Below are 144,179 nucleotides of genomic sequence, written 5' to 3' on the forward strand. Positions count from 1 at the left end.
CAGTATTTATTGCAAATACTTAAAATATTATTTTCTTTATTTCATCATTGTGATACATATTTTCAAATAATTTCATAGTTAATGTTTCTGTACTGTGATTTACTATAGAGCACATGAGCATATGTTGAGCATTCCTACAGTTTACTTTGTGAGCCAGAAACCTGCATGGTTAAGTGATTCCATGTCAAGGCAGCCACCTGTCAATTACATGGGGCTTTGATTGCCTGGCTGGTCTTTTCTCAGCACAGCCTTCTTCATTAAAACTCTTCCTGCCTTTTTCTTTCTTTCTAAAATGCTTCGATTAAAAAGGAAGCAACAGGCTGTACTTGTTCCATAAGTCTGATCATACTGTTTTAAATATTTAACATTTTATGCAATAAAAAGAGCTTAAAATGAGATCTGATTGTATATTATCCAATTCTTAAATGATATATTCAGGGAATGTCCTTCTCTGCACATGATATGATGTATGGTGGTGTCTAGAAAGAAAATAAGTATATTTAAAATGTTGATTCCTTATAAGACCATGCCTTAGATATTATTGTAAAATGTACCCAACTATGCATGAGCAATGTAACTCACATATTAAAGACACTAAAGTTTTTATTTTGTTCCCTTTTCCTTATTATGATTTCATAAAGGCAGCAAAGGTGATTAATGCAGAACAAATATTATATCATAAGTTTAGCAAATGCATACCAATGAAACTACCCAACTATATTTGTAACATGCATTTTTGGACAAGTTGATTTATGTTCACAATAAGGCTGTGCTTTGTAGGAGAATTATGTGAACCATAGTGGCAGAATCTATATGAAGCCCTGGAGTCGGCTTTTTCTTAATTTACCTGCAAATTTTAGCTAGTTAGTTTTACAGACTGAGTGGGAACATAGCAGGAAAAGAATGTTGTCTAGAATTATGGTATTTCTGGTAATAAAATTAAATAAGGAAATCCAGAAATGCCACACGCACCAGCAACTGGGAACCTCCAGTCATGTTCAGTTTCTGTACCTTTATACATTTTTGTTCCTTTTTATTTTTAATGTGATTTTTTGAAGTTTAAAAAAAAAATTACTTCAAGATAATTGTTTACTCAAAGAGAACAATCCCATGGTTAACAGTCAGTACCAGCTCTCTGGTCCCTCCCACTGGAGAGTGAACCTTACTGCAAGTAATTGCTTCAGCATAAAGCTCTTGATGACTGCAAATAAAAGAAGAGAAGCAGGAGAGGAACAGCAGTACAGACCACACTGTGTGGTAGTAGGAATCAAGGCTGCTCAAAATGACTCAAGCCTTTACAAAAGGCTTAGCCTGGCATCCAGTAGGTGTTATAATGGGCCCACAGTTGATGCACAACCTTTCAAGTAGACAGCCAAGTAGAGACATTTTAAAACACTGTATGAAAAACACTATGGCTTCACTGGCATTTGGAAAGGACTTGCAGAAGCAAACTGCAAATTTTATAGTGGCCTTTATATTATGTCAAATGTAACTGGCTGATTTTTATTAATTAAAGAGCCAACCTAGGATCATGCAATGGAAATGAAACATTCATAGCAATACCCTTTTTTTGTTCTTTGGGATGTTAGGATAGAGGAGCCTCTGTGTGTAATAAAAAATAGTGCATGCTTTTTGTGCAAGTAACAAATTATAAAATACAACAGGTTTGTTTTTGTCCTTGCCTTGATATTTCCAAACTTTGTAACTTTAAATGCTGCCTGAGTGTGTGAAATGGATATCATCACTTGATGTTTGCATTGCCTAGGAAAGTCTGTATTGATTACTGCCTAGTGATTAAAGAAACTAAAATAATAATAATAATAAAATCAGTGTCTTACTTGAACCTCATTAACACAGCATACCCAAATAACTGCTTATAAACCTTGTTATTGCTCTGAATTGTTTTCTAGATTTAAGTGCTTTACAATTTCAAGTAAGTGAACTTGTACAGGTTAAATATTTAATATCTTAAAGTCAATCTTTTGCCTGGTCAGGCAATGATATTGAATATAACAGAAATTGTAGCATATAAATTCCTGTTTAGATTAAAATATAACATGTTAAAGGGTAAATTCTCTGCAAGTGTTGAAACCAGTTGACAAGATAACTTTCCTTTTCTAATTTTGCTCTTTTATTATGTTTTGAATTTTAATTATCATTTGATAACAAAATAACATAAGTACACAGAAAAGCAAATGTGTTTACAGGCAGAAACACATTAATCCACGGGTTCTTCTTGAGTGAAAACACTATGGATCTTCCCAAGCATATTTATTAAGATAAAAGTCAAAAGTCACCACAGATGTTTTTTGGAGAGCCTCATTTTAAATTTGAGCCAATCTAAAGATGATTTCCACAGATCACAAGATAGGGAAAGCCTTCTTAACTGGAGAATTCTCCTTCCCTTGGTTCCAGAATCCTAGTACACTGTTTTATGATGAAAATAAGTCTAGGTGGCAAGGTGCCATGAGACAATTGGGACTTCAAAGCATTCCAAACATCGTGCTACCAGGTTGCAATTCACATGGGAAGGCAGCCCACTCCTTTTCAATCTGGGTGATAGCTTGAGCAACGTGGAGGCCTTCCAGGAACATGGATGAAATCTTCACGGTATTTCATCTTCACTCCAGTGCTCCAGATGCTTTGAACTCTGTAAACACATCAGGTGGGGATAAGGATGTGAAGCCATACTGCTTCCTCGCAGTACCAGAATCTCATTGTTGAGCAATCTCCAGGTTAGGAACAAAGTTATTACTAAAGGCAAAGCATACACCATCTTCTGTAAATTACTCATGCATTTATTGTTATTGGAACATTTACTAAGTCGTGAGGCCTGGTTTGGCCACATTATAGGAACTGTGGGTGGAAAACAGCCTGCCCCCAGCTTGGCACCATATCACTGCCTTTAGGGTGTGTTGCAATACCCCACTTTGATGTCCAGCACCTAACTTAGGTAACTCCAAGTGGAATATTCCACTTGTGGATTGCTCTTTTTCCTTGTGTTTCTATAAAGGTTTTACTTTCCATCAACATTTAAAGATTGACATGCCTAGAATGCTTACATGTGTAGTAATTATAAACATGCATCTATCTAAAATAAGTGTATATATATATATATATATATATATATATATATATATATATATATATATATATATATATATATATACAAACACACACACACATGAACACACACAAACATACAACACATAAGATGTGGTCAATATTAGTCTTTCATAAACATACATATACACATATACAAATATTTGAATACATATATGTGTGAAAGAGAGAGAGTGTACATGATATATGTATTCACATGTGCTTATAGATATAGCTATGTATATATATGTAAATAAATGTATGCATATATGTATTCATGTATATGCATAATCATGTGGACATGTATTGTATTTGTACTTGTAGAATCAGTTTTATTTAACCCAATTTTCCTTTATAAAACATTCAAATAAATTATTAGACACTATTATTCTAATTTATCATTCATTATTAGACTGCATCTAACATTGAAGCACTCAAATTCTGGTAACTGCAAGAAAAGCTGTAGTAGCAGACATTGGGGTAGACTTCCTGAAAGGATTACAGTCTGCTGACTTAGATTTATGTCTTTTTAATGTTTATCCATTTCAAAAAAGCATCAATGAGGACTTCATACAAAATATTTTTTAATATTATCCTCATACTTTTATTTATTTATTTGAACAACTTTATTTTAAAAAAAAACAAAGAAAAAAGAACAAATTTTAAGCATTTTTGAAATAAATGTATACAAATACATTTTTGTCAGTGCTTGGCTTTTGTTTTTTTTTTTTTTTCAAAGGATTGATAGTGGGCATTAAGGTCTTACTAGTTACAATGACCAAAATGTACATGTACAAAAGGATGTAACCCAGAATTTATCAAAGATTTCTTGGTGTGTAAGGATTGAGCATAGAGATTTTTTTTTCTTCTTCTTGAACTTCATGCACTCAGTAAATTGTTTCTGGGGTGTTCAGAGCTTTCTGGGTTTAGTATCCAATTATCAGTGATAGCCTATTATGTCTGTTTTTTTGTGACTGGATTATCTCAGGATGATATTCTCTCAATGCAAACATTTTCTTAAGAATTTTGTTGAGCCTGGCCTACCTGCCAGGCAGAGTGGCTGCTCATAGAGGCTGAGCAACTGCAATTGAGAACAGAAAATTAGAACTTCTGTTTCCAACCGGAGGCGAATTCCGGACACAGAGCCCAGCCTGGCCTACCTGACAGGTGGAACGGCGCCTCATAGAGGCTGAGCAACTGTGCCTGATCCAGCAAACAAAAACAGAACACTGGAACTTCTGCTCACACCCGACGACTCTGAGGCATAAAACAGGGCTTGACCCATCTGACACCTCAACCAGTGGAGAACCAGGGAAACAGACCAGATACAAGGGAAAGGAAAGAACATATCACTGACAACAAAATGGCAAGAGGAAAGAGAAAGCGTATATCCCAAGGGAACCAAGACAATCTAGCAACACCAGAGCCCAGCTCTCCCATAACAGCAAACATCGGAACTCCAAACACTCCAGGAAAAGAAGACACAGACCTGAAATCATGCCTCAAGATGCTGATAGAGTTACTTAAACAAGAAAGGGAGAAAAAGAAAAAAGATTCAGAAGCTTTTAAAGTAGAAACAAGAAAAACACTCAAAGAACTCAAAGAACTAGAGGAAAACAGAATCAAAGAAATAAAGGAATGGAAGAGGGAAATTAAAACAGAGAATGACACAATAAAGAAAACACTAAAAGAGATAACCCTAGAGTTAGAACACCAAAAAAAAAAAAAAAAAAAAAAAAAGAAATCAGGAGTCACAGAAGCAAGCATTTCCAATAGATTACAAGAGATTGAAGAGAGAATCTCGGGGGCAGAAGACAACATTGCAAACATAGACAAAACAGCCAGAGAAGATGCAAAAAACAAAAAGCTCCTAACCCAAAATGTCCAGGAAATACAAGACACAATGAGAAGACTGAACCTAAGAATAATAGGAATAGAAGAGGGAGAAGAGTATCAACTAAGGGGCACAGTAAATATCTTCAACAAAATCATAGAAGAAAACTTCCCTACCCTCAAGAATGAGATGACCACGAGCATAAAAGAAGCATTCAGAACTCCAAATAGGTTGGACTAGAAAAGAAATACCTCCTGACACATAATAGTAAAAACATCAAGTGCCCAAAGTAAAGAAATAATACTAAAAGCAGTAAGGGAAAAAGGTCAGGTAACATATAAAGGCAGACCAATCAGACTCACACCCGATTTCTCAACAGAGACGATGAAAGCTAGAAGAGTTTGGAAAGACATCATGCACTCCTTAAGAGAGCACAAGTACCAGCCCAAGCTGCTATACCCAGCAAAACTATCAATCACCATCGATGGAGAGACGAAGATATTTCAAGACAAATCAAAATTCACACAATATCTGACCACAAACCCAGCACTACAACGAATTATAGGTGGAAAACCCAATAAAATGAGGGAAAAAACAGCCTAGTAAGAACAAGAAAACTCCTAAACAAGAAAACTAAAAGAAGAAAAAAAAAACACAGACACAACTCAACCCAAAAAAGCAATAATAGCAGGAAACAGAAACAACTATTCCTTGATATCTATTAACATAAATGGTCTCAACCTCACAAGAAAGAGACATAGACTATCAGACTGGATATATAAACAAAATCCAGCCTTTTGCTGCATACAGGAAAATCATCTCAGAGACAAAGACAGACACTATTTCAGAGTAAAAGGGTGGGAAAAAAACTTCCAAGAAAACAGCTCCAAGAAGCAAGCTGGAGTGGCTATTCTAATATGGAATAAAGTAAATTTCCAACCAAAAGTTATCAAAAAAGATAAAGAAGGACACTTTTTACTCATTACCGGGGAAATCTGTCAGGAGGAACTCTCAATCCTTAACATATATGCTCCAAATAAAAAATCACCCACATTCATAAAAGAAACCCTACTAAAGCTCAAAAAATACATTTCACCCCACACAATAATAGTGGGAGACTTTAATACTCCACTCTCACCAATGGACAGATCAGGGAAACAGAAACTGAACAAGGACACTGCAAAACTAGCAGAGACTTTGAACCAACTAGAATTAATAGATATATACAGAACATACTATCCCAAAGTAAAAGAATACACCTTCTTCTCACCACCCCATGGCACCTTCTCAAAAATTGACCACATAATGGACACAGAACGAGCCTCCATCGATATAAGAAGATTGAAATACTCCCATGCATATTCTCAGACCACGATGGTCTAAGGCTGGTCTTTAACAACAACAAAGACAACAAAAAACCCACATACATATGAAAACTAAACAATGCTCTGTTAAAGGATAGCAGGGTCAAAGAAGAAATAAAGAAAGAAATTAAGGATTTTCTAGAATTCAATGAAAATGAAAACACAACATACTCAAACCTATGGGATGCAATGAAAGCAGTATTGAGAAGAAAACTCATAGCCCTAAGTGCTTCCACAAAGAAACTGGAGAGAGCTCACATCAGCAACCTGACAGCACAGCTAAAAGCCCTAGAACAAAAGTAAGCAGATATACCCAAAAAGAGTAAACAGCAAAAAATAATCAAAATTAGGGCAGAAATAGACCAAATAGAAACAAAAAGAACCATTGAAAAAATCAACAAAACCAAGAGTTGGTTTTTTGAGAAAATCAACAAGATTGATAAACCCCTAGCCAGACTAACTAGAGGGCAGAGAGAGTATCCAAATTAACAAAATCAGAAAGGAAAGTGGGGACTTAACAACTGAACTGAGGAAATTCAAGAAATCATCAGATCCTACTACAAAAACTTATACTCCACAAAATTGGAAAATCTGGAGGAAATGGATGAATTCCTAGACAGATACAAGGTCCCAAAGTTAAACCAGGGCCAAGTAAACCATCTAAATAACCCTATAACACCTAAAAAAATAGAAGAAGTCATCAAAAGCCTCCCAACCAAAAAAAGCCCAGGTCTAGATGGATTCAGTGCAGAATTTTCTCAGTCTTTATTGAGGATATAACACCAATACTTGCCAAACTATTCCAAAGGATAGAATCAGATAGAATATTACCCAACTCATTTTTTGAGGCTACAATAACCCTTGTACCTAAACCACACAAAGACCCTACAAGGAAAGAGAACTTCAGACCAATCTCACTTATGAACATTGATGCAAAAATACTCAACAAAATCCTCGCAATCCGAATCCAAGAACACATCAAAACGATCATTCATCATGAACAAGTAGGCTTCATCCCTGGGATGCAGGGATGGTTTAACATAAGGAAATCCATCAATGTAATCCACCATATAAAAAATCTCAAAGACCAAAATCACATGGTCTTCTAACTAGACTCTGAGAAAGCATTCGACAAAATCCAACACCCCTTCATGTTAAAAGTCCTGGAAAAAACAGGAATCCAAGGCCCATACTTAAACATAATAAAAGCAATATACAGCAAACCAACAGCCAACATCAAACTTAATGGCGAGAAACTTGAAGCAATCCCACTAAAATCAGGGACTCGACAAGGCTGCCCACTCTCCCCCTACCTATTCAACATAGTACTGGAAGTCCTGGCTGGAGCAATTAGACAGCAAAAGTAGATCAAGAGGATACAAACCGGAAAGGAAGAGATAAAAACATCACTCTTTGCCGATGACATGATAGTGTACTTGAGTGACCCCAAAAATTCCACCAGAGAACTCCTACAGCTGATAAACAAGTTCAGCAAAGTTGCTGGACACAAAATTAACTCAAACAAATCAGTAGCCTTCCTGTACTCAAAGGACAAACATGTGGAGAAAGAAATTAGGGAAAACATACCCTTCACAATTGTTACAAAAACTATGAAATACCTTGGTGTGACTCTAACTAAGCAAGTGAAGGACCTTTATGACAAGAACTTCAAACCTCTAAAGAAAAAAATTGAGGAGGATCACAGAAAATGGAAAGATCTCCCATGCTCATGGATTGGAAAAATCAACATCTTAAAAATGGCCATCCTACCAAAAGCAATCTACAGATTCAATGCAATCCCCATCAGAATTCCAACCCAGTACTTCATGGAATTGGAAAGATCAATGTGCAATTTCATATGGAAAACAAAAGACCTAGAATAGTGAAATCCATCCTCAACAACAAAAAAACATCTGCGGGAATCACTATCCCTGACCTCAAGCTATATTACAAGGCAATTGTTCTGAAAACTGCATGGTACTGGTACAGAAATAGGCATGTGGATCAATGGAATAGAATAGAAGATCCAGAAATGAGCCCTCATGTATATGGTCACCTGATTTTTGACAAAGGAGGAGTAAACATTCAATGGAAAATAGACAGCCTATTCAACAAATGGTGCTGGTCCAACTGGCACCTAGCATGCAAAAGAATGAAAATAGACCCATTCTTATCTCCTTGTACAAAGCTCAAGTGTAAGTGGATCAAAGATCTCCACATTAAACAAGATACACTGAAACTATTATATGAGAAAGTAGGGAAAACCTTAGAACACATAGGTACAGGAGAAAATTTCCTGAACAAAACACCAATGGCTCAAGCTCTAAGGTCAAAGATTAACAAATGGGACTTAATCAGATTGCAAAGTTTCTGTAAGGCTAAAGACATCGTCAAGAAAACAAAACGGCAACCAACAGGATGGGAAAAGATCTTTACCAACACCACATCAGATAGAGGCCTAATATCCAAGGTGTACAAGGAACTCAAAAAGCTAGACACCAGAGAATCAAATAACCCTATTAAAAATTGGGGTACAGAGCTAAACAAAACGTTTTCAGTTGAGGAACACCGAATGGCCGAAAAACATCTGAGGAAGTGCTCAACATCCTTAGCCATCAGGGAAATGCAAACCAAAACAACCCTGAGGTTCCACCTCACACCAGTCAGATTGGCCAAGATCCAAAACTCAGATGACAGCAGATGCTGGCGAGGCTGCGGAGAAAGAGGAACACTTCTCCACTGTTGGTGGGTTTGCAAGCTAATACAACCACTCTGGAAATCTGTCTGGCGATACCTCAGAAAATTGGATATAGTACTACCTGAAGACCCAGCTATTCCACTTCTGGGCATATACCCCAGGGACACTTTAATACACAACAAAGATATATGCACCACAATGTTCATAGCGGCTCTATTTATAATAGCCAGAAGCTGGAAGGAACCCAGATGTCATTCAGAAGATGAATGGATACAAAAATTGTGGTACATATACTCAATGGAATACTACTCAGCCACCAGAAACAATGACTATTTTCATTCTTTTGCATGTGAAGTGCCAGTTGGACCAGCACAATTTGTTGAATAGGCTGTCCTTTTTCCATTGAATGTTTACAGCTCCATTGTCAAAAATCAGGTTACCATATACCTGAGGGCTCATTTCTGGATCTTCTATTCTATTCCATTGATCCACATGCCTATTTCTGTACCAATACCATGCAGTTTTCAGCACAATTGCCTTGTAATATAGCTTGAGGTCAGGGATAGTGATTCCTGCAGATGCTTTTTGTTGTTGAGGATGGATTTCGCTATTCTAGGTCTTTTGTTATTCCATATGAAATTGCACATTGATCTTTCCAATTCCATGAAAAACTGGGTTGGAATTTTGATGGGGATTGCAATGCTGGGTTCCTAATCCCTGGATCAGGCAAGACATGGATGCACTCTCCTTTTGCCTTCGCACAGATCTCTCTGCCCCCTGGCTAGTCTGAGTCTCATCTCACCAGGCCTTTATTTCTGGGTCTCTGCTGGTCCTGGTGGCTGATGTTCTGAACCCTGTTCTATGCCCCAAAATTGCCCGCTGGGAACAGAGAACCAGGTGCTTGATTCCTGGTCCCTGGATCAGGCAGGGCAGGTGCGCACTTTCTGTGCATGCTCGGCTGAGATCTCTCTGCCCCCTGTCTTTGTACAAAAGTCTTAAGTTGCACTATTTCAACAAATTGCAAGTAATAATTCAGGTTGCAACATAGCAGAAATCGTCCAGTAGATAAGTAATATATGTAAATATTATTTAGGGTAATATACTTTATTTATTCACAAGGTAATACTTCTTCCCTCAGTCTTTGTTGTTACATACTTCTGACTTAATTCAAACAGCTCAATGTAGGAGATGCTCTCAAACCTGGGAAGCAGGACCTTCAGTGTTTTGCCCATTGTTGAAGCTGTAATTTTCCCTAGATATTTTTTTATTTTATGTTCCATTACCTCATTCCATAACATGGGAGGTACACATGCTGTGGGGTTGCGCAAAGACACAATAGAGATATTATGGCTAGCCCAGAAAACTATTCACAATCTTTTTTCTTATGTTCATAGCAGCTTTATTCTTTTTTAATTGAACAAATTTATTTTAAAAAACAGAGACATATATACAAATTTTAAAAGCATTTTTGCATAAAAGAATATTAATACATTTTTTAAGTATTTGATTTTTTAAAGGTTTGATAGTATGCATTAAAATCCTACTAATTACAATTAGCATAAAGTACATGTAAAACAAGATGTAACGTGGAAATAGACAAAGTTTTCTTTGTGTGTAAATATTAAGCATACTGATATTTCTTTTTTTTTTCTTTGATCTTTGTTTTTCTTGAACTTCATATAGTCTGAGAATTGTTTCTGGGGTATTCAGAGCTTTCTGGGGTTAGTGTCCAGTTATCAGTGACTGCCTATTATGTCTGTTCTTTAGTGACTGGGTTACCTCACTCAGGATGATATTCTCTAGATGTAATCATTTTCTTAAAAATTTCATAAAGTCATTGTTTCTGATAGCTGAGTAGTACTTCATTGTGTAAGTATGCAACAATATTTGTATCTATTCATCTACTGAAGGACATCTGGGTCCTTTCCAAATTCTGGCTATTATAAAAAGGGCTGCTATGAACATTGGTGTGCATGTGTCTTTGTTGTATGTTGGAGCTTCGCTGGGGTATATGCTCAGAAGTGGAATAACTATGTCTTCAGAAAGTACTATGTCCAATATTCTGAGGAACCGCCAGACTGATTTCCAGAGTGGTTTTACCAGTTTAAAACCCCACCAACAGCAGAGATGTGTCTTCTTTATGTGCATCTTTGCCAGCATCTGCTGTCATCTGATTTTTTTTTTTAGTTATTCTGAGTGGTATGAGGTGAAATCTCAGGGTTGTTTTGATTTGCATTTCCCTGATGGCTAAGAATGTTGAGCACTTACTTAGATGCTTCTCACCCATTCGATATTCCTCAATTGAGAACTTTTTGTTTAGCTCTGTACCCCAATTTTTAATAGGGTTATTTGATTTCTGGTGTCTAGCTTCTTGAGTACTTTGTATATCTTGGATATTAGGCTTCTATCAGATGTGTGGTTGGTAAATATCATTTCCCAATCTGTTGGCTACAATTTTGATTTCTTGACAGTGTCCTTAGCCTTATAGAAACTTTGCAATCTCATTAAGTCCCACGTGTAAATATTTAACCTTAAAGCATGAGCCATTGGTGTTCTGTTCAGGAAATTTTCTCCTGTGTCTATGTGTGCTAAGGTTTTTCCTACTTTATATTCTACAGGTTTCAGTGTACCTGGTTTAATGTGGAGATCTTTGATCCACTTGCACTTGACCTTTGTACAAGGAGATAAGAAAGGCTATATTTTCATTCTTTTTCTTGCTGAGTGCGTTTTGGAACAACACCATTTGTTGAAAAGGCTTTCCTTTTTCCAAGTGAATGTTTACAGTTTCTTTGACAAAAATCAAGTGACCATATATGTGAGAGTTTATTTCTGGATCTTCTATTCTATTCCATTGGTCTACATGCCTATTTCTGTACTGGTACCAGGCAGTTTTTAGCACAATTACCTTGTAATATAGCTTGAGGTAAGGGATAGTAATTTCCGCAGATGTTTTCTTGGTTTTGAGGATGGATTTTGCTATTCTAGGTCTTTTGTTATTCCAGATGAAATTGCACATTGCTCTTTCCAACTCAGTGAAGAATTGGGTTGGAATTTAGATGGTTATTGCATTGAATCTGTAGAATGCTTTTGGTAAGATGGCCATTTTTATAATGTTGATCCTTCTAATCTATGAGCATGGTAGATCTTTTCATTTTCTGAGATCTTCGTAGATTTCCTTTTTCAGAGAATTGAAGTCCTTGTCATACAGGTCCTTCACTTGCATAGTTAGAGACACAAAAAGGTATTTCATATTGTTTGTGACTATTGTGAATGATATCTTTTCCCTAATTTCTTTCTCAGTATGTTTGTCCTTTGAGTATAGCAAGTCTACTGATTTATTTTAGTTCATTTATATCCAGACACTTTGCTAAACTTGTTTATCAGCTGTAGAAATTCACTGGTGGAATTTTTGGGGTCACTTACTTATGCTATCACGTCATCTGCAATCAGTGCTGTTTTTACTTCTTCCTTTCCAGTTTGTATTCTTTTGGTTTCCTTTTGCTGTCTAATTGCTTTGGCCAGGATTTCCAGTACCATGTTGAATAGGTAGGAGGAGAGTGGTCAGAATTGTCTACTTCTTGATTTTAGTGGGATTGCTTCAAGTTTTTCACCGGTAAGTTTGATATTGGCTATTGGTTTACTGTATATTGTTTTTATTATGTCATATGTGGGCCTTGAATTCCTGTTCTTTCCAAGAGTTTTAAAATGAAGGGGTGTTGAATTTTGTCAAATGCTTTCTCAGCATCTAGTGATGATCATGTGTTTTTTTTCTTTGTGTTTGTATATATGTTGGATTACATTGATGGATTTCTGTAAATGAAACCATTTTTGCATTCCAGGGATGAAGCCTACTTGATCGTGGCAAATGATCGTTTTGTTGTGTTTTGGATTCAGTTTGCAAGGATTTTGTTGAGTATTTTTGCATCAATGTTCATAAGTGAGATTGGTCTGAAGCTCTCTTTCCTTGTAGGGTCTTTGTTTGGTTTAGCAGTGAGGGTTATTGTGGCCTCGGAAAATGAGGTAGTTAGTGTTCCATTTGACTCTATTTTGTGGAATAGTTTGGAGAGTATTGCTATTAGGTCATCAATAAACATCTGAAAGAATTCTGCATTGAACCCATCTGGACCTGGGTGTTTTTTAGTTGGGAGGCTTTTGATGACTGCTTCTATTTCATTAGGTGTTATGGGATTATTTAGACTGTTTACATTGTCCTGGTTTAACTTTAGTATCTGGTATCTCTCTAGGAATTCATCGATTTTCACCAGATTTTCCAGCTTTGTTGAGTATAGGCTTTTGTAGTAGTATCTGATGATTTCTTGAATTTCCTCAGTTTCAGTTATGTCCCGACTTTCCTTTCTGATTTTGTTAATTTGGATACTGTCTCTTTGCCCTCTAGCAGTCTGGCTAAGGGTTTATCAACCTTGTTAATTTTCTCAAATAACCACCTCTTGGTTTTGATGATTCTTTGAACGGTTCTTTTTGTTTATATTTGGTCAATTTCTGCTTTTAGTTTGATTATTTCTTGGAGTCTACTCCTCTTGGGTATATCTGCTTCCTTTTGTTCTAGAGCTTTCAACTGTGCTGTCATGTTGCTAGTGCATGCTCTCTCCAGTTTCTTTATGGAAGCAATTAGAGCTATGAGTTTTCTTCTCAGTGCTGCTTTCATTGCTTCCCATAGGCTTAGGTATGTTGTGTTTTCATTTTCATTAAATTCGAGAAAATCCTTAATTTCTTTTCTTATTTCTTCCTTTACCATGCTATTGTTTAATAGATCATTGTTTAGTTTCCATGTGTATATGGGGTTTTTGTTGTCTTTGTTGTTATTAAAGACCAGCCTTAGGCCATGGTGATCTGATAGGATGCATCGGAGTATTTCAATCTTCTCATATCTATTTAGGCTTGTGTTGGAACCAATTATATGGTCAGTTTTGGAGAAGGTGCTATGAGGTGCTGAGAAGAAGGTGTATTCTTTTGTTTTAGGATGATCTATTCTGTAGATGTCTATTAATTCCAATTGGTTCGTAACCTATGCTATTTTCACAGTGTCTTTATTCAGTTTCTGTTTCCATGATCTGTCCATTGATGAGAGTGGGGTGTTGTGGTCTCTCACTATTATTGTGTGGAGTAACTGTGCACAATCTTAGGATCACTGGGTACAAGTACCCTGAACTCAGAACATCATCTTGATGTTTCCTATTCCTGATTAAATTGAATGCCATTTTTCAAGAATAGCATATGATATTTTTTTTGTTATCTTGTAGAGGACAGGTGTTTGTGTGTGCATATGTATATTGTTGTTGTTGTTGTTCTTTGGGTATTAATTTTTTTTATTTTGAGCTCTTCGGATAGTTATTCTTATAATGAATAGGTGGAAAATATTTTTTATTCTAAAATATATATCTTTTCTATTAACTGCGTCCATTGCTGAGAAGAACTTTTAATGTGATGAAATGCCATTATCAGTTCTTGCTACTGTGTACTAAACTATTGGGGTCTGTGTCCTATTCAAGAAATCTCTGCCTACTTCTCTATCATAAAAATTATGCCAATTGTTTCCATCTAGTACACAAAATGGCATGATTTACACTAAGATGTGATGACTTTTTAAAAAATATTACCTTTAAAATACCATGGCTAGATGGATCATTTAAAGCTATTTTGTGATATAAATTAGAATCTTGATAATTATGCTTATCAACAATTACTATATTATCCTGCTGATATAGATATTAGGATTATATATAACCAGAAAAAAGTATTTAAATTCAAAAGGTAAGTTGCATATGGACTTGCGAATTTAGCTAAGTGATATGGGTTGAGCCCCAAATACAAAGAAAAAAAGAATTAATTTGTATAAAACATTATATATTGTAAATGTTCTGATGTTAATCATGACTGTAGTATAGTAAACCATTTACATGATTAATTATATTAGTTAGTACATATAATTTTATCAAAAAATTATAATACCCAGGATTATTTGATAAGAATCTTAATATAAACCTAGGATTTAAAAAATATTTACAGAATACTTTCTTTGTGTTTATTTCATAAATATTAAGAAACATAATTAAGGAGTAAAGGGAAAGGGCTAAGATAAATTTCAGTTCAGTCTCATTTAAAAGTTAATGTTTCAATCCTTAACTCTAGAGGACCTTAGTGTTTGTTTCTGTAGCCTTTCTTCTTTGTATCCCAAGTAATGCTCATTAGAGCTATGTCTTCTCTCTATTCCTTTCACAGCACTAAGTCACTATGTTTTGCACTTCCACAGATTTCTTGCCTCACTCTGTGGTACCTTTTACATTGTTCCTTGTCTCAATTTTTCCTGTATTTTTCTACTTGTGTGAACTGTTTTTGAATAAGTCTTCCTAGCTGTGACATTTTCCTTAGTCCCTGAAACTCTGCTAACACATTCCAGAGATCTCTGACTTACACTGCTTCTCAGTTCCTACCCCAAGTTTACCCCAGAGCCATCACCCAGGGCCAGGTGATGATCATCTCACAAGAACTGCTTCAATTACTTGCCAAGGGTTTTCCCATGATAAAATCTATTGCTTTTTATACCTTACATGCAACTGCCAGAACATTCTTAATAAAATACAGATTCTATCCAGCTGCCTATCTTTATAATGATCTCCCTGACCCAAAGTGATGATGTCTAAAGGTCACATGCTGTTTAGTGCTCAACTCCTAACAACCATCCTATCTCCACATCAGACCCTAGTTGTTTAGTTACAACTTCTGAAAATATAGTGGTATTCCATAGGCAAACTCTTGCTCAAGTTCTCTCACTCAAAATTATACATTTATGTCTTTTTCCAGATGTCAGTGTCAAATAAGTCCACCTGGTAATAGTAAGCAAAGTCACTTTTTCATTGCTCAAACATTAAGACAATAAGTTCATTAAAATGATTAGAATTGTTTGCCTCCTAGATCAGTCTGGGGAAAATGAGTGTAAAATGCACATAAAGGGATATTTCTAAAAATTAATGAAGAAATTGCATGTGTGTTTTAAAAGAAATAAAATCAAAACCACAAGTTAGGTGTTCTGTATTGAAGTGCTATCTGTTAGATGCTCACATGATCTATACCTGCATGACTTAATGTAGTGTACTGGACTCCTGAAAAATCAAACTGTGAAGGGGGTTAATAGGCAGGACAAAGTAACTAAAAGACTCAGTGCAAATACAAGTTCTGCTACTCCAGGGTCATGTCTTCAACACCTTTGTCGACCTCCGCTTTAGCCCTTGTCTTTAAAGACGAACTAAACTCTCTTCATGCATTTGGTAAGAACAAAATAAAGTGCTTCAATTTTATGAACCTTTGTACTTCTTGAAAGTGCTTCTAACCCAAGTAGTCTAAGCATCCGCCCACTCACCAGTACCATCCAGTGTCCACATGCTGATTTAATGCTGATTTTTTGGACAACCAAAAATCACTTGCTGATTTAATAAGGTTAGTTTAAACGAACCAATAGTATTTCTGACTATTGTACCTTTTTTCACTCTTCCTCACTGATATTGAGGTCAGAAATATAGCAACAGTTGCAGAGATTAATTTAGATGGTTCTATATTTAAAAACTAATTAACTTTCATCAGAATTAGTTGAGAAAAAACTAAGATTACATTAAGATAGTTATAACTTTTTATATATAATTTCTATAAAATGATGGTAATGAAGCAAAGTGGCTTTAAAAATGAGAGAATAATTAAAAGACCACTATTCCTTGTAATAATATTAATACAATGACAGCATCTGGTGTAAAATATGTCCCTTGGAGAAATAACATGCTAATCATGTTCAGAGTGAGTGAGTAATTTGAATTTGCCATTATTTTCATGTTTCTAATATTGCAATATTGTGAAAACTCAAATACTTTCTTTTTAGATAGAGGATTGTCTGAAACTTAGGATGGCTTCACACTCACAATATAGGTAATCATGACCTTGAACTTTTACTGTGATTATAGTCATGGACCACCAATCCAATATTTTTGGTCTATTTTTTCTTCAGGTTTATTCTTAAAAGCTAGAATGAGTGTAGCCTGTAACCTCACCCACTGCATACTCCACCATCCAGATATTTCATATGGTATAAGATGGTGAAAAGTTATAGCTCAGATCTAGGGGTGCAGTTTCACCAAGCCACAGTGTCTGTTGAAGGAGGCTAAAGAAGAACAAAAGTAAACACATCAGGAATTATTTATAATATATCTCCTGAAGTTTTCATATTATGTGAAATTGCAGGCTGTAATTTCTGACAAATTCTAAAGTAAAAGGTCTACGTCTGGGCTTATGTAGTGAAAAAGAAAGTAATACAAACTGTCAACGTTGAGCAGAGAAACAGGTGGAGCTCAACCCTCACTAGTCAAGAAGCCCAGCTGAACTGGAAATCATTAGGTTCAGTGAGAGACTCAATCTCAAAACTAGGTGAAAAGGAAAAAAAAAAAAACAAGATATTCACTCACCTGTGCTCTCTCCATGCATGCATAAATTTCTGCATACATCATGTGTACCTGCACACACAACTATATTAATCATACACTCATTTGTTCTGATGTAGAAAGTTCCATATGAACACTAAAAGCCAACCCTGAAAACATCATTAGGTTAAAAAGAAGCAACTATTGTGCTCCTTAGACAATTCTACATTCATGTTTTCATTTCATGTCTTCCAATATTTTTTCTATACATACATATATGTGTTGGATGTTTTAATTGCAAGTGATTCATTATGATATTACATACATAGCAAATGGACAAACCATTTAAATATATTAACTCAATGGATTTTAGCAATTTTACAAATATCAACAACCAATAATCACAGTCGGTCCTAGAATATTTTTTATTTATCCTTGGCTGTTTGCATTCCTTTCCCTGCTCTACACCTAAAGAACTACAAGTAGTCTTTAATCATCATAGGAATTAAATCAGAATAAGTGTTTAGTGACTGAATCCTTTTCGTGATCAAGCTTTGAATGTTTATTCTCACTGCAGTATCTAGCAGGACTTCATTCCTCCTTATAGACACAGGATTTTGTTGATCTATGCATCATTGAGCATATCTGACTTCAGTATACATGACTGATTAGCATATTTATCCACATTTCTCTATGATATGTTCATGACTCTTGGGACTATGCCTCAGAGTAGAGTTATTGGTTATATGGGGGTGCTTTTATTTTATTACATAGTTACTAAAGACTAATACATGCATCACTAGTAGTCTCACAGACTCTCTGACATGATAAAGTAGACAGTAACATATCAGAGATCTCTTAGCTTCTTTAAATAATGCAATTTAATTTGGAAAACATTTTTCCTTGGCTCAATGTTATGCTTTCTCTCTTTACATCTGCCGCTGCACCACAGCTCTAGATTCTGAAGCTTAATATTTTCACGGTGGATATATATATATATATATATATATATATATATATATATATATGTATGTATGTATGTATGTATGTATGTATGTATGTATGTATATGTATGTATGTATGTATATATAATGTTATTTAGCTAAGTAAAGATAAAAGAGCAGAATTATAATTTCAGGAATAATTATTTGGAAGGCTTTTTTGAGGAAACAAACAGCATTGTGTTGTATTACAGTATCCTGTGAGACCTAAAGGAAGATAAAGTTCAAACTATGTCCAATTACCTCATAAAATATTGAGACTCTCAGATCCATCCTGGGAAAGTCACTGTGGCCTTGAAGGTCAGGTTAGACTCGGGTTACGTGGAGTCCTCCAGTGCACTAAGGGTTGGAATATGGTAGCCATAGATTCCTTCCCATAAAACCTGTGGCGAGGTTATATTCACTGCCAAGAGAGATTTGAAGATGCCGATAAAAAATGTGAAATTATCAGCAAGTTCATGAAAGGCTGTTTTGACATGTGAAGCTGTGTCCACATAATCCCAGGCAGTAGTAAATTGGTGAAGTATGGAGACAATCAAGATCAAAGAGGGCCACTTGAAGAAGAAAATGGCCATGCCGTTTTGATTTCAAATGAAGAGTTAAGAGGCCAGGAGGTACTACATAACAATGGCTCCTAAAATCTGGAAGAGACAAAGACATTAAGATCCTATATGTCTTGCAGAACAGGATCTGTTTACCAATCTCATTGTATTCCTAGGAGACCACTTTCAGAAATGTTGTCTCTCTAAGCCAATGGTAAAGATACTCCTTTGGTATAGTGGCAAGGGAAGCTGGCCCATGTGTTTCTTTTCTTTGCCTCCTCAGGAAATTCTGTTTTAGCACAGGCTTACTACTTGTACAAACTGTGCCAGGAGTACATGCCTATCTTATAAAATGAAAATAGTGTGTCACATTTGATCTCAGTGCTACAACCCAGCACAAACTACTGGGGCAGGCAGCCAAATCTAGTATGTTTATATAAAGGGGATTAGAAGAAATAATCTCTGCTTTAGCATGAAAGAAAGGTAGTTCTGAGCAATCTGTGAAGCTCTAGAACCATTCTTTCCTCACCATCAGCTGCCTGCAAACTATTGCTCTTAGTTTCTAATGTGGATGAAAGGCTTCCTATAACTTCCTTTTTTATCATTCTTACTGGATATTCTCTGTATGTACATTTCAAATGTTATCCCCTTCCCCCCTCCTCTCCCCTTTTCCCTCTCCTTGTTTCCATGAGGGTGTTCCCACTCCCAACCACCCACTCCCATCTCAGCACCTTGACATTTCCCTACACTGGGAAAACGAGCTTTCACTGGGCCAAAGGCCTCTCCTCCCATTGATGAGAGACAATGTTATCCTCTGCTACATATGCAACTGGAGTAATGTGTCTCTCCATGAGTACTGGTAAGTTCTTTAATCATTTTCATCTCCAACAGATTATTCTCACACAAACAAATGAACAAAACACTTTGTCTTGATATAACTCTTCCTGGGCCTCCTGGCTTATGCTTTTGAAATATACTGTGGCTAATATCAGAGTTGATATTACCAACAAGTTTTCTTGATTAAGACGTTAATTTATAGGCTGGAGAGATGGTCCAGTGGTTAAAAATATACATCACCATTGTAGAGGTCCTGAGTTCAATTCCCAGCATTCACATTAAGCTGCTTATAATCAATCACCTATAACTCTCATCAGAAATATCCTGTACATCTGGTATCTCTTCATTTACCTGTCCATACTCCATTTTTACAAACAAATAAATAGCACATATTAAATAAAAATTATAAAAACATCAAGTTCATTTAGTTTAGAAGCTTCAGCTCCTTATTATTTTAAGAGGTGTATGCAAAAGTTGTATTATTCTGGAATAAGGCTAATGTTCTCACCTTTTTAATTTCTTTGCTTGTTTTGCTTTGTTTTGTTTTCCTAATGTTGTATTCCATAGAGAAAATACTTGTAAAATTGGCTAAAATTACATAAAATAAGGTTTAAAAGTGTTAAAGTGACAATTATGTATTTAAGAGAGTACTAATTAGAAATTAATTCAATCATTAAAATTTTCATGCCTAAAAATAAAAATTGTACTGTATGAAAATTGTCATAAATTTAAGTAATTTTTCAGTTAGAAATATTCATTTTTTTGCATTCAGTAAAGAAGCAGAATGTAAATATTTCCTGCAATATACCATTAGCAGTTTTCTCTTTTTTTTGTTTGTTTTCTTTTTTTTTTACATTGATTCTCCTATGTGTATTCTCTCTCTCTCTCTCTCTCTCTCTCTCTCTCTCTCTCTCTCTCTCTCATTAGATACTCTCTATCTTTACATTTGAAATGTTTTCCCCTTTACCCACCCCTCTCCTACCCCTTTCCCCTCTACTTGTCTTCAGGAAGGTGAACTAGCCCCCAGTCACCTTCTCCGCCTCAGTGCCTTGGCTTCCCCTACACTGGAAAAACATCACTGGCAGTTATCAAAGCACACATGATAGAAAGTATAGTGGTATATATTTTGAGAAAGATTCAAAACTTCCATTAAAGTCCTCTGTAAATACTGCTTTTATTTCCTCAGATCATGGGTTGAGATGCAAGCAGTACTCAAGTTCTGTGAATACAGTGCTAAGGCTGAGCCCAGAACGTTCACTTCTCTGTTCCAACTAACTCATATGCCTAGGCCTCGAAGATTCTAGCTTCCTTACAATCTAATTTTTCAGGATTATTGATTCAATCTGGCTTCCCATGGCTTCTGACTGAAGTGCTCTCCTTGGTTTCATACTAACTTTAACAATATGATCTCGTCTTCTGGCTTCTTTTTATCTCTAGCCCATTTTGTCTTCACTTGTTTCTAGCTTGTCTTCTCTGCAAAATTGTCCCAGTAAAACTGCCATACACACACCAACCTTTCTGTCTCTCTACAGAAGTATTCTCTTCCCTCTGTAATTCTCATGTGAGTTGGTCATATCTTATCTTTGACTCATTCTGTAAATCTCTCTAATTTGTCACTTTGTTGATTAGAATTCACTTTCATATATGGCTGCTTCCTTCTACAAACTAATTTTACCTTCATTGTTAGCAATAATGGTGTGTACTAAGGCTATTTCTGCATTACAGCTAGATCATGTATACATAGAAGGTCTTTCAATGTGATCCCTTTCCAGGGTAGCCATGTTGCTGGATTAACATTTCTCTACTGCCTGATTTATATCAGAGTGTGAAAATGGTAGGACTGGTCTCTTATATGCCAAAGGAAGGAGGGATTTCTGCCCATTTGTAAAATATGATATCAACATGCAGTAGGTTCATTCACTACAGCATTTGAAATTTGCTTGAGTCTGGCTCTGGCACCGATTCCTGCTGTTTTGCTTTAGTTAAAACCAATGTATGCAAGCCTAAGTGGCAAAGGTTAATAGGCTAGCTTTGTGCAGGGAGTCTGTATAGGCATGCATTAGTATGTTTGAAATAATTGACATGTAATAGTGAAGTAAGGAAGTAATAATATGTTGCTTCTCAAAAGCTTTAGAAAAGACAAGTTTTAATAGTAAAACAGTGATATGAAAAGGTATAAAATATGATATGTACCAGGTAAGACTTCCTGTTAATCATTATAGAACTGCTATGAAACAATACATAAATGAAATATTTACTAATACAATGCCCCACCTAGTAAAACTGATATGCTGGAGGGAAGGAGACCTTCTGTGAACCACTATAGCATCCTCTTTTCTGCATCGTGAGTAAAGGCTGACTCAGTTTGGCTTCTGGCATCATGCATGCCTGTTTCCTGTCTGACTAGCCATCTGTGCTAATGGGATGCAGTGTGATTTTAAATCTGTCTGGAAGTGAAATTCAGTTACAAGGTAGGATCTGTTAATAGGAGTGAACAAATGAAAGAAAGAGTGTTGAAAAGTGAAACAGTAAGCCCGCTTTACTTAACAACCTCATTTCAGCATGAAATTAACCCATTGCTGCTACAATTTTTAATTTTAATGTCTATGTGTGCATGTGCCTACTTGAGTTTATGTACATTATTACATCCATAGGATGCCCATGGAAGCTAGGAGAAAGGGTAAGGAGCTAGAGTTACAGTGGCTGTGAGCCACACAGCAGTAATATGGGATAGAAGCAAGGGGTTCTATAAGATTAGTTTTGATATTGCTAATCTATTTGTGAATAAGGACACTGCTTAGGTTTGATGCCTAAATACTTCTAAATTCACAATCAAGTGATGGTATGATCATATGATATTGGCTTTTTCCAAATCAGAACATGTTATTGGGAAACTGTTCTTTCCCCTAAGAAAACTACATGTGCTTAAAGCACACACACACAAAAAAAATGATAATTCTATTTGTTGAGTTGTAGTTGAAACTGGTTGCATAACATTGCTAATGAATCATCTAAAATAGTCTTTCAAGAAAACCACTAGTTTCTTCCTCTATCCTTCTAACACAAAACTGAAGAGTCACCCGTTCCAAAATTGCTTATGAAGAAAAAATTAAGTGAGAAATATTTACAGACAATACTAGCTGCTGAAATAAAACTTGCATTAGGGTATACAATTAGGCAATTTAGAAACAATCTGTGAGGAGAGGGAAAAGTCACAGAAGCTTAATAGGTATTAACATTGGTAGGCACTAACACAACTACCTCTCTGGCATAATAAACATTTTAATCAACCTAACTAATTCTGTCTTTCAGGAAGTGTACTTTGATTTGGGGAATCTTATATGTAAAATTAATATTAGTTCTGAAGAGAGCATCAGGAGCTGCATCTGATTGCACTGAGAAGTACCAAAATGAATATTTAATGTGCTGTCCACTTAGGATACTCTAAATATAATTACTGGCATTTGTCCAGCTAAAGAAAATAAGAGTGGGAGAGGAAACTGCATAATGCTTATTTTAATTAGGTAAAATTATGTGGTTCAATGAAGCATGACAGTCTGCATAATGAGAGGACAGACCCATGTTTATCGGAGAGTTATTGGTGATGAAAATGTGGGCAGTATGCATGCATGATAGCCACTATTCTGTCTTTCATTCATAATTCCTTACAATGTGTTTCATGTGTAAATCAATACCAAGGAGGAGTGAGAAGTATAAGACAGGAGAAGTCTTCCTATATTTTATATTCAAAGATTATGATGGACATCAGGATATATCTGAGGAAGGTCTAAAGCACTGGCTATATCAATAACTATTTCTTCCTGCACAAATGATAACTATATGCACGTAAGTGCAAGCACTATATTACAATACATCTGTATGTTCATGTCTACGTCTTCCTTAGGAGAGCAAAAAAGATAATTTCTTGCAAAAGCACATGAACTTATAAAAGGGTATTTGCAGCATAAATTTTATTTCAAAATAATAATCAGATTCATTTCTAGAGAGGGTGCTGTTTGAAACGCTCACTGAGGATTTATGACTTTCATTTTAAATATGATTTGATATAATTTATATTAAGTTATCACATGTGTGTGTTTCCTTTCCACATTCAAACAGCACCATTATGAAGCATTTAAAAGACAAAATGAAGGGAAAAAAGAGATCTTAGACAAATGCCCAAGGGATTATAATTTCATTATTTTCTTATTTCCCTATTACAATGATTATTTCATAGGTTTCACTCCATATGTAGGTTTGATTAAGGTGAAAATTAATCATTATCAATACTTTATAAATATAGCTGTTGGGGATGTTATTAAAATCAAAAAGAATATCTTAAAAATCATGTTTTTAAAAAGTCAAGTTTATACATAAATACAGCATCATAGGCTAAAAACATGAACACTGGTAAATTTTAAACAAAAGAGAAATGGATCTAAAACTTTGGGGAAATGAGGGAGTGTAATTAATATAGAAAATAAATAAAATAAAAGTTAAGAAATGAATAAAGAGCATTAGCTCTCTCATGACTCTACCATATAGAGATAAAGAGGAGGATTGTTGCAGCTAACCATCACACTGAACACATGGACCCCAATGGAAGAACTAGAGAAAGAACTGAAGGAGCTGAAAGGTTCTGCAACCCCATGGGAAGAACAATATTATCAACTAACCAAATCCACCACAGCTCCCAGGGACTAAAACACCAAGCAATGAGTTTGCATGGAGAGATCCATGGCCCAAGGTACATATGCAGCAGAGGATAGCATTTTCTGTCATCAATGAGAAGATAGGCCTTTGGTCCAGCAAAGGCTCTTGTTTTCCCAATTTAGGGATTTCCAATGTGCTGAGGTAGGAGAAGGTGATTAGGAAAGAGAGCACCTTCATAAAGGCAATGGGAGGGGTAGGGGGATGGGAGTTGGGGAAAGGGGATAACATCTGAAAAGTAAATAGAGAGAATATCCAATAAAAAAAAAAGACTCATCTTGGAAAAAAAAGACTATTTCATCTCAAAATCAAGATTTGTTTTTTTTCTTTAGTTAAGTGTGTATGCCTGTTCTGCCTGCATGTATGTAATATGCAACCCTCTAGAGACCAGATAATGCCATTGAAAACTAGGGAACTGAAGTTGTAAAAGATTTGTGCTTTGTCTTGTAGGTGCTAAAAATCATATCTGGCCCTCTGTAAAAGCAGCCAGTGTTTCTAATTGCAAATGAAGACATTTTGAAGTAAAAATTAAGAAAGACAAAGAGCATCCTAAGAGACAGAAAGTAATAAGGAATTTTGTGGAAATACAGTCAAACTAGAGGTGACACATCTGTGATTTCTTTTTTTTTTTAACAACTTTATTTTACAAAACAAAGATAAATGTACAGATTTTAAGCATTTTTGCATAAAATTATACAATACATTTTTGTCAGTACTTTTTTCAGATTTTAAAATAATTTTTACATAAAACTGTATGAATATATTTTTTAGTCAGTACTTGATTTTTTTAAAGGTTTGATAGTATGCATTGAAAACTTAATAGTTACAATGAGCATAAAGTACATGTAAAACAAAATGTAACCTGGAAATAATCAAAGTTTTCTTGTTGTATAGACATTTTTTTGTTTTGTTTTGTTTTGTTTATTTCTTGGACTTCATACAGTCTGTGAGTTGTTTCTAGAGCAGTGCGAGCCTCTGGGGTTAGCATCCCACTATCAGTGACTGCATATTATGTCTGTTCTTTTGTGACTGGGTTATCTCACTCAGGATGATATTCTCTAGATGCAGCCATTTTCTTAAGAATTTGGTCAAGTCATTGTTTCTGGTGGCTGAGTAGTATTCCATTGTGTAAATGTACCACAATTTTTGTATCCATTCATCATCTGAAGGACATCTGGGTTCTTTCCAGCTTATGGCTATTATAAATAGAGCTGCTATGAACATTGTGGTGCATATATCTTTGTTGTGTACTAAGGTGTCTCTGGGGTATATGCCCAGAAGTGGAATAGCTGGGTCTTCAGGTAGTACTATGTCCAATTTTCTGAGGTATCGCCAGACTGATTTCCAGAGTGGTTGTATTAGTTTGCAACCCCACCAACAGTGGAGAAGTGTTCCTCTTTCTCTGCAGCCTTGCCAGCATCTGTTGTTATCTGAGTTTTGGATCTTGGCCAATCTGACTGGTGTGAGGTGGAATCTCAGGGTTGTTTTGATTTGCATTTCCCTGATGGCTAAGGATGTCGAGCACTTACTCAGATATTTCTCAGCCATTTGATATTCCTCAACTGAGAATGTTTTGTTTAGCTCTGTATTCCATTTTTTAATAGTGTTATTTGTGATTTCTATCCATGAAAAACAAGTTTTACACTATGCAAGGTAATTGGTATTTAAAACTATCCAAACTATAAAGGAATTAGAAAGGAAGGAAGAAATGAGGGAGAGAGGGAGGAAGGAAAAAAGGAAGGGAGGGAGGGAGCGAGGGAGGAAGGAAGGAAGGAAGGAAGGAAGGAAGGAAGGAATGTAGAGAGAAAGAGAGAGAGAGAGAAAGAAAGAAAAAATGAAAGAAAGAAAGAAAGAAAGAAAGAAAGAAAGAAAGAAAGAAAGAAAGAAAGAAAGAAAGAAAGAAAGGAAAAGAAATAACAGAAGAAATTCCTTTATCAATTTACTGGAAAGGTCTCCAAGACACATAAGAAATGTGTTTTAGATGGACTAAAGATGAATCGTTGTGAATCAATGAAATTTCACTTCTAAAGAACAAATTCTTAAGCATTGGTAAGATTATGCTTGTACTCAAAAGCACAAAATAACACCACAAAATACAAAATAGGTACTCAATTTTCTTCTATTTATAACTCCAGGGCCATATCATTTGGTGATTTTATGATTAGGTATACACTTGTAATCCTATTTCCTGGGAAAACTGAAATAGGAGAATTGTGATTTCCAGCCTAGCCTGGGCTTAATAATGAAGATTTGTCTAAAAAGAAAACAAGTCAAAGAAAACATTTATTAATCCTGATTAAGCAGGAATATGGGAAAGCTCTTTTAGAATAAATAGATAAAAATAAATTATTCATTTGTGAACTCTACTCTGTCTTATAAAAACAAAGTTAGAGATATAATGTAAAAGAAATACTGTTATTTTCTAGTTTAAACATTTATAATCTCATTGTAGTTTCTCTATACTATTGCATGGGTGCATTATAAAGTATGGTCTTCAAATTAGGTTATAAGAGAAAACTAAATTTGATTGTTATAAAAGATTATTAAAGTTTCCTGTAAATAAATTTATTTTAAATTGTGATGTAATAAAAATGAGCACTTTATCATCCATAGCTCTAGACTTTTATAGAAATTGTAAGTCACCAGATGCCTGTCAGCCCACTGACTGAACATAATTACATTGTAATATATGTATAACATGCATTTATTCATGCACACACAGACCATGACAGATACCTATATAATGTATCAGAACTCTCTGAGAATGTTCATTTTGCAAGCTTGGCACTAGAATGAAATCTTTATCAGTAACATTAATGAACACCATAAAAATGTGAAACCCATATTGTCTATTTTGCAGTTGTTGGCTTTCCTAATGCTTAGATTTATCTGGCTCTCTGTTAAAAATACCAAGTAGTTACATAGAAAATACATTAAAATATCCTATACTATCATGAGCTCAGCTTTAATTTAGCCTCTGGTAAAATATGGCAAATTCTCATAAAAGATTATAAATGTTTTTCTTGGATTTTATCAAGGTTATTTGGGAAGCCCATGGAAAATTCAACTTAGTGATTCAGTTAGTGACTCTAGACCTCACTGGTAGCATGGCTCCTAGAGATATAAACTGGAGATAGATGACATTGACTATAATTTCTACTTGCTCAAATATTTCAATTAGGCATATACTTTCTCATTATGGTAATAACATTGCACAAAACTACATCTAAAAGTAAACCTAAGAGGATTGTTATTCCTCACAACCTAAAATTTATTAATGTAGACAGTGTTTTCTTAGATCTTCTATCATGATGAACAATTTTTTTAATAAATATTTACAATTTGTTCCAACAGAAAATAAGTCATTAGGCTAGCATAGCTTTGACAACTTCTGATGCCCTACTAATATGGTGGATCTGCAGAGTGTTAAACACCACATCCATCAGGTGTATAAACAATAACAAAACAAAAACAAACAACTTTCTTATAACCACCCACAATAGGGATAGTGAAGTAACACACTTTGTACAGTGTTTGCCCAGTATCCAGACAACACTGAGTTTGATCCTCTGGACTGTATATGTTGGGGTAATCCAGCCCAACTCTCATCTTTTGGGAGGTGGAGACAGAAAGATCCGAAGTCCAAGTTTATTCTCAGATATTTGTCAAGTTTAAGTAAAGCCTGCCTGTGCTACATGAGGGTATTTTCTGTCTTGATACTGTCTGAAAAATGCTTTATATTTATTTTGAAAATGAAATAATCAAAATAATCTTTTGTTTCTGTGAACATTTTATGATATCTTTAAAACTAAGGATAATGTATTTATTTGATCTTGACCTTTTAATACACATTAAGCTACTAATAACTTTCATCTCTGTTCGTTTTTTACTAATTGTAAAAATAATTTATAGCCTTGCTTCTGGGCTTCAACAGAAATGGATGACACCAGGAAAGGTGCTTTTCTAACAATATTGTCAAGTGGTCTTTTGAAGTACAGTCCACTTGCTAGTTTTCCCTTCTTGGCCCCTTTGTGTGCCTCTTTTCCTGACTCTGAGGATGGGTCTTGTGAGAAGGAAACAGTTTAGCTGTGGTCTTTCTGAGTGAGATTCCCCAGCAAAATGCCAGCATTTTCAAGAGATGTTTGCACCTGCCACTCTAGTCAGTCTGTGCAGGAACCATGAACCGAATTTTAAAGAAGATATCCAACATATAAGAGAAGAATATTTGAATATTTCCACATGGTACTGGGGAAGGAGTAACCGACTTCCATTCCACAAATTGGATTCTCTGAATAGAAAGGAGAAATAACATCCAGCTAGTGAATTGAGAAACTCCTGACTTAAGGCCAGCCTGCCTATGCCATTCCCGCATAGGGTCCTTAACATTGTCCTTTTCTTGACCTGACTTGGGGCAGTCCCTGCATGGAGGTGCTGGGCAGTTCAGCAGTTTAGTGGGTCTGCCCTGCTCCTGGATTCCTTTGGGAGAGATCTGCATTCACCAGCTCTAAGAACAAGAGCCTTTTCATAACCTCAATTATCACAAGGTCAGTCTATCACTGTGTGTTTGCTAGTGGCACTTGGACTGCCTCGCAGCAGCTAAGACTGAGAGAGGCCCTGAGTCCCATTGAGACCGCTAAGAGTGTTTGTCTGTTATTGAGAGTGGACACAGGGCAAATTTTCTGATAATTGGCTTTTTGAGCTACTAGTCCCAAGTCTGATTTCAACAAATTAGGCCTGATTAAGATTAAATCATATTAGTAATTCACAGAAATCTGTCAAGATTATGTGTATGTGTGTATAGTTTTTATGGAACAAAAGAAAAAAATAATTTTTGACCAAAGACATCATTTCCTTTATTTGTGCATTTTACTTTTAAAGAGCATTATTATATTTTCAATGAATGCATTTAAGATTGCTCTGAGACTCATGCATAGAAAATATATTTTCATGAGACTTTCACTTAATCATTTGGCTTTGTTTCACTTCTGATTTGAAGCTTTCTGCAGTGGTATATACTGACCTAGAAGAACAAAGTAAGCTGACATGACCACCCAGTTCTCCCAGAGTCTAGACCACAAACCACGGAGTGTACCTGGAGGGATTTATGGCCCCTGATCATATGGAGCAAAGGATGGCCTTGCCTCACATCAGAAGGCCCTTGGCCCCAGCCTTCCCCTCCTTTTGATGCCAGAGCAGTGGAGCAGGAGATATGGCAGGATGCTGGAGCAGGGGGTGGGGCAGCACTCTCATACAGGCTAAGGGCATTGGAGGAGGGCCTATGTGCTATGGGGCATTGGTGGAAGGGTAACTGGGAAGTGGGTTATCATGAGGTGGCAGGTTGGTGGAGGGTTAAACAAATGGGAAGTAGGATATCATTTGAGATGTAAACAAATGGAATGATTCATAAAATTTTTTTAAATAAGTTAAAATCAGAAAGAAAACTTTACTAATTCACACACTCAAGAGACTCAGCAAACCTTGAGCAGTATAAATGGCATGAACAACCATATGCAGAAACAGAATCATCCAGCTTCTACGATCAAATACCTCAAGCACTGCACAAGCATTGAGTACAAAGACAGTCAAATCAGGTTGCTTTCTTAGAAACGGAAGTGATTTACCTGTGACTTCTCCAGAGAAGCAATGAGAACCAGAAGATAAAGAAGTGACCTCTCTTTAAAGGTTCAAACGTGTAGGGGTGGAGGGAGTCTTCTGCAAGGGGGAAGAAAATTGAGCATTTTTTTTTCAGAAGTGATCAAGATTATTATTTACTGGCATATGCTCTCTATAGGAAATACTCAAGAGTCTTTTATTCAGGCAAAGGAAATTGATTTTAAGTGGATAAGTGGAAAGTTTAGAACTAGAACAGGAGTGTCAGAAAGAGTGGGTAAATATAAGTAAATATATGATGTGTATAAGGAGGTGAATGTCGCCTATGATGATATCGTTTGCCTTTCAAATATGTGAACATTGATATGAGGTAGAAAAGGTTGATGTGCGTGTGTGAAGACTCTGGCATGTGCAGATTTGGATATGGATCATGACAATAATTTCTGGAAAGTAAAGGCCAATACATTTTACTAACATGTTACAGTCAAGAGAGAAGAATTATAAAAATATATCTTATGGAGCACTGAAAATATTTAACACCAGCAACAAGAACAGCACTCAGAGCCCTACTTCACAGGAGTTCTTTAGTTGTCCAATCACCCCTTAGGTGACTCAGTCATTGACCTAAAGCTAGCTGACATCAAGACTTAGGAACACACATCAAGGCTAACACAACAAAGGTAACAATGTAATGGTCAAGCACAGAGACTGGAGACATTTCCTGAGTCTCTGTTCCTTACATTTCTCTTAAGAATTTAATTTCCTAAATTTAATTTGTTTATTAAAAGGATTCTAAATTTGGTACTAAAATTGTTTTTATGTTTATTTAAAAGTAATTTTACTCTGGTTAACATGGCAGATAGAAGCAACAGCGGAAGATGTGGAGGACTACATACAAGACAGGCACACTCAGTGAAACCCCACATAGACAGAATCAGCAACTTCGGCTACCTTCACCACCATTCCCATTATTACCTCAGCCACCTTTGCTGCTCAGCATTGCCAATGGCTGTGAGTCGTTCATAGGAATGCATTGTGAATTTCAGAAAGAAAGTGAGATCCAGAGATGCAGTGAGTCAGCTTGTCTGAACCACTGAGACTAAATGGTCCTCCTCTTTCACCCATGGAGACCTATATATAGAAGAATTCTAACAACACAACAAACCCAGTCTTTCTCCGTTGAGGGAAACAACTGTACTAAGAGTGTAGGGCCTCCGATGGTATACTACTATCTTTGTACATTTCTCTTTTAATGTTCAGTCGCCTTGCTTTAACTAAATTTGTTGCTATTCCTCTTTTAAAAAAAAATTTAAATCACCTTAAAGCTGACTACATTGTCAATGGATTGAGGATCTTTCAATGTTTCAGTGTTTGGTGTCTTGAGATTTCTGAGCAGGTCAAAACATGGTATAGAGTATTAAGAGAAAATGAAGAAAGTAATCCAGTTAGATTAAAAACAATGCATAGGTCAGTATACATCACTGTGGAAAGCTTCAAATCAGAAGTGAAAACAAAACCAAGTGATTAAGTTAAAGTCTTATGGAAACATATTACAGAGACAAATGCACTGTGGTCACATCCACTTGAACATTTATACTGTATTATGAACAAACATGATTTATTCATTAGGAAAGTCCCATTTGATCTCCCTTGAGAATGGCGAAACCTCCCTGGCAATTGCTTTAGTTTGACAGCATTTTTGAAGAAAATCCATTTAAGCACACAGATAATCAGGAGCTATTATTTTGAAATAATTTATCCTAAAAATAAAAAAGAAACAAAAAAGAAAGAAAGACAGAAAAGCTTACCAAAAATGGCTTAAAGACATAAACAGAGGCATTTTCTAATGCTGGTGTGACTCATGAGTATGTTCATACCTATAAGCTCTACAAACTCTTAGCAAATTTTATTCTTGAATGCAGAATTTTTGCTTAGGAACTACATAAATAAAATGTAAGTGTCCCCTGATTTTAGCATCCCAGTTTTTACACAAAACAACATTATGATACTACATAATTCACAAATCTTAGTCTTCTTTACATGTTATCTTGTTTCTTTGGGTATCTCCTGTGATAGACAGAGAGAAACTGGTACATGCCCAGCACAAGTTTATTTCAGATTATACCTCCTGTACCCTGAAATATGCATCTAGCATATACCAGAGCCTGACATTTGTAGTTCAAATGAATACTTAAATTTTATGGGAAAGTGACAAAAGCAAGAAAAAGTTAACTTTTAATATACAGAACATCAGGCAGTAAAAAGCTGATGAGTTTTCGAAAGTATGGAACACTTTGGTGTTTGATTTTATGATTCCAGAGGATTGTCAGTGTAGGATTTAAATAGAATTGATAATACAAGATTATTTGTGTAAGAGAAAAATCATTTCTGAATTTTACTAAGCTTTCATGTATTCTACATATGTGAATACATTTTGGAAAATGCACATGTGAAAAATAGTATGTGTTCAGTTCTTTCATATAAATGAGCTTTCATTTCAGAGGTAGACACCATAAAAATAAATCTCTATAACAAAATTACATTAATTCTATTTTCACAGATTGATTCCACTAGGTACCATAATATGCCTGACATTGCTGTAGTATGTAGCCTAGTCTACCTTAAAATTTATAACCTTAGAAGCTAGGCTGACATATATATTCCTCCAAGCCTTTTTTGATAAACATATGTCATTTAGATGTTTAATAAAAGTTATTGATAGCTTTGTTTGTACAAGTTACTGCCCTATAGATTAGTTGATTTAACCATCACCACTGTGAATTGACAAAAACTTGTTAAAAGGAAACATTATTAAAAGCTAACAATATTATTAAAGATGATAGAAGATAGATAGACAGACAGATAGAAAGACAGATAGATGTGCTTTAGGAGTATGGTAGAAAGTATGTATAAAAAGAAGGCAAGAGTACAGAATCAAAATTATGGGAAAATAAGAGAAATAGGTAGTGGAAACACACATTCATTCATGCATGCCTATATACATACAATTGAAATTATTAGGAGAAAGCAAAGGAGAAGGGGATGGAAACTAAAACAGATACAGAAAGGTAATAGAAGTGGAAGTTAAAATAAGAAAGATGAGTAGAATAAAGAAATGGATATGAATGGTTACAGATAATAGGTGATTATATAGGGAGATGATCAATCATAGATAGATAAATAGGTATCATTTGATCTGTGGATGAGCTGATCAACAGCAGAAGTGAAGACACAGAGAGAAACAGAGGCACAGGCATCTGTCAAGTGCCTTCAGGTAGATGTGATTTAGTATTTCAAAAGAACTTGGAAAGCTTTGCCAGAGATTGCTTTTCCAAATTAACAGCTAAGAAAGAATTATTCAATGTCACATATGTATAAAAGGATGTGTGAACATAACATGATTTTGACAGTAGGTTCACAGACTCTGTGAAGCACACACGCCTCTTAGTCTTAGAGAAAATAACACAAAACAAAACAAAACAAAACAAAAACAGAACAGTGAGTTATCATGGAATACTTGAAGACTTCCAGAAGCCTGCACTTAAGAGACATCACTACAGCTGTATTACTTCCCTGATGAACCATATTTCAATTATTTGAAGTCATATATTCATTTCCTTGGACTAAGAAATTTCTCAAATAGATTAAAAACTTACATTATATGATAAGTACATAAGAGGCTAAATCCTTGATCTTAAAACCATTAAGAAAATTTTATCAATTTGAACAACAGAATAGAGAGAGAGATAACATTTAAAATAGTTCTGTCTATATTTGAATTTATCAAAGAGATGATTTTGCTGTAATATTTATGGTCAGATATAAAATTATATTTACTATCAAAAAAGCTCACCATGGTAATTTTATTTTAATTTTCCAAAAAACTTAATGTGTTCAAAATCAACTTTACCCCTGTGCTTTCTAAAGCTACCTTGATATCAGTTACTGCTTACTGGCTGGCTTTCTTTGAAGCTAAGGCACATTAGAATGCCTTGGAATTGAAGCTCCACCTACAGTTTAGCTGTTTCCTTAAACAAATTATCTAAACACTTCAGTTTCAATATCATAGGGCAAAACACTACCACACCCTTGCTTAGTTGTAATGATAAAAATGAGTTTATATGCTAAGTCATTAATGAAGCTTCTCATGTATATAAATGTTTTACAAAGGGTTGTGGATACCATTACTATGGGCTGATTGATGCTTGACATAAACATACTATGTTTGGAATGGGGTGATGTGATATTCTGGAAAACAATGTTCATTTGTAATGAAAGCATGAACCTGAGTTTGATGCCCAAAAATCCACCACAAAAGACTTGACACTTTAGTCCTACAACTAAAGTCCTACTTGGGGACAGAGACAGAATGATAGTTGAAGAATGATGGTCACCCAATATAGCAGAATCAATGAACTGCAGACATAGTGAAAGATTGTGCTTCAAAAGCTGATTTGAAAGCATTCAAAATTGACCTCTTGTCTCTACACAGGTACATATACACATAGACACAAATACAGATACCACATTGCCTTCAGTTGCTTTGAGCTTGCCTAATGAGTTTAACTGGAGTAGCTATAACACTTCACTTCCACAAAGAGCTGTGATAACAAAGCTGAAATATCTTGACATCAAGAGCAGTTAGAATAGCTCATTCCTCCTGTCAGATGCTCTTGTTGACAAAAATTGAAAATACTGTCATTAGTTAAATTAAGAATAATACCATTCATCTAGTTTATCGTATCAAAAAATGTAAAATTATCAAAAAAAAAAAAAAAACAGCCAGAAATCACATTAAGTTGTTTGTAAAGAATCTCTGCCATGATGATATTTTTTAACATATCTCTATAAACATGTACATGCAAAGTCAGCTTCTGTGAGTTACTGTTATCTTTCTTTGGCAATTTTGGTCTGCATCAACTAATTTCTTTATACAAACCAAGATCTGAGTGTTACAATAAATGCTAAGGACATGTAATTAAAGCTACTATCACTTTCACATGAAGGCATGTTACAAGCAATATAGAAAGTCAAAATACCACACATTAAAAAACACCCAATGTCCTTCCCAAATATTTGCATGTAGAAGACTTCTTTTGCTATTGTGGATCTGTTCATTGAGAAGTATTAGGCTACAGAGGCCTCCGATCTAAAGGTTAATATACTGATAGATTTATAACTGAATGGCTTTTTGAAAGGTGATAGAAACTTTTTTCATTATTGTACACCTTCCTTCCAAACCTTAGGATCAAGGGACTCTACTCTCCTAGATGCAGATAACAGATAAGGCCATCCTCCCGTACACATGAGGCGGGAGCCATGCTCCTGGCCCCCCTTGTGCACTCCTTGGCAGCCTTGGGGCTCCAACCGGCTAACATTATTGCTCCTCCAATGGGGCTGAAACTTGCCCCTCCAACTCCCCCAGTCCTCCTGCCAACTCCTCCACTGGGGACCCAGCTCTCAGCCCAGTGGTTGGTCGAGAGCATCGGCTTCTGCATTCTTGACGTTCAGGGAGAGCCTCCCAGGAACATTAATAGGAATTCCTAGTGGGAAGAAGTGAATGACATGTGTGGAGGGGGAAGTGGAGGGTTGCACCTATTAGTCATCTGAGCCTCTCCCTTTCAGTCTTCCTCTCCCTGTCATTTTACAAGCTTTTCTGTCAAGTACTTTTGTAATAGCAGTAAGATGTCTGTTTCCTTCTTTTATCAGATATTAAAGACAATGACTTTCAAAAACCAGAACTTTGTCAAATTTTAAGTGAGATGCATAAATGCTTGTAGAAAACAGAAAGTGGTATGATCTTAGTTTGTTCAGTTTGTCCAGTTATTTGTTTAGTAAAATCAAGTCTGACATGGAGAGAAATACCCTTTCACATGCAGAAATACAATAGAAGAGAAAAGCTGGTTTGTTTCTTAATATTTTTGAATCATGAATATTCATACCTTTCTTCTTTATTATAATGGAAACACTACTGAGGAGAGAAGGGTATGTTCCAGAAAAGGGCATTGGACAATCAATGACGATTAAGTTGGCTACAAAATTTTATAGAAACAGCTCTCTGGCTCTGAGCATTGTTAAACTCTTTTTCAGTTTTTGGAATAAAATATATTATTTGATTATATATTAGTCTTACATGACAAAACCCAACAATTCTTGTTCTCTGAGACGTCCATTCTGAGTACAACATAATTCATACGCGACATTTTCAAAACAATTTTGGAACATATTTTAGTCACTCAAATCATAGAATGGCTCAATATAATTATTTCAAATAATTTTCAAGTACAATTATCACTCATAATTATCACATTTGTCCAAGCAGGATAGCATTTATAAAGAGAAACACTTAAATACACTTATTTCTACAAGGTTTCTTGAAAGATAATCAAGACCCCAAAGTGAGACCAATAATAAAGAGCAAAAGGTGTTCTGGCTGATAGAACAAAGAGTCAAGAAAAACAACAGAATCAATAAAGATGAATTGGTTCCAGGAGAGTCACTTGGAAAAAAAAACAAAGAGTCATATGTCTCAGATTTTCATATGTGTCTCCGAAAAGCCTTAAGTATTTGAGTATGAAAAGAATCTAGAGTACACTGTTGAATGCATGTGAATATATGGCTGAAGATACACTGAAAGACAAGGGGTATGAATGGGCTAAAGGAAGAAGTAGAACTTTTAGCCTGGTCTAATTTTCTCATCTGCATCAATCTAAGAGTAAATCTCTACAACAAATTCAGAGATATAGTAGTTAATACACAGTGTCCGCACAGGACCCCAATGAAGGTGCTAAAGAAAGGACTGAAGGAGGTGGAATGGGTTGCAACCTAATGGGAAGAACAACATTATCAACCAACCAAGCCCTCCAAAACTCCCATGGATTGAAACACCAACGATTGAGCACACATTAAAAGACCTATGGTTTCCATTGCATATGTAGCTGAAGAGAGCAGTATCTGGCACCAGTGTGAGAAGAGATCTTTGGTCCAGGGAGGGGATGTTTTCCCAATGTAGGGGAATGCCAAGACAATGGGGTAGAGAGGGTGATTAGGAGGGAGTGCACCTTTGTGAAGACAAGTGGATGGGGAAGAGGGATGGGAGAAGGGTGTGATAACATTGAAAATGTAAATATAGAGTATTTAATTTTTTTAAAAAATGGGGGAACAAATAATGTCAGAAGAATACAGTAGATAAATCAGCTTGAAAGCCACATTGGAGGAAGGAATGGAGAGGAAGAAAGCCAAACACAATATACACTGTTCTTTTCTGAACCATAGTCTTCATTTTACAATCAAGAGCAGAAATCTTCTTAGAAAGACCAGACTGTGACAACAAGACTTGTGATATTCTGTGACCTTCCACACTAATCTATGCAGTGTTTCCATAAGGGTATTTCATAAGGGCATTCATTCCCCAGCAACTTTAAATCTAGTCAGATTATGCATGTACTTATTATCACACTCCAAGAGTATTAATAGCAGCAGAGTATTTAAAAGAAGATGAGCTACCACAAGGCATGGTGGTACATATTCACGATTCCAGTCATTGGAAGGTAGTGGCAGACTGACCATCAGATCAATTCCAATCTCAGAAACAAAGCCAGTATAGAAACAGGTTGAAAATCAATACATTGGGAGCACTGACTCTGAAAGCATGAAAGAAGAATTTAATTTTAATCCTATAATAAAGATTAGAGTTAAATCACTGGAGTATATAACATGGAAGGGAACTGTAGATGCACATGCTTTGACTGAATAATAAATTTGGTAGACCTAGTGGAATGCAATTTTAAAGGAAGAAGATTGTAAATATTGTTAATTAAAAATAATGATACTGAAATTATATAATGAAATATTTGTTGAAGAATCAATGAAATATTTTATGCATGAAATAAATGATGCTTGAAGTAAAATCATAATGTGTTGGATGAACTAAAAAATGGACCAAATTATCAAATAAGTAAGACACTGAAAATATGAGATGAGAATGATTATTGTAATACAAACAAGCAAATATATTAAGTATAAATGAGATAAAGAGGACAAGTGGTGTTTTGGCATTAATATTATTGAAACCCCATGAGTTCAAACACTAATACATGTAGAACTAACTCATTTTGGAAAACAAATTATTGAAGCTTCTTTAGTATCTGAAAAATCAGTTGGAAACTCACAGCAAATGCTCCCATAGGGTTACATATGGAAGGCAAAATGAAAACACATTTCACCACAGTTGAATGAATTTTTACATATTAGAAACAAAAAAAAAATCTATCAGAAAGTAAAAGCAGATTGTCAAAGTACAAGGAGTAAAATTTGCACTGGCCATGTTACCATAACATAAGCAGAGTAAAGAATTTCAAATATAGAAAGAAAGGGATTTGTTTTATAACACCTTCTATCTACCCAAGTTCTTCTCAAAGACAGGTGAAATAAAGGTGTGTCTCTATATAAAAGACTCAGATAAGTTGAAACAAGAACTTCACATGTTTGATGCTAGCTTTGTCTAAATAGGTGGATATATTTCAAAAAGTGATGAACCAAAAGAAAAACACCTAGCATATATCTATGATATTTAGAATAAATATGGGAGAGACTACTTATTGCTGTTAAATAATATAAGAAAATACCACACATAGTGACATAACAGTTTAGAGATAAGAATTATTTTAGGTTGTTCCTGAGACTTCTATTTAGGGTCATTGGGATCAATTGCTTTGAACCTGAGGCAGTAGGAGTCTACAATGGGAAGGCTGCTTACTCAGTGTTGTCCAGAAAGTAGAAATAGATAGGGGGTTGGTGACAAGAGAGATCTATCCAGAGTCTTTATCCAGTGATTTGCTTCTTCCAACCAGATTCAACTTTCCAGGTTTCAGCACCCACTAATAACAAATAATGTTGAATGTGCAGAGATTTATCCATTATTAGGTCAGAATAATAGTAATGGTTGTATCCAGTATTTTTCCAAGAGCTCATCATTAACAACTAAGTCATGAAACATGAGCATCTCAGGGATGCTTCATTTCTAAGGTGCTTCAGCACTTCCTCTCTAAAGTTCTACTCAGACAATCTGTCTGGCAGTAATTAATACGCCATCTACCTTTCTGACCAGCTTGCATGTAGCATGATCATTACTCTGGTGAAAAAAAAAAAAAAAACAAAAAAAAAAAAAAAAACAAAAACAAAACAAAAACAACAAAAAAAAAACCTCTGTTTTCTTGTCTTCTGTCATCTACCTAGTAAATCTTAATGAATTATGTCTGGGGTCCAAATCAGGCAGTTAGTTTATTCTGGCATTTTTGAGACTATTTGACATATATTTTAACTATGTTGGTTTTGATAGACAAAAGGATTCTTCCTCTTAATACCAGAATTGTAAGATCAAGAATGGGTAAAAATATGTGATGAGGTGGGGCTTGGCAAAATTCCTAGAGCCCACATGAACTAAATTGCTATAACATCTAATACTTCTTATGCTAATTGAAAATAAGATTTCCTTAAAGGTGAAAATATGCTTGCTTAGGAATGGCCACTTTCAACCAGGAATAGCAGAGATCCAGTGAAAAAGGCTTGGTGAGACTGCACTGGGAGTAGCCAGGGAGCAGAGAGGTCAGTGTAGAGGGCTCTGAAAGTGCACCTTCCCAATTGGTTCAGGGGAACAGGAACTCTGCATTAGGGTCTCTGTTTTCACCTGGTGGGTGGCTGCCTGCAGAACAGGCACTCAGGCCAAATGACACCAAGAACACCAGAGATCCAGGAAAACAGCCCAGCTACACAGGAGAGATGAGAAACAATCACTGACAAAGAGACCATGCATAATCACAGACAACAAGATGGCAAGAGAAAAGTGAAAGAACATATCTCAGGAAAACCAAGACAACCTGGCAATACCAGAACCCAGCTCTCCCATCACATCAAACAGTGGAATGACAAGCACTCCAGAAAAAGAAGACTCTAACCAGAAATCATACCTCAAGATGATGATGGAGATACTTAAACAAGAACTAGAAGAAAAGCATAAAGAAGCAGAAGTTTTTAAAGAGGAAACAAGAAAAACAATCAATGAAATCAAAGAACTAGAGAAAAACGGAACCAAAAATATGAAGGAATGGAAGAATGAATTTAAAATGGAAATGAAATCAATAAAGAAAATACTAAAAGAGACAACTCTAGAGGCAGAAAACCTAAAACAGAAATTAGGTGTTACAGATGCAAGCATTTCCAACAGACTACAAGAGATGAAAGAGAGAATGTCAGGGGCCAAAGACAACATTGAAAACATAGACAAAACAGTCAGAGACAATGCAAAAGCCAAAAGCTCCTAACCCAAAAAGTCCAGGAGATCCAGAATACAATAAAAAGACCAAACCTGAAGATAATAGGAATAGAAAACAAGGAAGAATATCAACTAAGAGGCATAGTAAATATCTTCAAAAAAATCATACAAGAAAATTTCCATACCCTTAAGAATGAGAGGACCATGAGCCAAAAAGAAGCCTAGAGAACTCCAAACAGAGAGGACCAGAAAATAAATTCCTCCCAACACAAAATAGTCAAAATGTAAAGTGCCCAAAGCAAAGAAAGAATACTAAAAGCACTAAGCGAAAAAGGTCATGTTATATATAAAGGCAGACAAATCAGAATCAAAAGCCAAACTCTCAACATAGACTATGAAAGCTATAAGAGCCTGGAAAGACATCATGCAGACCCTCAGAGAACACAAGTGTCAGCCCGAGCTGCTATACCCAGCAAAACTGTCAATCACCATAGATGGAAAGACCAAGACATTCAAAAACAAAACTAAATTTACACAATATCTGACCACAAATCCAGCACTACAACAAATTATAGGTGGAAAAACCAATACAAGGAGGAAAACTACATCCTAGTAAAAACAAGAAGATACCTAAGCAAGAAAACCAAAAGAAAACAGACACAGAGGTACAATTTTACCTCCAAAAGCAAAAAATGCAGGAAATAGCAATCACTATTCCTTAATATCTGTTAACATAAATGGGCTCAATTCCCCAATAAAAAGATATAGGCTATCAGACTGGATGCAGAAATAGAAGCCAGCATTTTGCTGCGTACAGGAAACTCATCTCAGGGACAAAGACAGACACTATCTCAGAGTAAAAAGTTGGAAAACTTCCAACCAAATGGCCTCAAGAAACAAGCTGGAGTGGCCATTCTAATATAAAATAAAGTAGATTTTCAACCAAAGGTTATCAAAAAAGATAAGGAAAGACACTTTTTACTCATTACAGGGGAAATTTGTTAGGAGGAACTCTCAAACTTAACATATACACTCCAAATACAAGAGCACCCATATTCATAAAGAAATCCTACTAAAGCTCAATAAATACATTACACCCCATAGAATAATAGTGGGAGACCTCAAAACCCCACTCTCACCAATGGACAGATCATGGAAACAGAAACTGAACAAGGATAGAGTAAAACTAGCACAGGTTACGAACCAATTGGAATTAATAGATATCTACAAAACATATCATCCTAAAATAAAAGAATCCATCTTCTTTTCAGCACCTCACGGCACATTCTCCAAAACTGACCATAAAATCTGACACAAAACAAGCCTCAATTGATATAAGAAGATTGAAATACGCCCATGCATCCTATCAGATCGCCATGGTCTAAGGTTGCTCTTTAATAACAACAAAGACAACAAAAAGCCCACATACACATGGAAATTAAACAATGCCTTATTAAATGATAGCAGGGTCAAAGAAGAAATGAAGAAAGAAATTAAGGATTTTCTAGAATTTAATGACAATGAAAACACAACATACCCAAACCTATGGGATGCAATGAAAGCAGTACTGAGTGGAAAACTCATAGCTCTGAGAGGTTCCAGAAAGAAACTGGAGAGAGCATACACTAGCTACTTGACAACACAGCTGAAAGCTCTAGCACATACAACCAAGAGGAGAAGACAGCAAGAAATAATCATACTCTTAGCAGAAATTGACCAAATAGATACAAAAATTAACAAAACAATCAACAAAAAGAAAAGCTGGTTATTTGAGAAAATTAACAAGATTAATAAACCCTTAGCGAGACTAAGTAGAGGGCAAAGAGAAAGTTTCCAAATTAGCAAAATCAGAAAGAAAAGTGGAGACATAGTATCTGAAACTGAGGAAATGCAAGAAACCATCAGATCCTACTACAAAAGCTTATACTCAAAAAAGTTGGAAAGTCTGGAGGAAATGGATGAATTCCTAGACAGTTACCAGATACTAAAGTTAAACCTGGAACAGGTAAACGATTTAAATAATCCCATAACACCTAAAGAAATAGAAGTACTCATCAAAAGCCTCCAAACAAAAAAAGCAGAGGTCCAGAGGAGTTCAGTGCAGAATTCTATCAGACATTTACTGAGGACCTAATACTAATACTCTCCAAACTATTTCTCAAAAGAGAATCAGACGGAACACTACATAACTCATTGTTGAGGCCACAGTAACCCTCCTTCTTATACCACTCAGAGACCCTACAAGGAAAGAGAACTTCAGACCAATCTCACTTATGAACATTTATTCAAAAATATTCAACAAAATACTTTGAAACTGAATCCAAGTACACATCAAAACGATCATTCAGCATGATCAAATAGGATTCATCCCTGGGATGCAGGGATGCTTTAATATATGGAAATCCATCAACTTAGTCCACCATATAAACAAACATAAAGAAAAAAACCACATGGTCATCTCACTACTTGCTGAGAAATCATTTGACAAAATTCAACACCCCTTCGTGTTAAAAGTCTTGAACAGAACTGGAATCCAAGGCCCATAGCTAAACATAATAACAGCAATATACAGCAAACCAATAGCCAACATCAAACTTAACAGTGAGAAACTTCAAGCATTTCCAATAAAATCAGGGCCTTGACAAGGCTGTCCACTCTCCCCCTACCTATTTAACAGAGTACTGATAATCCTGGTCAAAGCAATTATTCAGCAAAAGGAAATCCAGTGAATACTAATTGGAAAGGAAGAAATAAAAACTTCACTGTTTGCACATGACATGATAGTGTATGTAAGTGACCCCAAAAATTCCACCAGAGAACTTATACAGCTGATAAACAAGTTCAGCAGAGTGGCTGGATATAAAATTAACTCAAACAAATCAATACCCTTCCTCAACTCAAAGGAAAAACATGCAGTAAAAGAAAATAGGGAAAAGATACCCTTCAAAATAGTCACAAACTGTATGAAATAACTTGGTGTGACTCTAACTAAGCAAGTGAAGGACCTGTATGAAAAGAACTTCAAATCTCTGAAGAAGGAAATTGAGGAAGATCTCAGAAAATGGAATGATCTCCCATGCTCATAGATTGGAAGGGTCAACATTGTAAAAATGGATAAGCATGAGAGAAAAGGAGATAATATTTAAAATGTAAATACAAAGTATCCAATTTAAAAGAATGAAGCATTCAGTACCAGTTTGGCATTTCTTTATTCTATGATTTTTGTATGTGGTAAAAAAATGTGACCATATTACAAAAAGCAATCTACAGATTCAATGCAATCCCTGTAAAAATTGCAACGCAAATCTTCATAGAGTTGGAAAGAGCAATGGGCAATTTCATCTAGAATAACAAAAGACCTAGAATAGCAAAATCCATCCTCAATAGCAAGAAAACATCTGCAGGAATCACCATTTCCGTTCTGAAGCTCTATTACAAGGTAATTGTGCTAAAAACTGCATGATACTGGTACAGAGATAGGCACGTGAACCAATGGAACAGAATAGAAGATCCAGAAATGAGCCCTCCCTTATATGGTCACCTGGTATTTGACAAAGGAGCTGTAAACATTCAATGGAAAAAGGACTACCTCTTCAACAAATGGTGTTGTTCGAACTGGCATTCGGCAAGCACAAGAATGAAAATATACCCTTTCTTATTTCCTTGTACAAAGCTCAAGGGCAAGTGGATCAAAGATTTCCACATTAAACCAGGTACACTGAAATTATTAGAAGAGAAAGTAGGTAAAACCTTAGAACACATAGGCACAGGAGAAAATTTCCTGAACAGAACACCAAGGCTCTTGCTCTAAAGTCAAATATCGACAAGTGGGCATTAATGTGATTGCAAAATTTTTGTAAAACTAAGGACGCTGTCAAGAAAACAAAATGGCAGCCAACAGATTGGGAAAATATTTTTACCAACCCCACATCTGATAGAGGCCTAATATCCAAGGTATACAAATAACACAATAAGCTAGACTCCAGAGAATCATACAAACCTATTAAAAAATGCAGTACAGAGCTAAACAGTTATCAACTGAGGAATATCGAATAGCTGAGAAGCAAGTAAGTAAGTGCTTGACATCCTTAGTCATCAGGAAAATGCAAATCAAAAAAACTCTGAGAGTCTACCTCACACCAACCAGAATGGCTAAGATCAAAAATTCAGATGATAGCAGATGCTGGCAAGGATGTAGAGAAAGAGGAACACTTCTCCACTGTTGCTGTGGTTATAAACTGGTACAACCACTCTGGAAATCAGTCTGGCTGTTCCTCAGAAAATTGGACATAGTACTACCTGAAGACCCAGTTATTCCACATCTGGGCATATACCCCAGAGAAGCTCTAAGATACAATCAAGACACATGCAACACAATATTCATAGCAGCCCTATTTATAATAGCCAGAAGCAGGAAAGAACCCAGATGTCCTTCAGTAGATCAATGGATACAAAATTGTGGTATATTTCCACAATGGAGTACTACTCAGCTATCAGAAACAATGACTTTATGAAATTCCTAAGAAAATGGTTGCATCTAGAGAATATCATTCTGAGTGAGGTAACCCAGTCACAAAAGCACAGTCATAATATGCAGTCACTAATAATTGAGTACTAACCTCAGAAAGCTCAAAACACCCCACAAACAAGTCACAGACCATTTGAAGTTCAAGCAAAAACATAGGACAAAAAGAAAGAAAAGGAAATTAAATACCATTATGCTTAATCTTTACACACCAATGAAGCTTTGACTAATTCCAGGTTACTTCTTGTTTTACATGTACTTTATGCTCATTGTAACTAGTAAAATTTTAATACACTCTATCAAATCTTTAAAATAATCAAGTACTGACAAAATGTATTTGTATACTTTTATGCAAAAATGCTTAAAATCTGTACATTTATCTTTTTTTAAATAAAGTTTTTCAATTTTTTTAATAGTCCTTTTCCATCTTAAAAAAAAAATGAATGGCCACTTTTAGGGCTTCTGTGCCTATATTCATGCATCCCTCCAAATCTAGTTGTAAAGTGCTATTTTTTTTTTCTATAGTAATAGAAAAACTTCTCCTAAGACTCCACCTTTCTTCTATTACATTTCAGTTTCTGCCAAGAATCTTTATACTTCATGGTTACAATGTTCCACAATGTATAGGAAAATACTCACTTCATTTATTATATTTCCAACAAGAATCCGAACAACTTGAATGTAAGATCCATCTTTTTGTGCACCATTTATAAATATATTTCTTCTGAAGAATCAACACAAGGCTATAGGACAGAAGCTGTTCTACCATCAGACTGAGCATGGGAACCCAATGGAAAAGATAAAGGACTGAAGGAGCTGAAAAAGTTTGCAACCTTATAGGAAGAACAACAGTATCAACAACCAGACCCCCCCAGAGCTGCCAGGAACTAAACCACCAACCAGAGTACACATGGGGGAACCCATGGCTCCAGCTGCACATGTAGTAGAGGATGGCATTAGCTGGCATCAATGGGAGAAGGAGCCCTTGGTTCTGTGTAGGCTTGTTTCATCAATGCTGGGTGTTGAGGTAAGAGTGGGTGTTTGGAAGGGAGAGCATCTTCATAGAATCAGGTGACTTCTTTCTACTGTGCATTTGCACTTGATATTGATAGCTCATCTTTTTTGAAGTATCAGCTTTTGTTATCCTAAAGCCATAATAATACTCTTGATTATCTGAACTCTGAAAATTGGCCCTGTGCTCATACCATCGAGTAGAGCAGGAGAGGGGGACCTAGATGTAGTAGACATTGCAAGATAGCTGATGACTTGCAGCTACAATGAGACCTGCTCTCCTTTGGCCAAAGGATTGCCATAAAGCATGTTCCCCAAGGCTTAGGCTATTTCTACTGGCTGCAGTTGCTTTCAGCACCACTTCTACTGAGTTCCTGAACTGAGAACAGAATAAGAAGATGATTTTCGTGATTATTTTCTCTATTCTCCAAAGGAAGATTCTTAGGAGTGCCATTCTACATACACAGGAGAGGTTCTCACTCATCACTGACAATGGGCACCTTAGAGGTTTAGGATTGAATTGCCACATGGAAAAATGAGTTGAGGAAGAATAAACCCTCTTCTGTTAAGCTATTTATTGTGAATCTGCTGTTTTGGTATTGAAAGTGCTTCTTTCTAAAAGCCTTCAATTGCAGGAACATGAACAACTTTATAATGGCAGTGATTTTCTGCAGTAGGACTGTCCATTGGCTTTACTGATGACCTGTTCTTCTGTTTGTGCATTTCACTAAGTAGTTTTCTCAGGACACTTAAAGAAATGATATTCTGGTGCTTTTATAGTCCCTCTCATTATATAATTTTGTTCAATCTTCATGACAAACTTTTTCAGAGCTGGTTGCATAATTTGTAGACCTAGACACACAAAGTGAAACAAAAATGTTTCATTCAAAAACTGAGAATTTAAGAGGGTAAAAGCAGATTTAAAGAAAACAAACATGGGATCCCATTTAAAGGAGAAAGTCTTTTAGACTATCAAACTAGACTCCCAGGTAGCTAATCCTTGTATGATGTCACATGTCACCTGCCTCACTCTACTGATGAGCAAACAGGACTCTGAAATTTCACTAATGGCTATATGTAAAACTTTACCAAAATGGTCCTGAAGTTTCATCTGTTATTCCATCAGAATAGTTCTGAAAAATGTTATCCAGAATCTCATCTCTCTGATGCAAATATGTGCACAAGTTTATGTGTGTTTCTGTGCATGTGTATATATATATACTAACATATATATATATATATATATATATATATATATATATACATACATTCATATATATTACTATAAAGATCATCTGATCATTATATATATGTATCACTTGATATATACAGATGTCATTATATATACATATGTACATATATGTATATATTTCACTTGAATTTTATTTTTTCTACATTTACTATTTAGTAGTAAAAATGAACACTGCATTGCACCCATAGTTGAGGTAGTGGGGTGTAGAGGGAATTCTCAAGTGATCTGTAATAAGTAAATACTGTCACCTCATGATGTACTTGTTTTAATATATGGTTTTTCACTTTGGATAAATGACATTAAGTGGTAACACAAAATGTTGCAAAGTTTAATTTATGTTACCTGCATCACAACACACACAGATTCTTCTCAACATCCAAAACAAACTACATATAAGGAATGATTTGAAAAATAAATTTATACATATTTAAAAGATCTTTTTATATTATTTAATAATTTCATACATTTACACAATATTGGATCAAGATATTTCTAAGTAATAATTTAAGAATGACAGAACGATATTCAAGTGATCACATTTCTAACACTATGGGTCCAAAAGTTATCATTCCAAACTAACATTTTCAAATGAGTACTTACAATGCTCCTTCCAACAATTAATGCTAATGATACTGATGTGTATTTAATATATGTACAGAAAAAAGAAGTTATTTTATGATATTTAATTTTATAATTTTTAAATTTTATAATAAAAATTTAAATGTACGTTTTCAGTGCTGGTATAATGATCAGGACTTACTCCCTATGATAAAGCATCTTTATGTAGTATTTAAGTAGAAATAGAGTAAAATAAAAAAAAGTAATGTAACGGCAAAGCATGTTTTCTCTGGAAAATTATTCTTTATATGCATTAATAAATACACAAACATGTACACACACACACACATGCATGCACACCAAAATAGTTTTAAAACCTTGCTTTTACTTAAGCAACAAGGGGCTTCCAAGAATGATGTGTTTTTTCCTCTTGTGCTTTGTTTTATTCTGCTGACTGGAATCTCTCCTTGGTTCCTATTATCAGTTTAACATGGATATACAGAAAAAGACAACTGACACCTAAGTGTTGGATCAATTGTGAGCACTGACTCTTAGAATTCTACTAAATATAAATAACTCAGGCTTCATTTCCCTATTTGTGACATAAGAAAATCTCTGGTGTGAATTATCTTGGGAGATTTGACTCTCCATCATTTTCCCTGGTACCTAGTGTATTCGTTTTGCAATTCATCATTACCATCCTGGTACCCTGCGACAGCAGTTTTGGAAAGCTGAGGCACCTAGAGTATTTCTTGTCAGTCCACTGAAAATTTGCAACTTGCATTAAAGCTATTCAGAACAGAGCTATAGAGAAAATATTAAAATAAATTACCTCATCATTTTTGTTTTATTTAAAGTTCTTCAACTCCAGTATTAGATCTTTATAGAAAATATATCCAGTTAACAAGTGCTACCTCACAAGGCAGGTAGGTAATGCAGATTGAGACTATGCCTGGAATACCCTGACTACAAATTTGATAAGTGTTTATGCTACATCATCCCATGGCTGTACATATTGAAATACAAATGAAGCCTCAAGATATTTCATAGAAATTGAAGGACACCTGATACCATTCGTTCATCATTCATCTCTCTCACTGTCTAGAGTCTGAAAATCTTAGGAACACTTTTTTAAAAGCTCAGTAGTTATGCAGGGTCATTTCATTTTTTTTTATCCTTGCTATTTGTAAGCAGAAGCATATTTCAAGTTCAACTCTGGCTACTTCTTCTCTATTTTAATTGTTTGTTGTGATTACTCTTCTCTGTTTATTTTTAGAGTTATCCATATTTAGAATCTCAAGAAAAGAATATTTATATCTCAGGCACAAATAGCCCAAGGGCAAAAACAATGCAGGAGTCTGGGAAATGGCAGTGACAATAGCCCTAACTGAAGGTAGACTGAAGCCAGGTGTTCTCTATATCTGTCCTTCAAGCATCCAGAAGACAGAATTAGGATGATTGTTAATTTTTGTCCAGAACGGGCAACATATAGACTCTCAGAAAACAGGACAAAAAGCAATCAGAACATGCCTTTTTCACATCTCCAACTCCATTCCACCAGCTGCCAGAAAAGCCCTGCCATTAACTTAAAGCAAAAGCAGGATACAGTTAACGAAATGACTGTTCTTCCATGCCTGCTCATAGACAGCCCTTTTCTTCTTTGACATTAAAGTATATTACAATAATAAACCATACTCAGTAATGCACGCTACACTCCATGGATTCTGTAATGAAGATGTACTCAGAATTCCTGGTGTATATTGCAAATTGTGTTGCCTACATCAGTGAACAATGGTATCTAATTTTATAGGAGATATTTTAGAAACTATTGAGACTAAAGGCTTAAAACTTAAGGGGTACATGGACTGTGGCTATGTCTTTAGTTGCTCCTGAAGACATTAATTTATTTACACATATGACATTTCTGAAGAATATATAGATCCTACAGTCAGCAGCTGGCTCCAAAAATAGGTATTCTAAAACTGTTTTTGTTCTGTCAGTCACCACCCCCAAGATTGCTGGACAAACAAACGCTGTTGCTTTGTTAAGAAAGAGGGCTAGGAGAAGACCCTGATGAACCTTAAGTTTGCATTCTGTCTGCATCAGTTGCTAAACACTCATCTTCAGTCTCCTCTAAATTAGTTATTTTGTAGTTCATGTGAAAGGAATAGATCTGACAGTGAAAAATTCAAAAAAAGTTTCTGGTATTTGTTTTATAATTCATGTTCTTCATTTTCTTTCATTTCAAGTTTCACCTCACTTTGCTTCCTTATTTCAGCTGTCTATTCATGTCCTTTCTTCCTTCCACTTTCCCTTTCTGTTGTTTCACCTCCTGATAAATATGACATATAACACCACTTCCATTTTCAAATCTATATTGGATGAAATTCGGTTAAAGTTTAAAAAAAAAGGAAAACAAACAAAATAGATCTGTTTGGTGTTTGTGAAAGACCATATACATTAGCTATGCTTAGCATTAAACAATTTGAATGATATCTAATTTTCTTCCTAATTGTGATCAAAAAATAATAAAACATTTAATTTTAAAATCATGAATACCATTTCTTTTTTTAATTTAACAACTTTATTTTTTAAAACAACTTTATTTTACAAAACAAAGATAAATGTAGATATATTAAACATTTTTTGCTTAAAATTATACATTTTTGTCAGTACTTTTTTCAGATTTTAACATAATTTTTACATAAAACTATATGAATATATTTTTTAGTCAGTACTTGATTTTTTTTCAAGGTTTGATAGTATGCCTTGAAAACTTAATAGTTACAATGAGCATAAAGTACATGTAAAACAAAATGTAACATGGAAATAGTTAAAGTTTTCTTGTTTTGTAAATATTTTTTTGTTTTGTTTTGTTTTCTTTATTTATTGGACTTAATACAGTCTGTGAGTTGTTTCTGGGGGAGTGCAAGCCTCTGGGGTTAGCATCCCACTATCAGTGACTGCATATTATGACTGTTCTTTTGTGACTGGGTTATCTCACTCAGGATGATATTCTCTAGATGCAGCCATTTTCTTAAGAATTTGGTTAAGTCATTGTTTCTGGTGGCTGAGTAGTATTCCATTGTGTATATGTACCACAATTTTTGTATCCATTCATCTTCTGAAGGACATCTGGGTTACTTCCAGCTTCTGGCTATTATAAATAGAGCCGATATGAACATTGTGGTGCATATATCTTTGTTGTGTATTAAAGTGTCTCTGGGGTATATGCCCAGAAGTGGAATAGCTGGGTCTTCGGGTAGTACTAGGTCCAATTTTCTGAGGTATCGCCAGACAGATTTCCAGAGTGGTTGTATTAGCTTGCAACCCCACCAAGAGTGGAGAAGTATTCCTCTTTCTCCACAGCCTCTCCAGAATCTGCTGTCATCTGAGTTTTGGATCTTGGCCAATCTGACTGGTGTGAGGTGGAATCTCAGGGTTGTTTTGATTTGCATTTCCCTGATGGCTAAGGATGTTGAGTACTTCCTCAGAAGTTTCTCAGCCATTCGGTGTTCCTCAACTGAAAACATTTATTTTAGCTCTGTACCCCATTTTAATAGGGTTATTTAATTCTCTGGTGTCTAGCTTTTTGAGTTCCTTGTATACCTTGGATATTAGGCCTCTATCTGATGTGGTGTTGGTAAAAATCATTTCCCATTCTGTTGGTTGCCATTTGTTTTCTCGACGATGTCCTTAGCCTTACAGAAACTTTGCAATCTCATTAAGTCCCATTTGTTAATCTTTGACCTTAGAGCTTGAGCCATTGGTGTTTTGTTCAGGAAATTTTCTCCTGTGCCTATGTGTTCTAAGGTTTTCCCTACTTTCTCATCTAATAGTTTCAGTGTATCCGGTTTAATGTGGAGATCCTTGATCCACTTACACATGAGCTTTGTACAAAAAGATAAGAAAGGGTCTATTTTCATTCTTTTGCATGCTGAGTGCCAGTTGGACCAGCACCATTTGTTGAATAGGCTGTCCTTTTTCCATTGAATGTTTACTGCTCCTTTGTCAAAAATCAGGTGACCGTCTATATGAGGGCTCATTTCTGGATCTTCTATTCTATTCCATTGATCCACATGCCTATTTCTGTACCAGTACCATGCAGTTTTCAGCACAATTGCCTTGTAATATAGCTTGATGTCAGGGATAGTGATTCCCGCAGATGTTTTTTTGTTGTTGAGGATGGATTTCGCTATTCTAGGTCTTTTGTTATTCCATATGAAATTGCACATTGATCTTTCCAATTCCATGAAGAACTGGGTTGGAATTTTGATGGGGATTGCATTGAATCTGTAGATTGCTATTGGTAGGATGGCCATTTTTAAGATGTTGATTTTTCCAATCCATGAGCATGGGAGATCTTTCCATTTTCTGTGATCCTCCTCAATTTCTTTCTTTAGAGGTTTGAAGTTCTTGTCATACAGGTCCTTCACTTGCTTATTTAGAGTCACACCAAGGTATTTCATATTTTTTGTGACTATGTGAAGGGTACCCTTTTCCGAGTCGCTGTATCAGACAAGGCAGGGCAGGGCAAGGCAGGAGGTGCACTTTCTGTGTGCACTCCGCAGAGATCTCTCTGCTCCCCGGCAGCCCAGGTCTCCCACCCAACAGTTGCTCAGCCTCTACGAGCCGCCATTCCAGGTGGCCAACAACTTTATTTTTAAAAACAAAAATAAATGTACAGGCACTCACACCACCCGCCATCAGGATCAGCAGTGAGCCAGCGGTGAGCTGCTGTGCCGTCCCCCAGTTCCTCCTTGCCCCAGCTTGCTTCAGGGTACCAGTAACCCTGCATCAGGCTATTCCCAGCTGAACAACAAGGAATGAGAAAAGGAAGGAGGAACTGCACTCACACCTTCCACCACCAGGATCAGCAGTGAGCCAGCGGTGAACCAGCATGTGGTCCCCTGGTTCTCTCTTCTCTCCATAGCTTGCTCTAGCGAACCAGTAACCCTGCATCTGGCAATTCCCAGCAAACCAACAAGGAGTGAGGAACCACACTCAGACAACCCGCCACCAGGAACAGCAGTGAGCCAGCTGTGAGTCAGCCTGCGGTCCCCCCTTCAACCTCACTGCCCCAGCTTGCTCCAGGGAACCAGTAACCCTGCATTGGGCTATTCCCAGCCGAACAACAAGGAGTAAGGAACCAAACTCAGACCACCCACCACCAGGATCAGCAGTGAGCCAGCAGTGAGCCGGTGGTGATTCAGGGACACAGGACTGGAACAGCAGTGAACCAGCGGTGAGACAGCTGTGATCCAGCAGTGATCCAGGGACACAAGACTAACAACAATATGGCAAGAGGAAAGGGAAAGAACACACCCCAGGGAAACCAAGACAACCTGGCAACACCAGTACCCATCACAGCAAACATTGGAATGCCAAACACTCCAGAAAAAGAAGACACAGACCTAAAATCATACCTCAAGACAATGATAGAGATCCTTAAAGAAGAACGGGAGGAAAACCAAATGAATCAGAAACTTTTAAAGAGGAAACAAGAAAAACACTCAAAGAACTCAAAGAACTAGAGGAAAAGAGAACCAAAGAGATGAAGGAATAGAAGAAGGAATTTAAAATGGAAATTGACACAATAGAGAAGACAGTAAAAGGGATAACGCTAGAGGTAGAACACCTAAAAAAAAAAAAATGAGGAGTCACAGATGCAAGCATTTCCAATAGACTACAAGAGATGGAAGAGAGAATCTCAGGCGCCGAAGACAACATTGAAAACATAGACAAAACAGTCAGAGAAGATGCAAAAACCAAAAACCTCCTAACCCAAAATGTCCAGGAGATCCAGAACACAATGAGAAGACCAAACCTAAAGATAATAGGAATAGAAGAGGGAGAAGAATATCAACCAAGAGGCACAGTAAATATTTTCAACAAAATTGTAGAAGAAAACTTCCCTAACCTTAAGAATGAGATGACCATGAGCATAAAACAATCCTACTGAACTCCAAATAAATTGAATGAGAAAAGTAACTCCTCACAGCACATAATAGTCAAAACGCCAAGTGCCCAAAGTAAAGAAAAAATATTAAAAGCAGTAAGGGAAAAAGGCCATGTAACTTATAAAGGCAGAACAATCAGAATCACACCCGATTTCTCAACAGAGACTCTGAAAGCTAGAATAGTCTGGTCAGACATCGTGCAGACCTTAAGAGAGCACAGGTACCAGACAAAGCTGCTGTACCCAGCAAAACTCGAAATAACCATAGACATGGAGACTACAATATTCCAAGACAAAACTGAATTTGCACAATATCTGGCAACAAACCAACACTACAACAAATTATAGGCAGAAAACTGATTACAACAAGGGGAACTACATCCCAATAAAAACAAGAAAACCTCTAAGCAAGAAAACCAAAAGAAAAAAAGGCATACAGGCACAATTCAACCTCCAAAAACAAAAATAGCAGTAAACAGCAACCACTATTCCTTGATATCTGTTAACATAAATAGACTCAATTCCCCAATAAAAAGACATAAGCTATCAGACTGGATACATAAACAAAACCCAGCAATTTGTTGCATACAAAAACTCATCTCAGAAACAAAGACAGACACTATCTCAGAGTAAAAGGGTGGGAAAAAACCTTTCAAGCAAATGGCCCAAAGAAGAAAGCTGGAGTCACCATTCTAATATTGAATAAAGTAGAATTTCAACCAAAAGTTATCAAAAAAGATAAGGAAGGAAACTTTTTACTCATTAAAGGGAAAATTTGTCATAAGGAACTCTCAATCCTTAACATATATGCTCCAAATACAAAAGCACCCATATTCATAAAAGAAACCCTACTAAAGCTCAAAAAAATACATTGTGCCCCACACAATAATAATGGGAGACCTTAATACCTCACTCTCACCAATGGACAGATCAGGGAAAAAAAACTGAACAAAGATATTGTAAAACTAACAGAGGTTATGAACCAACTGGAATTAATAGATATCTACAGAACATAGCATCCTAAAAAAAAAAAAAAAAAAAAAAAAGTATACACTTTCTTCTCAGCACCTCATGGCACCTTCTCAAAAATTTACCACATAAGTGGTCACAAAAGGAGCCTCAATAGATATAAGAAGATTGAAATACTCCCATGCATCCTCTGAGATCACCAGCGTCTAAGGCTGATCTTTAACAACAACAAAGACAACAAAAAACCCACATACACATGGAAACTAATCAATGTTCTATTAAATGATATCAGGGTAAAGGAAGAAATATAGAAAGAAATCAAGCATTTTCTAGAATTCAATGAAAATGAAAACACAACATACCCAAACCTATGGGATGCAATGAAAGGAGTACAAAGAGGAAAACTCATAGCTCTGAGTGCTTCCAAAAAGAAACTGGAGAGAGCATACACTAGCAATCTAACAGTACAGTTGAAAGCTCTAGAACAAAAGGAAACAGATAAACTCAAGAGGAGTAGATGGCAAGAATAATCAAAATTAAGGCAGGAATCGACCAAATAGAAACAATAAGAACCATTGAAAGAATCAACAAAACCAAGAGCTGGATCTTTGAAAAAATTAACAAGATTGATAAACCCTTAGCCAGACTAACTAGAGGGCGAAGAGACAGTATCCAAATTAACAATATCAGAAAGGAAAGTGTAGACAGAAATGAAAATGAAGAAATTTAAGAAATCATCAGATCATACTACAAAAGCCTATACTCAACAAAGCTGGAAAATCTGGAGGAAATGGATGAATTCCTAGACTGATACAAGTTACTAAAGTTAAATTAGGACCAGATAAACCATCTAAATAATCCCATAACACGTAAAGGAATAGAGGCAGTCATCAAAAGCCTCCCAACCAAAAAAAGCCCAGGTCGAGATCGGTTTAGTGCAGAATTTTATCAGACATTTATTGATGACATAATACCAATACTCTCCAAACTATTCCACAAAATAGAATCAGATGGAAAACTACACAACTCATTTTTTTGAGGCTACAATAACCCTCATTCCTAAACCACACAGAGACCCTACAAGGAAAGAGAACCTCAGACCAATTTCACTTATGAACAATGATGCAAAAATACTCAACAAAATCCTAGCAAACCAAATTCAAGAACACATCATTCACCATGATCAAGTAGGCTTCATCCCTGGCGTCAGGAATGATTTAACATGCAGAAATCCATCAATGTAATCCACCATATTTACAAACTCAAAGAAAAAAACTACAAGGACATCTTACTAGATGCTGAGAAAGCATTTGACAAAATTCAACACCCCTTCATGTTAACAAGTCTTGGAAAAAACAGGAATTTAAGGCCAATACCTAAATAATAAAAGAGATATACAGCAAACCAACAGCCAATATCAAACTTAATGGTGGAAAACTTGAAGCAATCTGACTAAAATCATGGACTCCACAAGGCTGCCCACTCTCCCTGTACCTATTCAGCATAATACTGGAAGTCCTGGCCAGAGCAATTAGACAGCAAAAGAAAATCAAAGAGTTATTAATTGAAAGGGTAGAAGTAAAAACATCACTATTTGCAGATGACATGATAGTGTATTTAAGCAACCCCACAAATTTCACCAAAGAACTCCTATAGCTAATAAACAAGTTCAGCAAAGTGGCTGGATATAAAATTAACTCACACAAATCAGTAGCCTTTTTATATTCAAAGACAAACATGTGGAGAAAGAAAGTAGGGGAAAGATATCCTTCACAATAGTCATAAAAACTATGAAATAACTTGGTGTGTCTCTAACTAATCAAGTGAAGGACCCAGTTCTTCACTGAGTTGAAAAGAGCAGTATGCAATTCCATTTCTTATCTTCTTGTTTAAAGCTCAAGTGCAAGTAAATCAAAGATCTCCATAGTAAACCAGGTACACTGAAACTATTAGATGAGAAAGTAGGGAAAACCTTAGAACACATAGGCACAAGAGAAAATTTCCTAAACAGAACACCAATAGCGCAAGCTCTAAGGTCAAAGTTTGACAAATGGGACTTAATGAGATTGCAAAGTTTCTGTAAGGCTAAAGACACTATCATGAAAACTAAAGGGCAGCCAACGGAGTGGTAAAAGATCTTTACCAGTCCCACATCAGATAGAGGCCTAATATTTAAGGTATACAAAGAACTCAAAAATCGAGATACCAGAGAATCACAACACTATTAAAAAATGGGGTACAGACTTAAACAAAATCTTCTCAATTAAGGAATATTGAATGGCTGAGAAACATCTAAGGAAGTGCTCAACATCTTTATCCATCAGGGAAATGCAAGTCAAAACAACCTTGAGATTCTACCTCACACCAGTAAGATTGGCCAAGTTCCAAAACTCAGATTACTATAGATGCTGATGAGGATGTAGAGAAAGAGAAACACTTCTCCACTGTTGGTGGGGTTGAAAACTGATACAACCACTCTGGAAATCAGTCTGGCGATTCCTCAGAAAAAATGGACATAATACTACCTGAAGATCCAGTTATTCCACTTCTGGGCATTTACCCCAGAGACACTCCAACCCACAACAAAGATACATGCACCACAATGTTCATTGCAGCTCTATTTATAATAGCCAGAAGCTGGAAAGAAACCAGATGTCCTTCAGTAGATGAATGGATACAAAAATTGTGGTACATTTACACAATGGAGTAGTTCTCGGTTATCAGAAACAGAGGCCTAACGAAATTTTCAAAAAAATGAATGCATCTAGAGAATATCATCCTGAGTGAGGTAACCCAGTTACAAAAGAACATACTTAACATGTAGTCACTGATAATGAAATACTAACCCCAGAAAGCCCTGAACACTCCAGAAACAACCCACAGACTGCGTGAAAATCAAGAAAAAAAGAAAATAAAGAATATATTTTAATTAAAATAAAACTGTATCACATCCTTTTTTCCTAAAGCCCCTCCCAGTTTCTCTCCTATGTCCTCAAATTAATAACCTCTATTTCTATATTATGGTTATGTATATGCATATGTGTATGTATAGGTACCCATAAATACTTAATTACAACCTTATAAAAAATGTGTTTGTATATTTTTATGTAAAAATGCTAAAAAATCTGTACATTTATCTTTGTTTTTTAAAATGAAATTAAAAAACAATAAATGTACAGATTTTAATAGCATTTTTGCATAAAAGTATATAAATACATTTTTGTCTGTACTTGATTTTTTTAAAGGTTTGATAGTATGCATTAAAATCTTACTAGTTACAATGAGCATAAAATTCATGTAAAACAAGATGTAACCTGGAAATAGTCAAAGTTTTCTTGGTGCGTTAAGATTAAGCATAATGATTTTTCAATTTTTTTTTACCTTTTTTTTTTCATGAACTTCATATAGTCTGTGAGTGTTTCTGAGGTTTTCAGAGCTTTCTGGAGTTAGTGTCCAATTATCAGTGACTGCATATTATGTCTCTTCTTTTGTGACTGGGTTACCTCACTCAGGATGATATTCTCTAAATTCATCCATTTTCTTAAGAATTTCATAAAGTCATTGTTTCTGATAGCTGAGTAGTACTCCGTTGTGGAAATATATCACAATTTTTGTATCCATTCATCTACTGAAGGACATCTGGGTTTTATCCAGCTTCAGGCTCTTATAAATATTGCTGCAATGAACATTGTGGTGCATGTGTCTTAGTTGTACGTTGGATCTTCTCTGGGGTATATGCCCAGAAGTGGAATAAGTAGGTCATCAGGTAGTACTATGTCCAATTTTCTGAGGAACAGACAGACTCATTTCCAGAGTGGTTGTACCAGTTTATAACCCCAGCAACAGCAGACAAGTGTTGCTCTTTCTCTGCATCCTCACCAGCATCTGCTGTCATCTGAATTTTTGATCTTAGCCATTCTGACTGGTGTGAGGTGGAATCTCAGGGATGTTTTGATTTGCATGTCCCTGATGGCTAATGATGTTCAGCACTTACTTACATGCTTCTCAGCCATTTGATATTCCTCAATTAAAAACATTTTTTGTTTAGCTCTGTACCCCATTTTTTAATAGGGTTGTTTGATTCTCTGGTGTCTAGTTTCTTGAGTTCTTTGTATACCTTGGCTATTAGGCTTCTATCTGATGTGGGGTTAGTAAAGATCTTTTCCCAAACTTTGGCTGCTGTTTTGTTCCCAGTGACAGTTGTCCTGGGTGTTCGGTCTGCTCTCCAGGTGGAAACTAAGTCCCTGTAGCAGAATTCCTGCTCCCTGAACCAATGAGGGGGTGTGCTTTCTGAGGACTCAGCCCAGACCTCTCTGGGCCCTGGCTACTGGCAGAGCAGTCTCACCAGGCCTGGGTCCCTGGATCTCTGCTGTTCCTGGTGGCAGATCATGAATTCCTTTCAGAAGTATTTTCTAAATTGCTTAAAATGCAATTACTAACTATCCATTGTTAAATAAGTATTCTCTAGTAGAGCAGAGTTTGAATAATTTTTATTATGGTATAGTTGGTTGATTTTTTAATGTAGAGAAACAGGTTCTATTGTTTATCTTTTATTGGCTTCATAGTCAAAAGTAAAATTTAATTTTTTTCTAATATTTTTACAATGAGGAAAATGTAAAATAATATTATATATAGCATAGCTTTATGATCTAATATTTTAGACTGCTTTTACACTTTCTTTGTTTAATAAAAATTCTCAATAGCAAAAAATAATTAGAGTGTGGTGCATATAAGTTTTAATCCTAACTTTAACTTTTTCTACATAGAAACAAAATTCTCTAATTGTATTTTCATTTCTACTGAACTTCAAATTCAAACATGAAAAATTAATCCTTTCAATCTGACACTGATAATGAACCCAATGTTGTCTGACTTATTGGTCTAATCTTCGTTTTTTTCTTTTAGTTTGTTTACTTTGTTTTGTTTTCAAGCAAAAGGCCATAGTTGAGACTGTTTCTATCCTAAGCTAACAATTGGGCCATAATTTAAAAATTACATACACAGGGAAAAATATCATATAATTACATATAAGCTGTGAGTTTCCTGGGGGTAAACCTGTTTCTACAACTTATTAGTAGGATAAAAAGAAATCTGACCCAAATTTAGTCAAGAAATAAGTCTTCAAGCATATTAAAATATGAAAGCTCCTATAGGCCAAAACAAATATATTTTACAGACTGAAAATACAGCATCAGACAGTTTTTTTAATTACTCTAATCTCCATCAGAAATATAGCAACAGCAGTCAATGATACATCAGGGAGTGGCCAGGCCTCACTAATTAAAAGTGTTGTTCCCTAATCTCAGAAAAGACTTAGATGGAAACCTGGGTGTGGTCCAGCCTGGTGGTAAGGTGTGGAAAGAAGACAATGATGGTAAGTTGCTTCTCTTTAAAGAATAGATAAAGGCTGGCATTCTCAGAATGCTGGTTTACAAAGACTAGAGGGATGAATTGATTGTTTTCTTAATAAGCTTTCAACATATATCTAGTGTGCTAGTGTGCTAGCTTCTTTTCCCCCAACATTCTCCAGAACGTCTCTGTCTCTTTTTGTCAGCCTGTCTCTTTCTTTTTTGCATTTGATTTTTTTTTTTTACGTAGAAATTGTCAATTTAAAACATACAAATTGATTTATTTTAAAATTTTTGTAACAAATCATCTCTCTGATGTCTAATTTTAACTTATGAGGAATTCTGTCTTCAGAGAAAGGGGAATGTCAGAAAGAAAATGCTGGCTTGTTGTTTAAAGTAGACAAGGATAGTTCACCTATATTACTAAGTGAGTGCTAGCATTGTGTCCTGTAACTTTAACAAGCTACTATTTGCTACTAGACTTAACCTATGTATTATACATTCCATTGTTTTGATGTTATTAATCATTTTATTTGTCTACATTTCAAATGATATCCTCCTTCCCAGTTACCTCTCCACAAACCCCCATTCCATTTACCCTTTCCCTTCTCCTCTTTGCTTCTATGAGGGTGCTCCTCCACCTACTCACCCACTCTTACCTTACCACTTTAGCATTCCCCTACACTGGGACATCAAACTTCCATAAGACCAATGACCTACCCTTCCATTCATGTCAGATAAGACCATCTTCTGCTGTACATATATCTGGAATCATGGATCCCACCAGGTATATTCTTTGGTAGGAGGCTTAGTTTCTGGTCCAGTTAGTTGATATTGTTCTTAATATGGGTTTGGTTGTAATAATATTCATTTCCTTCAGTCCTTTCTCTAGCTCTTCCATTGGGGTCCCCAGACTCGGTCTAATGGTTGACTGTTAGTATCTACATCTTTATTGATCAGATGCTGGTAGAACCTCTCATGTAACAGCCTGACCAGGTTTCTGTCAGCAAGTGCTTCTTGGCATTGTCAGTAGTGTCTGGGTTTGGTATCTACAAATGGAATGAATTCCTCGGTGGTGTGGGGAGGAGAGTTCTGGATGGTCTTTCCTTCAGTCTCTGTTCCATTTTATTTTTGTCCCTGTCTTTCCTTTGGACAGAAATTTTTCTGTGTTAACAATTTTAAGATGTGTAGTGGGCCCAGTCTCTCAACTGGGGGCTGGGCTTATCTACTGGAGGTGGTTTTTACTGGTTCTATCTCCCCCTTTTTGCATATTTCTGCTAAGTCATAACCACTGGGTTCTGGGACCCTCTCACTGTATCATCTAAATCCTTCTGTTGCCTTTACTCCATAGGAGCATGGTGAGAAGGTATATGTATAAAAAGTCACATTTTCTTCACTGGTAAACTGTGTATGAGATAAGGTTTCATGTATCATTTTTCTCATTAGTCAACACTTTTTTCCTACAGTCATGACTGATAAACAAGTATAAACTGAAGACATATCAATATTTATTTGACTACTTATTAAATGGGAGAAGCAATAAACTCCTTTGCAGGCTCAAAGGAGAATCAGAACAACAGTTGATTCAGGAGCATTGCAAATGATAGAGTAAATTAATAAGTTATTATTTAGAGACAATGAGCAATTAAATTTCCATCAGATAAAATTATATTCATGGACAATATTTATTGCTATATGGTTTTAGCAAAGTGAAAGATAGGGAAAATAAAGATGCATGGAAAGCATGTGCCAGATATGAAATTCAGAAAATAAAAATGGCTTATAAGCAAGGAGAATGATCTAAATTTAACCAGACTAGGAAACCAGAAGTGTTTGCCATGAGTGCTACTTCACTGAGTCTAAGAGAAAGAACACAAACATCTGTTGTATTTTATGACTTAACCATCAAAGTAAATTCTGACAGGTGAATGGTATGGGAACGTTCCTATACAGGTTGACTGAAGAATTTTTCCTAAAGTCTCTTTATTTTAAATATCTTATACATATATAAGCTCTGGGGTTTGTTAGGAAATCATCTTCAACCTAGAGACCAAAAAGAAAGTACTTAAATTACCCTTATCCCTCCATTTTTATGACTTTAAGAATAGTTTTTAAAGTATGCTTTTGATGAAATTCAATAATGTTCATTTAAAATGGTTAGAAAAGGTCATGGAATCACGAGAAAGTAGGAGGCATGGAATGAGTTGGAGTAAGAAGAGAGTGAAAAATGATGTAAATCCAGTAATTTTGGATAAATATATCAACAATTAAAATAGCAATATAATCTTTGCAATAGAGCCTTTGAGGAAAATCTACCAGAAGCTTCCATGTACTTAACAATTTAGCCAGGATCAAATAATAATAATTAATAGTAATAATAATAATAAAAACAATAACAAGACACAGAAGAAGAAGAAGAAGAAGAAGAAGAAGAAGAAGAAGAAGAAGAAGAAGAAGAAGAAGAAGAAGAAGAAGAAGAAGAAGAAGAAGAAGAAGAAGAAGAAGAAGAAAGAGGAATTCTAAGTGTCTGTAAGCAGTGTTAGTTCATTTATTATAAGGAAAGAAACACAAAAATTCCTTTGTGTCTTTTATTACTTTATCCTCAAAGTATATCCTGACAAGTGCATGGTATGAGAAGTTTCCCATTTGTTATAGGGTGAGTAAAGACTTTCCCCTGCAGTCTTGAAAAATCATGTTAATTCTAGTAATTAAGGCTGAGAAGTCTCTGCTTTCATAATGTAGGTCCAAAGGCACACATGGGTGTTGAGCCGATCTGCAGTGGCACAGTGGTATTGTTTTAAAGATGACAGTGGGAACTGCGTGGGTAGATGCCTTCCAGGGCTCTTCAGAAATGAGGCACCCCATAGAGAAAGCACTGATAAGTTCATTTCCAACTACCCATCTGCTTAGCCAAAGCTTTCCAAACTGCCTCCTCAACCTGCTGATGCATGCTGAAGTCTAAGCAACACTGTTTAAACAATACATCTATTGTTCCTCTTTTTCAACAGCAGTTTGAAAATGCTGGTAAGGTTTTTAATATAAGTCCTTGGTCAGAAACCTTTGTATTTAGTATGATATAGGTTTTTAAATGCACCTCCTGTGGGCATGCATAACTCCAATCTGCATCAAGGCATACACAACTTAGGGCACTTTGGTGCAAGTTTTAATACAATGATCTGCTAATATAAATACTGATATGATTGCTAAAGTTATATAAAAAAATATAAAACAGAGATGTAGAGAAGTAGTTCAGCAGTTGGGAGCACTTACCATTCTCACAGGGGATCAGATTCTGCTCTGAGAGATCACCTGATATTGCACAACATTCTGGAACTCAAGCCCTAGGAGATCTGAAAGGGTTCTGGCCACTGGATGCCCAGACATGCAAGTGGTACATAAACATGTGTGCAAGCAAACACTCATAAACCTCAATCAGGGTCCCACCGGTATCAGTATACTTTCTGCAACTCAAACCCCAAAGAAATGGAAAGTAAATTTTATCTAATGTTGTTTCTCTAATGTTGTTTCATACCATCCACATTGCAAGACAGGTCTTGTATTCAAGAGTATTTGGCCAACAAAATTGAACTCTATGTTTTGTGTAGGTATGTGCTTTTTGTTTGGAATAGTTTTATTTATTTATTGGCATTTTTGTCTCGTTGATCTTTTGTTTTAATTTTCATGTTTTCTTTTCTTTTTATGATATTGATTGGGTGGGAAGATGCAGAGTATCTAGAAGTATTTCAGAAAGGGTAAAACATGATCAAAATATATTGTAGGAAAAATAAATGTAAATGTGTGTACATAAAGATGTGCATCTGTTTCAAATAGGTAAATCATTACAGCTCAGTGTTCCCTACATTTTGAAAAGAGCACTTTCTGATGCTGCAGTTTATAGAGTTGTTGTATCTGTTCTTATGAATAAAGGTATGCATTTGTAAGACATTCTCAAGTGTGAAGAGAAAAGTGTATGTAGGATAATTTTCAGATGTGAATTGTAGGTTGTGGTTGCAGACTCCCTGTATCACTACTGACAAGAAAATGTTCAAAGACAAGATTGATTGAAGCTGAAATATAGAAGGGTCCAGTCACTTACGAGAAAGGATTAAATTTTGATTTATTGTTAGTTCAGATTCACATAGTTTGCATCAAGTGGCAATCAGAAAAGTATGAGTTAGGATCATTGAACATACAGAATTCACTTAAAACGCATAAGGAAATAAAAGAAAAGGAAATAGAAAGAGAAAAAAAAAGAGAAGAAAAACCTGGGAATTCTATGACTTGTACTTTCTACTTCTCAACACTTAGAATTAATTCCTTTGGGAAAGAAATATTCTGGGATTCAATGCCATCAAGTAGTGAAAGGTGAAAGTTTTAATTAGCTGCCTTAGAGCTTACCCTTGCAAGATGGAGGTATTTAGCTCAAGTGGTGCAAAGAGCTCTTAAATTATTCTGCCAGTTGAGTTTTTATCCTTTTTGTTCCATATTGTAAAATCCACTAATGGCTAAACACACCCAGGAACTTGGACTTTCTACTCTCTGAACAGCAGGGGAATAGATCTGCCACTGATGCAATGCTCCCTGCTGTGTGGACAGAATCTTCACACTTCCGGAGACTCATGCATATGCTAACAAGGGGAGTGTGAATTAATCAGAATGACTACACTCACTGAGGCCAAGCTTTTTCAGCTCTTAGAAAGAGGGAGGCCCAGAGTAGGATTAAGAAAATTAAAAAGGTAAAATGAGAGTAAGACAAATCAATCATGGAAGTTTCCCTCTCCTCTCACCAAATGAGGGCAAAAGCTAATGCGATGATCCACAAGCATCTACAGCAAGTTTCTTTAGAGTAAAAGAAAATCTGAGGTAACAACAGCAGGTGGGGGATGGGCATAGTTAGCTCCTTTCCTTTCAATTCAGACAGCAGCCTCTAAAAATGAGAAAGCCACGCTAGGTGGGTGAATAGCTCAGTAGAGCAAACACTGTTTATTCTATAACCATGTGCAAGCCACTTTCTGTGCTTTAGGCTTAATGTTTTAACAAGGAATGATTGGTTTGTGATAACCACAGTGTTAAGATTGTTTTTCCTTTATTATAAGCAATATATATTATAAAAATTACAAGGACTTTGTACTGAGACTATGATATCTTCAGTGCATTTAAGGAGTCTAATACACAGACTTCTCTGCAGTTGCTGTTCAATATTTCTTTAAGAGACTAGCAATATGTGTTAATAAAATGCCTGATAATATAAATGTGTACCAAGTTTGAGAAGTGTTTTTCGTAATGGGTCACATATATGGCCTTGTTTACAATGCTCAGTGTTCATACCTAAGACATTGCCAAGGATCTTAAATGAATAAACATTTCTGCTTTTGAACTCAGGTCCTATACAACCATAAGATATATTTCTTTGTAAGTAAGGAATTTCTTAAAAGAATCAGCTCTATGTACAATGGATGAGCGCTCTTGCTGTCTACCCTGAATCTCAGTTTTTCAGAGTTCATATATTGTAAAGGAGATAACCAACTTCAAAAAGTTATTCTTTTACCTACATACACACACAGAATAGATAAATAAAGTAAAATGTAAATAAAATGAAAGAAAAGAAATTTTCTTGAGGACTTTCTACATAGCAAGCACTCAAAAAAAAGTTTGTGAGGAGTATGCTAGACCCCTCCCTCTGCTTAAGGAGCCCATGAACCAGGTTAATGGAAGAGCAGGCAGAAGCCATGCAGGACTTCACTCTAGGTCCACTCCACTGCTTTCCCTGCCCTTTGACTCTTTTCATTGTTTTTACTTTTGTATAGAAAGTACCCTATGGAGAAATGATGTCACTGTACCATAATGGAGGAGTTTTAACCAGAAAAAAAAAACAACTCTATCTACTAAATGGGACAAGTGGAGCTTGAACAGTAATATGACATTGTTCAATTTGTCTACATCCTGTATTAAATAATTCTTCATGCTACATAACAGATGTTTTAATTTCTTTCCAAATACATTCTTCAGCTTCTCAACTAACTTAATTCTGTAACAAGAAGAGTGAGTAATTCTATAAAGGGGGTAAACAATTGTCATTTGAAGACATAGACATTTTACATATGAACCCGGACAAAAGGAAATTCCCAAATTTCCCAACTTTCAACCAGATCTTCTATCTTAGTTGGCCCCTAAAGAAATTATGCTACTGATGTTTGAGGAGAAAATATTTATTCAGCAAATATTTTGAAATAATATGTTTATCTCTCTAGGATACTATGAATAAATGAAACAATGTTTTTCAATTAAGTAATTTATTTGTCTGTTTATGTGTATTCAGACGTATGTGCATGTCTGTATACATGCATTGCTATATATTCCAGTTTGTACATGGGCACATACATGAATGTATGTCCATGTGGAGGACAACAGTTACCTCTCATGTCATTCTACAGGAGTTTTCCACTTTAGATTTAAGACAGGATCTTTCAGTCAGACCTTGGAAATTTACTAGGTTGGACTGTCTGGCCAGCAAGCACCAGGGATCTCTTGTCTCAGCTTCTTCAACTCTGAGATCACAAGCACATGTCCATGTATAAAGTCAGTTATTTTCATATAAGTTCTGAGAATCAAACTTAGTTTTATGGTTTTTTTGTTTGTTTGTTTGCTTCCATGCTTAGTGTCTTAGTCAGGGTTTCTATTCTTGCACAAACATCATGACCAATAAGGAAGTTGGGGAGCAAAAGTTTTGTTCTGCTTATATGTCCAAAATGCTGTTTATCACCAAAGAAAGTCAGGACTGGAACTCAAGGAGGCCATGAAGCAGGAGCTGATGCAGAAGCCATAGAGGGATGTTGCTTACTGGCTTGCTTACCCTGGCATGCGCAGCCTGCTTTCTTATAGAACCCAAGTCTACCAGCCCAGGTATGGCACCAACCACAATAGACTGGGCCCTTCTCCCTTGATCACTAGTAGAGAAAATGCTTTACAGCTCAGCTCATGGAGGCATTTCCTCAACTGAGGCTCCTTTCTCTGTGATTAACTTCAGCTTGTGTCAGGTTAACACAAAACCAGCCAGTACACTTAGTTATCTTCACACTCCTTAAGTGCATAATAATTTAATCTATATGAACCTTGATTTCTTCTTCACAAATGTAGGGATACTGTTGCTCTAATGATAAGGCTAAGTTAATGTCTTTGCCCTTTATAAATGATTCATAGTTTAAAGAAATTGTGAAGGAGTTTAAAATATATATATATATATAATCTTTTAATATGTAAAAAATGAGTGCTCAAGGTTAAATATAGTATTGTGTATCTATAGTTGATAATTTTGGAATTGTGTTAGGAAGGAAAAAATCATATCAAGTTTACTCTGTACTAACATCCCACTGAAAATAAAAAATGGAAACATCTCTTAATATCTTTAGAGAAAAATAAGTGAATGGGGTCTATATTGAAATGGCCATGCATGTATTCTTGTTTCTGCATGGGAATGTTCCATGAAGATATGATTCTCCTTTGCTTGTATGAAGGCACTTAATTCACAGCCTGTTTAAAATAGTACCATCTCTGATAGCTATAATTAGCTTTATAACATTTCTTCCTTCTGCCACTTGGCAAAGCCGGCTCTGTGCCCAACTTTTAACACAGACATGCCACTAATTAGCACTGTCCAGCACTGAGTCCAACAGGGCTGTAATGAATGCACCGCAATTGGAGGACTGAGTTCATTTCTCCATTTGAGTCTTGGAAGCAGTCCATTTTAATCTGTATGCAAAGGTTGGCTTTTGAAGGAATAATTGTACTTTGTTTTGGTCCATCTGGACTGGGCTATAAATATGCCTTCCAGGTTTTATAACATTAAGTTGCAGAGACAGTACTCAATGTCAGAGCAGTGTTCAAGAAGTCCTGTATGGGTGATTAACTTGAGAACATTCATCAAATCTGTGTCCTGATCTTAGAGGGAAAATACAATTTTAAGCTAGAAGTGATTTCTAGGCTCTTGATTTTAGTGAAAGAAATGAATTCATTTAAAAAATTGGTTCAAGGGCTTTGGGATCTCCCTTAATATTAAGTCTAATAAAAGAAACATGCTCCCCTCTTAAAGAAATGTAATGCATAGTTTTCCATGAATTACATTCAAGAATTAAAAATAAAATTAAAACAGCAATAGCAACAACAAAAGCCATAGTGGGCCCTGTGGCTTCAGGCCCACATCCTTTTTCAGGCCCACATCCACATGATTATTTTGTCCATTACACTCACATATGTTTCTGCAAGATGTTACAACATGCTTCAAAAGCATGTGAGGTTTGGGATTTCCACTTCTTACTGTTTATGGTTTCAGTATTCACATACCATCGATTTCTTCTTTCCCTCTTCAAACCTAAATGTCAATTGTAATCTAAATTAATTTGCACTTGGAGCAGGAAAGCTGGTAATGTCAGTTCATGTGGAGAAACCCCAGGCCAAGGAAGGATGGTAACTCCAGGTCTGCATCCTCGTATTTTTGGTTTCGGTTTTCAGTTGCCCAAAAGCCAATTAGGCACTTGAAATAATCATTTGGCAGATGGATTTGAAAGATCCATACATTGATCTTTGTTTAAAGTTTTTGATACTTATATTTAATATAGAAAGAACATTGTGGTAAATTCCTCCTTGTAAGCATGCATGAAAATCAATTTGGATGACCTAACATATATAGCTTCATTTTAAATGATACAAATGAAAAGTGACAGAAACTCATTGGGTGCCTGAATAGCATACTTTGGTCATCTGGTATCACAAACACATTGTGGTGGGCATAAATTTGGGAAGTAGCATAGGTTATGAAGGTTATTTACAAAAAAGTTGAAGCAAAATGTGTTCTCCAAATCATATATTCATGACACCATAAAATTGCAGTTTCTACAGAAACCAAGAGAGAAAATATATAAGATGGAGGAAAGAAGGTTGGGTTTAGCATCCTTTTACCAGCAGGCAATAGTGGAAGATTTAGTGACATTCTCCAAGATATAAAGAGAACAGTGGGCTCATGCACAATCTTCATTCATGGAAGTGGGAAGTGTATAAATAATAAAAAATGTGAACTCTTAACGATTAATCAGAATAGGGTGACAAAACTATAATTAACATAGTATATGCTCTACTTGTTCTTAGGTCTTTCAGGAGACTATAGAATATTTCTGGATATTTCTAGGACACACAGAAAATGAAAAGTTGGTCCTAATTACTTCATTAATAAGATATTATTCTATCGTATGGTACAAATGGAAAGAAAAAGAGTAAAGAGAAGGCAGGGAACTAAGGTAGTAGGGAGTGAGGGCAGAGAACAGGCTGTGTGACAGGGAGTTTCACATTTTCAACATCAACTTAAAACCACAATGCTAAGCCTCAGCATTTCAGTCCAAATATGTGTTGCTTATGAGGTGATGATTTTGTTGTTTCTATAGCCAAGTCCTAAGGGTAAGACATAGAAAAGAAGAACATCTCTTTGCTTTCTGAAAATAGTTATCTGCTTATGCTCACTGATAGAGAATTCTTAGTAATTAACTCAGTAATGGGAAGGACTAGCAATGATTTCAAACATAGGTATCTGTAAGGAAACTCTAGATTTTATAATGTGATTGACCAGGAAGCAGAGATTATGTATTAGCATTGCACTCTTTGTGTGTACAAGGACGACCAGGACTTTACTCACACCAAACAAGAAGTGAAGGTTTTCCAGGATCATTTATCCTGGCAAACACCAATGTGAAACCATCCTCCAGTTTCACATGTAAGCAGAGAAGGTATAAAGCTTTCATTTTATTACTTATTTTTTTTATAGAATATGTATCTGGAGGTTTGAGTAGAACAGCTACACCCTTTCATATTTATATACAATTTGAGGAAGAATGAGTAATAAAGGAAGCACTGCTACCTGCCCTATTCCAAAACCCTCTGTGGCTCTTAAAGCCTCTGCAGTACGGGGCAATATGGTCACTATAAATTGATGTAGAAAAATGCATCTTAATAGACTAGTGTTGTTATATAAAGGAACCATACTATTTCATGTTTATTATTTTAACATATTTAAAATTTTTTACATGACTGTATGCCTGTGTGTATATATGGGTACTCATATACTATAGTGTTCATGGGGAAATTAGTAGAGAAGGTCTGTGAGTTAGTTCTTCCTTTCTACCATGTGATGATAAAGAACTAAACTAAATCATTTCCAAATTGATTGGAAGTTCTTTTATGCACTGACCCATCTTACTGGTCCTTAGTTCCCAGTATTTTTAAATAAGCCCCACATATGTTAATGAATTTCTTTGGGTTAATTTATATAATAAGAAAATTGTAAAATTAAAATCTATTTTTAACAACAGAGCAGTATAAAATGAAGTGAGTTTGACATTATTTCTTACAAACAAAGTAATTTCCCTTAAGGATTGCCAGGTCTGCTTTGGGGCTGGCTACATGCTGCAGTGTGTCTTAAAGAACCACTAGTCCAAATGGGAATTATCTTATGTTTCACTTGATTTTCATAAAATGTACATTGCCATTCCAGATTTAATTTGTTTGTTTAAAAGTTGGTATAATTTTCAAAGTATTTCTTCATTGTTTAAACAGGTTTTGACATTTTCCAGAATTATCACATCAAATCTAACATGTTCTATTTCTCAGTAATTTAATTCTGAGGTCAAATTCCCTAGTTATACAAAAGTATAATTTATAGATTCCAATTCTAACAAAGTATTTTCTGGCATGAATACATTTTATTTATGCTTTTTATTGTCCTTAGTTCCACTATTTTGTTTGATTTTATATTTTCTTAATGTGGCAGATTTAAATTTATGTGATTTGTATGTATTTGTTCTTGTATTATACTATGATGAGTAGTTAACTGAGAGGAGGAATGTGATGAGTGAGCCTTAAAATTCACATAGGCAGATGTTTCTAAGGCCTTCTTCAGTGTCAGAATTCATCAAATAACAAATTCAAAAGATTCAACACTTTTGTTGGCTGCAGTGACTAAATATATTTGATTATACTTGCTGACTTAGGCAATACATGCTTTTTTTCTGCCTCCCTGTCTCCTTGTCTCCCTCCTTCCCTTCTTTCCTCTTCCTCCTCTTCTTCCTCCTCCTTTCTCCCCTTTTCTCTCTCTCCCTCTTTCCCTTTCCTTCTCCCTCTCCCTCTACTTCTTCCTATCCTACTGCCCCTCCAAACCTCCAGAAATTTGAGGATTCATTTCAAGGCCTTCTACATACTAGAAAAGTGTTCTACAACTGAGCTACATCCTTAGTTCTGGGTTTATATTTTCTTTGGACAGGGTCTTGCTAAGTTGCTTGGGCTATTCTTGAGCTCATTTATTCTTTGCAGGCCTGGCACACACAATCTTGATTCTATCTTCTCAGTAGCAGCGATCACAGGCTTGCTATAGTGTCATATTATACCATAATTATCCATATTAAGAATGGCAATCTGGGACATTATAATTCCCACAACAGCAAAAAAGCTACAGAATAGCTAAAGAAGGGTTGAAACAGACAGATGGTTCAAAGGTACCTTACTGGACACAAAGAGAGAAAGAGAGAGAGAGAGAGAGAGAGAGAGAGAGAGAGAGAGAGAGAGAGAGAGAGAGAGAGAGAGAGAGAGCACTCATATGAATAAGAGAGTAAGTCTTTTCAGTTGACTGGTTAAAAGGCCAATTTAAACCAGGCACCTGACTGCTGAGGTTCAGATCTGGTTCACAATACAGAGATCTGATATATTATGGTCATGGGGAGACAATGTGTAACAGGGATACAGAGCTGAGCAGAAGCCTTAGAGATCTATTCAGCTGAAGCAAGACTATCAAAACCATGCTACAGTAATGAAGAAGCCAGCAGGTGTGGCTGTGCCCATGTTGGGTTCACTCTTTTATATGATTCCAGCAAGAGGTCAGCTTCATTCGTGGATATCATGTGCTCATTTCTCTGATATAAATATGTTGCACCCATGTGATCATGTGTCCACGTTGTCTAAGTTCAAAGGGAGGGATATATTTTATGTATACATTATCTTCCTTTCTCATAGTTTGTAGTAAACAGATGGATAAATGTAAGATGATCACTCATACAAACAGAATTCAGGGTCATTTCCCTCACGATTCACACTCAAAATGGACACACAGCTTCAGTAGCATGAGATTAATAATTAAGATGTAGCTGGAAAGTTGTACTACCTATGATGTGGAGTAAGCAAGGCACAGACTGTGCTTAAGAAATTCTGCAGATCTCCTCCAGAAGGTGGAGTGAGGAGGGGCACAGATGGGAGTGGAGGTTGGTTATGTATTCTCTCTCACAATTTCCTATGATTTCAGAAAACAGTTTATTTAAAAGTACTGAACTCCCGTCATGAACTTGAAAGATAATCTCAGTCTTGCTAAAGAATATCCTTCAAATATTTCATGTTTGTACATCTTTTCCCAGGAGAATGGTAAATTCAAAATAGTTGTTAATGTTATAAAAAAATAAGAATTAGCATATAAAAATATCCTAAGTGTTGACAGTGACACAATCAGAGTATAAATAGCTCACTTTGATGTGCACTTCAACACTAAATCTTCAGGACATCCCCAATTTTAAATAAAATTGTGCGTTCCTAAGAAGTTATGTACACATCAAAATGTAGACACATGGAGGCAAAGGCCTTAATTAAAAGTCAGGCCTGTTTCCAAACCCATACCCAGTGACATAATTGTCATTTCACCTTTAAGTAGAGCTATAAAGATCCCATCTATATGAAAGTAAAAAACCAGCTTTCTGAAATGAAATATTTCCAGAGTGTTTTGTCTCGACCATGTTCTTGTCTACAAGCATGCTTATTCGACATGTTTAGTTCTTAGCTTTCCGTTGTTTTCTTTCTACTGAAATGATGATGTATGTTGATTGCTTATCTTGAAGCTGATGGTTCTGAGGCTTTCCTCAGTAAAACCACCTCCTCAGATTAGTCCTTGCCCAAAGAATTTTTGACTTGGATTTTCTCCTCTAAGTACAGCTTCATGTTTGACCAAGCCAAGTTCTTGAGCACACCTTCCTTATTGTGGTCAAGGAGGCCTTCATGTTTTTATCAACACCCATCTCTTTCATTTCTTGAATGTCTCCTTGAAATGCTATTTTTTAATTTTAATTTTTTTAATAAAATATATGATAGAGCATGTGCAATTAAAAACATCACACATGGATACATAAGTTCATGAGATTTGCATATATAGGATCAAGAAATACATCTTTATAAATATGTTTTCTTCATTCCAGCATAATGCAGTTTTTATTGAATGGATTACAAAAGTATCTGTCTGTCTGTCTAATTATGTATCTAGCATATGTCTGTTAACTATAATTAAATATTTACATATATAATTTATAACTTTTAGATATTAATTTTGTTTATTGATGAACAGAAAGCAGACTAGATTATTTATCAGGATTCTAAGCTCAAAGGAAAAAGCCACATCTTTCTAAATGATTCAAAGCATGAAATTCTTTGAAAATTAAAGTAAGTTATCAGTGGTGTTCAGGTAAAAAGCAGGAATGGGCAGAGTGCCTTACAGGATTACCAGAGAGCCTTTACTATTCAGGGTTCTGTAGAGTCACAGAATTTATGAGTAGTCTCTATACAGTGGGGAATTCGTTGGTGATTTACAGTCTGTAATCCAGCTCACCAACAATGGTCAGCAGCAGCTGTGAATGGAAGTCTAAGGATCTAGCAGTTGCTCAGTCCCACAAGGCAAGGAGGCTAAGAGAAAGAGCCTTCCTTCTTCCAACATCCCTATTTAGGTCTCCAATAGAAGGTAAATCCCAGATTGAAGGTGTATACCACCATGCCTGAATCTGGGACTTCCTTTGTCCCAGATGACCTTGAATTTAGAGATCTCCTTGCCTAAGATTTGTAGCCACTATGACTCAAGATCTTCATGCCAATAGCTAGGTAAGAAACTTGAATCTCCCAGCCTCAAGATCAGGATCACAGGTGAACCTTCCAGTTCTGAATTGTGATTAATCCCAGATACAGTCAAGTTGACAACCAGGAACAGCCACTACAGAGCCCATCCAAGGAGCAAGAATATACTGCAACCTGTCTGTTGCAGAAGTGAACCTGACATTCTTTTCTCTCCCTCTAATATTCCCCATCCCATCCCCACTTTCCACCCTCCTCTTTGCCTTTGAGGGTGCTTTTTCACCCACTTACTCACTCCTGCCTCACCTCTCTAACATCCCACTATGAAGGGACATCAAGCCTATCTCTCTTCCCATTCATGTCAGATAACTGCATCCTCTTCTACATATGTAACTAGAATCCTGGCTCCCTCATGTATACTCTGTGATTGGTAGTTTAGTCCCTGGGAGCTCTGGGTGGTCTAGTTAGTTGATATTGTTCTTCTTATGGAATGAAAGGTTTTTCCTAAAAAACTCTTCATTTTAAGTATCTATAAGATATTTATAAGCTCTGAGGTTTCCTATTATAGAATGAGTCTTCCTATAATAGGAAATCTCTATTTAGCTCCCGCAGTCCTTCCCCTCGCTCTTCCATTGGGGTCCCAGCCTCCATCTGATGGTTGGCTGTGAGTATTTTGTATTGATCAGGTGCTGTAGAACCTCTCAAGGAACAGACATATCAGGTTCATGTCAGCAAGCACTGGTTGGCATCAGCAATAGTGTGGGGGTTTGGCGTCTGCAGATGGGATGGATGCATCCTTAGGTGGGGTGGTCTCTAGATAAGAGACAAGATGTTGACTCTATAAGTTGTATCTCTCCTTTGTAGAGTATTTCAACTAAAGTCCTTGCTGTTGGGTCCTGGGAGCCTGTTCCCTAGAGCCTGGGGCTACCCTCAGTACCCCATCACCCACGGCTACATGTTTCTATTCAATTTCCTGACCCTTTGTACTTATCTCCTGTCTCTTTCAGCAGCTGTTCCTGGCCTTCTTTTTGCTATCTCCCTTCTTTCTCCCTTCGACACCCCTCCCTCCTTCTCCCTTTGTGTTTACTTTTGATCCCTGTTCTATGTAGGATTAAAGCATCTATACTTTATTCTTTCTTCTTAAGCTCCATATGTTTTGTGAGTTTTATCATAGGTATTCTGAGCATTGAGGCTAATATCCACATATCAGTGAGTATATAGCCTGTGTGATTTTTTTATGTCTGAATTCTTGTGGGTCTGAAAAGTTTAGTGAGGCAAGGAGGTTGAAAAGTAAGATCTCAATACAAAACTGACTCTAGAAAAATTTAATGTCTAGTTTTCTTTCACTGTACATGGGAATGTTGTTAGCGAGAGAATCACCAAATCTATTACTCTTTAGTAATTCAAAATACTATAATAAGAATATAATAATAATAACAGCTATCTTAGACCTTAAGATGAGAATTTTAAAACACAAATGAGTTATGAGTTTTCAATTTAATCAGTTTATAGTAAACACATTTACTTTTTCTTGAAATACACTCATGAAAATCTTTGAACATGAAGTAATAGAAGTGTAAGTAAAACAGAAAATTTACTTTCTGACAACTTCAAAGAGTTTTATAAAAGAAAAAAACAGTCTATGAGAGTCAGACCCATCTTTGTTTTAGAATTGGATAAATAATCACATGCTGAATATTCAAGTATGAAATATTTGTGATTTTGATATAGGATACGTATCTAAAGTACTTTTCACCTGATTCTTTAACTAAATGCTTATTTACTTTTCTATGGGCCAACTATGTATAATTTATTTTCTTCTCAGAAGACAAAAATAATATTCAACTTCCACAGCATTTGTATTTTCACTTTTTTTCTCAAGTTTAATTGAAGAAGTACAATGAAATATGAAGCATAAATTAATTGATAAATATTAAATCTCCCCCAAAATCTTTGCAATCAGGTGAAATTTGAGAGCACATGGAAAATAAGGAAGTTGAGTTGTTTAGAAAATACTTTGTGTAAGCTACTTCTTCATAACACGATATATAACCTGAGTGTCTCCTGAAAATGGGGTCATTGTCATAGATGTGAGGAAAGAAATCGATTCCATACAAAATCATTTGCAAGCATGGAAGTCTAACTAAAAGTAATCAACAAAACATAAAGCAAGATTTTTTCTTTGAAATGAATTGAATATTGAAATTAAAACTTCCGTTCATGTGGCCGGTCAAAATAAAATGCAGTTCAATTTAATATTTAACTAATTAAAGTGTTAAGCAAGGTCCATTTTTGTTTTCTACAATAATGAAAAATGAAAGAAAAATAAGTAAAAATAATAAGAAAAGTAAAGACATCAAGAATCTTTTCTGTAGTATAATTACCATAAGAAATGCAGAGAAAATTTGGAAAGGATATTCATGAAGCAATAATGGAAAATATTTATTTATTTTTAGAAACCAATTCCTGACACTATTAAGGATACACTGTTATGCTTGTAGACAGGAACCTAACAGAACTGTCTTCTGAGAGACTCCACCCATCAGCCCATGGAAAGACTCACACTCAAACATTAGGTGGGGCTGGGGGGAGATTACAAAAGTATTGGAAGGAGGATTAAGGGAACTGAAAAGGACAGGAATTCCACAGGAAGGTCTACAAAATTAGCTAACCTGGGCCCTTTGGAGTTCCCAGAGATGAATCACCAACCTAAGAGCACACATGGAATGGAACTAGGTCCATACACACATGAAGCTGATGAGGAACTTCATCTTCATGTGGATCCCTCATCAACTGTAGAGGTAGGCTGTCCCTGAGCCTGTTTCCAGCCTGCATCTTTTATGCCCCTAAATGGACCACCTTGGCTGGCTTCAGTGGGAGAAGATACACCTAGAACTGCAGCCACTTGATGTACAGGGAGGGAAAGGGGGAGAAGGGATGCAAAACCCAGAGCAAGGCTTGCCCTTTTTAAAAGAGGAAGTTTGACTATGGGGACGACTTGTGTGAAAGGTACTGGGAGGAGACAGGGCCTTTTATTGGGTGTAAGGTGAATAAATAATTTTTAAAAGTTACCCATCTGTAAATTGAAAAGGTAACTTACAGAAGTGTGAGCGATAGTGAAGTTATAAACCATTATTTTACAGAAGCGTTACAAGGTTCCTAGAGAAATTAGAGCTAGTAGAACTAAGAGTATCTCAAAGACTACACAGTTAAGCGCCAGCAATGTTTAAAACAACATATGCTTTACCAGATCTTGTACCCACAGCATCTGCTTCACTGTGACACCCATCATTGAGGGGCATCTTTTAACACTCAGACAAGTCTCAGAACAGGGTGCCTGAATCAAGACTTTGTACTGCAATATTTTAAGTCTAGAATCAATACTGTGAAAGGAAGACCAGCATTTGACAGAAGGGGGGTTGGGCCACTGAACTCCCTCTGAATGACTGAAGTAGAATAAAAATATAATATTTTTGCCATTTAGTGTGGTGTAACTGTACCAGAAGCTAAAGTCCAGACTTATTATTAACACTTACTAAGTGCACACTTTATCAAAGCCTTATGCCACACCACAAATTATGGTGGCTTTTAAAAATACCAATAAAGTGGGTGATTGCCATGATCAAAAACATAGGCAGATAAAGAACAGATTATTATTTATTTATTTATTATTTATTGGTGTGCTTCTTGGAAGGACATTGTATTACTAAAATAGTCACGAGTTATTGCAAAGTAGAACTAAAGTAAAACTTTTTGCAGCAAATAGTCCCCGATTGGGTTTTCTCTGTTAATAAATATGTCAATTATCATTGCCCAAGTTCTCCCAGAATCTCAGGGAGAGATGTATTATCACCGTATACAATAAAATGTAGTTCAAGTATAAAGTGCTAACCAGAAAAATAAAACCCTGACTTGGGAGACAAAAATCAACTACACAAAGTAATAGAATGGCTTCCATTATATGCCCTCAGTTTGGTGCTATTTCTAATATCAAGCAAAAACAAAACAAACAAACAAACAAACAAACAAGACCAAGAACAAATTCAGCTACTTGTGCAATGAATGGATACCAGAAAATTGCTGTCTTGCTCTAGGAAAAATTCCAAGTCAGAGGAAGAAATTTGATCAGAGTATCACACCAGTTACCACTGAAGAGAGACCTTACACATCCACACAGTAGAAAGTGTTAGTAACACAAGTGAGTAAAGCCACTTGTAGTGAAAGCCCACAGTTTAGTAAGCAGCCTTTCGGGGGTGGGTCAGAGGAAGTAGCCCAATTGATAAGAGTGTTACTGACCAAGTATAGAACCATGCATTCAAATTCACCATTCCCATGAAAAAAAATCTATGTGTGATCAAGCTGTGCTGCAGTCTCAGAGCTGTGGAGACAGAAAAACACTGGTGAGGACCAGCCATATCCGAATAAAGGGAAAGAAAAACTCATATCAAAAAAATAGGATGCAGCTTGACAAAGCAAGACACCTGACCATACCACCTTTTTTGTCCTATTAACCACAACACACACATGTATCACACATACCATGCCTGCACCACACACCACATTGACCATATACCCCCCACACCCCACACATACACACACACACAATCAAACCACACACATACACCACATGCCACACCACACACACAGAGAATGGAAGGCAGTTTCTTCTACAGTCATTGTAGAGATAGTCATGTCTCTGAAAGCTAGAAGCCAGTCATCCTATAACTGCTGCGGAACAGCTGACCTGACCCTTTAGAGACCCAGTTATGTTCTCACCATTAGCAGATATTGCTTCACAATCTGCCATGAGCACATCACTTCTGTCTTCCTTCTCTTACAGGGTTTGGCTTGTTTCACAACTGTCATGATTTTAGTTGAGGCTTCCCTCACGGGGAGAAATATCCACATCATAACCAAACTGTTTTCTTTAGCATCAGAAAAAAAGGAGATTCACCCTATGGCTTTTTCTTGGAACCACAATAGAACAATTTTTGAAAAAGTCATTATACAATAATGTGTCTGAAACCAGTTGTGGAAAGATTGGCATCATCACTCAGTGTCACCATTAGTGAAAATGTACAAGTACTGCAGGAAGCCACTGCTATGCTGAGACTCCAGACCAGAGTTAGTGCATGGATACAGCACACAGGATAAATATGGTGAAACACTCCTCTCAGTTGTACCACATAGCACAGGACCTTGTGCCATGGAAATGATTTTTATGGTTTTCCTTATGTCTTACAGATACGTTTTGCTTCCAGTTTCACCCATAGATCTTTCATATATGGTTTTGGCTTGAAAGACTCCAGTGACTTTTTATTTTTTTCCTTCAGGAAGATTTCAGGATTTGTTTTTCTCCCAAGACATCTCTGTTATATCAATCATATGTTGCTATAAATTATATACCTTTACTGCAAGAGAAAGAAAAAGTTAATGGTTGTTCACATTATAATTTTATTACTCCGGCTCATGATGTTTCAGATTATATAAGTTTTTTTCACAACTATATATTTTTGGAAGTTCATACCTTAAAACGATATGATACTTTAGGTTTTTGTAACCAAATTTGATTAGTTTATATTTTGCCTCTCTTAGAAATCTATTCTGTGAATTAATTCAAATTTCAAACATGAACTTCCACTGTTCCCTTAATTTAGATTTAAAGACTTACGTTTTTTTAGAGGGACTGTTGAAAACAATACCTAAACTTTGAAATAAGTTGTTCTGTATCATAAACAACCAAATGTAGGTCATAAGCATTAGCTTAGGGGAAACTTATAAATCAACCCACTCCCCGCTGAAAGTTCCCACCTAAGACTGGGGGTTTATAATGGTTGGATATAGTATTTTCCTTAAAATTATAATCCTACATGCTTTTTTTTGTCTCAAAACAACATTCCTGAATCTCCTCCTGCCTCTTCTGCCATGAAATGATTTATTTCATAATTGCTTCAGCCTATGGGCACATTACATACTTTAAAATAACACATTAATCTGGTACTTTCACACAGACAACAGACAAAGCTATCCTTCTTGATAACTGCCTCTGGCAATGGCAGAAAGAGCATTCTGGATTTGGATTTTGTTGAAGAAGTGACAGAGGGTGACACATCTCACAGAAGTCTCCAAACTTTGGCTATGGCAGACTGCCAGGTTAGGGCAGAAGCATCAGACTAAAGCCTTCTTTGAAAACCCTGTAAGTCTCCAGTCTACATATAGCTGGTCCTCTTGAGAACTGATCTGGTGTCAGTGCCACACATGCAAGAGGGACACAACAGTGTGTGACTTATCTTTCCTCTTCCTCCTCCTTCTCAGCTAGCATCAGTGATCTAGATGTTCCTATATGCTCCTCTTAGTCCCACAAAATTTTTAGTTTAACAATAAAACATATAACAGCAAAGAGCGTATTTTCCAATGTTCACACTTTGATTTAGGAAATAACATAACCTTCACCAAGTACAAGTAAATGCCATTAAACTCACTGGCCCTTCAGGATTCAACCTTTCTCAGGGCTCATATTTTTTGGTCTGTTAAATTATTTTGATGCCTTTTCATCAGGAATTTTCCTCACTGCTTATATTGTAAAATATATGTTAAAGGTGACAGATAAGCTTGTTAAGGGAAGATAGATACTTGATTACAAGACAGTGAGATTTTTAAAGGAAATATAGCATGGTTATTTTCATCTTTGAAAGCATTTTTTTTTAACTATGGCCAAGGCAGTGTGTAAAAGTAGTACATGTGTGCTTTACATATTGATTCAATTTTAGAGTTATATATCCTGCCTTATTTTAGGATGCTCTAATATGACTGGGTTTCCCCTTTATTTACCTCTTCTCTTTGAAGTAAAAATTGCAAGGAGCAGCTGACATACCTCCTTTTAATACATTGTTGTTTCCTCAAGTCTTTTTTTTTTTTAACATTAGCATTTTCGAAAAAGGTTTCTGGGGTGACCTGTTTGTTTTAAGATTTGTATGCTTTTCCAAATATATGTAACAGTGTTAAAATTTATGCACATGCATACCCTATGGATACATAGATATCAATATTAAATTCTAAATATCTCATGTGAGATAAAAATTATATTGTACTTTCTGTTTTACATATAGTATTATATTTATAATTTAACAAATTTATTAAAAAAAGGTAAATGTACAGATTTTAAGCATTTTTGCATAAAAGTATATGAATAAATTTTTCTCAATATTGATTTTTTTAAGGTTTGATAATATGCATTAAAATCTTACTAGTTACAATGAGCATAAAATACATGTAAAACAAGATGTAACCTGGAATTAGTCAAAGTTTTCTTGGTGCTTAATAATTTTTCATTTTCTTTTTTTTTTTTTGTCCTGTGGTTTTTTTTTTTTTTTTTTTTTTTTTTTTTTTTTTTTTTTTTGAACTTAATATAGTCTGTGACTTGCTTTCTTGGTTTAGTATCCAATTATCAGTGAATGCATATTATGTCTCTTCTTTTGTGACTGGGTTATCTCACTCAGGATGATATTCTCTAGATGCATCCATTTTCTTAAGAATTTTATAAAGTCATTGTTTCTGATAACTGACTAGTATTCCATTGTGTAAATATACCAAATTTTTTGTATTTATTCATCTACTGAAAGACATCTGGGTTTTTCCAGCTTCTGGCTATTACATAGCTTCTGCTATGAACATTGTGGTGCATGTGTCTTGGTTGTATGTTGGAGCTTCTCTGGGGTATATGACCAGATGTGGAATACTTGGGTCTTCAGGTAGTACTATGTCCAATTTTCTGAGGAATTGCCAGACTTAATTCCAGAGAGGATGTACCAGTATACAACCCCAGCAACAGTGGAAAAGTGTTCTGTTTTTTCCTCATCCTCACCAGCTTCTGCTGTCATTTGAATTTTTGATCTTAGCCATTCTAGTTGGTGTGAGGTGAAATCTCAGGGTTGTTTTGATTTGCATTTCTCTCATGGCTAATAATGTTGAGCACTTCCTGAGATGCTTCTCAGCCATTCTATAGTCCTCAACTGAGAACTTTTTGTTTAGCTCTGTACCCCATTTTTAATCGGGTTGTTTGATTCTCTGGTGTCTAGATTTTTAAGTTCCTTGTATACCATGGATATTAGGCCTCTATCAGATGTGGGGTTGGTAAAGATTTTTCCCAATCTGTTAGCTACGATATTGTTTGCTTGACAGTGTCCTTAACCTTACAGAAAATTTGCAATCTCATTAAGTCCCATTTGTCAATATTTGACCTTAGAGCATAAGCCATTGGTGTTCTGTTCAGGAAATTTTCTCCTGTGCCTATGCGTTCTAAGGTTTTCCATATTTTTTCTTGTAATAATTTCAGTGTATTTGGTTTAATGTGGAGATCTTTGATCCACTTAAACTTGAGCTTTGTACAAAAAGATAAGAAAGGGTCTATTTTCATTCTTCTGCATGCTGAGTGCCAGTAGGACCAACACCATTTGTTGAAGAAGCTGTTTTTTTTCCATTGAATGTTTACAGCTCCTTTCTTTTTTTTTAAACATCTTTATTTTACAAAACAAAGATAAATGTACAGATTTCAAGCATTTTTTTGCGTAAAATTATACAATACATTCTTGTCAGTACTTTTTTTCAGATTTTAAAATAATTTTTACATAAATCTATATGAATAGTCAGTACTTGATCTTTTTAAAGGTTTGACTGTATGCATCGAAAACCCAATAGTTACAATGAGCACAAGGTACATGCAAAACAAAATGTAACATGAAAATTGTCAAAGTTTTCTTGTTGTGTAAAGGTTTTTTGTTTTGTTTTGTTTTCTTTATTTCTTGGACTTCCTACAGTATGTGAGTTGTTTCTGGGGCAGTCCGAGCCTCTGGGGGTTAGCATCTCACTTTCAGTGACTGCATATTATGTCTGTTCTTTTGTGACTGGGTTATCTCACTCAGAATGATATTCTCTAGATGCAGCCATTTTCTTAAGAATTTGGTCAAGTCATTGTTTCTGGTGGCTGAGTAGTATTTCATTGTGTAAATGTACCACAATTTTTGTATCCATTCATCTTCTGAAGGGCATCTGGGTTCTTTCCAGCTTCTGGCTATTATAAATAGAGCTGCTATGAACATTGTGGTGCACATATCTTTGTTGTGTACTAAGGTGTCTCTGGGGTATATGCCCAGAAGTGGGATATACAGCTCCTTTTCAAAAATCAAATAACTATATATATGAGGGTTCATTTATAGATCTTCTATTATATTCCATTGATCTGCGTGCCTGTGCCTATTTCTGTACTGGTACCAGGCAGTTTTTAGCACAATTACCTTGTAATATAGCTTGAGGTCAGGGATAGTAATTTCTGTAGTTGTTTTCTTGTTGTTGAGGATAAATTTCGCTATTCTAGGTCTTTTGTTATTTCAAATAAAATTGCACATTGTTCTTTCCTACTTTATGAAGAATTGGGTTGAAATTTTGATTGGGATTTCATTGAATCTGTAGATTGCTTTTGGTAAGATGGCCATTTATACAGAGTTGATCCTTCCAATCCATGAGCATGGGAGATCTTTCCGTTTTCTGAGATCTTCCTCGATTTCATTCATTAGAGATTTGAAATTCTTGTCATACAGGTCCTTCACAGGCTAAGTTAGAGTCACTCCAAGGTATTTCATATTGTTTGTGATTATTGTGAAACATATCTTTTCCCTAAATTTTTTCTCCACATGTTTGTCCTTTGAGTAGAGGAAGGCTACTGATTTGTTTGAGTTAATTATATATTCATCCACTTTGCTTAACTTGTTTATCAGCTGTAGAAGTTCTCTAGTGGAACTTTTGGGGTCACTAAATACACTATCATATCATCTGCAAATAGTGATGTTTTTACTTCTTCCTTTCCATTTTGTATCCCTTTGATTTTCTTTTGCTGTCTAATTGCTCCGGCTAGGACTTCCAGTACTGTTTTGAATAGGTAGAATGGGCAGCCTTTTCCAGTCCCTGATTTTAGTCGAAATGCTTCAAGTTTCTAAACGCTAAGTTTGATGTTGGCTGTTGGTTTGCTGTATAATGCTTTTATTATAGGAATGGGCCTTGGATTCCTGTTCTTTCCATGACTTTTAACATGAAAGGGTGTTGAATTTTGTCATATGCTTTCTCAGCATCTAGTGAGATGACCATGTGTTCTTTTTCTTTGAGTTTTTTTATATGGTGGATAACATTGATGGATTTCTGTATATTAAACCATCCCTGCATCCCAGGGATGAAACCTACTTGATCATGGTGAATGATCGTTTTGATGTGTTCTTGGATTTGGTTTGCAAGGATTTTGTTGAGTATTTTTGCACCAAGGTTCATAAGTGAGATTGGTCTGAAGTTCTCTTTTCTTGTAAGGTCTTTGTGTGGTTTAGAAACTAGGGTTATTGTGTACTCAAAAATGAGTTAGGTGTTCCATCTGATTCTATTTCGTGGAATAGTTGGAAGAGTATTGGTATTAGGTCATCAATAAATGTCTGATAAAATTCTGTACTGAACCCACCTGGACCTGGCCTTGTTTTGTTTGGGAGGCTTTTGATGACAGCTTCTATTTCTTTCGGTGTAAGGGGATTATTTTGATGGTTACCTGGTCCTGGTTGAACTTTAGTATCTGGTATCTTACTAGGAATTCATTCATTTCTTCTAGATTTTCCAGCTTTGTTGAATATTGGCTTTTGTAGCATGATCTGATGATTTCTTGCATTTCCTCAGTTTCAGGTATTATGTCTCCACTTTCATTTTTGATTTTGTTAATTTGTGAATATTCTCTCTTTGCCTTCTAGTTAGTCTGGCTTAATGTTTGTCAATCTTGTTAATTTTCTCAAAAAAAAACAACTCTTGGTTTTGTTAATTCTTTGAATGGAACATTCTTTCTTCCCCTTGGTCAATTTCTGCTCTAAGTTTCATTATTGCTGTCTACCTCTCTTGGGTGTGTGTTCTTCTTTTTGTTCTAGAGCTTTCAACTGTGCTGTCCTGTTCCTAGTGTATGCTCTCTTCAGTTTGGTTTTTTTTTTTTTTTTTTTTTTTTTTTTGGAAGCACTCAAAGGTATGAGTTTTCCTCTCAGTACTGCTTTCGTTGTGTCCCTTAAATTTGGGTATGTTGTGAATTTGTTTTCATGAAATTCTAAAAAATCCTTAATTTCTTTCTTTATTTCTTCTTTGACCCTGCTATCGTTTAATAGAGCATTGTTAGTTTCCATGTGTATATGGGATTTTTGTTGTCTTTGTTGTTATTAAAGACCAGCCTTACACCATGATGATCTGATAGGATGCATGGGAGTGTTTCAATATTCTTATATCTATTGAGGCTCATTTTATGACCAATTATATGGTCAATTTTGGTGAAGGAACTGTGAGGTGCTGAGAAGAAGTTTTATTCTTTTGTTTTAGGATGATATATTCTGTAGATATCTATTAATTCCAATTGGCTCCTAACCTCTGCTAGTTTTAATGTGTCCTTGTTCAGTTTCTGTTTCTATGTTCTCCATTTGTGATAGTCAGGTTTTGAGGTCTCTCACTATTATTTTGTGGGGTGCAATGTATTTTTTGTGCTTTAGTAGGGTTTCTTTTATGAATCTGTGTGCTCTTGTATTTGGAGTATATATGTTAAAGATTGAGAGTTCCTTCTGACAAATTTTCTCTGTAATGAGTAAAAAGTGTTTTTTCTTACCTTTTTTCATAACTTTTGGTCAAAAATCTACTTTATTTGATTTTAGAATAACCATTCCAGCTTGCATCTTGGGGCCGTTTGATTGAAAGTTTTTTTCCAACCCTTTACCCTGAGATACTGTCTGTCTTTTTCTCTGAGATGAGTTTCCTGTATGCAGCAAAATGCTGGGTTTTGTTTATGTCTCCAGTCTGATACCCTATATCTTTTTATTGGGTAATTGAGTCCCTTTATGTTAACAGATAGTAAGGAATAGTGGTTGTTATTTCCTGCTATTTTTCCTTTTGGAGGTAAAATTGTGCCTGTGTCTTTCTTCTTTTGGTTTTTTTGCTTAGGTATTTTCTTGTTTTTACTATGATGTAGTTTCCCTCCTTGTATTGGGTTTTCCACTTATAATTCATTGTAATGTTGGGTTTGTGGCCAGATATTGTGTAAATTTTGTTTTGTCTTTGTATATCTTGGTCTCTCAATCTATTGTGATTGAAAATTTTGCTGTTTATAGCAGCTTGGGCTGACACTTGTGTTCTTTTAAGATCTGGATGATGTCTATCCAGGACCTTCTAGCTTTCATACTCTCTGTTTAGAAATCAGGAGTGATTCTGATTAGTCTGCCTTTATATGTTACATGACCTTTTCCCTTACCTCTTTTAGTGTTCTTTCTTTGCTTTGGGCACTTGGCGTTTTGACTATTATGTGTCAGAAGGAATTTCGTTTCTGATCCACTGTTTTTGGAGTTCTGTAGGCTTCTTTTATGCTCATGATCATCTCATTCTTAAGGGTAGGGAAGTTTTCTTCTATGATTTTGTTGAAGATATTTACTGTGCATCTTAGTTGATATTTTTTGCCCTCTTCTATTCCTATTATCCTTAGGTTTGGTTTTCTCATTGTGTCCTGGATCTTCTGGACATTTTGGGTTAGGAGCTTTTTGGATTTTGCATCTTCTCTTACTGTTTTGTCTATGTTTCCAATGTTGTTTTCAGTCCTCAAGATTTTTATTTCCATTTCTTGTAGTCTGTTTGAGATGCTTGTATCTGTAAATCCTGATTTCTTTTTTAGGTTTCTCCCTCTTACATTGTCTCTTTTAGTGTTTTCTTTATTGTTTCCATTTTCATTTTAAATTCCTTCTTCCATTCCTTCATCCTTTTTGTTCTGTTTTACTCTAGTTTTTTTTTAAATTTATTTTAGTGTTTTTCTTTTTTCCTTTTTAAAAGCTTGTATTTATTTATGCTTTTCCTCCTTTTCTTGTTTACGCATCTCTATCATCATCTTGAGGTATGATTTTAGGTCTGAGTCCTCTTTTTCTGGAGTGTTTGGCATTCTGCTCTGTGTTGTGTAGGGAGTGCTTAGCTTCTGGTGTTGCCAGGTTGTTTTGGTCTCCCTGGGGTAAGTTCTTTAGCTTTCCTCTTGCCATCTTCTTGTCTTTGATTATACGTGGTCTTGGTGTCAGTGATTGGTTCTCATCTCTCCCGTGTACCTGTGTCATGTCCCTGGATCTCCACTGTTTTTGAAGGCAGATGGCCTGAGTGCCTGTTCTGTATGCACAGGACATCTGGTTGGAAACTAAGTCCCTAAGACAGACTTCCTGCTTTCTTGAACCAATCAGGGGTTTGGGTGCACCTTTGTGAGTGCTTGGCTTAGACCTCTCTGCTTCCTGTCTACTCGGACCCCAGTTTCACCAGGCCTGTGTCCCTGGATCTCTGCTGTTCCTGGTGGCAGATGACCTGAGCACCGCACGGCCCACTGTGTGGAAACACAGACCCTAAGGCAGAGTTCTTGCTGCCCTGAATCAATCTGGTGGGTGCACTATCCAAGTGCTTGGCACAGACTTCTCTGCTCCGCAGCTACTCTCTGAGCCATCTCACCAGTCCTGTGTCCCTGGATCCTATGACATTATATTTCTGAAGTTGAACACTAAATAATTTTGGTTCCTAAATAGTACAGTGAATATTTATTGCTGTAATATTTATAAATAAAGCACTTAAGATAAACATCTAAATGTAAAAACCCTCAAATATTGAAACTGGGTGCTCACTAAAAGCCTAGAACCTGACTTACAAGTTTTAATCTGGAAAACCCTTTATTCATTAGTATAAATGTTCATATCGATTCGATAGTCTGGTGACTGATTGGAAATGCTTCTTAAGGGCAAGATTTATAATTCATCCACACTGTAATATTAGATTTTCCTGTCCACACATAGTCTGATTTTTTTACTAAGCATGAAGTGTGGATAATTTCCTAGTTCTAAGTGGTGCCAGCAGTCAGGTTAGTTACTTTAGTCTTTATATTACATACAAAACTTATTTTTAAAATACATATTCATAACATTTACATTTCCTGAGTAAGCTTTTGGGTGCTGGTCCCTGATATTTTCCTCAGCCATGACCTGTTTAGGAAACTTTCAAAGTCATTATAGTTTTTAAAAGCTTAAACTCAGCAACAAATATACAGGATTGTAAAAATAAAATTGCACTTTGAAACTCTCTTTGAACCAAGTGTGGTAGTGTGAGTATTTATTTCCAGCCTATGGAAGGCAGAAGCAGGTGGACCTCTGAGTTCCACGCCAGGTTGGTCTACAGAGTGAGTTCCAGGACAGCCAGGACTACACAGATAAACTCTGTCGCAAGGAAAAAAAGTAAAACTAAGTAAAAAAAATCTGAAGGAGGAGGCAGAGGGGAGAAGGGAGTAGAGGAGAGGAAAACTTCAATATCTCTGAAACACAGTCTTTTCAGATTTGCTGCTTATTAACACTTCTTTCAGGCTAAAAACGGTGTTCAAAACCAAATTTTCATGAAACAGTTCTCAGAAATGAATATATAAAATATGTGAACATCCATAATTTCTCACATCCATCACAATGGCATAATAACTATATTATTAACAAGTTTGCTGATGCTGGAGATGACACTAATATTCAGCTGTGGAGTTCTTGCTATCTCCTAATAAAAGCAATAGACAAGCTTACATACACAGTTATTGTATGTGTGAATTTCTGAACTTTTTACCCATTGGAACATCTGAAAAATTGCCTCTAATTTAAAATATTAATTAACATATTAATTATATGTTAAATTAATTAACATATTAATTTGTTACTAACATAGTAACAAATACTAAGTCCTTTTGAAACTTATACATACTCTGTACTATGTACCATGATTGTTAGTCATAACTAATTTTGCCACTGGTGTGAATCATAATATAAATACCTGATGTACAGGATATCTAATATGTGACTCCCAAGTGGGTCATGACTCATACACGGGTTGAAGACACAGTTAGCTTCAAAATTTACCTGACTTATTTGCCATGTTAATTATACCAACAAATATTTCACCAAGCTCCTGAATGTCTCCAACTTCCTTCTCTCAAAAGTCTTCACCTTCCAGATGCTGCTCAATAATCAAAAAAATCACAGCTAACTTTGTCAGCAACACCTCCTTGGTACTCCACAACAACATCCACTTCCTTCTGCAGTGTGCATCCTTTTTTTCTTCTTATTACCACCGTTTGGAAAGATGATAGCCTTCCTTCCTCACTCATTTCTTTTAACATCTCAATTTAACCATGAGCTTTTAAATACCAAACTGTGTATGAGTCTCCCCAGGACAACTTCCAAGGGCTTCTTATTGAAATTTGGATAAGAATGTAACCTTCTGTTATGGACTAATGAATTGATTCCTGCTCATATCAATGGCACATATTTTCCCACCATCCTCTTACCCTCATTAAATACTGTCAGTGCTGCTGTTGGTTTTGTGCATGCAGTAACCTGACCTTCCTCTAGACCAGTGGTGGGTGGGTCATGACCCTGTTGCAAGTCACACATTAGATTTTCAGTATATCAGATATTCACATTATAATTAAAAACAGTAACAAATTAGTTATGAGTAGTAATAAAAGGGTTTTATGGTAGAGGGTCAGCACAACATGGGAAATGAGATTTAAGGGTCACGCAAGAGAAAGGTTGAGAATCTATGTTTTAGACTACTTCTACTTGGTTTTGCCTCCTTTCCTGTGGTATTTATTTGAAAATAGACTTGTCATTGTAGAGAGTGAGAGATGAGTCCCATGACCATAACAGATGCAGGATTTGTTTGACATAATAATATTACTCTGCTCATTCTTTCTCTGACATGATGTTCATTTAAATATCATCATTTGTGAATTCAAAACTATTTCATGTACATTATTAAATAAGCATATAGCTTTTGCCTTATATTATATAGATGGAATTTGACTTACTATGTTTTAATTAGTTGTATTCAACTCTGTGATGTTCCAAAAGGTATATGCATTTGATATAAATATTTGATATATCACCAAATAATAAATTTGCCAGGACTAAAGAGCTGAGCAGAAAGGCATTTTTAATGCTAACCATAGCAGCAAACATAAGTCCCTCCCTTTCTGTCACTTAATCATGAGAATAGATTCCCCAAACTTCACAATTGACTATATCCCAAAATGATAATTTGGGGCTGGGGAGGCACATTCAAAGAATTTGTGTATTTTAGTATTTTCAACTTATGACAACATTATCAGAACACAGTCCTACCTTAATTCACTGAGCATTTGCATGTCAGATTTACATTATTTTCATTTAGTCTCTGTCTTACTTCACTGTACTCTACTGAGGTCAATGAACATGGCTCCCATGATTCTGTGATTGTCAGTTTTAACAGCCCCACTCAGGACCTGTATAAAAATTATCATTCAGGGTTTTGTGAAAGAAGGCTCTTTGAGGGTTCTACAACTCTGTACTTTGAAATATGCTGTAATTTCATTCTCAAAACAACCTGATTTGTACCATTAGCTGTATCTTCGCTGATAGGCAAATAGACAATTTGATTACTGTTTACCGTTTCCTACATATTACTGTCATCTTTAAAGTGAGTATCTATTTCTAACATCTCATGCAATGTCTTTTTTTTTTTGTCTTTTAGAAATGCAATGGCTGTTTTGAAATGAAGACCTAATAAATTTTTTTTACTAACTTTCATTATGATGAAGAACGAAAACAAAATTATTGTTTTACTTTCAAATAAAAAAAAAACAGTAGAGGTATTTATGCCTAACCATTTTCAGTGGAAAACATATTATCCTTAACCACTCTTCTCATATGAATGTAATGTTAGTACATAGTATAAAACAGTAAAGCAGATCCCAACTGACAAAGTCATGTCCCATGCATTCACATAGGAGCCACCGAAAGGCCACATGGTATTACTTTATATAATGCTTGAGAACATAATGTTTACTGTAATAGTAATTTTCTCGGGGTTAGAGTAATCAGGACCACTACACGAGACCCAGGCTTCTTGAAGGCTCCTTATATTTCTTCAAGCTCCATCAAAGCAAGGTTTACTCTTTCTATGTCTGCTTTGTTTTTTCCTACATGTCTCAGTAAGTCTTCTCTGATCCACTGTTTTATTGGCTCCCCTGAAAACATTCCTTTCTACTTGTCACTATTTGATCATAGGTAACTTGCTTTTTTTCCCCAAATATTTTTTTCTTCATTTTCTTAATGTTGTACATTTTATTTCATTTCTCTTGATGAAATGGCAACATTCTATAATTGGTGCCATCTTTTTAAAATGACAGCTTCCTTATTGTGGGAACCTAATGTTTACTCAGTGATGAGAAACTGGAACTCTAATCATGTCTAAAATCCAGATTAAGTCAGCTAGCTGTAGGATGGGAAACTCTAAGTCAGAAGAGTCATCTTTCGCTTTTGCACAACTATAACAACATTGTAATGTGTCCATGTGACTCTAAGCACAGGTTCTCACACCTCCACTACTCCTAAACCTTTGGCAGCTGAAAAAACTGCCAGGGTCATGCAAGATCTTCAACTGGTTTTCAAAGGTCCCCCTGATATGGTCTCATGTTTCCCTTGGGAAATTCTCAATCATATATATATATATATAGACATATCTCTCTCTCTCTCACTTTATATATATATATATATATATATACGCATCATTCTGATATCAAAGTATTATTGGTGAACAGACTGTGGCTTCTTCTGAGACAAAGGAGGTGAAGGTAGTAAGGTGAGTACTCCAGTGTCTTGGAGAAAATCTTTTCCATATGTATCAGATTATTTCCACAATAATCTTCTGAGATGATAGATCTGACTTGCAAGTCAATAATTACATTTCTGTTTAACAACAATGGAAGATTTAGAGCAGAAAATACTGACACCTTTAGGTGATGAAATCTAATGTTTCTTCCTTCATTCTTGCACAACATCCATTCTTGCCCTCAGTGGCTCTCCTCTGAACTTAGTTCCAGAGATTTCAGGATAAACCTTTTCTCTCAGGTCAGCGAGAACTTCAGTGTTTTATGTGATAAGCTCCCATATACTTCTGACTTTCCCATATTGTCACTTTTGAGCTTCTGCTGATGGTGTCCTTCCAATATCTTATCTGCTTAATTACATGTCAGTTGTTGACCCTCTACCCCTTGTGCCTTGTTCCTCCTTCCCACAGTTCTTCATCCCATACCTTCTCCTCCTTGACTCTGAGAGGAGCTTCCTCCTACCAGGCCTCCCCGTTTCCTGGGACTTCAAGTCTCTTGTGTATTAAGTGTATCTTCTCCCACTGAGAGCTGACCTCTGTTATAAATTTTTGCCAGGGGTTTCAGACCAGGCTTGCATGAATTCCAGGTTGGAGACTCATTCTCTGTGAGCTCCCTGGAGTCTGGGTTAGTTGAGACTGCTGGTCTTCCTATGAGTCTGCTCTCTCTCTAGCTTCTCCAATCCTTCTCCAATTCAATCATAGGAATTTTCAACTTCAGTTTAATGGTTGGATATAAGTATCTGCTTCTGTCTCAGTCAGCTGCTCATAGGGACTCTCAGAGAACAGCTATGCCAGGCTCCTGTCTGTAAGTACATTATAGCATCAGTAATAGTGTCAGGCCTTGGTGCCCTCCCATGAGATGGTGTTTCAATATACTCTTCAACCCAAATCACCAATTTGTTGCAATACCCTCTGCAACCCAAATAAACCCATTCAATAAAAACACAACTCAGTAATTAGGGGTCTATATTGGGCAGATTTGCCACTATACTTTCTATTCCCCTCCTTTGAGATCCCTTATATCTTGGCATTTCTCCAGGCCTCCTGTTCCTGCTCCTTCCTCTCCTTCTCTTCTTTTGACTCTTCCTTTTCTGTTTTACTCCCTGACTCCTTCTTTTCTGTTTCCTCTCCTTTTCCCCACCTCCTCTCCCTGTCTAATCACGTATTGACTTAACATAAATCTACAGGATAGATCCCAAGTTGGACCAGTCATTGGCTGGCCTTTCCTTCAGTCTCTTCTCCATTTTTGTTCCTGAATTTCTTTTAGACAAGAACAGCTCTGGGTTAGAAATTCTGACTGTGGGTTAGAAATTCTAACCCTGTCTCTCCACTTGAAGTCACTGTGTAAGGACACTGAGTTCCCCCTCTCCAAATATTGCACATTTTGGCTAAAGTCACCCCCACTGAGTCCTTATAGTCTTTCACTTCCCATGTCTCTGGTACTTTCTAGGACTCCCCCACTTTCCTCCACCACTGCCATATATTTTCATTCATTCTTCTGGGCTCCCCCCATACCTGATTCTGTTCACCCCTTTTCCTCTCCCCCTTCTCTATCCCAAACAGATCCTTCTCTCCCTCTGCCTCCCAGTGATTATTTCCTTTCCCATTCTAAGTGAAATTTAAACATTCTTTGTTGGATCTTTCTGCTTGTCATACTTCTTATGATCCTTGGGTTGTATCTTAGGTATTCTGTACAGTTTTTTTTGGGGGGGGTAATATCCACTAATCGGTGAGTACATACTCTGTATGTCTTTTGGGGTCTGAGTTACCTGACTCAGGATGATACTTTCTAGTTCCATCCGTTTGCCATCCATTAAATTCATGATGTATTCATTTTTAATAATTGAATATTATTCCTTTGTGTAAATAAACCATGTTTTTTGTATCCAGTTTTTTTGTTTGTTTGTTTGGTTTTTTTTTTTTTTTTTTTTTTTAGGTACATCTGGGTTGTTTCCATTTCTGGCTATTACACATAAGGCTGCTATGAAGATGGTAGAGCATGTGTGGTATGGTGAGATATAAAAATAATAGATCTTCTCTGCTGATTTCAGTTTTTCTTTTCCTCTTGCTTCTGTATCATTTACAGTTAGTTTCTGGCCATCAGAACTTTTGTGTATAAATAGAATTCAAATTGAGATTAGAGAGATAAATTTTTGAGCTATATTCCAATTTTATTGACATTATTTTGATGCATTTTATACATTGTGTTATACTGAAGATTTAGTTAAAATGAGTCCCATGGGTAAATGCCACAATTAATGAGACTTAACACTTTTATTTGTATAATTAAGTAAAAAGTAAGCATGCTAACATAAACATGTATTTAATTTATGATAAAAATAACACATTTTAGACAAAAAAAACATGAAAAATTTCACTCCCCATCTCTTTGAAATGCCAGCTTCATTAGAGAATGTAAAGTTCAGTTTTGCTTAAGTACTGTATCAACTGCTTAATTCTGTAAAGGGAGACACACTCACACGAGGACCTCTGTCACAGATTCTCGGCTCTCACACACTAAAAGATGATCCTTCACTCAGAGGAACGTGCAATAAAATTGTGAATAAAAATTGTACCAATTCCCAAAAATCTCCAGGGGCTGCAGCATATAGACAGAGGTCTTTCTGTGGCCTCTATAATACAGTGTGATCAGAAATTTTACAAGATACTGTAATAAGATCCATCAAAAAGCTAAACAATGTAAACTCACATATAAATATCCAGCTGGAATTTAACTGTAGAAGGACGTTTTCATTTGCTATTTACTCCAGCATACAACACTGCTCCTCTTTACAGTTTTCATTCTGTCAATGAGCTTGTTCTTTGGAGGATAGAAGAGAAGAATTTTTGACAGTGCCTACTCATATTTGGTTCAGTTTTCACTTGTTTATTTATAAGACCAAAATTCCCAAGTAGCCAAGAGAGAGCACTTCAGTAACAATGAAAATGTTTGAAATGATAGCTAATATTTGTGCTGCGAACTGGTCAGTTCTCATTAAATGCTTTTAGCTGCCCTTCTAAGCATGGTAGGAGGTTAAACTTTTTTTTTCCTATTCTTTTTTTTAAATTTATTTTTCTTTTTCTTTCTTTCTTTTTTTTTTTTTTTTTTTTTTATAATCCATAGTATGTTTTCCCCTCCAGGTTTGCCCTCTGTCTGTTCCTCATCCCATAACTACTCCACCATCTCCAAGAAGATACTCCCACCCCCTCTTCAGCTGACATCACCACTCTCTAGGGCCTCAAGTCTCTTGAACATTAGGAGCATCTTCTCTCACTGAGGCCAGACGAAACATTTCTCTGCTGTATATATGTCAGGGAAAGCTTATATTTTCTAATCACTTCCCTTGTGTGTCTTTCTAAACACATCAAAGCCAGACCCATGGCAGTGTCTACACTTTTATCTCTTTCTTATAGAGCAGGCTGATATCAAAATGTGGGGCAAATATGGAAGCCTTATATTGCAAATGTAGTGTGGTCCTCTGCAGAGATCCATGGACGTCCACTTGAAATGGGGTTCTACTATCTATTACATCCTATCAAATATAATAAGAAGTGCCAATAAAATTTTAATTCTCTTAAACCAAGGGTTGGGATGTCTGTCCATCATTGATTTTTATGATAGGTTATATAAAGCCTTGGGTTTTTCTTTAAAAAATATATCAATCAATTATTATTTTATGTGTAAGAGTGATTTTATCTACATATATCTTTCTGCATCATATGCATGTCTGGTCCCTCCAAATGACAAAAGAAAATATCCGATCACCTGGAACTAGAATTATGGAAGGTTGTGAGCTGCTAAGTTGGTGCTACGGATTGAACCCTGATTCTTTTGAAGAACAGTGTTCATATCTACTGAGTCATCTCTCCATTCTCAATCAGAATTCAAAGCAGAAGTATTAAAACCAAGGGCAAAATCTGTGGGACAGAAGGAGATGGACCTACTATTCAAGTGTTGACTTACTGTTTTAAGTCCACGTCAGGAATAAAGTGAAAATGAAGTTACAGCACAAAGATGGTGATCTGCAATTCAGGGCAGCCGTTAATTCTATATGACAGAGCCTGGAATCAGTCACTGCTAGTGACTTTGAAGCTTCACATTTTCTATTATCCTTTAGTGACAGAGGTAGAGCCTAGGAAGAAGTTTAGCTAGAAGTGTTCATCTTGGAACAAACTCTCCAATTTGGTATCATATACCCTGCATATTGAAGGTGTGGAAGAACACACTTAGCCAAGATTCATCCTGTGGGATAGGTGCTGAAGACACACCTACACTGGAGGGAAGCCGGGGATTTTTAAGACCTCTGTGATGATGAAGGAACAATGTGATTTCAAGTATGGTAGACAGTGAAGTAGGGTTCACAGTGGTTCACAGAGACTGAGGTGACAATCACTGAGCAGCACAGGTTTGAGCTTAGTGTTCTTGTGGGACTCCTGACAGTGGGGGTTGGAGTAGGAGGTGTCTCTGACTCTCCTGCCTGCTCATGTGGCACTTTTCTTCTTACCGGCTTTCCTCATCCAGCTTTCATATGAGGTTATGTGCCTAGAGTCTTACCGAAAATTATTATGCCATGTTCTGTTGGTGTCCTTGGGAGGCCTGCTGTCTTTTATTGTAGAAATACTAAGTTGAGGTTTATTTTTCTTTTCTTTTTTTCCACCACTTGTTAGTACAGTAAAACCACAGGTTTGGGCATAATGACTTGTAAATATAAGGTCATTAAATAAAGCCAATGTCCTTGGAACCAGAAATCTTGAACCAAGTCCTAAACTTGCTAAATGTGGGCTTTTGTAAATTGCTGGAGGGAGTCCCTGACATAATGCTGGGCTTCCCATCAACAGCACCTTTATCTGTAGTTAGAAAACTTGGCAAGACTGAGTCAGAATTTGAAACAATTTTCAATGTTAGCCAGAGGTCTTTGTAAACGAAATAGCTATCAACTAAGTTGTCTACACAACAATGATCCCTCAGTTTTTACATAAAAAAACATAACAAACAACTTCTAAGCAACATTCTAAATCATATTTCACCTGCTTTACTGGCTTAGTAACTCTACCACTGAGATCTAAAATTGCAGTGATGAGCATCACCGGTGATAAGATCATAGGCAGATATGCAACTAGTCTATGTGTCCTCTCTACAGAGAAGCTGAAGTAAACCATGGAGAAACTGGTCAATATCAGATAAATGGTATTGTTTTTTTAAAAAAATGGGATATACATCCCTATAATTTGAAAATAAAGAGAGTAAAACTACAGGGGACAAATAGCTACCAAAGACGAGAAACAAACTATGCTGTATAGTTAGAGGTTCATTTTGAAGGGCTAAAGCCTAAAAGATGGGAGTTTGATGTCTCCCAAATCATGGAAATGCTGAGAAGATCTACTAAAAAGGTTAACTGTTCTCATTACATAGAACACCAGGTGGTTTCTGCATATCTTCAGTAATAATGAATCCAAACACTTTCAAAGATATTATTTAATAGTTCTATGCTGATTCCTCATCATGAAGTCCTAAACATATCAGCAGTTTGTCCTGAAAACAAAGATGAAACACTATTGAAAAAAAATTATTCTACATTCAGCCTGGACCAGAGATCGCTGTAAAGTAGTGCTGGTTTTTTTCCTTCCAGCCTCTGATCACTTTAGGTTACTTTCACAATAGTTACAGGCAATTGTAAACATAATGATTTTAGAATCTGCATGAAATTGAAATTCTAGGTGTATTATCTGGGTCAGAGTATGATATGAAAAGCTTGTTTTAAGAAAACAAACTTTCTGCCACTTGTTTACTGAAGTTCACCCAAATTAAGATCGCCCATATCCAAACTTGATGGTAAATGGAAAAGAACAGTTCATCTACAGGTTGAGTCATGCTTCTGCTCCTTACAAGGCAGAAGCTGCTCAGTGGGAGTCAGTTAGGCTTTGGAGGAAATTATACCTACCGCCCACCTAAAGTTTTAATAATAAAATGTACTAATTTCCTTTTAAAATATGCACCCAGTAGGTAAAATTTTGGTGGAACTTTCCACAGGATTCCAAGAATCTTATTAATATGATACTTGGAACAAAGAAGCTCTGAATAATTAGAGTTATTATACTTCCAGTGATGCATTATCTCTCTTAATAGAACATCAGCCAAACAAACCAACAATTGTTGGCTAGATTTTACCAAATCGGGTAAAACCTTCACAGACCCCACAACCACACCCTTTTCCAACTGGAAATACAGCAGTTACAGGTATAAGACTCCTGAGAATTTTTGTGTTCGTTTATCTTGTATTTTGTCTTTTGCATAAGGAAAGTTTTAATTGTCTAAATATGGGGAATTAAATATTTATCAGATGTGGAGATAAATGTATTTAGACTAAAGGCAGAGAAATAAAAGTATACCCCTTAATGTAGACTTAAATATGTTCATAGTAACTTAAAAAATTTAGAGATGTTGTATTTAAATATATATTATATAGGTATATATAAATATATGTGTAAAAAATAAAAAATTGGGATGAAGTTTTGATTTATTTGTCTAAAAGAATTATTATTAAAACTGGTTTGTACATAGGATTTTTAAACCAATGTTTTTCAAATTAATAACTGGGAAAAATCACTATTAGAACTAGAACTGAATTCACCTCTTCTTTTTGAAAAGAATGCTTTCTTGGTTGCATTTTCCCCATTATTATGTGTTTATTTGCAGTGTTAGTTGATCTGTTCAGAGCATTTTTAAATCATAAGTAAACAGGAATCTAATGTACTCGGCAGGCAGGGAGCTCACACAGGGCAACCTACTTCATCTTCTTGGAGTAAGTTTTAAGTTGGGAACCTGCTGCTCACAGAAAGGCTTATGCATCTGAGTCTTGCCAGCATGCCTAGAACAGAGATAATAAGACAGGGAGGTCTCCTTTTAATTTTCTCCATGGTAACAGGGGTCCCAGTTAGAACCTAGGAAAAATCAACTAGGGTAAGAAATGGTGTCCAGTAGACAAAGGGAGTGCAGCCAGGCTGTTCTATGTGGATACCTAAGTTATTTTGGTTGTCAATCTTGACAGTGTCAGGAATGCCCAGGCAGTGTTTGGCAGACTGTGCAACAAAACAGCGCAGAACAAAGACATGACACGAAGTTTGGTTCTATTTTATTTTTCCTGAGGAACACCCTACTTTGTTTCCATTATCTAATAATGGAATTATTTATTTACTTCATAGAGGTGGGGCCTGGATCATTAGGTTTTCTTTGGAAAGTACAGTGTAGTTATTACCCTAAAAATTCCTCAGAGCAGAATAAGACACATAGAAAATGTTTTGTCAATCCTTAGCTATCTGAAACATGCATAGCTCTCCCTGTGATTCCACAAGCAGAAATGTCAGCACATTATAAAGAAAGTTATTTGAGAGACACAAACACACACACATACTAAAGGGAATTTCCAACCTGCCAACAGTTTGTCTTCCACAGCTCAAATGTGTAGAAGCAGAAATGGATACAATTTTAGGAAAATTTCTAAAACTCTAGGGTGCCCTTTCTAAATTAGAATATATAACCAAGAGAGAATCTAATAAAAGAAAACTTGAAAATGTAAATTTATGGGTGACGGCTGCCCTTCTGTTCTGGGCTGCAGCTCATGCTAACACAATGTGTTCCTGGAGGCTCACAGGGATGATCTGAGCATTCGGAGGACCTGTGGACCTGAATGGTGGGCACACAAGGACTCAAAGAGAAACTGTGAGTTTCTTTGTGGAAGACTCAGTTGCCATCCCAGGTTCCACGAGATGTCTGGAACCATTCTCTTTCGTCTGCCTGGTTCTTAAGTTTCTGTAATGGCACCATATCTTCTTTCTACTGTGAAACAAAGTTTCCACTAATGTGATAAAGCAACCCGCACACCATAGATTGTAGTGTCATAAGTCTATGCTTGCTTAGTTGACTTCAGGTTTCAGGAGATTGAATTTAAGGCTCAGCTAGTGAATGCTCACCAGAGCTCTGTTTATCTTTCCAAGTGTGGCTCTCTATTGAGAAACTCCTATTCTTGAGGCTAAAACTGAGAGCCTGCTTCCTGCTAATTCATCAAGGAACTAATTTAAGAAGCAGAGGTCCTTATTGTCTTGGACAATAGGTTTAATCAGTCTAAGAAAACACTTCCCAGAAGCACTTTGACCTGGCTTTGCTTATTTAAGGACTCTATCTCAGTCCTTCTAGGTGTTTTTAAACTTCATCTACATTCATTATCCAGATGCTAAAGTTGCTTATAAAGTTTTATACACAACTGGGAGAGCTTCCTTCAAGCAACAGTAACCTTACTCCTTATACACTCTTGTAATTTTCCCTGCCTACTATGCTGCTCTAGTCTCCAGTGAAACAAAATCTTATTTTCTCCCCCACTTTCATCCTAAAACAAAATGCTTAATTTTGGTTTTTGCCTTGCTAATATTTTAAGGTAAAATGATAAAGACAATACATGAATAAATGAATAAAACTCTAACAGGTAGTCCTTGGATATTTAGTGTACAAACAATACTTGAAGGAAAAACATTCAAACTCATGTATTTCCTGATGCAACTCAGTTTCTCTTGGCTCATCCTCTGAATTTTCATTCTCTTCTTTCATACGTCATCTTGAATTAATTTGGTTGAGATGATGTCATCTTTCATATCCTTGTGTATTTTTAGTGATATTCCCAACAGCAGCTGCAGTTTAATTAGGTACTAGCTGTAGACCAGATGAGTCAGGAGGGTGCACCAAAATGTCAAGTTTTCTCCTTCCTCATTGATTTTATATTTTCTTTATGCTCGCTATGGGTACCCATGCGAGGTTATTTGGAGAGGCCATGCTGGAATGAGCATACCTGTGGGATATGTCAAAGCAGGCCCTTCAACTTCCCTTCCTTTTTTGTCCCTTTTCAGACCCCCACTATTTCTATTTGCTAGAACTGAGTTAGAAGATGAGGAAGGAACTAGGCCCATGAAGGGACAACTCTCATCAAACTCTACATATCACAGAGCATTTTGTCTTCTGTAAGGTAGGTCTGATTGTTTTATTCTTTTTTGGCTCCAGCCTCACCCACTCCTTTTTGGATGCTTATTAATCATGGCTCATCATGAAAGAACTTTTGTATTCAGGGGTGAGGCAAATAAGATAAGTTGAGGACTCATAAATTACCCTACCTATACCCTACTAAAACCAAAGTGCTCTCTGAGGCTGTTCATGCTCCCTCCACGGGGTGACTTCTGGAAAGAAAAATCCGTCTAAGACTTCCGATTTCGACTCTAACCCAATGCAGATGACTGTGGATCCATCTATAATCTGAACTGTACGAGTGCAGAAAATCAAAATATATATTTGCTGTTTTAAAAACACTGATGTTCTTTTAGGTCATATTAACAATCATAACTAAAACATCATTTAAAACTGTAAAAACTGGATTCTGACATCTGTGCAGACCTTGAGTTGTAAACTTTTTTAAGCTACAAACACTGGAGTGGACTGAAAGATTAAAGCTGGGTCTGAGTTGTCCCGAGAGCCTTAGTTATAGAGAGCTTCCATGACATATGGACCTCCCTTCCTTTGTCTGCCTTGCACTCAAATTTGAAATTCAGAAAACTTTGTAAACCAGTAAATCCCAGGAGACAATCAAATTATTACCCTTTCTTTTGTTGATAATATCATTCCCACTCAAATTTTACTACTTTCTGCTCAGTCCCTCATCACCTTATAAATAGCATAAGGCCGGCGACACATCAGCCACACACACAGAGTGGCAAATTAGTTTTTCTGAGTTTCTCAGGAGACTGCTGCTTCCTTTGAGTTCCAGGATGGCTTTCAAATTGATGAACATCTGCGAAAAACAATTGGGTGTGAGCGCCCCCTGGTGGCAGAGGGAATTCCACAGTCTGCGCAGACCTAGTTTTTCCTAGGGGTTCTGGCACTGAGTCCCAGATTTAAAAAAAAAAAAAAAAAAAAAAAAAAGCCAATGTTGTTCTTTCATCATATGATGAAACCCTAAAATACCATTGTTCTGTTCGGAGTGAATCACAACGGATTACAAGGAGGATATGTGTGCTGTGTCTCTAGGACTGTTTCAACAGTCCCAAATCTGGAAGCCCTCCAGAAGGGCCTTCTGAAGTAGTCTAAGAGACTCCAAAACGGGATCTCTCAGCTTTCACAACGTTTATTGGTCTTCTTATGCGTCTTTCATTCAATCAGCGCCAAGTATAGCTTTCTTCAGTGTAAACTCCCTAATACAATATTTTAGAAAGAACGGGGATTGCTGCATGTGCCAAAGGTGGTCGTCAATTACTGTAGTTTATGTATGAATGTGTCAGGGGTGTGTGTTCCACGTGTGAAGGTTAAAGGTTAACTTTAAGTGTTGTTCTTCAAGGGCCATTCATCTTATTTTGTAAGCCCGGGACATTCCATTCATCTGGAGCTTACCAAATAATTGAGGGACTCAAGCCTACGTCTACCTGCCTCCCCAGCACAGGTGTCATTGATACAAGTTGTCACATTTGCCCAGATTTTTCACATAAGTTTTGTGAATTGAACTCAGGTCCGGAACATTCTAGGCTGAGCTATCTCCCCAACCCTCAAACACTGCTTGGGAAATCTGGGTCTAATCACTTAGGAGAACCAGAATGGGTCATAAACTTAAAAACCACCTCTTAGTTTGTGTTCTACATCACAGCGAATGGTGTTTCAACAGCCATGCTGTAGATGATCATCTATCTTAAAATTGCAAAACTGCTCATTTACTTTTTCAGCATTCAGATAAGTGGAGTGCCAGGGACTGCTGTTGGTTTTACAGTGGAGTCAATGGCAGGTCCTTCTTCCATGCTTTGCCTCAGGTGTCAGTGCTCCCCACTGTGGTCCAAATAGGTGCTGTTGAAGAGAGAAGATGGGATCTCAGAATAATAGGACCAGTTTAAAGAAAACAGCAAAGTCATCCAGGTGAATTTTAACAAATACCAGTTAGGTTTACACACAGAGCACCACTCCTAGGTTCTTTTGTGACCCAGTCATTAATGCAAGCATTCTGACATTTACAAAACAGCTGGATACTGGGATTCCTACTCTTCTAGCCACAATTTTCAGCTTAGAATGTTCCCTGGAATGAAAGTCTGCCAAATACACAAAAAATATTTCTTGGCAATGCTGTTCTAGACTCTGAAAATTATATAAAACAACATAATGAGTATCTACTTAGTGTAGCTTGAAATATAGTTTTAAGAACAAACATCCTACCGTTTTCATGCTTCACAGACATTTAAGATTATTTCCCCACTCTTAATTCTTAGTGTCAAGCTCCTTAATTAATTTACATTCAGAAAGTGAAATCAGATGGCTATAAAGGAGGATGAAGATCATGGTTAGGAGATCTCTCTCTCTCTCTCCTCTCTCTCTCTCTCTCACTCACTTTTAAATTATCTTTTAATTTAATTTTGTTTTTATTTGATATATTATATTTACATTTCAAATGTTATCCCCATTCCCGCTTTCCCTTCCATAACTCCCTATCTCCTTCCCCTCCCCCTGCTTCTATGAGGGTGCCCTACCTATCCACTCCCTCCTGCCTCCCCGCCCTGACATTCCCCTATACTGGGGCATAGCATCTCTGAGTCACTGTGATCAAGCCGATGTCCTCACTTGTTACGGTTGTTATTTGTCTGTTTGTTCATTTGCCACAGTTTTGAATGGTTTTGCCCATACAGAGTCAGGAAGCAAGAATCAGCCTGGTTTCTTCTTCATAGCAACACAAAAATTAAGACAGAAGACAGCCCTGTGGGAGCTTTATCACTTCTTTCAAATGTATATGGGGACCTTAAGCTTGAGAATATGGTCACAGTGCTACTGGCTGCCTCAGGACACCAGCTGGGTTTGCTATTTGCCATGTAAATCTGCAGAAACTGCCAAACAATAAATAATAAAATAAAACTGCCAAACAATCATGATATCGAGTAATAGTTTGGGTATTTTATTTCTAGAACGATCAGTTGGACAATACAGAAATGTGCTGCAATATGAACTGTCACTCATGCACAGACACACACATACTCACATGTGCACACATACACAAATACACAGACACACAGAGTTGGGAGAGGGGCACATAGCTCTGTGCATAAATAGTAGTAATGATTATTTAGTTGAGTTTGCAATGCTGGGTGTGAACATAGGGACTCACAAATGCCAGGCTAACTCTCTCCACTGAACTACCAACTCAGACCCATATACTCTATGCTTCTGGGAAGAGGCTTTCTTTGCTTAGAGAAGGGAATTGCTAGCCACTTCCTTTCCTTTAGAAAGCATAATTATGAAATTAAGAACATAAAAACGACTACATAAAATAGCTATTTTAAACTAATTAAAGTATTGTCAAGCAGAGAATTGAAAATGTGGATATGGTAGAAGACTAACCCACTGTGTAAAAGTGAAAGAACCCAAGGAGGCCTACCCAGTGCAATGGGCATTTAACTACAGCTCATTCTAATATATCTTCCATGATCCATATAGATGTTGCATGTAGAAAAGTTTATAACATAGGGAGTATTGAATTACATTATACAATTTTTTTTGTTCTGTCTCTTAGCAATGTTGGAAATCAGTCTAGCTTCCAACTCTGAACTCGAAGAAATACAAGACACGATTAGAGCAGGAAAGAGACCTAAGACCTGATGTTACCCAGTTTTCATAAATCTCTAAGGACTCATATGCTTTGGAAACTATATAATGGAGATTTTTTAGGAATTGGGATTAATTGTTGGTTTGATTGACATTCATGTCAAATCCAAAGGAGTAAGAAACAATTGGAGGTATATTGGTGATTCTTTTATACAGTAAATACTTTAAAATACTAGCCATTTATTAGTGTGTGAATTTCCCTCCTCTCTCTTTTACTCTGTCTCTGTCTCTGTCTGTCTGTCTGTCTGTCTGTCTGTCTGTCTCTCTCTCTCTCTCTCTCTCTCTCTCTCTCTCTCTCTCTCTCTCTCTCTCTCTCTCACACACACACACACACACACACACAGAGGGGTGTGGTGGCAGTTAGTTTCACATGGTAGTCTAAAGAGCCCTGTATTTTACTAATATGTCCACTCTGGCCTCAAACTCATAGCATATATAATTTTATGACCCAACCCCAAATGTCCATTTATCCCTTTTGTTAATCAAAAAAGGTCATGTTTATCTCTTGTAAGCAGGTGCACACAGTTTTGCATTAGACTGATTGATTTTTCTTTTTCTCTTCTCTCCCCTTACCTCCCTAGGGACAGAGTCTCTTAATGGGTGCCTTCCCTCTCATTTGGATCTACAGCTCATATGTGTCTGAACCCCATACACTAGAGAAATCTGACCTTCAAGATGTCTGTATAAAATAGAGTAATTTATTTTTCCAAAGAAGTCACTGAGATGGAAAACACTCTGTGAAAATCTTCAGTTTTACAGAGGAGAGAAAACTGATTATTCCTTTGCAAATCCTTTTTATCCACAATCAAAACATCAATAAAAACAGGAAGTTATAGCTGGGGACATGGCTGAATTGGAGAGTCTTTGCCTAGCACGGTGCAAGGCAATAGGAATGATCTCTACCACTGGGGGATAAAAAAAACAATACTTAAAAGGTAGACTAGCTAAACTTTCTCATCTCAAAAACAAATAAACAAAAAAGCAAGAAAAACCTCAGAAAAGCTCTCACACAGGTTTGTACAGGTAGATGAGATGAACAGGGATTGCTATAAAGTTCTTGTGATTTATAACTGGGATGCTTTATATTTCTTAGGGAGTCTATTGGAGTTATCTAATGTCAACTTATTTTAAATTGCAAATACAATTCAATAAGTTTCACATCAATGTTTAACTTGAAAGTAGGTTCTGTTTCTCACAATAATGTGGAAATATATTCTCAGATGTGCTCACCCTCCCACACAGACACCTCCGTAGACTCTGTCTTCCTGTCCTAGTGCAATGAGCTCACTGAAATAATTGAAAAAAAAATTGCAAAAGATATTAAAGTTCTATGCCACAGCGAATTATGATAGAACAATTTCAAGAGGAAAAAATAGAAAACTCTAAACAAAAGCTTTGTGAAAGAATATTTCACCACTTTTGTAGTTAATAAAGTGAGTCGTGGCTATTATTTATCCCTAATATTAGAAAGTCTTCTTCCCATTGGACCTGCTTTTTCTGATGTTGCTGAAACATTCTTAAAAAAATATTGACTTTCATTGTGTCTTCCTTTCCAAGTACTCGCATTCAAATACATCTCAATTTATTTTTAAAAAATAAAATAACACTCAAACACAAATGGCAATGCATGAACAACAGGAACAGTCCCCTTGACTTCTAAAGAGAACAGCCCCAAGCCAAATCCTGTTTCGTTAAAACTAAGAATGAAATCTTATTGTGGCTTTGCTCTATGTTTTTATGTTCATTTTATTAGTTGTAGGAGGTACCCACATCACACTTCCTGTCTTACAACAAGACAGACAGCTATGAATATGAAATGGGACTTTTCAGAAGGAAAGAGGGGTTTATATGGATGAGAGACAAGAGAAATCTGAAAGCATTTTATGCATGTAGGAAAATGCCAAAAAATAAAATTTCATAAAAATAGTAAAATAAAAACCTCATGCTAGGTTTCAAGCTGTGATTTCCTCACAGACATTGTATTCTTGATTTCTTCATCTGTAGCTATTTGCTATTAAGACAAAAGGGATTTGTATTACTCATTGTAGTACAAAGGATCAGTATGTAGGACCCAGTAGGCACAAATCACAAATATATTTTACAAAATGTATGTCATGATTTTGAAGATAGTTTCCTGGTTAAGTCCCCCAAATTTCCATCTTCTCACGATGATGCATAAATCTCTTTTGTTTTCAGAGACTGTGTTTCATCTCATTTTTAAATTTAATTTATGTTTTGTCTGTTCTCCTGCCTTATCTGCCTTATCTCTTGTCTGGCTTGAGTTTGCCTCTCCTCTTCTCAGCCTGTGTGTCCTCTGCCTTTGTTCTCTTATACATAAGGAGTGATGGCATTGTGCTTATCAGATGTATACCTCACTCAGCTTCCCTCCATGAAGATTGCTGCTGCTTAAACCTTTGTGCAATCTTAGTTTGCATGAACAGGAACATCTCTCAGGTTTTTCCAACCTGATCTTGTGCCCTGCAGGCCTTCTCTCTCTTCTTGCATCTCTCTCTTCCATCTCCTGACTGTCAGTGTTCCATTCTTTCCCAACACAAGACTTGAGAAATTATGCACACTTCATTTGTTCTCTTATACCACAATACAATCCCTTGCCAGGGTGACTGCAATTCTCACTCTCTTAAGGTAAGTCATGTATTTCTCAAAGACAAATTCCAGGACTCACTTTTCTTTGCCTCAGATGCCCCACAACTGACTTTCTTGTGTAGATTGTGATTACAATTTTAATACTTGGAGGCAAACTCAGATGATATAATGAAGAGGAGAAAATTGAAATTGCCTCCTGTGCCTCCAGGGGGATTTTGTACTGAAAACCCAAGGTGTCTACCTCTCAGATAGAGTGCACTGCTTTCCGAAAATTATAAAGAACTGGTATTTTTATTTTTACCCTGAAATGTTTTCAAGAAGAAATTGTTGACATGTTTCCTGCCAACTGCTATACTTATTTCTCCTTTTAAAATAACTATTTCATAAAGACAAGGTTTTTTTTCACACATTCAGAAAGGAAAAAGAAGAAAGAAAGAAAACATAAGGAAAATTATTTCCTGTGCTTTTGTTCCAACATCTTCTGCAAAGATAAGGCCTGAAGTATGTATCAGCTGACAGAATTATTTTTAAAACACAAAAGAATAAGAGGAGAAGAGATCTCAATTTGAGAGTTCGGAAGCTGCGTTTGGCAACCTAAGACAAGCAGGTTAAATGTGAAAAGACTTGTAACTCCAAGTCTCTTTAGAGACAGCCCACACAAATAAGAGAACAATGTCTTTCTCACACTGGGCAAAGTGATGAAAGTGTACTTAGCAAATATGCCTTCCACTGATGGAGTTCATGAGAGGTCTTCAACCTGCATAAAGACATTCAATCCAAACACTTGTCAACATTAAAGAAAAAGAATTAAGGGCATTAGAGACACATTTATGAAGTGGGATATATGCTTTATTAGAGTCTTTTCAGTTTTTAATGTCAAATTTGATCAAGAATTTTATAACTAGATAATTCTTGTGTGTGTGTGTGTGTGTGTGTGTGTGTATGAGAGAGAGAGAGAGAGAGAGAGAGAGAGAGAGAGAGAGAGAGAGAGAGAGAGAGAGAGAGAGAGGGAGAGGGAGAGAGAGAGATGGAGGTTTACCATATTACCCAAACATAGAAAACCAGAAAATAAGAGTATAAATTTGTTCCTGGTTTCCAACTATTTTGAGATGGGATGTTGCACTGATGGTTACTGCTCTGGCCAGACTGAAAGGTTCATATTGTTCCCCTGTCCTCGCCTTACAACTCATCATAGGGCAGCTCTTATTTCAAGTGGTATTACTACTGCACTTAAATTTAAGTGGCTTCTGGGGATGCAAACATAAGTCTTCATACTTGTGTAGCAAACACTTTACCCACAATAATCTTCTCAACTTAAATATATGATTTTCTTTTTAAGTGATTGTGTCTTGTGGCTAAATTTGTGCTGTATTGAAGTAAAGTTCCTTGTGGTCTCAAATTCTGTTTTCCAGATGCAGACTACTTACCTACTGCGTATGTTCATGACACAGGCATAAGGCATTTAAACTTCAGCGAAATGGAAATCTAACCATCTTAAGGTTTATAATACCTAACAAATGGAAGTCTGCATTCACCAGTCTCAATCAATACATTTGATTTGGTGAAAAGGACTAAATAGACTAGTGACTTTCTGAAGCTGCAAGAAGACAAAGGTGCTTGAAGAGCAAAAGGCAAACAGCAGTTACTGAAACTTAGCACAGGTCTCCAAATGGTCACTCAGCAGAAATAACAATATTCATGTTTATAACATGCATGTAAATATGTAGATTAGATAACTCGAAGAAACTTGGGTCAGAAGGAAGATAGAGCATTCTTGGATGTATATTCAGAAACTGATGTGATCTAAGCGATTTATCAGATATTCAGACTTTTTCTACCATAAAGTTACAATGTTGCTGTTACCTTCCCCAAACCCAACAATGAAGAGAAAATAAGTATTATTTCCAGAGGTCTGCCCATTGCCATGAATTTCAAGTGACCTTCCATGGAATCCCATATGGTTGATCTCATTAGATATAAAGACCACCATGTGGGTTACTTGTACAGAAAATACTATGTACACAAATTTCATTTTATCTTAATATAAAATATGCTGGTGAGAGACCTTAGTGGATAAAGGTCCTGGCTATCAAATCTTTCAATCTAGGTTCCATTCCTAGGACTCATAAGGTACAACAGAACTGACTTCCACATTCTGGTTTCCATATTACCACTGTAAACTACACACACACACACACACACACACACACACACACACACACACACACAGAGGGGTGAAGGACAAATAAACAGTATGAGTAAGCATTTAGGTCTGGTGATTTGCTTAAGAGATATAAATTGATTCTCCAAAGCATTGGATATCTTATTTAAAAAAAAAAAAAAAACAGTGGGTTTGGAATATGTACATTTGCATTGATTTTATTTTATACATTGCATTCCTGCTATGGCCCTGCTGAATTTTTAGCAAGGTGTGAAATTGTGAGATCTAATGGGCCTTCCCACATGCCCCCATGTGAAGGTGAGAATCAACATACCTGGTTCCCAGTGGGTGCTTTAGCTAATAAGAGAGGAGATAGAAGTCATTAGGTAGATTCCAAATCAAACACTGTTTTTGCATAGTGAAATACCTGTATGATTTCATAAGCTATAAAGAGGAACACTTTATACCAACTTCCTTACAAAACCTAATAAAGCCTTGATATCTTTATCTCAAAGAATATAAAGAATGTGTATAATCTGGGATGATATGTCTTGAGAACATTTAGCAATGGAAATTCCATGTATTTTCAAAAAAGAAAAATTAGTTCTGACCTTTATAATATCTCTGATAGAGAGCTTAAATATATATTCAGAAATATATTAAGCACATTAAAATGAATATTTAATGATGGTTTTTCAACTGAGGAGCTATTTCTCTATGGTGTTCATGTTTTTATTCAGGATTTTTGCTCACAAAAGATTCATAAGACAACATAATTTTAAATATCAGAATATGAAACTTGGTTAATGGAAGAAGAAATTTGGCTGTGGAGACCAGCAAGATATCTCATGACATTTGAATCATAAGAGGCTTGAGTAGCAGGATATTTGAGTACAGGAGGCTTTAGCCACCCAGGGAGAACCTGGCAGGGTGGGTGGGCTGGGGATATCCTCGAGGAGACAGGCGGTGCAGGGAGGAGGTATGGAATAAGGAACAGTAAGAGGGTGAACTGGGAGGGGAATAAAATTTTGAGTGTAAAATTAAAATAAATAATAAATAAATAAATAAATAAATAAATAAATAAATAAATAAATAAATAAAAGAAGGCAGGATTCTTCAACCATGGTAAAACAAAACCCCAATTATCGACATCATTATCATCACCATCATTATTATTAATAAGTGTAAGCATGAAGGTATAAGTGTGCATATGTGTGTTTCATATATGTGAGTGTCATAAACCCCAATTGTACTGTTACAAGCACATGCAGCCATCCTTCTTGTTAAGGATTCAAACATCATGAACCATTTTCCTGGCTGTTTAGATCATGATTATATAGATTTGGAACTATGAATTATATTAAGTACTTAGAAACCACATTATAAATTGGAGATATAATGTGTATTGAAGTAAAACATGTATGTGTGTGATTTTATGTGTAGCTTTGTGTTTGTGCATGTGTGTTTGTATGTGTATAATTTTTATGTGTGTGGTTTTATGTGTATGAATATGTGTGTGTGGTTTTGTGATTGTGTAAGTGTTTGTATGTGTGTAATTTTTATATGTGTGGTTTTGTGTATGTATTGTGTGGTTTTGTGCATTTATTACACGTGTTTGATTTGTGCTGCTTAGTTATAACTGTCAATATAATATAACCCAGAATCACCTGTAAACATTCTTTATAAGTAGATCAGGTTGGTGTGGATATGTTGGCTCAGGACTGTGATGATTGTTAATCAATATAGGAAGATCTAACCCATTATGTTAACTCCTAGAGTTTTATTTACAAGATTAAGAAAGCATTAGAGTTTCTCAAGTCTTTCAAAATGAGGAGCCAAGCAAAGAAAAGCACAGCTGTAGAGTGCTCTTAGGATGGAACTGCTTTGTTATCTCTTCATAGACACTCAGCCCATTAGGCTGTGACCTCTTGAGCATATAGAGGAGACATGCTCTGAAATCTTTCTCTAGGCAAAAGTATACATGGGAATGTGTGGGATGCACTTTCAAAGAGACTGGAGTAATAAATCAAAGTGTGTTTGGACAGGCTATCGACTCATTTCTTCTTCTGAAGTCAAGTTGCCATAAAATTAGTTTTGACTACTATTTCCTGGTTCTCTGATTCTGAAACTTTTTCCAAATGTAATTGTTGTAATATATGGTCTGTTTAAAGTAAAAAAGGTAATGCTGACATAGGTGGTATACTGTAGCAAATTGGAAATCTTCCACGTGTCAGATAAGAACAATATATTTACAGAGCTTCTAACTAAGCAAATTATCAAAAAAGTGGGTCTTACAAATTATCATTGATAATATAGGTAAGTAAATGCAAATGAAAAAAATAAGCTGGTAGTGGTTTAAAAAGGAATGTGTTTTAAAGCATAAGCAAGACTCCAGAAGTATCCAGTTGGTCTGATGAACAGGGTGACTTGCTTTGGTTGTCTCATATAATACTTGCTATATATTATCAGGAGAACAGTAACCATGTGAAAATACACAGAAAAAGTTTAAGACATGTTCTTTCTAATTATGATATTGCATATAACTATGTATATTTGCTCCACTTGCTGGGTTTAAATATGTTAATCACACAATTTAGGCACATATGGCAAATATGTTTGATCATTTTCCCACACACTTGCATGTGCATCTTCATGGTATATAAAGCTTCCCTTGAGTCCTTAGTGTCTTTAAATTACATCTCAAATGCTACTATCTTCACATACATAATGTGAAACAACCCCTCAGATAAAATCTGCTCCCTCCTTTTGTGCATCCAAAAGCCTCAGTTAGAGTTTTATTTGAATATGTCTAATAGCACAGTTCTTAAAACCAGAACAGAAGCTACTATCATCTCTGCATCCATGACAAGGCCTATCATCAAACTGCCACAGAAGTCTCTTTTGATTGACACCTGTTAAATCGGATAATGGGAGTGTGATGCTAGCTCACTTCATGTCACAGGGAAGACCCTCCATCAGTGATATCTGTTATTACTGAATGAACTGATGGTTGGTTGGAGAAATCTGCTGTCAGCAAAATTCTTTTCATGTTTATGGATAAATGAAAATGTTGGCTTTGAACAGGAAATGTTTTCAAGGATGAATTTGTAAGAGATGAGGACTTTTGTCTTTAAGATCATTGGGAAAAATTTTGCAACAACAGGAAATATGCACAGGGATGAAGTTCATCAGGAAAGAGAAAAACATGATAGGGTGTCTGGAAGTCTGCAGATAAAGAGCCCTCAGCAAAATGGTACAAATAATTCTGTCAAATGCATTGTTCTCTGGGATTAGAAGCATGGAGTTAATACTTATGGCTATATGAGAATTTTTTAATTGAGAAAATTGTGTTTATAATCATATGCATAGGATAGATTCCTGAGACCAGAGGAGAAAGAGTCTTTAAAGGTGACACTGGGGCTGCAAGAAAGCAGTGTTTGATGAGAATGTGGGTGAATGAGGAAAGAGGGCCTGTGTGGATTAGTTAAGTGCAACAGTGACATGAACAAGTCCAGGCAGAGATCTGGGGTAGGAAGCAGGATTGTCTTTGTTCATGGATGTACAGCTTGGATATTTCGCTGAAGTTATGTATTCACAACACTGTAGGATGCCTTGAACTCTCTCTTAGTGCTTAGTTAATGAGTACGTACAGATAACAGATTATGACTAGTTCCATTTCTTGGGTAGTAAATAGTTATATAGCACTACCCTGGAGAAACTGAGCATTTACCTCTGAGTTGATAGACTATTTAATTTGATTCATTCATGAAAAAATAGTATCATAATCTAAAGACCTATCAAATAGAGCTGATCCCTGGCACCTTTAGATTTTATGTTAAGTGGCAAAAATGATTGGGAAAATATGATTACAGTTCTTAGAATGTCAGAGAACCACAATTAATCTCTCAGTGGTTCTGAATGCCATTTGTGTAGTCCTGACATGGGAGATGAAAAAATACCACAGGACGAAGGAGATGTAAAGACAGGAAAATGAGATCAAAAGAAATAGCAGGAACAATAAGTCAAAGAACTTTGAAACCCTCCAAGTGTTACACATGCAAAGGAAACAGGTTCATATTTTTTAAAATTTAAACACCTTTATTAAAAAAACAGATAAATGTACAGACTTTTGAAAGTAATTTTGCATAAAATATATGAATATATTTTTGTCAGTACTTGATTTCTTTAAAGGTTTGATAGTATGCATTGAAATTTTACTAGTTACAATGAGCATAAAGTACATGTAACATGGAAATAGTCAAAGTTTTCTTTGTGTGTAAAGATTAAACATAATAATTTTAAATACCAAAAATTGTCACAAAGCTACATTCTTAGCTCTTGAATTATTAATGATTTAAGGTCAGGTGTACCACACTCTGAAAGAGTGCTATACACTTTTTTTTCCTAAGAGTTTTTTGGCCTTTTTTTTTTTTTGAGGTTCATATGGTCTGTGAGTTGTTTCTGAGGTATTCAGAGATTTCTGGGGTTAGTATCCAATTATCAGTGACTGCATATTACAACTGTTCTGTTGTGATTGGGTTTCTTCACTCAGGATGATATTCTCTAGATGCATTCATTTTCGTAGGAATTTCATAAAGTCATCGTTTCTAATAGCTGAGTAGTACTCCATTGTGTAAATGTACCACAATTTCTGTATCCATTTGGAAGGAATTCAGATGTTCTTCAGTAGATAAATGGATACAGAAATTGAGAAAACAGGTTTTTATATGGAGACATGCTTACCATATGTCACAACAATTATAGTTGAACAATTTTAACTTTCATGTTTGTACTAAGTTATCTCAGCTCCTAAAGAAAATTATTACGAGTGAACCTGAAGGTATTCTCTCCAGATGTAATACTAGAAACAGTTGGGAAGAATTTGAAGACACCATATAACCTGCTCCAGCAGACTGAAGGATGGCATGTCTTTAGTCTTTTCTATTTCACTAGACAAGAGGTGAACAACATGAACAGTATATAAAAACTGTCTTCCACAATGCCTCTGTTGGAATTAGAGAATTAAAACTCCAGTTCATCTGGATAAAGTGGACAGAATTAGTCCCTTATAATGTTTTGAACTGTTTATGGATGCCTTACCAAGCAGGTATGAATATACAATGAGGCCCAGCACATGCTTTCTCCTTTGCCAGGTTCTGGAGATAACACTACAGATTCAGGCCAGGACTTTTCAGCACTTAGCAGAACTATTGCGGTGTTAAAGTAACTACTTAGTTTTTGAAGTCTCTTTTATCAAAGTAAACTGCAAAATTATGTCCTTAGTATACACTTTGAGAGTGTGGTGTATGAGTTCTTGGATTCATAATTGATAACTATTGTGCTGATGCTGAGTTCAATAGGTAGCCATTGAGCTAATCTTGGGATTAAGGCAGTCCACATCATTAATGATTTCAGTGTCTACTGATGTTGGATGAGGTTTTCTTGGGATGACCTGAACAAATAACTACTCACCACAGCTAGGGATTTAACTATGGCGCAGTGAAAGGGTTCACCCTGAATCTAGATTGGTTATACATTGAGTTTATGGAGATTACTTAAAATTCATCCTACAATTGCCATATCCCTAAAGCTATCACCTTGGAATAAATGACATCTTTCATTTAGCTGTACAGACGGAAGCCAGTCTCTGTGTATTCCAGCAGTTCCTGAGAGTCAGTGTAGAATTGTATACATGGGAAAGGAGAAAGATACAAAGAATATTGAATCCTGGGAATTCAAGTTCATTAACCCTTGCCACTCTCTCTTTTTTCTTTTCACTGTTTAATATATTTCATTTAGTGTGTATGTATGTGTATGTTTGCGTGTGTCTTCAAATATATGCAAAAGCTCATAAACATGTACAAACACAAGCAAATGTCAGAGGATTTTAAGAATTTCTTGCTGGATTTTGCCTTTTTTTTCCCCCTTCACTTCATGCAGATCCTGGGAATGAAACTCAATTCATCTGTCTTGGTGTCAAGTGTCTTTATCCACTGAGAGATCCTGCCTGTGTCTCATCAGCTCTTTTAAAATGCATGATAGTTGAGGGACACAGTTTTGAAGGTATCTTGTGAATAGTTCCAGATGCTCATATTGTGATGATAATGCTTGTACTTGGGGAATAATGCCTCCCAAAAAATGGAAAGTAGAAAAATATATAGCACTGTTGGAGGAAAGAACAATCAGTCTTTAAAATACAACCCACGTGGGATGATAGAGTGATACTAGTATAATAATAAATCTATCTTGAAGGAAGGGTGTAAATTTGCAAACTATGTCAAAATACAGCTGAGGTCATCCTTGATCCAAATACCCTTTCATTAAATATCTTCAGAAAACATGTGTTATGTGTAAAAGCCATAGCACACACTAAGGAATCGATGTTAAATAAAATCCTTGAGCATTTAGCTCTAAAGGTGCCATGTATGTTAGTGATATTTTCACTGTCAATCCTGGGTGTGTTGCTTTGAAAACACAGGCAGCAAAGGAGAGGTTAATTTATGCAATGGTGATTTCTAATTGCTCAGAGCTGCAGTAAGCAATCTGGGTTTCCTACTGAGCTCTTTCTATTTCATTTACAGAGATTAAAACCAACAGAAAACTGTTGTGAGCTTGGCATCATCAAATATTTTCATATTTTCTATAGATTTCCTTTAGAAAACTCTCCTAACTCCAAACCATTTCAAAAGTACCAGAATTCATCAAACTTTTGCACATTTCACAAAAGGATATGTACCTTCGAGAAATTTTACTTTTCCAGGAATATAAATGTTATATGCTTTGGAGCCCTTCCACCTTTAATTAAATAAATCCTATTTTTCTATAGAACTTCAGAGAGAAGACAAAAGAAGTAAGTTGAAAAGATAACTGGATTGTTTCTCTAAGTACTTCCTTAAGATAAATGGAACCAACCAGTAGGGTTTAACTTTCTTCCTTAATGTCTTCTGAATCTTACTTAAAATGTAAAATAATAACAACAACAAAAACCTTATACAGGACCATGTTGGCTTTTGATTGTGTCTGGACATTTGCAGGCAATTTGTTTGGTTCATCTTCTCTCTGAATTAGCCAATCATGTGTTGGAATAGGCATGGGCTATACCTGTACACGGTTGCCTGGTACTTCTCTACAGCTTCTCTAAGTAAACTAAAGTGACCATATTAATTTAAGAATTTAGTGAAGATAGACATTCTGATTTCTCAGCACTGACATTTTTTACTGATGGCTTTTACCACAGAGCATTGACTGAGGACATCTCAGTGAGCCGCTTGAAGTGTTTTTATGTTTATTAAGTTGTTTAGGAAATACTTAACAAAATCACTCTTTGGATACTAGAGTGATTGTCAATAAGTCAGGACATTTGAAGTTAGTTGTCAATTGTTAATTAGAACACATAAACAAGCATGTACTCTGGAGGCCTCACTAGCCCCCATCCCTGAATCCCTGCTGCCTCTCATGACTGTGCTTTCTCACTATAAGCCTTAGAGAATCTCATATAAGACGCCAGAAAGCTGCAAGAGTGTTTGGGTCAGAGCACTGGGAATAATATGTGAAATATTTAGCTAGCACAATTTGAGAGAGGCATTGATGTAACTATGTCATATGAAAGTATTTATTAAGCTAAAAGCATAAGTATAATATTTATTTATTTATTTATTTAGTCAAACAGGACAAACAAGTTACAATAAGACAAGGGCCAAACTCCTCATATCAAGGTTGGACAAGGCGATTCAATAGGGGGAAAAAAGTCCTAAGAGATGTCAAAAAAGTCAGAGACAGACTTGTTCCCACTTCCAGGAGTACCAAAACATACCAGACTAACGTATGCAGAGGACCTGAAACAGATCTTTCAGGGCCCCATGCCTGCCCCTTCAATCTCTGGGATATTAAGCTATGTTTAATTAATTAAATGGTTAGTGTTCTCCTGTTGTCCTCCATCCCCTCTGACTCCTATAAATCTTCCTCCCAATTTTCATGGGGTCCTCCTGTAAGTAACCTAAGAGAGATGTCCAAATTATACTCTCTAAATAATATCTGTTCATTCAATCTACTGACAGGAAAAGCCTCTCTAATGATAATGAGATAAGATACCACTGTGTGAATATAGTAAAATATTGTTTTTTTTTTTTTTTTAACCAGTCCTGTATAGTTCTATCTGAGGTTCCTGGGATAGCCAGTCATTGGCTATAAGTCCCCTGTCCTGGTGTGGGCCTCCAGTCAAACCAGACATTGGATGTCTATTCCTACAGTTTTTGTCCTGTGCTACCATTTATCCATTGCATCTTTCAAATAGGTTAGGTTTTTAGGTTCAGGGTTGGTGTCCATGTTTCTTTTTCGGTAGCCCACAGAGTACCTTCTGGACAGCTCCATGTAGGCAATGGCTTGACCTTTCTATGGTAAATAAGGATGTGTGGATATTGGCAATGGGGCCTTGCTGTTAGTTTTCAGAGAGTAACCCTCTGTCCTAGCATCAGCTTGAGATGTTTAGATATGTTCATGGGATCCCCTTGGCCAACAACTCAATTGAACCACTAGGAGCCTTTCATGGTTCCAAATGATGGCTAGTTCTACCTCTGTAAGCCTCATTACTAGGAGTTATCATTAGGGACCCCTTATAGATTCCAGGAGGTTTCTACTAAAATAGTTTTCTACTCTCCCACCACCAACAACTCTCTATCCTGGTTCTGCAATGTTGTCTTCTCTTTTTCCCAACCCACATATTTTCCTCGACATCAAGTCTTTACCGCTTTCACAAACTGAATGTTGTTGGCCCCCAGTTTCAATATTATTGCTGGCTTGAAGAGGGCTTCTTTGATGGACGACTAGCATGGAGACTCCAGGCCTTTCAACATAAGTGTTTTACTGATACTACATAAAGTCCACTTCCCATTGCTAGCTGGCTTTGGAATCATATTGTCACTCCAAAGTTTTAGAAAAGTGTGTCCCTGGGAATAATTTGTGCTCTAATTGATTAAGGCAAACTCTACATCCCAGATACTCTGTAAATCAAAATTCAATAGCAGAATTTTGATAGGCCTTATCATTTCTCTAATTTAACATTTTTTTCTGAAATTTATAAGCCAATAAAAACTATATTTTGAAGATTTCTTATGATATCAGTGTATGTTTTGATACAGTGTATGCATTGTAACCTTGACAAGATTTGGTCAATAACAATCTATGTCCTTTAGAAAAGAATAGATGTGAGAGGTTTTTTGATTAGGTTCATTGAGGTTTGAAGACCCACTTTCACAAAGGTGACTCTATTTGATGTGTTAAGGTCATAGACATGTTTTACTTGGATATATATATATATATATATATATATATATATATATATATATATATCACAATGATGGAAATATGTCATTATATATCGGTATGACCTATAGATCATATGGAAATATATAAAAATGCTGCAATGATCTTTAGACTTAGTCAATTTTATGTGACTTAATTTTTTTAATGGCCTGTAACAAACTTTGGTGTGTCTATGGATATTGGGTGGAGCTACCAATGTATGAGAGTGAGGAGATATATTATACATTTTTGTTCTCTCAGTTTAATGTTGATAGAACCAAAACATGATAAAATAATATTTGCTTAATTCTAAAATCACAGCGATGATAAAATATTAATATTTTATAATTATATATGATGATATTGATAAGATTTAAAAATCAAAATGATAAATATTTAATGGGACTCATATATCTCACTAATTAAGTTGGCAAAATATAGATGCATTGGCTTCCCAACATTAATTATATTATTAGTTTTAGGATACACAATTTAAGTCTAGTAACAGACTTCTTTGAAACTATTATCTCTCTGTTTTTTAATTCTATAATAACATGCTTAAAATGCCTGATGCACCTTGTAAAATAGTTCAGAATTATGCAAAAATGTATAATTTTAAGCAAAAAATGTTTAAAATCTGTACATTTATCTTTGCTTTGTAAAATAGTCATTTAAAAAAAATTAAAGCAACCTTTGTAAAGTTCATATTTATCCTAAAACTGGCAATTTTGTCTAGTAATCTGAAATAATATGGAATCCATTTGTATTTACTGTATAAAAATTTCTCTGACTTGAAATGTTTCCCACTGGAGAGGGAAGAATGACTTATGAAACTTGAGCACAAAACACATCTCACAAATCCCTTGAAAGGTAAAATTTAAAGCATTCACACACTTTCTTCCTAAGGATACATAGAAGCTATTAAAAAATTTGCACCAGAAAAACCACATTGTATCTTATAGAGTTACTAGCAAGTTGTGCAGGGTTTACCAGGGATTCAGCTTTAGTGAATCATCACATATGTGGAAGAGGGGATTTTGTTGATTCAGCTACTTTTGGGCCATTCAACCTCCTGTAAGTTACCCAAACAAATATTCTGGTCAATAACCTAGACATGAGCAGAATTGTTTCTTTGGTCAACCATTGGTTGCCAATCTGGAGTTAGAACAGATTATTCTTGTCTTTCAAATGAGAATCACACAATACTATTCAATTTTCTTTTTTTCTTTTTCTGTTTTTAAGGTCTGTATAGAGAGAAGTAGACTAGGTCAACACATAGCTTTGTCTTTTTAAAGCATTTTAACTGTGGGAAGTTTCTGTCAAAATGTCAGAAGTTTGGAAATCTAGCAAATCTGGCTCTGAGAGTCTACATCATTTACTTGCATGAGGATACTTTTAAAACTGACCGTTCAATGCCACTATGAGACTTACATGGTGCTGAGTGTTTGGTCTTTAAACCATAATTACTTTACATTTGAGCAACACATTACTTTATGTTTGTGAACAAAATAAGTGTCAACATTGGGAGATTATGCATTCAAGGCATTGAAAGCTTTGGCGCATTTTTATGGTGCTTAAAAGATAACCCAAGCCAAGTGGATGCAGAAACATGACTTGTTACATGTACACAAGAGAAAAATGTTGTCTTATCCATAGCACACAGGAGAGTGTTTTGAAAAGATATGCTTTCTCCCAGTACATCTCAGACCAACAATTTAACTTCCAGTAATAGCAGCTAGCTTGAGGCATGCATGGTGGAAAATGTGTTTCCTGGATCAATTTAGATATGGTAAAACAAGGTTGCACACACATTACTATAAAGAAAGGAATTCAGGTTCCATCAACCATGTAGTGCAGGAGAATAATTATTGTGTAGCAATGAGAAGGAGGTGAAAAAAAAAATTACCACAGGCCTTTTACATGCAATGCACAATCCCACATGCTGCCAGAGTCTCAGCATAAATTAAAGGAACAGGAATTGCCCTTTAGCACATATTAACCTATTTTGGAGATGGCATACATAACCAAAATTAATGACCATCATGAAACAAAATAGACTTAACTAGAAATATAGTAACTCACTACACTAAAGGCTTGTTTCTACACTGAGCTACCAGGGTACACCAACACAAATGGGCACTGTACTCAAGAGAGGTGCTGTTCATTTTCTTAAGTTTATAGAAGCATTGAGTCTAGCACGAATGGCAATGAGAAGGTATAGTCTATGCATCATCAGCTGTATGACTCAGATAGTAGGAAAGGGGTACAAAGTTAACAGGTGCTAATGAGTAAGTACTCTAGAAGAGAAAGTCAATGAAGTAGCGTCCACTGTAAGTATGTATTTAGATAAGGTTTTAGTTCATATGCATTCTATCTAATTATTTTTTCCTTGGGTCATTTCCTTGAATCACTTGTAACTGCTGAGATAGAAAAATTCTAAATAAATATTAAAATGAGATTAAATACTTGAGCAAAACAGGAGTTATGAATGACCTTTACTCTCTGGTCTAGCCCTGAGGACTCATAACTTTACTTTTGTGATAGCTCTAATGATTTAAAAGAGACTGAAGTTGATAATGGAGTATTCAAAGAAAAATGAAATGACAATATGTTAATAATAATTGACCTTAATCTAATATTTCTGGTATGCTTGTATGAACATAAAATGTATGAACAAACACATTCAGGAAAGAAAAAAGAAAGAAAAATGATGCTAACAATGAGTCCGGAAAGACTTTGGAGAGTCCCTTCTGTGGTTCTCAGGAAGAGTCAGTAGTCTAGTATTCTGAACTAAGATAAAAATAAAGTGTGTTTGCTTAAACCACACAGCTTTTGTTTTCTTCTTGTTTCAGTAGCTCTAGAACCTTAATTCAGTATATTTTAATATTTAGTTTAAAAATCATTGTGACATATAAAAGGATGCCAAACAGACAGATGTACTCATCCTGTATATCTTCACATATAGCTCAGCAGAAAAGGAGAATGGGCAAGAAACAGAGAGTGCATTATCTACAACTTACACTTTGCTGTGACAGTGTCCTGATTTTCAGTTCTAGATTCTCAATCAAACTCTGCCAACAAAGACTTTGACACAGATGGGGCAGAACCTTTGGTTGTTTGAGATGTGTCGATGTTAAGTAAAAGAAATAATAAAATAAATTATGTTATAAGACTGCATTTTAGAGAACTCTGATTTTTTACCCAATTATGTGTAAGCTCTGTGCAAGAACAATTTTGTGCCCACTCAACTGAAAGAGAAGGAAATGGCTAATTGTGTATTCTTTGAAGATCTAATTTTTCCTCCTATTCTATTAATCAGATGAGAAATTAAAATCTATTTCCAAAAGGTAAATCCTACACCCTATACTAGATTCTAAAAAATGATATTTGATTGCACATTGAAATTCCAAATGGCTCTGAGTTGGCATGTGTACTGGGTAAAGTTTATTCCTCTGCTTGCATTTATTGCAAATGATTTCTTTAAATCAAATGGGACATCTGCAAATTTTTAGGCACTAATTTCCTAAGACCATAAAATCCCTCTGGGTGATTTTTTTAAAAAAATTTTCATTTGCTGAACAGAGAGTTTAGTTTTAAACTACATGCTCTCCCTTGGCAGAGTGAGAGATGAAAAGCCTGCTGTAAAATTGATTTGGCATGCACATAAGAGAACGCTTTGTGAGAAGAACTGTGCATCAAGAATCTCTCTTCACCAAGCACATGTCTGAAAAACAATGGCACTCAGATCCCAGGAGCTTTTCCTTTCTTAACACCCCTAACAAGATTTTTTTAAAATTTTCTTTTCTTTGTTGTTGGAGATATGTTTTAGCATGCATGTTAGGATAACTTTGAACTTGTCCATAGTCTCTTCAGCACTGAGTATTGGGATTATAAGCAATTGCCACTACAATGATCTTATTCCATTTAATTTTCCTTTGATATAAAGCAATAATCTGCTTTTATTACCTGTGTTTGCAAGATCTTACATCACTCAGATGTCTGCTGGACACAACTACTATGGCCTAGTAGAAGACAAAACTGAAGAAATCTGAGTAAATCTGTCTATAATAATTTGGCACTTACTTTGTAAAGTCTAATATCAATGAATGACACAAGCTCACAATTGCTTGTATGTCCAATGGCTTTCTTTTCCTCTACTTGATATCAAATATTTTAATGAATAGATTAATTTCTAGAAATTAATTAGTAATTAATGATTCTATATCTATTGCAAACCAAAAATATTTTTTGAAATTAATACTGTTGATATCTTTATATGTAACAATAAAAACTGACTAAATTTTTAGATAGTATAAAGTATGTGGAAAGCACCTCAAACTTTCCAAGGGGATAATGAGATATTTGTTTTCTTCAAATAAATATAAAGTTCTTTAGTTGAAATGTACTCAGAGAAATACGGAGAAGATGAAAAGATTATGTTATAATACTTTCTTGCTTCTCTTAAATGACTGATATTAAGTGTTTTGGGGGTTTATTTTCCTTGAATTCCTATTTTAAATGTCCTTATTGTACAAATAAACTGCAATGATCAATCTATTGTTGACTCACTTGGATTAATAAGTTCCTAGAATGTAAGGTAGACATTTGACAACGTCTGTTCAGAGAGAGTTGCCGGACTGAAGAAGTATCAGCTTGAATGCTAATGGTTCCATTCCATGAGCTGTGTCCTGGGCCGAATAAAATTGGAATAAAGCGGTGTGGCAATTTTTGGTATTCTAAGATGACTATGCTTAAACTATACACACTATGAAAACTGTTTCCATGTTACATTCTGTCCTATATGTACTTTATGCTTATGGTAACTAATGGGATTTCAATGCATGCTATCAAACCTCTAAAAGAATTAAGTACTGACAAAAATATATTCATATAGTGTTATGCCAAAATGCCTTTAAAATATGTACATGTATCCCTATTTTTTTAAAATAAAGTTTTAAGAGAAAAAATTAGAATAAAGATCATATTCATGTCACCTTGATTCCTGCCAAGTACTGGTAATAGCATAAGAAAAAAACTATTCATGCTTTAAGATTGTTTCAAAAAGAGATTGAGGGAAGAGATTCTGCCAGATTTAACTTCATGAAAATTGTTGTATTTAAATTAATGTTATTTTCATATTGTTTGGTAAATGGTGAACAATAATATAATTAAAAAGAAGAAAAAATCTCCTGCAAAATTTGGAGACTAAGCCCAAAGTTTGTTCAAATAATACAGTTGGTGATGTGTTAAAGTCTAACAACCTAGAACATCAACATGGATATTCCAATGAAGGCTGCATTTTTTCATATTCTTTCCACTACACTGTGCTCAGTACTTTAAATCATATCAGAATTTAAGTATAAATTGATATTCAGATAAAATTGTAAGAAGAAACAAAATCAAATCATTTAACTTATGTTTTGCAAAATTTACAAAGTGATTACATTCACAAAACTGTAATACAACATCACAAACTGAATTCTGGAATTGTCTAATGCCCCAATTTTAATTACAAGTGTCTTTTCCTATATGGATTTGAGTTAATATAGATCCTCATAGCATTTGTATCAATAAGGGTTACAACTCCTTACTTACGTTGTGTTCACATTATGATTAATTTGGACAGATACATACAACCATCTAATCATCTCCACAATAACACTGATCTATTGTCTCTAATATGTCTTTGTGTTCTTACATTTCTCTATTGATTTTGTTGAAGGAACACATCATATGAATTGAATTTCTGTGATGCATTTTGAAGGCACAACACCACAGACATAACTAGAGAAACTATGTTCTCCAGAGGAAGAAACTATAGGAGACCCCTGGCATATATATATATATATATATATATATATATATATAGGATCTATTTATATATGAGAAGGTAGAATCTATTTATGAAACTGTTTCAGCTCTTTTGGGTAATGTGTTCAGAAGAATGACTAACACATTATTTGGTATCATTTTTAAATATTTGAAGAACCATGAAATATTTATTTCCTTAGTGGTTGACTAATTTACCTTCCCACCAAATTTATGTCAGTGCTTCTTTATTTCATGTATTTGTAAATAGCATATGTTTTCCTTTTGGAAAACAGTCATCACAATAAGCATGGGTGGAATACTGTGATTTTTCTCTGGATCCCTCTGTAGTTGGATGCTCACAGTTTAACATGAACATTGAATATAGTATAATCGTCTTTGAAAGAAAAATCCCAAATCAAAACTCTCCACTGTAAATTAGTTGAGTTGTAGGCCACTGAGTTGTAGGAAATTCTCATGTGAATTAGATGTTAGCCCTTTAGTCAATAGATGATGAGCTTCTACTATCTCCAATCCTACTGATTGCTTTTGATTCTGTTTATTCTTGTTTCTATCATGTGAACAATTTTTGCTTCTTTGTTATCTTTTTTGCTTATTTTAGACTTTATTTCTTTTAATTTATTTTTGCTTAATATAACAACACATTTCCAAGACCATTGTCAAGAACATATTCAAGTGTCACCTTTAAAGCTTCAATGTATTTGTTGCAAGTAAAATTTTGCCCATTTAAAAAATATTTGTTTCATTCATATATGTGTTATATATACAATAAACATTCACATGTAAATACTATTTACATAAATTTTACCCACCCTTCCTACAAATGTTTCCTGTGTCTTCCCTCATTCTCAAATTTATGATGTATTCTTTTTGGTTGCATGTATAAGAAATATACATGAACAGTTTATATATGCCCACATATACATACAGTGTGTGTACCATAATAGGAATTAAGTGATATCTTTATGTATAGGCATTCTGTTTACAGTTGAATTTTTAACCTCATTTTGGCCATACAGATAATGCATTTTTTTGAAGAAATGCCTATACTAGAAAGGTTTTCATTTCAATGAGTTAAGTCTCTCTGTGTATCTTCTGTCTTGGTGATATTGCTGAATTGTAATTTATGGAACAGGTCTAACCTCATATTATGGCTCTTCCCTCCTTTGTTGACAGCTTCATGGAGGTGTCCTTTTGCACTCAGTAGACTCTTCCCTACACATTTACTTAATTATACCAAGTCACAGCGTAATATACGACAAAATGTGTCCTCTCTCAACATAACCATAACCAAATTCAAATGACCAGTTGTGCTTGCAGGGAAGTAAAATGAGGTATTAAATACCAGTGGATTTTGCAAACTAGTCAGATCCAATAGTCTGAGTTTGGACTTCTCATCAAGAAGAAAACTTCATATGTAGATTTTGAAGCATTTCTAAGACTTGGGAAGGCAACAAGTTTAAGTTAAGGAGAATGCACTAATGATTTTTTTTTTTCGGATTGCAGAGTTTTCTGCAGCCATTTTTGACATTCTTTTCCTATGTCGTCCATTTCTATAATATTCAACTGTGACTCGTTTAAATACTTTTATATTTGCTTGTATTTTTGCTGGATCCAAAACAAAACTTAAACAGTTATTATTAAATAATTTGCCTCCTGTCTTTAACAGTCTTTAGCATTGTCTTATTTATAAAGTTCAATGTTTTTTTTTGTATACATTGCTCCAAAAATAATGAATTGTAAAACATAATTGAAGGTTGTTATGATCCAAAGCTTATGGAAAAAAAATTAAGTTATTTAGCTATGATGTAATTCTTCTGTCAATGGGATAGGGACCTTTCAAGCTTATGCTTCCTCAATAATTACATGAAAATATTAGGAAGAAATGTTTTTTGTTGAATTAGCAACCTTTCATATTAGTGCAGACAGCAACAAGTATGTGAAAAATAAAGTCTGAGAATATTCACACAAGCTTCTCATCCAAGCATTTACAATGTGTCCATATCCAAATTATGATCCACTCATTTACAAAATGAAGAACAGACTGCTCTACATAAGACCCTGTATCAATGTCTTCCATGCCCAATGTTATAAAGATATGTCCACTTTATAATAATATTAAACATCATACCTTATGTGTGTGTGTGTGTGTGTGTGTGTGTGTGTCAATTTCTATAAAGACGTATGTTTGCTCACTTGTTATTCTTTATATAGTGTTTTTCTCCTCCCTTAACTATGACAATACCAGTTACCAGCAAATATCACCATACAATATTACAACTAATTGAATGTGAAAATGCCAGAACCATTGTTTGGCTGGTGATATAGATTTGCTATTGATGTGTACTCATCTCATTAAGCTTAACTGATCTATCCCTTGAATGCTTTTTACTCAATGATTATTCTGAGATTTTATCACAACTAATTCTATAAGCTGTACTCCTAACTCTTATCTCTACGTTAAGATCAAGGTATGTAATCCTTGTTCAGTTTTTTTTTTTAAGGGAAAAAATATTGCATTATTGTTTAGTCTAACTATCTTAGCAATACTTGCTTCTTTGTATAAGTCACATAAATACTAAATGTACTAATTAATTTATCAAGTTTTATTAAAATAACAACATTTTAAGCATTGAATTGTTCATTCATTAGCAACTATCAATGACTAATTATTTTTTTACTTTTTTAGTGATTATTTTCTAGTTTTTGAACCTTCTATCCTCTAGGTAAAAGGAGACGGTAGGTGACTATGGCAATATCTTAAAAAATCACAGGCTGTATAACATATAGAAAATGTTTTACCCTATAGTGATGAAATATAATCTATGTTTCAATAAAGGATCACAAAATTATAACAACTTGATGTTAAAGCAATAATGTACCACATATCACTCAGAGTGGGATAGATGGATTTAAGCCTAACTGAATTAAGTAAAGTCCAGAAATCCATCATTCATATATGTATAAAATAGTATATAAAATAGAAAGAATTCAGAAAAAGTAGATAAATACATTTCTTTTCTCCTGCTATGTCACCCATAATAGAATCATGACATGTTCAGAAATAAATAAATATATATGTAAAAACTGAAAGATAGTTTAGTATCTCTGATACCAGTAAACTATTGTTTGGCATAAGAAGAAAAAATAAATAAACTTCTCTTTTAATTTTTTGATGTAAATATGACAAAATAAATTATGAAACTGTGTGAATGTGGGTACAATAACAAGTGACATTTTCAGCAATAGGAAAAAATAAGCATAACTCTAAGATGTCATAATGAGATCAACATATGCTTAAGAATATGCTGCAACAAGCAGATGGTGCATAGATAATGTCTGCCATGAACAAGTTCTCACAAATATCAAATCCGCTTCCTAAATGTCTACTCTGTCCAGGTAAATGTATATTTTCTACTTTTCTCTCTTAGAAAAGATTTTTGTCCTGCACCAGTAGCACATACAAATGCCTAAGACTTGCTTTGCATAAAAAGCCATTTGTTCATATTTTTGTGTCACATTAAATTGTGTCTCCATGGAAAAACTTTTCATGACAAATCTCTATCACAACTGCTTAGTGGTATGATCCTATTTTGAATTCTTTATATTTACAAATGGCCAGTAGTAACCTTGATATTATTTTTCTACTTTATTATTACTTATGATATCCCATGAAAATAAAATATCTGGTGGAATATGGCACCACATGTCTAGTTCCTTCTGAATGGCCAGTTCTCAGATAAATATATACTCTATACTACAAAATCTGATTAAAGAATATGTTTAACAATAAAAGAATAAATTTGATACAAAAAGGAAATATGACTCTCAACTATCTTTTCTTTTTCATTTGAAAGTTGTTTAGGTATATGCAATGCACCTTAATCCTTTTAATCTTATTTCTTCTAAGTTACTCTGCATGTATATTTTCCTACCAACTTATTATATACCACTCCCCTCTACTCAATCTCTCTCCTGTCTGTCTCTGCCCCCTCCTCTCTCTCTTCCTCTCTTCTTTTCTCTCCTTTTTCCCTCCCTCTCTCTCCTTCCCTCTCTCTCTCCCCTGCTCTTCTGCTCCCTCCCTTCCTCTTGCTCACTCCCTTTTTTGTCATAGACACTCACACACACACATACACACAGAGATAATAATTATTACTGCCTAAATGCACATGCATGTAAGCCAGTATACTAACCTTGGGTACTATATAAGTGGCCACTTCTCAAAAAAATGACTATCTTGTCCTGTGTAGACATCAACAGATGCCTTGTCCTCAAATCACAACAAGAGAACCTTTTGAACTTTTCCTCCCTTCCTGATGGAAATTTTTTCTTAAAGATTTATTTATTATATATAAATACACTGTAGCTGTCTTCAGACATACCAGAAGAGGGCATTAGATCTCATTAAAGATGGTTGTGAGCTACCATGTGGTTGCTGGGATTTGAACTCAGGACCTCTGGAAGAGCAGTCAACACTCTTAACCACTGAGTCATCTCTCCAACCACCTGCTTGGATTTTTAATTGGCTTTATCCTATGGAGGTCTTTTGCAGTTAACTACAAATGACGTGGGCTATTAATGCAACAGCCTTATTATGTCCCTTGGGCACAATTTCACAGCATTCTTCTCTCTCCTCTGGCTTATAAACTCTTTAAATCCCCTTCTAAACAATGTTCCTGAGCCTTGAAATGTGGGTTAAAATAAATGCCCATTTATGGGTGAGCACTCACACATACTTTTGCTGGCCACTTTGTTAATTGAACAACTTTATTTAAAAAAAAAAACAAAGATAAATGTACAAATTGTAAGCATTTTTGCATAAAAGTATATGAATACATTTTTGTCAGTGCTTTTTTTTAAGGTTTGATAGTGTGAATTAAGAGTATACTAGTTACAATGAGCATAAAGTACATCTAAACAGGATGTAACCTGGAATTAGTCAAAGTTTTCTTGGTGTGTAAGGATTAAGCATAATGGTTTTTTCTTTTCTTTTCTTTTACTTTTCTTGAACTTTATATAGTCTGTGAGTTGTTTCTGGGATGTTTCTGATCAATTAGGCATGTCAACTGGCCTACATGTCCAACATGCCCCTAATATCTTCCTGTCCCTGGGGATACTCATTCCCAGTAAGGATTACAGTGAATGCCACTATGGCTGGATTTTAATGGGTGTTAGTTTATCCTATTTGCATTGAAGCTTTATCCGCTAAACCATTTTCATGATTATTTTTGTCATGTGAAAAAAGAAAATATCTTCACCATATTAGCTTTTGACCAAACCTCTCGGACATTTTTTTTTTTAAAATCACTGTTTGATTTTTCAGTATTTAGGTCAGTGTGGTTTGATCATCCATGGATTGGTGGCCTTGTTATGTCTCAGGAAACAAACTTAGCCATAGGAAGCAAGCCAGTAATCAGCCTTCCTCCTTCATGGCTTCTGGATCAGTTCTTCAGGTTCCTATGTTGAGCTCCAGCCCTGATTTTCCTCAGGGAATGAGAGTTTTAAGCTAAATAAACTCCTTTTTTCCTAAGTTGATTATGTTCTCAGTATCAAATCACAGCAAAGGCAACCCTAACTAAGATAGCTATACCCTGGCCAATAAAAGAAGTTCTTTTATTTGCTTTAATTACAACCCATGAAGATCTCTGACAAAGCTGTTTTTGTAGTAGATGAATAATAAACAATTTCCAGAAGACACATACTTCTTACTTTCCAACTCCTTATGAGAAATATAACTATAAATAGTTTTGATTATTTTTAATATTAGATAACACTGAATTTTTCATTATGTTAATTATATATGCAAAAGGTATTAGTTGTTCTTCCTTTATTTCTAACTCTTTCAGTCTAAATATGTTTCTTTATGTGTTTGGAAGTCTGAAATTATAAATGAGTGTCATAGATTATTAGGACTTATTCCTTAATGTGACTCAAGAAGAGGGTATGTATGGTCTTTGTGTGATCAGGATTTTTAGCAGATACTTGCATTCCTTACTATACACTTTCACTGATGCAATTCTTGCCATGCCGTCCTTTTCCTCACCTGCTGTTAATTCTTACCTTTAACCTAGTACTCACCAGAAACTTTGTGATACAATGAGCCCACCCAAAGCCATGTATAAAAATGTCATTATCACAAATTATTAAATAAAAAATTCTAAGGCTCTTTTTCAATATTCATAAATTCTATAAAGTAGTATATGACCATCTTTGGAAACTCATTGTGGACAAACCAGATGCATAAAAAATGAACAAATGTTTTAGAAATACAGAGAATTCCAGACTGGAACTGTTTGATAGTATGCAAAAAGCATAGAAAATCATTATCTGACTCTTTTCATGAGTAAAGATGTGCTTTTGATAGTATTTTTGATAAATAATTATCAAAATGAAAGCTTGAAAAGAACATGAAACATAAAATCCCATCAACTCTACAGGTAATTGTAATATTGTGTAGTTGTGTATTTGTGTGTATGTGCATGTATATACATATATAGAATTCTGTAAATATTAGACACTTAATCTATTAAAGGTTATGTAATTGTTTTATTAATATAATTATTAAAATATTGAATTTTAAATTTTAAATTTCAGCATTTATTGCCCTCTTAAAATTATAGTGCAACATGATTGAGGTTCAAAGTCTGCACTAAATCATATTTCTATATACAGTCAGTCAACATAATTATATTGTTTATATTTCATAAAGGAGACTTTAACAGAGACTTATGGAATTGTAACCATGTAAATGGTAATAAAAGGTACAGTGACTGTAGTAATTAAACTTTAGTGTTGGCACTTGCTTATATGTTCATAGCATAAGTTTGAATCATATTTCTAAAGCAGAGCCTTCAGATCCAATTTCTCCATGGCTTTTCATACAGTTTTTGAGTAGTAAGATTGGATAATCTTGTTACCATTCATTTACACTTGGTTTGTCCTGTAATCCCTACTGATCTATTTTCATTATTCCTAATTTTAAAAAAAACTCAATTTGTTCCATAGTGCTATGATGATCACATTTTATGCATATTCTAGTCTTCATGGTTATGTTCTTTTATTTATCCTGGTGTGAGTACATATGTTTATGCAAGAATCAGTTCCCTTCATTCCATACATGAATCACAGCACCTGATGTTTTGCTCCTCTTCTCAGGCTATAGCTGATTTCAATGTACATATCTTGTCCTTCTCTCCTCTTTGTCACCACATTGCCTGTCCTGTGCCACAATATTCTCCATTTTGTTATTTTAAGCATCTGGACTGTTTTTGCTACAGGGTCTTTCCTCTTGTCTGTGAAACTTATTCACCTATCTGCTCATAGCGTTTTTCTTCATTATACAGAAACAGTAAGTAAATGTAAGCTCATTATAAATTAGCCATTTCATCCTACTCTATGAATAAAATGTGTTATTAAATGCTAAATAGGTTACTACTGGGCAATATGCATATAACCTGTACACACCCCTGTTATGTTAATGATGAAACTACTAATTTGTGTCTAGCTTTTTGCTGATTGAAAAACAAATTCAAACTCTTTAGATAGGAATAGTATATAACTTACCTCAAGGCTAAGTGAGAACTCAAGTTGGCTCCAGAAGACGTAGCCTATAACTTGAAATTTGCTGGTATTTAAGCCTACATTGAATCATCTGAGAAAGTATCTTTCTTACCTCAGGGTAAGAGCGTAGAACTATAAAGGTTGACAAAGCTGCCTGTCGACTTCTGTTAGTGCAAGAATGCAGAGACATCAAGGAATGGTTCAGCTCATCCCCATTAAATAAAAATAATAAAATTCATACTTTTTCAACTAGCTTAGTCTGCAGTCCCCATTCTAGACCCTCTCTTTTTTTCTCTCTTACAACTTTATTTTAAAAAAAGAGGATACATATACAGATTTTTTAAAGGCATTTTGGCATAACACTATATGAATATTGTCAGTACTTAATTTTCTTAGAGGTTTGATAACATGCCCTGAAATCCCTCTAGTTACCATAAGCATAAAGTACATGTAGGACAGAATGTAACATGGAAATAATTTTCTTGGTGAGTATAGATTATGCATAATGATCTCTGAATACCAAAAATTTCCACAAGGTTATATTCTTAGCTCTTGGGTTATTGATAGTTTAAGGTCCAGATGTATCACACGCTGAGATGGACTTTTTTTTTTTTTTTTTTTTTTTTAAATGTGACATATTATGAGCTTGAAATAAATAGGAAAAAAAGTATATATTGTTTGAATTTATACTCTTCATTTTGAAAAATATAGTAAAAGAAATATAACTGAATTTTTTGAATTCTTTAACTTCTATATTATTCCAGTGTTCATAAAGCACCCCAGAAAAATACGTTAACTAAACAATGTGAGAAAGAAAAATCTAATAAATAAAGAAGCAGAAAATTAATTTTAGAAGACCCACAGAACAAATTATAATCATTCTCTGAATGTCACGTACAGAGGGTAAGATATTAACTTCAGACATTTTTTTTGCTACCATGAATCCCACTTTTATTAAGTTTTCAATAGTAGATGAAAGTTTCACATTTTATTATGTCTTCAGATAATATTCCATGTAGCTGTGTATTTCAGTGAGTACCAGAAAGAGGCACTTGTAAACACTCTCACTGTGCATACAAAGCAGATTAATTTAATGTTATTTAAAAATATGACTTGCTTCAGTACTGCTTGCAAAAGATGCAGTTTTCATTTACCAGAAATTAAATCTGTGTTATGGAATAAAGCATAATTACCTCCTGGCATCATTGTTTACATTGTCCTCTGGAGTGACATTTCCCATGACAGAAACTATTCATGAGTGTATTTGATGCTTGTGGGTCCCTTCAGTAGTTTGCTGTTCATTTATCACAATAAGGGTCTTCAGGGAAGCCATCCAGCACAACTGGCGATGGGATAGAATGTTTCACGCAACAGTTTCTTGGGTTGTTGACAGATACTTTCTGCACACATTGACAAGTCTACAAATATAAGGTCCTATAATGATATTCAATAGAAAATGCAATCGTTCATACAGATGGGAAGACTCAAGAAATACAAAATTAAACCGCTCAAGTGTTATTTGTCATAACACAGATTTTGTCACACCAAACAAAGAAAATGAACACAACCCAGACTGATGAGGTTAAGGAGACCATAGCAAACACCCTACTTCTATTTGGATATTACCTGGGACATTCTGAGAGTTGCATGGTCACTGAAGTTTTCACTAACTCTGACTTTCACATGACATGTTGTTGTTGGGAGTAGTCATAGAATGGTACTGGTGGTGGTGGTGGTACTGATGGTACTGGTGGTACTGGTGGTACTGATGGTGACAGGATTTTGCTGTTGTTATTTTTCTGTTCTGAAATCTCCAAATTATCTTGAGAAATATTTTGCTGCTTCAAAGCTCAAGTTTACCCTGCCATTTTTTCATTCAGAGGAGGTTTATATATTATGTAGGAATGCCACCCCAATAATGGATACCCTGAGAATCCCAATAATGGTTTTCTCAGCGGGGGGGCAAAGTCTAATATATCCCTTATTAATCTTCACTCCTACCTCTAAAGACAGAACTGAATGTATGATCTCTCTCCTAGAAACATCTGTTAAAGGACACCTTTTATGAAAGCCATTAATGTGTAAGTGTGCCACCCAAAAGATGTCGCTTTTCTTACTTGTGGATTCTAGTCATAACTGTATATAACAATATAAATATGGAATAAGAATTAGCACCATGGATCTATACAAAATAATGCCACCATCAACAAGTGACACAAGTACACAGAATGAAAAAGGAAGTTACAATTCAATTCATGCTGTCATAATTTGAGCCAATGAATACCTATCAAATAATATAGAGGCAAGTCAACCCCTCCTTAAAAACCACATACCAGGCATGTTTTCAATGTCAATTGTTCATGTGAATACTACATATGCACTTTCACTGTGACATGGTTTAGTTCTACAATCGTTTCCTTTTAGTAACTCTGTAAAAAGAAATGAAAATTTAAGTCTGAGTTAGCAGGCAATTTTGACTTGCAGATCCATGTTTACTTCTGAAATTTTGAGTTCCTGCGATAGTAAAAGTTATACTTTTTACACATTTCAGAAAATGTGTGAAAAAAAAAGAACAAATAAGGGTTTTTGATGCTTGAGTCCTGTATTTTTCATGAAAATGAGTTACCAAGAAAACATCAGATACTTCAGCTTGAAAGGAAGGAAAAGCTATCTGCTTTGCATTATTCACAGCCAAACCAAACAAGCTACTGTGGTATTCATAAATCGCTCTGAATTAAGTCAAACATGCATAAAATCAGGCTTCCTTTGTGGTAAAAATTTCTTCCAGCTGAGTCCACGAAGAGAATAAAAAGTTATCCAAATATCTATTGTTAAGCTGGGGACAACTTTAAAAACGAAATGCCATTTCTCTGTGGGAGGCCTCCTGACAATTTCCTAATCTTAATAAATTGTCTGTGAGAACTGTGATCAAGCTTGATTCCATTCAAGATGAGGCACTCAGAAGTCTGTGCTATTGTATTAGCTTAACACAGTGTCAACCTGTTTCCTCATTTATTCTGCTATCTTAAGACTCAGGTAACTCACATTGAAATAAACAAATGGCATATGTTCTGAATAAAGCCCTGGTGTTTGCTTCAAAGGAAAAGCTACTTATGTTTCTATGAATAGAACATTAATGTGTTTCAAGAAGATAAGACAAGAAATGCTTCAAAGCTATCCAGAGCATGGTCATTTAAGAAGTCTTGTTTTCAACTTTTATTGGATTTATTCTTTCCCTTTGTTCTATTTATTTATTTATTTATTCATTTATTTATTTATGAACATGGATCTAGTTTGGTCTTGAAAACACTGTGTAGATTAAATAAGTTATTATCATTTACTTCTCATGCCTGTTCTTTCTAAGTGCTTAGAGTACAGATGATCACAATCTTGTAATTGGATCTAACATGAGGAAAGCAAGGCCATTTTTAATTTGGCATTGGGAAGTGCAGTCAGCAACTCCCACAATCACAAAGACAACAGATAAACACAGGTGTTTGCTGACAGATTTTCATTACATTAAAATAATAATTGAGGTCTGGCTCAACGGCACAGTGGTTAAGAGGGCTGCTCTTCCAAAGTTCCATAATTGGTTTCTCCCACTGACACACAAATGAAGTAGCTCACAACCTCATGTAACCACAATTTCTTGGGATTTGATACTTTTTTCTCCCTCCTAAGATCATCAGCATACAGATGGCATTTATTCAGATGGACAAATGCATGCATAAAAAAAGTAATTAATTCCTTAAAAGAAGAATTCTTAAATGTCTATCCCCAACTAGAACAAATACAGGCCAGACTTGTTTGCTAAGTCTAGACATCCCGCCATCCACTTGAATTCTGGACATCCATTTGTCTCTTGACACTGATGGAATTTTTCAATTTCCCTTAGCTACAGACAGAAAATAAACAGTTATAGTATAGAGCCTCAGAGTTCAGGTTATGGAAAGTACTCTCTTCTCTTTTCAGATGGAGAGAATACAGCCAACAATGTCCTTGGCCAATGACTATTTAAGTATTTTCATGACATCCAGTAGAATTGAAACTTCATTTTTCCTTTAATCATCATGATGTCAACTTACAAGAATTATTGTTATTTTTTCTATTCCCGAGAGTTCTGGTCTGAATTAAGAAGCAGCATTTTCATTAAAATTAAGCACCATACATATCTGCAGCAGAAATTGTTCCTTACATATGAGAACATTAATTTTTAACTTGCAGTTGTTACTAATTTAAGTAGTTAATAAAACTTTAGAGAACTGGTATGTTTGATAGAAGAACAATAAAACACTTAGGGAAATATTTGGTACATATATATTGTCACAGGTCATGAGAATTTTACAGGTCACTGGTATCAAAATGTATATGATGTTTTAAACTCCCATGTGAAACAAATAAGTGAATACTTTATTAACAGGAGAAAGAATTCATTGCTGCTAGTATTTCTACATTTGTAAAAATACTGTCCATGATCTACAAAGTACATGGCTGACCGCAAAAAGGAAAGCATCTAAATGCTAAAGTGAAAAATGTTTCAATTGCATGTACATGAATACAGAAACTTGAACCAAGAAAAACAACCTTTTAACCATGTAAATACTGTGGAAATATAAATATGAATGAAGACTCATTAGTCCATGTATAGAAGAAAACACTGAAGACTCCTTCCAAAGTACAGAGTCTAGTAAGTTTATTTGTTTGATAGTAATTCTAAAATACTAGATGAAAAGACAATTTCAATACATTATTGAAAATCAATTTCATTATGTTTGGTAGCTAAGAAATTAAGGATGACTGTATTATGTAGAAATGTACATGAGCTGATCAAAGTTATCACTGAAGTAAACCCAGAGGTTGATTTTTAGTTCACATTCTAACACTGTTAGCTAAGCATCATTGGGCAAGTTATTAAAATTTCTCAGTATTTGTCTTGGCATATAACATCACCTTCTTTACTAGGATGTAGTTGCTAATCAGTTGAAGGAGTTACATTTCTTCTTCCTGTGGTTTCTTTCTTTCCCCTAATAATTCCTGCCTCAGTTGACAGACTTTTAAAAATTAGGGTGTTTAGTATATTCCATAGCCAGGGCAATCAGACATTATAATTCATGTCAACCCAATGCATATTGACGAAACCCTCTTTAAAGTTGATTTTTTTTTAATCATACCCAGTGTTGGGTTCTGTAAGATAGTTTCCTTCAAATATATCAGGTACTCCAGACACATCCATTTCTGCTACTTTTCCTTTTTAAACATTTTTTTCTCTCCAATCTTATGTCCTGTTACACCCCCACGTCAATTTCTACTTTAATGCTATAAATATTGAAATAGTAATGTAGCTATATAAAATATAATCCCCAAATCAAAGAAATCATGTGATATTTATCTTTCCCATCCTTGTTCATTTTGTCTGAGACAATGCTCAGATACAACAAGCATTTACTATCATGTAATATGTTTTAGTTATTTTTTAATGGCTGACTGAATAAAAGACCATTCGCCATGTTCTTGTTTAATAGTTTTAGTTCCTGGTCTTTCATTAATATTGTTGATCCAATTTTAATGGTATATATATTGGTCTTTATATTTAATGATTTTCATAGTGAAACACTAAAGAAAGAAGTTGAAGTGTAGGTCATCTATAGATGGCCTATACATTTCAGCCAAACATGTATTTTCCACTAGAAAATAACCTCTTCTCTTATGTAATTTTTGCATATTTTTTCAGAGAGAAATAAACAGTTTTCATCTCTGTATCTTATATGTCTTCTTATTGATTACTGCACCCAACACATGAAGAGATATCATTTTTTGTTACCCACAACCTCTATCAAATGTTGCACACTGTGTACTAAAATTTATTATCTAACAAACAGGAGAGATGTAAATTTTAAGTATTTTTTTGCTACATACGCACTTGAAAAATTCATGTGCAATTTATTCAAAATATTCTGTTAATAATTGACAACATTGGAACCATAGGAGAACTAACAAAAGTTATGAACTACAGTCAATGGAATATTTGCACACAAGATTACACTAATGACTATAAACTGAACTAATAATAAATCCTTTAGCAAGTTTACATGGCAGGAAGAAAGAAAAAAATGTACAGTGATTTGCCACCACAAATCCTGCCATATTCAATAAAAGTGTTTGTATTTTTTTTTTCAATTAAAACTTAGATTTGTTTTAAAAGTGGGAAGCAAAGGAAATTGGTTTGAAAACCCTGTTTAAAATATGACTTCCAAGGCCACCCACTCAATACTCTAGCCTATGCATGGTTAGGCTCCTTTGCTTTATGAACCATGTGCTTTAAGAACTATGATATTTTTAATAGCACAGCCAGGAAACAACAGAACAAGAAAAATATTTTTACAGTTGAGAAACTTGGCCATAAGTTTTCTGGAACCAAGAGCATAAGTTCTCCTTTATGAATGTCTGTAAAGACAAAGAGTATTTAGACACTTACAAAATATTCTGGAAACCAGGATTTAGTTGATTTGCATATTTTGACAGAAATGAAAGCTTACTCTTGATGGCTAATTTCAATAATCAAACATATACAACATCATTTCTGAAAGAAACACAGAGCCCAGAGGGATGTATAATGTGGCAAAAAATTAAAGCAAAGCTGACCTGACTGACGTTAAATTTGATTAATGAGAAACTTCTCTCCAAAGAACATCTGCCCTTTCAATCCAAAAAACAACTACAGGTCAAGTGAATTAGCCATGCAAGTGAAATACTCCCATGCCATGGAGAGTCAGAATTGTGTCTGAAAGAGCCCAGACACAATTTTGTTTGCATTGGATAAGAACTTAAAGTATTGCAACTGTATATATTTCTAACTGTTGGTATTGAAGGTAAAAGTTATAGATTTTAATCACAAGGTTGTGATGTATGGATTTTGATGATAAACGTTTAGAGAACTGACTAAATCATTTAGACAGAATACAATATAATTTAGATGAAGCTTGATCTTTTTTTTTTCCTGTTGTTCTTTCTGTTATTATTGGGAAGATATCCCAGAGCTTAGAAGATGATAGACTAGTACTTTCCTAACAAGCCACAGCCACATTTACAACCATTCCTTTTGTCCTTAAAATGGATATCTTTTAAACTATAACCCTGAGTGACCTAGGAAGCAAAAGTACCAGTCTCTACTTTTAGAATAAAGCAGTTCTCACACGAATACATCTACAAAGCACACACAGAAATGTTTGTCTATGTGTTTCAGACAGTAGGGGGCACTCTGTTCAGCCAATTTGAAGATCATTGCCTTATCAAGACAAAGACAATTTGTCTGCTTGAGAAAATCTAACTGGACTCTGGGAGAACTGGGAGAAAATTTTTACCTCAAACAGTGAGAATGTATGCAGCAGGTCTGCATGTATTCTGTAGTGAGAACTGCAAAAGATATTGACTGTGAAAGGTTAGCATGTGTAAATAGCATGTATGCCATATATTGCATGTAGAGTGCTTTCTTGAGAATATGGATTCTACTGTATTATATGGAAGGTAGTTCTCTGTGGAGGGATTTGTCCTCTGGAGTGTGGCATTGTGTGTTTCTGTGCTACAAAGTAGGTGATATGTTTGGAACACCATATGGTGTGAAGTGTGTTGCTGTGGAAGATGAGTGGTAAGCTTCATGAAGGGTAGTATTCTGTGGAGCGTCCTGTGGTGACAGTTTTATTTGAGAGACTGTGTCATAAGTGGAGCAGTACTGTGTAGTGTTCCTTGCTGTCTGACAATCAGAGTCAGTCTTTCCAGAAGATGTGAAACTCAGAATACTAGTGGTGGCTAGCCCCATTCAGAACTCACATGCTTATGTGACAACAGCCTGTTAAATCTGTGAATCTATTTGTTCTTAACATCTTCCACTCTTTTAAAAAGGTAACAATAAGTTTGACCAGTAATCAATACATTAGGAAATATATAAATTATATGTAAAATAAAAATGTGACTTGTGTGAATTAAGTCTTTAGGTCTTACAACAAATGAAAAAAGAAGCTGAAAAATGTCATAAAACATATTTTGTGCTATTTGGTTCATCTTTAAAAATATTTGTTTGTTTTATTAATGACTTTCTTTATCACAGACATCATGTTTACTGGGACTATAGCTTATGAAACTATGTGGATGTAGAATCTTTGCAGCAATGATGATATCTCAGTTTAGAATCTATAGGGGATATCATGGTTGGTATCTGCAAGTTTTCAAATTCAACAAATAAGGTCTTTGTAATAGAAAGAGTATGGTGTAAGCAAACCCATACAGAGAGGCAGACAACTTAAAGACAGAGCAAAGGCTGAGACAGATGGGCTGAAATCTATAATCTACAGGAGCCAACAGAACTGTGAAAGCTGGAAATGATCATTTGCTGGACTTTGAGAAAACATGGCACCTTCAATACACTAATTATGAAAAACAGTACCCACATTATTTAATAGATGTTTTAGTCTTTTATTTTTCTATTGACAGTAAGTTTGTGGCAATGTGTTACATGATCTCTTTGAAATGAACAAGGAATATGCCATACAATTAGGAAAAGACATACCTTCAAGAGAGCAGTTATCCATAGGGGGCATGTGCTCTGGATAAAAGATGAAGACAGTGAATGCAGCAGTAAGAAACAGGACACACACACACACACACACACACACACACACACACACCTAGGCCTATAGTACTTAGTGCAATTTATAGTTAATATTATTTTCCATCATTTGAAGACCAAATCAAAAATTTACTTAGAATGACAACATTATATGAAAGGTTTCCATCACTTTTTGCATGTTTACTAGTTTCCTTTGCTAGACTTTGCTAGATTAATATTGGAGGAAATCCAGAATACACACATCTTTCTATGTACTAAGGATTCCTATGTACTTTATTTTATCACTTCTTATGATACTTTTTTTTCATACCTACATGTACCAGGTATGACATTCAAATTATTCAGAAGGTTATTAGTAGGAGTCAAGTAAAACTCAATATCCACATCAGCTGACTCTCAGCCCTACACTGACTATCTATCATTCATGACTTTCTCATGGACACTCCCTCAGACCTTGTCCCTCAGTCTCCAAGTGTGTTACATTCATATACCATCAACTGTTTAGGGACATGTTTATAATTGACAATAAGATGGTAATGATGGCACTTGACTCTGCCATGTTCTTGGGCCTGACACAGGACTCTATGTGCAAGTGACTTGGAAAGTTTTCAGAGACTGAAGCTCCAGAAATCTATGAATGCCCATGAAACTATTCACAGACCTTACAAAGCTCAAAAAAAAAAAAAAAAAAAAAAAAAAAAAAAAAAAAAAAAAAAAAGGAAGGCCAAAATGTGGATGCCTCAGTCCTTATAAAGGAGAATAAAACACACACCTTGGAATCTACTCCATTTGCAGCCACCAAACCCAAGCACTATTGCCAATGCCAAGTAGTGCTTACTGGCCAGAGCCAGATATGGACGACTCCTCAGAGGCTCTGCCAGAGTCATACTGATACAGAGGAGCATGTTTGCAGCTAGCCATCACACTGAACAAGGGGACCCAAATAAAGGAGTTAATGAAAGAACTGAAGGAGCTTAAAAAGGTTGCAACTTCATGGGAAGAACAATATTATCAACCAACCAAACCCTCCATAACTCTCATGGACTAAAACACCAACCACTGAAAACACATTGAGAGACCTATGGCTCCAGTTGCATAGGTAGCTGAAGATAGCAGTGTCTGACATCAATGTGAGAAGAGGTCTTTGGTCGGTACCTTATCCCAGTGTTGGAGAATCCCAAGGCACTGAGGTAGAGAGGTTGATTAGGAGTGAGTTCACCTTGGGACAGGGAATGAGAGTGGGGTTGGGGAAGGGGATAACATTTCAAACAAAAATACAGAGAGTATCTTATAATAAAAAAATAAATGCCACAGGAAAGTGTGTGTGTGTGTGTGTGTATGTGTGTGTGAAAGAGAGAGAGAGAGAGAGAGAGAGAGAGAGAGAGAGAGAGAGAGAGAGAGAGAGAGAGAAGAGACAGATAGACAGATAAGTTGAAACAGGGCAACAGGGAAGAGGAGAGACCAGTATTAGAGCATAATGAACTCCTTGATGCTTTTTATTTTTTTCTGAAAACTTCAACTCCCTTGTTCAATTATCCAGCTGTGTAGCTAATGGTGACAGTGACTAGTAAATGGGACATATTAGGTAAGCCATGGCACCTTTTACTAAGAAACCCACTGGAAGAAAGCCATGTGTGCCAGCCATCTCTGTACATTCTGTTAGAGAACACTTGGGTTGTAGGATATCACAGTAACTGGAAAATGAATAACTATGTTCATAAGATTATTTTTAGTAGTATAATAAATCTTGAAATGCAAAAGAACACTTAAAATTTGATGTAATTTGGAGAAAGTGTGCTTGTAGCAACCGAGAATATCGGATTGAGCTTTTGAGAAGAAAGCTTACCATCGAGTTGCCGACATTAATATATTATCAGCCTGGTTCCATTTGTTAGCTTATATGCACAGTTTGACAGCTTCTTAAGAACATCCAAAGCATCAAAATTGTGCAGTATTAAACTGCATCTGCTTTTGTTACTATCCTATAAAACACACATGGAATCTGCTTTGAATTTTTGACAGTTTGAAAGTTTTAGCACCTTGTTTTAGAAAAAAAATGTAATTCATGTCACCAGAATAACTGACTTTAGACTGAACATTTGCCAATGGGCATGTGTAATTATCATTTAACAATTACTCATTGAATTTTCACATTGGCTTTCTTTTCTTGACAAAGTACCAAATCACAGTATCAGTAGTCATAATTCACTTAACATATATCAAAGTAAAATACAAAACATTGTGAATGATGAAATTCTGTCATTTTTACTGTCAGGGTTAACAAATAAAGTTATAAATACTAACTTTGAGGTTGATCAGAAAAGCTATTATAGGCAACAAATTAACAATTAAGTGGTAAGTTAATTCTTGTTTGTTTTCCCTTTTCTTAAAGTATTCTACCTCATTTTGGTGTAGGGTATCAATTCATAGATAAAGAGTAATAGGAAGGGCTCAAGTGGGTGTGTGTATATAAAACTGAGATGATAATAACTATATATCATTACCTTTAACACAACTCGACTTGATTTATCTGTATTAAAATTCAATGAATGAAAATGTAAAATAAAGATGACTCTAAAATGTTAGATTCTCAGGGCAGTGCTGTGCAGAAAGGATGCTTGCATAAGCTGAGTCATTCTTTCAATATGCATGGGAAGAAAATGGAAACAATATCAGAGGCAGGTAAAACATGACACAAAATTTTTAGAAAACTATTTTGCAATTAATAATATTAGAATAAAATATTCTAATAAGGTATAATTTGAACATTATTTTCTTCTTGTTTACTATTTTTTTATTTTTAATTTTTCATTGGATATTATCTGTATTTACATTTCAGATGTTATCCCTTTCTCCTTCAACCCCATCCTCCCTCCCCCTCCCATGCCTCAATGAAGATGCTCTCACTCCAAACTACCCTATTCCACCTCAGTACGTTGGCATTCCCTTACACTGGGAAAATGAACCTTCATGGAACCAAAGGTCTCTCCTCACACTGATGCCAGAAAAAGCTATCCTCTGCAGCATATGCACCTGGCAACATGGGTCTTTCCATAAGAACTCATTGGTTGGTGCTTTAGTACCTGGGAGCTGTGAGGGGTTTGGATAGTTGATAATTTTATTCTTCCCATGGAAATGCAGACCATTTCAGTTCATTCAGTCCTTTCTCTAGCTCCTTCATTGGGGTCCTCATGTTCAGTCTGATGGTTGGCTGCAAGCATCCCCCTCTGTATAAGTATGGCTCTGGCAGAGCCTCTGAGAAGATATCCTGCCAGTAAGCACTACATGACTTCAGCAATAGTGTTTAAGTTTATTGGGCACATATGGGCTATATTCCCAGGTGTGGTAGTTTTTGGATGATCTTTTATCCAATCACCGCTCCTCTATTTGTCCCTTTATTTTCTCCCATGAGTGTTATGTTCTCTTTTCTAAGAAGGACTGAGGCCTTCTAGCCTTCCTTCTGTTTGAGCTTCATAAGTTCTGGGCATCACTTCTTTTGTATTCAGAGCCTTTTTGGGGCTAGTATTTATAATAGTCAAAAGCTGGAAGGAACTCAGATGTCCTTAAAAAGAGGAATGGATACAGAAAGTTTGGTATATATACACAATGGAACACTACTCAGCTGTGAAAACAATAAATTCATGAAATTTCTAGGCAAATGGATGGAACAAGAAGCTATCATCCTGAGTGAGGTAATCCAGTCACAAAAGAACACTCATGGTATGGACTCACTCATAAGCAGATACTAGCCCAAAAA

Source organism: Micromys minutus (genome assembly GCF_963924665.1).
Source record: "Micromys minutus genome assembly, chromosome: 14".
NCBI lineage: Eukaryota > Metazoa > Chordata > Mammalia > Rodentia > Muridae > Micromys > Micromys minutus.